Source organism: Crinia signifera, chromosome 4, assembly GCF_055691185.1.
Source record: "Crinia signifera chromosome 4, ASM5569118v1, whole genome shotgun sequence".
NCBI lineage: Eukaryota > Metazoa > Chordata > Amphibia > Anura > Myobatrachidae > Crinia > Crinia signifera.
This window is the reverse complement of record NC_139220.1, coordinates 98,766,229-98,910,407: the sequence shown is the minus strand read 5'-3', so window position 1 is coordinate 98,910,407 and position 144,179 is coordinate 98,766,229. Positions and strand designations below refer to the sequence as shown.

At 46.0% G+C, this 144,179-nt stretch overlaps 1 protein-coding gene across 1 annotated transcript; it reads right to left on the bottom strand.

Annotated features, from left to right (window-relative positions):
* Positions 1–42,491: 42,491 nt before the first annotated feature.
* On the bottom strand, positions 42,492–109,523 carry LOC146072956 (uncharacterized). The gene is made up of 8 exons (XM_083180127.1): positions 109,412–109,523; positions 103,297–103,337; positions 98,288–98,353; positions 92,177–92,242; positions 82,462–82,515; positions 79,634–79,666; positions 73,620–73,694; positions 42,492–42,644 (listed from the first exon to the last, which is right to left on the bottom strand). The coding sequence occupies exons 1-8, from the start codon at positions 109,467–109,469 to the stop codon at positions 42,492–42,494; spliced, it is 546 nt and encodes a 181-aa protein (XP_083036253.1). The 5' UTR covers positions 109,470–109,523.
* Between the last annotated feature and the right edge of the window lie 34,656 nt (positions 109,524–144,179).

Below are 144,179 nucleotides of genomic sequence, written 5' to 3'. Positions count from 1 at the left end.
TTGGTTATTCAAATCTGTAATGATACTTCTTAGTCTATATTGACATTTCTGTTACATGATATCTTTGTTTCATCATCTTTTCTGGGCTCGTTGCCAATAGCCTTTCGTAAAAACCTCCTTTTGTTTCAGTTTTTAGATGATAAAGCTAAATTAAAGTTCACCTTTCCAATTGATCTCCATTGGTCTTCACATTCTCATATCCCATCCCTGTTATTATCAAGATCTTCTGATCGTCAGCTGGGGATTTTCTACAAATAACCACTTTTTTTTTTAATTCCTCCACTTAATTTCTCCCCTTAACTGAATATCCCCCCACTTAATTGTATGGGGGATCTATATATAATATCAAGTTGAAGATCTTTAATTTTCCAGGGAGTCGCTGATTAATATTGCAATAAGTCTATTGGAAACAAGCCCAGAAAGGATGATGAAACAAAGATATTATGTAACAGAAATGTCAATATAGACTAAGAAGTATCGTTACAGATTTTAATAAGCAAATAGCCCAGACAAATGAGAGGAAACTATCATCCCTCCAAGAGAAATAAAGTGAAATTATATATAAAATTGATACTGTCCCAAAAAATGAAAATAAGAGCACATGGTACATTCTAAAAATAATAATAAGAGTACAGGTTGAGTATCCCGTATCCGAATATCCGTTATCCGAATTATTCCGAAAACCAGACATTCCAGAAAGTGAAATTTTTTATTTATTTTTTGCTAAAAACTCACTGGGGACATTTGTAACAGCACTACTGAGGACATGATATGTAACTGCCACTATATATGTGCAAGACAATGATTGCTTGGCATTCAAATTCAGTGCTGAGATAGTACACACATTTTGTTTCACGTTTTGAAACCTTGTTTTTTGAACAAATAAAATATATTTGTGTGTATTTTATGTGGTAATAAAATATATTTGTGTGTATATTATGTGTTTATACAGCATAAATGCAAGATACTTCAAAATACATCATTGAAATATTAAAATATTCCGAAATACGGAATAATCCGTTATCCAAAATTCTCCTGGTCCCGAGCATTTTGGATAAGGGATACTCAACCTGTATTTGGTACAACTACATCCTCTAACAGGGATCCAAGATAAGATAACACATTACAGAAAAATATACAAGGGGACAGAGACCCTGTTAGAGGAACCTAATAACATCTGAAATAAATACAAAAACACATGAACACATTGAATTACACTTTTAATCATTATTTCTTACTTTTTTTGCACAATCTTCAATTTTAATAAAATCTCTTTTTTAATAAAAATATGGAACACTCTTTACGGAATCAAAAAACCCTCCTCTAAAACATTTGGGGCAGACCCTGTCACTGAATTGATTGGTTTGTTAAAGTGTACATGTCCTGTTTATACAACATTAGGGTGGGAGGACCCAAGGACAATTTTGTCTTGAACCTATTTTCTTTGCATTATGTGCTGTATGGAGCATTTTTTGGCACAATTTATAAAACTGCCATCCTTTCTGCCACGGCAGTGCCACTATTGGTCCGCCGGGAAACTGGGCGATTTCCTGGTGGGCCGGACCACATTTGGCTGCTATAACCCCCATGGCCGGGCTGCCACTCCCCCCCCCCCAGGCTGCTGCCTGGCTATGCTGCCCACACAAAATATGTCCGCGGCCGGCTGCGGCTTTGAGCAGTTTGACGATGGCCGTGGCCGCTCATGGATCATGCATCACGACTCCTACGGCACCGAAGCAGGGTAAGCAGCGGCACCACCTCGCCCCCCGGTTCAGTAGCGCTATCACACACCCCCTCTCCGGGTCACTAGTCCCAGCTGGTCACTAGAAACATCCCCCCTCCCCCCGGTCACTAGTCCCGGCTGGTCACTAGCACCATCTCCCCCCCGGGCTGCTTCAAAACTTTTCCCGGGCTTTATCTCTTTACCAATTAGTAATACTGTAGTAAGAAAAAAAAACTGTGATTTTAGCTGTTTTTAATATAAGGTTTTAACCAAAACCCACAAAGATGGTTTTGGAAAAAAAGCAATCCAGACCCAAAACAAGAAGGAGATACAGAACCAAAACGAAACACAAAACACGAAAAATGCCCAGGGGCACACCCTTTGTATAAAGCAGTTATTACACTAAATCAGTGGTTCCCAAACTGTGTGCTGTGGCTCCCTGGGGTGCCTTGGGTGCAGGGGTGCCCTAGGTTGGTTGTCCAGGACCAATACAAATTATTTATGGTTAATTTTTTATGGGCAAAACCAGTGCTGGTGGCTGCCAATCATAAAATATGTTAACACATAGAAGCAAGTCCTGCCCTTTACCACATAACTGACCTTAAAAATTGCATATAAACTCAATCTACTTAATGTTATATATATTCTGTTTTTTTATTTTCCTTGGGGTGCCATGAAAAAATGATGATACTCTAGTGCAGGCATATCCAACCTGCAGCCATCCAGCTGTTGTGAAACTACACATCCCAGAAGGCCTTGCCACAATTTTGATATTAGGGATTTCTAAAACTAAGGCAAGGCATGCTGGGATTTGTAGTTTCACAACAGCTGGAGGGCCGCAGGTTGGACATGCCTGCCCTAGGGTGCCCTGATTTAAAAAAAGATTGGGAACCCCTGCACTAAATAGTGATTCTGAAATCCCATTTCAGACTCCACACAAAACACCTACCTCTCTATACCCATTCAGTGTAGAGAAGTAGCACAATGGCTAAATGGACATTGACAAACATTTGAAGAAGCTCAACTGCATCTGCTTGAGGGACCCTCAACCAATAATTAGAAATGTTTTAATTTTTTTGAAAATAACAAAAAGATAAACAATAAATAAAACATACTTGGTATTGTAATATAGGATATGTGTGGCTGTGCTGTTTGTTTATGCAGTTCCACTCTGAGTGCGTGGTGTTTAGGTTAAATGAGTGCTTGTATAAGTGTAATAGATTAAAATTATAATTGGCTGAAGCATGTGCCTGTAAGGGAAAAACAAAGGTTAAAGCATATTTAAGCTCTTTGTGTGTTTATTTGTTGGAGCTGGGATATTTTGCCAATTTTATGAGCAAGGAGTCCAAGGTATGCTATTCTTTCCCTATCCTACCTGGTGCACAGTTGGAAGACTTGGGAGTGCCTAGAGAAGGTTGCGCCGTTCTTCAGCCCTTGTATTTGCGGCTCTGGTCCCATCCCGTTCCGTATTCCGGAAGTGCACGGCAGCTGGCTTCCGGTCGGTGGTTCTCAGCGAGTACGAACCAACGCGTTTCAAGCTGTTGCTCTTTCTCAAGCAACAGACAAGAAAACTGAGCGGCTTTCACATGAATGTCGCCCAGTATCTACCGGGCTTAACAGACCTGCTGAACCATGTTCAGGTATATGGTGTGAGATTTTTACTGGTACTTACCAACCTTCTGTGCACCCAAATCATTGTGCCATCTTTTTGGCTGCACAGTCAGGGGGCTACCATAGATATGCAAATGCATTGCATTTCTGTGATGCGTTCACATGTCTTTAATGCAATGGCAATTATTTTGCAGTTGCATCTTTTAGAGGTATTCTCCATGCTTGGTAGCTAATACTGAATCAGGCCCATTATGTGCTAATGTTAGGAGCTGCACGGGCAGCGCCTCCGCTCGCCCGGCAGTCTCCTCTAAAGCCGTCCCGGCGGTTGCCGGGTTACCTCGACGCCGTCGCGTCATCAGCCGGGAGCTTCCGGCGGACGATGACGGGCGTCAGGCTGCCGGCGTACAACCACTTCCTCCCCTTCCACAGCGGTTGCCAAGGCGACGGGGGACGCCTGGCGGCCGCAGGGAGGAATGGGTGTATATGACGCCGCACGCAGCGTCAGGGTAGCGCTTGGCGCGCTATTTAAACTGGATTGCCGGGGCACTCAGACGCCGGTTATAGCTCTTGATTCTGCGTCCAGAGTGTTTCCGGTTCCAGGCTCCTGCTCAACACTTGGTTCCTGTTCTCCAGCACCTGTTCCTAGCTGCCTCCAGGATCCGTGTCTGTTTCTGCCTGCTGATCCCTCTGTGTTCAGATAAGTTGGGAGATTCCCCCACTCCTTGTCTCCTTACTTATTATTTACTTATTGTGTCAGCATACTGTGTATTGTTACACCCGTCAGCAGTACTTATTGTGTCAGCATATAGTGTATTGTTACACCCGTCAGCAGTACTTATTGTGTCAGCATATAGTGTATTGTTACACCCGTCAGCAGTTATTATTGTGTCAGCATACTGTGTATTGTTACACCTGTTTAGCATTTGGGTTCACCTTGTGTATTGTTACACCTGTCAGCTTGGCTACTGTATATTGTCTTACCCGTTGCCTTCAGCATTAGCACAGCGGGTTCCAGCTTAGAGTGCTATCCACTGGCACCCTCCTCCATAGGGCAGGGTGGTTCTCGCCTCCTTGTCTGTTAGGTAGATTTCCCCTTGTTTACCACTGGCCTTGGCGGCTGCGTTGTCACTTGTAAGACCAGGTGGCATCGGGGTGGGAGCCTGACTAACGGGCTCCCACGAACGCGGCTATTATTGGTGAAGGTTAGCTTAGCACGCATCCGCCAATTCCAAGGGGTGACAACGGAGTTAGGGTTGGCGAGATCTCCCTGTCCCTAACATTATAACCGGCCACATTCTTCACCCAGCTTTCAGTCAGCTGTCATGGATCCGGCCCAGCAGGCTGCTAGTCACGCTTTGGCGGGGCAGATGCATACCCTGACTCAGGAGCTCCAGAAATTGACCCTCCGGGTGAACTCACAAGAGGAACGGGTGCAAGGGGTCTTATCCTCATCCAGAAACCCCGAACCCAAGTTGAGTCTCCCGGACCGGTTTTCCGGGGAGCGTTCACAGTTTTTTAACTTTAGGGAGTCATGTAAGCTTTACTTCAAACTCCGCCCAGCCTCCTCCGGCTTGGAATTCCAGCGTGTGGGAATGGTTATCTCCCTGTTACAAGGGGACCCACAGACCTGGGCTTTCGGCCTTCCCGTAGGGTCCGAGGCCCTTACCTCTGTGAATGCTTTTTTTTCTGCCATGGGGTTGCTTTACGACGACCCAGACCGTGCTGCCTCAGCCGAAGCCAACCTGAGGGCACTACGGCAGGGTCAGAGTAATGCAGAGGCTTATTGTACCCAATTTAGGAGGTGGGCCATTGATTCTGGTTGGAATGACCCAGCACTCCGCAGCCAGTTTCGCATTGGTCTATCTGAAACGTTAAAAGATGCATTGGTTCACTACCCTACCCCGACCTCCCTTGATGAAATTATGGAATTAGCCATCAAGGTAGATCGGAGGTTCCGGGAACGCCAGAGGGAAAGGGACTCCGGGATATTTCCCTCATCGTCACTGGGGGAAACCTCGGAGGTTGCTTGTGATGAACCCATGCAGATTGGGGCTACACGTTTATCTGCCGCAGAAAAAAATCGCAGGAGGCTGAAGGGTCTCTGTCTGTATTGTGGAGGTCAGGGTCACCGTGCAGTTGTCTGTCCGTTGAATGCGGAAAAAGACAGGGCCTAAGTGGGTTTGGGGAAACTCACTTGGGCCTATCTTGTTTTTCTCCCTTAGACTCGATCATTATTCAGGTTTCTGTCACCTGTAATAACCGCACTGTCGATACCACTGCCTTTATTGATTGCGGTGCAGCCGGCAATTTTATTGACAGGGGTCTGGTTTGTTCATTGGGGCTCAAACCCATTCCCTTGGTCAATTCCTTGTCGGTTTGTGGCCTGGATGGTCAGCCACTCTCCAACGGCAGTGTTACCGCATGCACCCCTTCTCTTCAGCTTTCGGTGGGGGCTCTTCATTCGGAAGAGATTTCCTTCTTGTTGTTTCATTGTCCCCTCACGCCACTCGTCCTGGGGTTACCATGGCTTAGGAAGCACAATCCCAGTATCGATTGGACCACAGGAGAAATCACACATTGGGGCTCTTCCTGTTCTGACCATTGTCTCTCTCTTCCTCTTCGTCTTGTTCTTCCCGTTTTTTCTTCCATACCCTTACCCTACAGAGATTTTGCTGATGTGTTTTCCAAGAAGGAAGCAGATACGTTGCCCCCTCACCGTCCCTTTGATTGTGCCATAGATTTAGTCCCCAATGCCAGATTGCCCAAAGGACGCCTATATGCCCTCTCAGCACCTGAATCCCAGGCCATGGATTCATACATAAATGAGAGTCTTGAAAAAGGATTCATTTGTCCTTCTAAATCTCCCGTAGGCGCAGGGGTTTTTTTTGTTGAAAAAAAAGATGGATCTTTACGTCCCTGTATAGACTATAGGGCCTTGAACAAAATTACTGTAAAAAATTCCTATCCGTTACCACTCATCTCTGTTTTATTCGACCAAATCCGGGAGGCGTTGGTGTTTTCCAAGATCGATCTTAGAGGAGCATATAACCTCATCAGGATTAGAAAAGGAGATGAGTGGAAGACGGCCTTTAACACGCATTCAGGCCACTACGAATATCTTGTGATGCCGTTTGGCTTGGCCAATGCTCCTGCAGTCTTTCAGGATTTTATCAATGAGGTTCTCCGGCCTTACCTGGGGGTATTTGCTGTGGTATACTTAGACGACATTTTGATTTTTTTCCAAGTCTCTTCCTGAACATCGGCAACATGTCCGCCTGATCCTTCAGAAGTTGCGTGAGAATCAACTATACGCTAAACTCGAAAAGTGCGAATTCGAAATTTCTCAAGTCTCATTTCTGGGTTATGTCATCTCTCCCAAGGGTTTTTCCATGGACCCCAGCAAAGTTCAGGCCATCATGTCTTGGGCTCGTCCAACCAACCTTAAGGCTATCCAAAGATTCTTAGGATTCTCTAATTATTATCGGAGATTCATCCGTTCTTTTTCTGACATTGTTGCCCCCATTGTGGAATTGACTCGCAAAGGAGCCAATCCAGAAGTTTGGTCTCCACAGGCCATTGAATCCTTTCATAAGTTAAAGAAGGCCTTCTGCTCGGCTCCTGTCTTACATCACCCGGACCCCAGAATTCCTTTTCTTGTGGAGGTTGACGCCTCGGATGTAGGGGCTGGAGCTGTCCTTTCTCAGAAGGACATTCATGATCAGAAAATTCATCCTTGCGCCTTCTTCTCCCGCAAATTCTCCACAGCCGAAAGGAACTATGATGTCGGGAATCGTGAATTGTTGGCCATTAAGTGGGCTTTCGAAGAGTGGCATTATTGGCTTGAAGGGGCCAAACACATCATCACTGTGATCACTGACCACAAAAATTTAGCTTACATCGAGTCGGCTAAACGATTAAACCCACGACAAGCCCGGTGGGCGTTGTTCTTTACCAGGTTTCAGTTCATTATTACATTCAGACCCGGCCCCAAAAATGTCAAAGCTGATGCGTTATCTCGTAGTTTCCAGACTTGTCAGAGTGCTGGACTTGAGGATACCCCCATTGTCCCGTCTTCTGTCATTTTTGCGGGTCTGACTCAGGACTTGGCCTCCCGTGTCCTGGCTTCCCAACCTTCAGCCTCTCAGGGGAATCCACATAATAGACTGTTTGTTCCGAAACATCTCAGAGAATTGGTCTTCAAAGACTTTCATTCCAGTAGGGTCACTGGACACCCCGGCGTTACCAAGACCCTTGAGCACTTGTCCAGAGCGGTTTGGTGGCCCACCATAAAACGAGATGTTACTCTTTTTATCTCTTCTTGTCCTGTCTGTGCTCGACATAAGTCTTCCAGATCATCACCAGTGGGTACACTCCTGCCTTTGTCCATTCCAGAAAGGCCATGGTCCCATATTTCTATGGACTTCATTGTCGACCTTCCTTCTTCTACTCGTTTTACCACCATTTGGGTCACGGTCGACCGCTTTAGCAAAATGGCACATTTTATACCTTTGCGTAAACTTCCCACTGATAAAGAATTGGCACAGCTCTTTATCTCTCATATTTTCAGACTCCATGGCCTTCCCTTGGATATAGTTTCAGACAGGGGGTCTCAATTTGTGGCCAGGTATTGGAGAAGTTTTTGTTCCGAGTTAGGAATACAGGTCAGTCTTTCTTCCGGGTATCACCCACAGTCCAACGGACAGACCGAAAGGGTCAATCAGGCCCTGGAGCAATATTTACGCTGCTTTGTCTCCAAATGTCAGAGCAATTGGGCTGAGCTGGTACCTTTGGCAGAGTTTGCTTATAACAACTCTTATCATGTGGCCTCCAAGAGCTCGCCTTTTCTGTGTAATTTCGGGTTCCATCCCAAGTGCAACTCCTTCTTTGTTCCGAGGGATTCCTCTCGGTCGCCCTTTTCCACAGTGTCCCTCCTTAGGAACTCATGGCAAAAGGTTCATTTAGCTCTAAGACAGTCTTCTGCACGTTCTAAAAAATTTTTTGACAAGCATAGGAGACAATGTTTATTCCGAGTGGGGCAAAAGGTGTGGTTGTCAACTCGCCACATCAAGCTTCGCCAGAGATGCCCAAAACTAGGACCCAGGTTCATCGGTCCATTTCTGATCACGGCTCAGGTCAACCCGGTGGCATTTAGGTTGCAGCTCCCCAGAGCACTGCGAATCAACAATGTCTTCCATTGTTCTCTTCTTAAACCAGCCTCGATGGCTCCCCAATCAGGGCCTGCTCCGAACCGTAAACCAGTCCTCGTTCAAGGGCACAAAGAATTCCTAGTGGAGCAGATATTAGATTCTAAGGTCGTTCGGGGTCAACTTAAATTTTTGGTCTATTGGAAAGGGTTCGGAGAAGAGGAGAGGTCTTGGGTGCCTGAACGATTGTTACATGCACCCAGGCTCAAAGCAGAGTTCTTTAAGACCTTCCCGTTCAAACCTGGGTCTAAGGGTTCGGTGACCCCTCCTCAAGGGGGGGTACTGTTAGGAGCTGCACGGGCAGCGCCTCCGCTCGCCCGGCAGTCTCCTCTAAAGCCGTCCCGGCGGTTGCCGGGTTACCTCGACGCCGTCGCGTCATCAGCCGGGAGCTTCCGGCGGACGATGACGGGCGTCAGGCTGCCGGCGTACAACCCCTTCCTCCCCTGCCGCAGCGGTTGCCAAGGCGACGGGGGACGCCTGGCGGCCGCAGGGAGGAATGGGTGTATATGACGCCGCACGCAGCGTCAGGGTAGCGCTTGGCGCGCTATTTAAACTGGATTGCCGGGGCACTCAGACGCCGGTTATAGCTCTTGATTCTGCGTCCAGAGTGTTTCCGGTTCCAGGCTCCTGCTCAACACTTGGTTCCTGTTCTCCAGCACCTGTTCCTAGCTGCCTCCAGGATCCGTGTCTGTTTCTGCCTGCTGATCCCTCTGTGTTCAGATAAGTTGGGAGATTCCCCCACTCCTTGTCTCCTTACTTATTATTTACTTATTGTGTCAGCATACTGTGTATTGTTACACCCGTCAGCAGTACTTATTGTGTCAGCATATAGTGTATTGTTACACCCGTCAGCAGTACTTATTGTGTCAGCATATAGGGCCTTATTCTGATCGGTGCGGCCAAACGTGCGTACGTTCACTATTAACGTACGCTAGCCGTACGCGGCCGTTGGGGTTAAGTCCACCCACAAATCAGCCGCTTACGTACGGGCAGTAACAACGTAGAAGGGGAGTGGCGTACAACTGAGCGTACGGCAACGTACGCGGCCGGCCCAGCCCTTACACTCCGACAACTGGCGTACAACTGAGCGTACGGCAACGTACGCGGACGTCTTTCGTCCGTCATCCCACCGACTTCTTGCGGAGATCTGAGCGTACGGCAGCTTGCACGGACGGCTCCCTATTGTTTTCAATGGAAAACTCAGCTTATGTCACCGCTCGTGAGAGTGAGCGTACGTCCGTGTACGCTGGCATACCCTTCACATATATGGACCTGCAAATCTTGCCTTTCAACTACAATTCTAACAATTGATTAATTAATCTATTTGTTATTCAATTATTGTTTTCTATTAACTCAATTGTCTACCTTAATAAAGACCCTAATAAAACTACATTTTAACCCTCATTACATGTATATTTGTTATGTTCTAATGTGGCATTTTAATCACTATCTATGTGTCCCCATATTGCTGTTACTTTTAAATCAAGTTATGTTGGTGTTTCTGTATATGTACTAAATTATGTCCATAATTACTTTGTCCAAAATGTGTAACATGTATACCTACCCTGATGTTATGTGTGATGTTTTAATCGAACAACATTAAACATTCATGCATTTTCACTATGTGTTATTTTACTCAAAAACACACACATTCACACATCAATCATTACCCCTCACCTCAAATTACAAATATAAATTACATTACACATCTGTATGTACCTACCCTTACAAGCCCTCTAACATATTTATTATTAAAAACACAGGCAATTTAGAACACAATAGAAACTTTTATTTCTAACAAAAACAATAAGGGGGGGGGGGATAAAAATAAATTAAATGCGGGCCTCCAGTAGGCCAAAAAGTATTTGGAGATACAGGAGAGTCAGGACGATCTCCCGCATCAGGGCTGCCACCTCCTCCTGCTGCTGTTCAGTGTCTGTAATGAAGGGATAAAACAAAAAATTAATATATAACATACACAAATGTTTGTTGTATTTGTACATAATAAAAAGTTCAGAGTTATGTGTGAAGGCCACATACATTTTGAAACTACATTGAAGATGGGTCTGCTGTAAACACAGTACTGAAAAATAATATGTTAACACACACATACTGTACATAGTCAATAACATTAATTAAATTACTCCTTCTTGAATGTATGTATGCTGAGACCCAATTGGTAGTTTGGTTTTGGGGGACTGTCCTCTAACCTCACAATTAGGCTGTGCTATTTAAGGGTTATGACATTGTTGTGGCTTAAGCACTCCTTACTATTTTAAATTTAGGACATTGCTGTACAAATTATAGGCCTACAGCTATGTTTGTAAAGCATGCATCCGCATGGCCTCACACACTATTAACAAAACAATCTCTACATTTATGTTGCACATCATGCTGGGAACTGGAGTTACCCAACAGCTGGAGCCACATTACTACCACACCACTAATGTCGGATATCTCATTGGATGTACTGTTATGTCAATTATTCAAGGGGTGAGGCATGGCCACACTCAAAAAAACCACCAAGGGGACCCTTGTTCCTGGAGAAGGACAGGACACACCTCATGGTCGCCCTGCAGTGATATGTTGCAACTAATGTTGATGTTGGATACACATATGTGGTTGTTGTGATTGTTTATGTGTAGAAATGTGTAGGTAAACATTAGACACATTATTTACTTACGGCTACTTGAGCCATCCTGGTCTCCGCTGGTTGGCTGTGCGGGGGTTGGGGGGGTCAGGAGCAAGGGGGATGGGATGGGAATTTGGATAGAGGTAGTGGGTGTGAGTGGGGATTGGAGAGGTTTGGGGGTGGGTGGTGGAGAGGTGTAGGGGGGTAGGAAATGGGGTGGGGAGGGGGTGGGGGTGGGGGTTGGGGAGGGGGTGGGGGAGGGGGTAGGGGTGGGGGTTGGGGAGGGGGTGGGGGTGGGGGTTGGGGGTGGGGGTTGGGGAGGGGGTAGGGGTGGGGGTTGGGGAGGGGGTGGGGGTGGGGGTAGGGGTTGGGGTTGGGGAGGGGGTGGGGGTGGGGGTTGGGGAGGGGTTGGGGGTGGGGGTTGGGGAGGGGGTAGGGGTGGGGGTTGGGGAGGGGGTGGGGGTAGGGGTGGGGGTGGGGGTTGGGGAGGGGGTGGGGGTGGGGGTTGGGGAGGGGTGGGGGTTGGGGAGGGGTGGGGGTGGGGGTTGGGGAGGGGGTGGGGGAAGGGGATGGGGAAATTGTGTGGGCCCAAGCTTGAGCCATTGTCTCGGCCTCCTCTTCCTCCTCCTCCTCTTCCTCCTCCTCTTCTTCCTCCTCCTCTTCCTCCTTCTCCTCTTCCTCCTCCTCCTCTTCCTCCTCCTCGTCTGGCTGCTCCAGGGCTGCCTGCTCCTGGGCTGCCTGGTCCCGGGCTGCCTGCTCCCGGGCTTCCATGCGTGCCCTTGCCCGTGCTGAAATGTTCATGTTGATGACATCGAAATCGAAGATTGGGTTGCATAAAAAAGGGGGAAAGAAAAATTCACATTAGTCATGCTCATAACCTTCCAAATTATCATTGCTGTTATATTTCAGACATTTATCATGCAAACTAATTGATATGCTACACCCAAAAACTGAGCAACTACTTAACCCCCCCCCCCTATACACCCCCTATACACCCCCTATACACCCCCTATACACCCCCTATACACCCCATATACACCCACATACTCAGGAACATATTTATAAAAAGTACAGAAAACATTTGCAAAAAAACGCAGACATACTAGTAATAAAAAATTACATCGGGCAATATGGCGGCGAAGTGTGCAGAGCAAAACTGGCTGCCGCCGGCGCAGGTCAGACCAGCGCCGCCCCACTTGCCCCAGGCTTCTGCGGACGCCGGTCGTGGAGTAGATTAGGCGGCGGGCAGCAGTATACGCCCACCGCTTGTCCATATTGCTCACATATGGGCCCCTGGGCCCCAGGTGACGGTCCATGACCTCAACCAAGGCCAACAACTCCTGGGTCGAAAACGGCCTAGCCCTGGTTGAAGTCATAGTGCCAATGGCGCAGTTAATAATTGCAGGTACATATATCACTTTTAGTGCTTGCTGATTGGTGTAAAAAATTGTTTGTTTGGTATTAACTTTATTAATCCTTCTTACATTAACAAACTGGATGCGAATAGAAACTTACGCGGACCGTTCCGATATACACAGACCAAAACCAACAGCATGCATTCAATGTATAGAGAGGAACTGTATATACAGTGTGCGAAAAATAATACACGCAAGCGTCTACTTACAAATACGCTGCTTAAAGGGGGGCACAATACACCTTTTTCCATGGAGAGACGTACTGTATATACAGTGTGCGGAAAATAATACACGCAAGCGTCTACTTATAAATACGCTGCTTAAAGGGGCACAATGCAACATGTTGGTGTATGACAATTTCAGACTCATTACATATGTAAGGAAAGCATTATAACGTGATGTTTTGAAATGTGACTCACAAAGCATACACGAACTCCAACAGATACCAGTTGACAACACTCATCATTGGAATGACAGGTGCACACATTTCACGATGCAGAACACAATGCTCCACAACCTGTGTATGTGCATATACAGGTGATTGATCAGGTGCGTGGAGACCTGCGTAATTTAAGCGGCAGTTATCGGCGGGAAATATCGGCGTAAATTAGCAAGTCCATTGCGGGAAAAAATATACGCCCCCTTGTTCATGGCGGGAGATTAACATATAAATATTCAGTCAGATGCAGCCCAGAATTGCTGCAAACATGTCTAACTCAGACGATTCCGCAGCTGAGGACGCTCTGCAGAGAGCACAAGCAGAATCCCTGCTTGAAGCGTTACAGAAGAGGGAACAGGAGCGGAGAAGGAGGGCTCAAGAGAGAGGTAGCCTGCCAGACCAAGCGGGCCCCTCACTAACAGGCCCTGTTCAACCTCCACCAGCTCCACAAGGGCCAAGCAACCAGCCAGAACAAGAGGTTGCATCTCTCCAAACAGGTGTGACCCAGCAGGTGCATGGTGAGAGAACTGGGGCCACCAGAAAACAGGCTGCAACATCGAGGGTGAGGACTGAGCAGGATGCCACCACCAGAAAGAGAAACCCTGCATTTGTAGAGGCAGAATTAAGAATCTTAGTGCCCAGGGCACGCGAATGGATAGAATTGGCAACCAGGAAGCCGGGTGCCAGTGCAAGGAGAAAGCTTTGGGACAAGATCACAGAGGAAGTGAACCAGGTGTCACCAGTGGTCAGAGATTGGCTAGCGGTGAAGAAAAGGTTAGTGTGTTTGTCAGGGCTATTTTTCAGCAGGCTCCAGCAGGAACTGAGGCCCTTATTCTAGTTCACTCAGACAAAATATTTTTTAGATGGACAAAACCATGTGCACTGCAGGTGAGGCAGGTGTTACTTGTGCAGAGATAATCAGATTTGGGTGGGGTTTTACACCTGCCTCACCTGCAGTGCACATGGTTTTGACCATCTAAGAAATATGTGGTCAGAAAGAGTGACCTAGAATAAGGGCCTCAGTTGCTGCTGGAGCCTGCTGAAAAATAGCCCTGGTGTTTGTCCCCCTGATAATGTCATATGTGTGTACATATGTTACATGTATGTTTTGAGAATAATAGAAAGGTGTGTTTGTAGATAGTGCTACACTTCAATGTCACATGTGAACACAACCATGTCTAATAACCCACATTGATATATGAAACATGCACCATTGGTGTGATGTGAGGTTATGGGCACAGTTCTGCTCATGTGAAGTATGTGATGGGACAAGAGAAAGTGTGTTTTTGAAAGAGTTGTTGTAACATGTTCCATATGATGCTACTGAAACAAGAATGAGCAAACTGTGCACATGTAGCTGGTGAGAAACTACACATCCCAGTATGCCATCCCATAGTTAAATTACTCCATAATAACCACATTGTCAAGCTATGGTGGAATGTGTAGTTTTACAACAGGTGGAGGTGCATAATTTGGCCATGGATGATGTCATTTCTGCATAGTGATGTATGTATGTGCATTTAGTGGCCTAATGAATGTGATGAGACACTGAAATGCCTCCTAATGGAGACATGAATGTGTGTGTGGGACACATATGGCTAAAAAACATAAGATCACCCACACTAGGAAATGTCACGTAGCTAGGGGTACCACCTAGTCCCTTTAATTCCGGACACATATTAATTACACAGGTTCTGTGGCTGGCTGACTTCAAGACTCCACTTCACCTAATTTTAAACTGCCACAGAACCTGTGTAAGTAACATGTGTCCGGAATTAAAGGGACTAGGTGGTAACCCTACACGTAGCACAGTGGTGCACATATCTCATGGTGATATTTGTATTTTTAAACTTGTAGGTGGACTGACTTCAAAACGGCAATGAAGAGGAAGATGACTGACCGGTACAACCACAGCATGTCCACCGGGAGAGGTCCTATGCCCGATCATTTGGAGTATACCCCCCTGGAGCAGGACGCCTTGGACGTCATTGATGTGGGCGAGGTCAGGGGGATCTCCAATATGGACAGTGAGCTCCCGGCGGAGGTCTTTGATGCTGCTTTTGATGGTAAGTCACAGTAATGCATTGTATTTTGAAAGAGATTTTTTAGTGCGTATGTGATGGTGACATTTTTTTCAATTATTATCCTAGCAGAAGCAGAAACCCAGGATGTACCGGCAGCATCTTCCTCTGCAGAGCCACAGGTGGAGCGAGTGGTCCAGCCTCCACCAAGAAGAAACCCCCAGCCCCAGCCACAGGAGACATGGGATGAGAGCATGATGGTGATGCTGGAGAGGATCGAGCAGCAAGGGGTGGATGCCGCGCTCCGTCAGCAGCAGATTGGGGAATTTTTGGAGGAGTGGAAGGCCACAAACAGGCTGCAGTGTGAGGCCTTGAACCGCATTAATGACACTCTGGCGGCTGGCATGCTAAGCATTGGCCAACACCTCAGCCGCCAGAATGAACTTCTTGCGGAGCAGCTGACCACCGCCAGGTCCCTAAGGGACAATCCCCCATCTGCTGGCCCACCCCAAGCTGCTCCCCAACCTTCCACCTCTGCTGACCCTCCTGTGTCCACTAGGGGAAGACGCCGCAAGCCAGCTGACCCAAAGGCCCCTGTCCCCAAGGCCCCATCTAAAAGGGGGAAAAAAGGGCCCAAATAATGAGACCTGGTTCACTTCCTCTGTGGTTGGACCCCAAATGTTTAAATTGCACTGGACATCCACTTCCTGAGTTGGCCATCTATCCATTTGCGTGCCATGGGCATTAAAGTTCTTATTTTGACCTCTACAAATGCAGGATACATTTTTGGTGGTGTGTATCTTGCTTAGTATTCACCCTGGTTGTTGCAGTATGTATTCTGGTGTCCCCATTTCTTTCACCATTGCATTTGCAGGGTAACACATGTTTGGAGATATGCAACCTCTTGTTCTGGCTGTTTTTTTATTTTTGTGTCTATTTGATTTGTTTATTTGATTTCTGACATTAAAGTGTTCACACTTTAAGCTGTGATGCTGAACAGCAAATAAATTTCTTTTACCAATTAAATCAAAATTGTTGTATGTGTAATTTCTTGTGTGAAACAAATACTAGATTTATGTGTACTTACTGACCAGGGTATTTTTGAACATTTGTTGAAGTGTGGTCGAAGTTTCCCATGTGTAACCCTCTCCATGGCCATTCCCATGTTCCTATCCAACTTTTCCCTGCTAATTAGTTTGTGTCAGCACATGTGCAGAGCAACTTAATAGGTGAGAAAGCAGTTTGTGTGCAGGTGAGGTAGCTCCTACAGTAGTAGGTAAAAGCAGGTCCAGAACAATGCTTTCCTCATGGAGTGGGTGAGGCAGACAAACAAGGGTGAAAAGGTAAATTTGTGTAGGAATGCATATGTGTCCTCCCTAAAAAAAGATGTGTGAATGGGCCAAACATGATAAAATTGCTTGTGAACAAACATGTATAAGTTTTTACATATATATGATTTGACAGTATCATAAGCAGATGTAGGAATCCTTTGTTAGAGAGATGTGAGTGCAATAATGTTATTGGTGGCATCTTACATCCAGAGTGTAGTCAAATCCAATTCATAGCAGATGAGATAGTGGTAGAGTTCTGTATTTTGGGTACTATACAAAGATTGTGTGCAAAATAGTGGTCATGGGCTTCAAACATTGCTGAAACATCCTTTGTAGGTGTTAGATGTGGTTTATGTTATTGTATCATAAATAAAAAACCTATGTTTGTATTAGAGTGAACACGTTGACACATGTCGACTTGTGTAGATTGAGTGTGCTACTGTGTAAAGTCTATGAAAGCACGTAGTGAATGTGTCTAACTGTTTAGCAAATAGCTACCTTAGCATATATAAGCAGGTCTTCAAAAGATTCTTACCTTAAATTAAACAAACCTTTAAATGTCGAGAAGTATAGAAAGATAAGCTTCCAATGTGTTTGAGTGCTGTGTGTGGCTTGCAGGTAGTGAAATCATGGTTTGGACTTAATAGACTGCAGCATTGCTTATTACATTCAGGTGTATGTGTTTGAGTAGGAATCAGCGTTAATTAGCAAACTCAGGCGCACGCTGGCATGCGGTATCTGTAGGGGTGGTTTGAGCTGGCGGTTGGCGGCCGCCTGTTTTGTGTCCGAAATGAACGGTGCCTTAGTCGATCGTGCGGTAGTAGCACCGCTCATTTTTGGTGCACACCCCCGTGTACGCCCATATTTACGCCCATTTTCCCTCATTATTTCGGCCGCTCCCCTCAACACGCCCCTATGCCGCCCCCAATACCGTACACTCGCGTACAGGTTTTTTCGCACGTAGAGACCCGTCCGTAAGCGTTGGTGAGTGGTCACGCCTGCGCATTGGCGAATGTACGCATGCGCAGATCATAAAAAATCCCGGGACGTACGCGTACGGCCCGGCCGCTCCAACCAGAATAAGGCCCATAGTGTATTGTTACACCCGTCAGCAGTTATTATTGTGTCAGCATACTGTGTATTGCTACACCTGTTTAGCATTTTGGTACACCTTGTGTATTGTTACACCTGTCAGCTTGGCTACTGTATATTGTCTTACCCGTTGCCTTCAGCATTAGCACAGCGGGTTCCAGCTTAGAGTGCTATCCACTGGCACCCTCCTCCATAGGGCAGGGTGGTTCTCGCCTCCTTGTCTGTTAGGTAGATTTCCCCTTGTTTACCACTGGCCTTGGCGGCTGCGTTGTCACTTGTAAGACCAGGTGGCATCGGGGTGGGAGCCTGACTAACGGGCTCCCACGAACGCGGCTATTATTGGTGAAGGTTAGCTTAGCACGCATCCGCCAATTCCAAGGGGTGACAACGGAGTTAGGGTTGGCGAGATCTCCCTGTCCCTAACAGCTAATGGGCAAGCTAACACATTACAAAGGGAGTTATGCAGAACTGATCACATGGCTGTGAATTTACAGGCTGGGCAATTATCAATAGACTGCGCATGCATACAGGTCATAGCATGCATGTGCGATGCCACCCTAAAATAAGATTCTGCTACTTTTTTAATCGCTGTTCATGCGCATGTTGATTGACAAAAAGACAGCATTTGTTGGTGGTAGCTGAACATTTTCTGGGAGTGTTAAGGAAAACACAGGCATGCCTAGGCATTTGAGGGGAAGTCATGTGACATCATCTCTGGCCAGTGGCGTAACAATGGTGCGGCAACCCCCGCCATATTTTGGGGAAGCCAGCACCGATACAGTCACAGTCTGAAAAATACATGCTGCAGCAGGGAGAAACAGAACTGTGGCACACATCATGCCTGGCAGCGCACGTCAATGCTAATTATCAGGCAGCCAATTGGGAGCAGATGCTAACAATTTGGCTGCTGGTTCCCTGCAGGCACCAAATTCAAAATGCTTCATCCACAGAGCACGAGCAGCCTGTGCTCAGCCCCTGCTCCCGGGGTGGCAGGGGAAGCTGAGACCCAACCTCCAAGCGGCGCACGGATGCACTGCCCTTTTCTGTGTTTCTACGGCTTCTCGGATGGACAATACTCCACTGGATCCCAGCAATAGGGGGGCAGGCCGGGTGGAGGAGAAAAAGGGCTTGGCTACATATCTGGATTATCCTTTCCAGCCTGGAGCAAGTGACAGCCAGACTTTCAGGTAATCTCTCCAGCGGGGGTTTGGGCTGGCATCTTCAAGGGAGGGTGCTGCTGCTGATTACGGTAATAGCGGGGCAATTAGTGTTTTGTGATGTGAACACAGGCTGTGCTAGGCTGCTGTGGAGGCACATATTATGTGGGGCTCCAAAGCTGGCTCCAGTTCCCACACCATGTGTTACTCCTAGTTCTAAGCACACCCATGTGTCCCAGGGTGGCTGCCTATACCAGGGCTCGACAACTACCAGGTGCCAGGTTGCCACGGTGACCAGATTCTGCTTCCTGGCAACCAGATTTTTTGCATGAAGGGAGGAAGCAGAATCTGGTCGTCGGCAGCCCGACCACCCATCTCCCCCTCCTGATTGCAGCGACATCAGAACATTTTTTTTAAAATACACCTGGTCCTGCAGCAGCCAATAACCTTTCCCAGCACCGTTGCCGCCCCAACCAATCACTGCAGGGCCGCCTGAGAGTGAGATCTTTGACCTTCCTTCCCTGTGTCTAGTGGCGGGCAGGGTGCCTAGTGCCCCCTGTGCCGCTTTGTCATTTATGTCTAGGTGCGCATGATCACCTTTGCACTAAATGCCTTAGCTTTCCAGCGGTTTACGTATTGTTTGTCGGGTACCCAGCTCAAGGAGCCCACACACGCACCGATGCCGGCGGTGCGATGCTGTGCGATGGGGTGCGCGCTCCCGCGGCACCTCATCGCACAGTACAAAAAGTATGTGCTGCACATACTTTTTGTACTAGCTTTTTCTAGCATAGCATTGCATCGCATGCACAAGGCATACAATGCGATGCTATGTGTGCTAGTTAAGCCCACAACGCACGCCGGGAACGGTGCGTGTGTGGGCTCCTTGAGTCTTTCTCTGCTCTCAAGTTAAGAGCTGCGCTCTTAGCGCCAGCACAACATTGCCCATCAAAGCCGTTTATACTAGAGGCAGAGCTGAAGAGAGAGGCCCTGCCTTCTGTCCTCACAGCTCAGCCTCTCACATTGCCTACTTCAGATGGATGTCATGGGCTGGGGACGATCATATGATGTAGCCACCAAACTACACAACAGACCGCCAGGGAAATTGGAAACATTTTTCTAGGGCAGCGGCAGAGCTAGCTTTTAACAGACCAGAGGCCCCCAGCAGCCGAAACTGACTGTGCTGAGGTCAGACACAAATGTAACCACAGCAGGTCAGTGTTCCCATCTTGGTGCCTGCTCCTTTTCCAGTCCAGTGAACCCCTATAATTACTGCAGCATCATCTCCCACCTAGCCCATCCAATGTCTACCCCTGAGCTCCCAACCTACCCACTGCACTTCTAATTTCCTCAGCAAGTCCAGTCACAATAATTATCGTGCTTGTTGTACCTAAAAACATAGTTTAGCTACACAAAACGGTAAAGCCCCATCTCAAACAGGGGTCTTTCCCCCGGACCGCAGTCGCTCCTCTGCTCTCCGGGACACTGCATGCTGAGCCTCCACCGCTTCTTCCTGCTGGATGAGCCTGGCTTCCAGCATGCAACTCCTGAAGGGCATGTTACCCGTAGCAATGTGCATGTAGGTAAGCAGCACTTATGTGACATAATATGTACTAAGCATTACAGCATGTGGTATTATATGTAATGGGCATTACAGTGTGCCTTAATGTGTAATGGACATGCCGGTGTTTTGTAGAATGTGTTATGTGTTTAGTTTGTCTGGCTCCAACACTTTCATCCTGGCTCCTAGATTTTAAAAAAATTGTCAAGCCCTGGCCTATACAGATTATTATTTATTTTTCTTCACACAGCAATGTCTGCACCATTTTCATGTTTCACTAAAAGGGAGGGGGGGGGGGGGGGGGGCCACAAACTTTTTTGGCAGGTGGGAGCTAAATTTATAGTTACGCCACTGTCTTTGGCCCCAGTCCATCTGTTTCTATTGCAGCCATTGAGTAGGTACCTGGTGATGTACTGTACAGGCTGTACACACTGGAAAAACATTCCATGATGAAGGTTTGTATATGAATTTGCTGTTTGGTCCTGATTGGCGTAATTTTCGCAATCCACTTGATTCACAGGGTGGGATTTCACTCTGACTAGGCGGCGTATATACCTGATAGAAGGTCTCTGCAACTTAGCAGAGCACTGATCAGGTCTGAATAGCATACCTCCAACTTTCAAATAGATGGAGGAGGGACTGATGAATTTCGGGGGGCATGACCTAATTAAATTGGCGTGGCCTATACTCATGGCTCCCCCATGAGGCCACACCCCCCATTTTGACGCTATGGGGGTATGACCCAGAGGCTCTGTGAGCCTCTAGCCATGCCCCCAGCCCCCTGGCTGCGGGAATAGATGCTGTGCGCATGCGCACAGAATTTATTCCCCGCTGCTCAGTAGCCGACAGGGGACTCCCAACAGCCCCCCCCCCCCCCTCGTCGCGGGACACTGATGGCCGCGGGAGGGATGCAGGAATGTCGGGACTGTTGGGAGGTATGGAATAAGGCCCAAAGTTTGTTGGTTGTAGGTCACATATTGTGATCTTTAATAAATGCCCTCTAACTCTGATAGGTGTCACACAGTCATATATATACTGTATATATATATATATATATATGACAGAAATACAACATTTTTAGCATTTAAACAAGTATACTTTTCATCAATACAGTCACATACTGTTTGTGTACATCTGGATAAAACAATGTAATAAATGGGACTATTTAAATGCATAATTTTTTCTAAGTTGAAAGTATATATATTGTACACTCAATTATTGATTCTTTTAAGTGACAGCTCAAATATTGTAAAAAATATGTTGTACATTATTTTTGTCCATAAAGACACAAAGAATGATTTGTTGACACAGATTTAAGTTGGTTAAGTTAAAAGGGGGACATTGTTTGATTAATCATTAGGACACTGTGGTGATACAGGGTGATCCATATCCTCAATATGGGGTCCTGGTGTACAATACACGCCAACTCATATATTGTGTATTGCATAGGAGCTGGTAGCCTGCCTCCAGCCACTTTCCCTTTTTTAAGTTTTTAAAAATTTTGAGCTCACATCTGAGGTGACCTATGGAATTCACTGCGTCAAACCCTGAGTGTAACATGCTCTTCTTACGTGGGGCAGATGTCCGATGTGACTGCGCAGCAAGTAGCTCTGGATATACTGCCATGCAGTCGTAGATAGAGGCACTATTTTTTTCAAAACTGAAGCAGACATGATGCCCAATCTGTGTTTTCCACAATACAGGTATGTCACCATCCTCCTGGACACTCTCCTTTCTACCAGACTCCTCCTGCGCTTCCAAGTATGCTAGAAAAAGCAAAGCCTTAGAATATGTACAAATCTTTATCATGTGGTTTTGTACTTAATATGTCTTAAATTGGCTCTGAGCTTAGTACTAAGTGCACCAACTTTCTATGACCAACATATTTAACAAATAGAAAATAAATCCTGCACCAAAGTTCTATAATTATCCTAACAGATGATAATAATAATAATCAATTATCAGTCTTTGCTCTGTTACATCTATACCCTTATCTACATGACTTCCTACCTGAGACTATTTTATACACATGCATTTTTTGAATGTCTTAGATATGGTTTTACTGCCATCTACTGGCTAAAGTCATAGTTGTTTTGATGTGAAGTATTGAAAAGGGGAAAAAAAGTAGGTAAGTGCACCAGGCACTTTTCGTGTTTCATGAAACGTGTTTTGGGTCTATATCTTGGGCAGTGTTTTGGATCTGGATCTGTGCCAAAACACCACCATTTTCGTGTTTCGTATTTCATGTTCTGGATCTGTATTTTTTGCAGTCTATTCTGAACACCTCACACCTCCCAATACTGTTTTTAGGGCAAAAAGTTGCACCAAGGTAGCTGGATAACTATGCTAAGCCACACAAGTGTGCGGCACAAACACATGGCTCATCTAGGAGTGGCACTACAGTAGCAGACAGTATAGCAGTTTAAAAAACTAGGCCCCAAAAAGCAGTGGCAAACGCAGGATTTTCAGAAGGGGGTTTCCAGAGGGGCGGAGCAAAGCACTGAGATGGACACTTAGGTGACCCAGTATATGCCGGGTCAGTTAAAGTATTAGTGATAGACCAAATGTATATAAATAATAATAATAATAATAATAATAAATAATACACACACATATACATACATAACAGCAGTGTAGACCCCTGGGCATAGCAATGTATTGGGGCCCCTACCGATCCTCCAGCGGTAGGGGTGGGGGAAGCTTTGATGTCCCGCGGGTGGTAGGGGGTATCATATCAGCCGCTCAGCATGTAGGGCCTGGATCAGTAATTTCCACTAATTACCCCTTTACTGCACAGATGGTGGGAGATGGGGTGGTAGAAGGGGGCATTGGGCTGAATGAAGGGGCCCTGATACATAACTTCCAGGGTGGAAGAGAAGGTTTAATAAGCAGAGATGGGGTGTATAGTGGAGTGGGCTTATTATTCATAATTTTCTGGTGGGAGGACAGCTTGCTTGACTGCAGATATCTCCAGTTCCCAGAAATAGATTTCTTAGATTTTAATGGAATTAAAAACTAGAGAATCCCACCTACCAAATGGTATTGCCATAGGGGATCATAATTCAGGAGGCAGAGCAATCTGCCAATGAGTATATAAAACTAGATACCAGGTGTGTGGAGCTGGAGCAGTAACCAGCTGCTGGAAGGCTGATATCTCTGGTTCTGGGAACAGTAGAGACAAGCTACTAGTGTCTATCAAAGGGGGAGTCCCAGCTTTTGGAATATACCCTCAGAAAAACTAAGTCAGACAGAACCTGAAATATCTGACTGGGAAGAGCAATTAACAGGCTTGGATGGGGACCACTGATTTGAAGTCAGATATCTCCGGTTCCCAAGGGCCGATTTTAAAAATTCTTATACCCATGGAAAGAGGGGACTCTCAGCTTTCAGACTAGGCCCCTTAGACTCCTGGGGGGGGGTTTCTGGGTACTCAAAAACCCCCCTGCGTGCGCTACTGCCAAAAAGCACATAATGGCAAAAAAAGAGGTGTAAGATGGAATTGTCCTTGGGCCCTCCCACCCACCATTTTATTGTGTAAATAGGACATGCACACTTTAACAAACCAATCATTTCAGCGACAGGGTCTGCCACATGACTGTGGCTGAAATTATTGGTTTATTTGGGCCCCACAAAAAAAGGAGCAAGTCACCTCTCCCTGTACAAACTGGCTCTATAGAGGCAAGATGTCGTCCCCATACTCCAATTCCTCAACCCTTTCAGTGTGTTTTTATTCATCCTCACAGATTAACAATTCCTCCCCACTGGACTCCACAATCACAGGTCCCTCTGTAGTCTCTGGAGGCAATTGCAGGTCTTCGTTCAAGAATTCATAATTTATTTTGATGAAAATCATCTTCTCCATATTTAGCTGAAGCAACCTTCTACGCCGCTCACTGACCACTGCACTAAAAACTCTTTTGGAGTGCACACTGGACGGGGGACAACTCAGTTAAAATAGAGCATTTTGTACAGGGGCCTCCAAACTGCCTTTTTTCCCTGCCAGTTCAGGTATGGACTGTCTGAAATGTCTACTTGGATGCTGTCACCAAAATAATCCTCCACCATTTTTTCAATGGTGACAGCATCCAATGCAGCAACAGTAGACATGTCAGCAATCATTGGCAGGTCCTGTAGTCCGGACCAAATGTCCAAACTCGCTCCTGCCTACCCTGCAGCCACAGGTGTGGGAGAAAATGAGGGAGGAGCTGTTGCCGTGTCACTGTCTGCTTCAGATGACAAATTTAACACCCTGCTCAGTGTGGGAGATGCAATGCACTCACCGGGGTCACTGGTGTTAATCACCCCACCACACAGGTTTGTCTTTTTCCTTGGAGAGTTAGCAGAAGGAATACAGGCTCACACGAGTGTTGTCCTTTTAAGGCCTCGCTTTGAGGTAATTGATTTCGTGTAAGAGGTCAGGTGAAAAGGAAGAAACACAGAGGGACACAGCCCGTGGGTAGTCTCCTATAATTGCAATAGGTTATCACAATAAATGCAATACCTTTCTATATTCACTTCAATGGCTCAATATCTACCTTAGCAGACATATATATGTGAGACTTAACTGTTGTAAAGTAGCATTAATCAGAACATACATCTCATGCACATATCCACAATTTGCAGTGCAACATTCTGTAGGTAAATATCAAGTCTCCTTTATAACTGTCCTGTTCAGTGTAACTTAAATGCTCAAATCCCAGTTGAATAGTCACGTGGTACTGACATTTGGGATATACATGCATGTATATAAAACCCTTTGTGTAATGAAGGAGTGTATTCCTCAAAAGTTTATTAGTGACTTTGGACGTAGTACGGTAATGTCATTAATATTTAGCACACTTGTTAAATAGATGTCTCATGAGTGTCCAGAATGTTCACAAGTATAATACGGCAAGAGCTCACCACTGCCACTGGATCCTGTCACTGCTAAGCTGACAGTGACTGTATATACTTTACTGGGAAACTTGACTGTATGCTGGATACACACTGATGAAAGGCACGGTTGCTTGTTGTAGCAATGTTTTGAATATGGAAGGCTTATGCACCCTGTCACTAATAATGCAGAATAGTTGTCGAGTCAGGTGCTGACGTTGCATATGCAGAATAGTTCAAATGCAAGATACTTCAGATGCATAATACTTCAATTGCAAGATACTTCAGATGCAGAATACTTCAAATGCAAGATACTTCAGATGCAGAATACTTCAATTGCAAGATACTTCAGATGCAGAATACTTCAAATGCAAGATACTTCAGATGCAGAGTACTTTAAATGCGTAACACTTCAGTTGTAGGATACTTGCCAGGACCTCTGCTAGCCTTCTGCTGCTGCCGGTACTCCCACTGGGTTCTCTCTCTCTGTACTCCCGATGCGTCGGCTCCAGAGACGCGGGCCCACTCTTTCTCTCACCCTTGCAGCTGGACACTTGCTGATGGGGCTGATAGGCTGTCCAGCTGACCAGCTCTCTCTGCATGCTGCCAATCTGTGCCCCCCATACACTTCAGGGCATGCTGCTTCCAGGGCCGGCGCCACCACTAGGCAAATCTAGGCATTTGCCTAGGGCGCCGGCCACTGGAGGGCGGTATTTCGCCCCCCTTGCCACCCGGGTACCTGTCCTGTGGCGTAAAAGCTGGCGGCGGCAGAGGGGGTCCCTGCAGTCAATAAGAAATAACGATCGCTATCCGCCGGGCTATGCGGAAGCGCTTCTGTTTTGGAAACACTGGCCGCACGCTGATTGGCTGAGATTCAGCCAATCAGCGTGCGCCGTGCGGCCAGTGTTTCCAAAACAGAAGCGCTTCCGCATAGCCTGGCGGATAGCGCTCGTTATTTCTTATTGACTGCAGGGACCCCCCGCCGCCGCCAGCTTTACAGCACCGCAGGACAGGTACCCAGGCGGCAGACACCGGGGTGCCCCCACCCCGACTTGCCTGGGGCGCTCTGGTGCCTTGCACCGGCCCTGGCTTCTTCATCTTTACCCAAGTCAGGCTGCTTTCCCCAGCATTCAGGGCTCTGCCAGCTTCAGCATTCACCAGTCCACAACTACACTTTTCTCACTCTGCTGTCTCAGACTCCCAGGGAGAGATTCCATGTGGCATTTCCCACCTTTTTCTGCAAACTTGTGAGTTCTGCACATTGTTTATTTTTTGCAAACTGATCTCCCTCGCTGTGAGCTGGGCTGTTAACCCTTGTTGTGCTGCAAGCTATATAAGCTCAGTTCTGTGAAACTCCAGTAGTACTTTTGGTACTTGTTACCTAGAACGGTGCCCATCGCGGGCATCGCATGTACACGCATGCCATTATAATCGCATGCGGCCAAAAAAACGCATGCGATGCGACCGACGCGATTACCGCGATTTACATAGTGAACAATGTTAAATGGCCCAATTGACTCGATTTCACATAGGGAACAATGTTAAATGGCCCACAGACCCCAAATAGCCACCCTGAAGTGTGAAATGGCCCCCCCAATTGTTAACGCCACCCCACGATCAACGTCAACCCGAAGCGTGGCGAGCGCAGCGAGCCCGCGAGGGGCGGCGGTACGCGTCCTCCGACTTTTTCATACCCCCACTATCCACGTGGGCGTGGAGTTGAGAATAGAAAGTGTGGCGAGCGCAGCGAGCCACCGAGCCCGAAGCGCGGCGAGGGGACGCGGATACCTGTGAAGCCCGCGAGAGGACGAGAATACCTGTGAAGGTATCCGCGTCCCCTCGCCACGCTTCGGGCTCACTTTCTGTTCTCAACTCCACGTCGACGTGGATAGTGGAGGTATGAAAAGGTCGGACACGTACCGCCGCCCCTCGCGGGCTCGCTGCGCTCGCCACGCTTCGGGTTGACGTTGATAGTGGGGTGGCGTTAACAAATGGGGGGCGCCATTTCACACTTCAGTGTGGCTATTTGGGGTCTGTGGGCCATTTAACATTGTTCCCTATGTGAAATCGAGTCACTTGGGCCATTTAACATTGTTCCCTATGTAAAATCGCGTCGGTCGGATCGCATGCGATTTTTTTGCCGCATGTGATGCGATCGACGCAATTTTTTTCCTTGCGATGCCTAGGATCAAAATCGTCGGCGCCGTTCTAGGTAACAAGTACCGTACTTTTTCATACACAGTCATGCTGGCACAGCTACTTTATGCCTGCAGGCCATTAAACATAGAAACATAGAATTTGATGGCAGACAAGAACCACTTGGCCCATCTAGTCTGCCCCTTTTTTAAAACATGTTACCTCAAACCATATTTGATTCTTATTTTTGTGTAAGGATATCAATATGCCTATCCAGTGGCGTAACTATAGCTCCGCAGACCCCGCGGTGGCGGGGAGGCGCAGAGAAAGTTTGGACGCCGGGGGTCTGCGGGGCTATAGTTACCCGCTGCTGTCTGCGGTACCTGCCTGATGTCCCATGACTGCCGTCACAGTCCCGTCTCTCCTAGCGCTGGCTCCTGCTTCTATAATGAAAACGGACACTTAGAAAATGGCTACCCCCATACTGCAGACAGTTTTCTGTCTGCAGTATGGGGGCAGCCATTTTGTAAGAGTCACTTTTCATTATTAGCAGCAGGAGCCAGCGCTACCGGACCGTGACGGCACGGCAGGCAGGTACCTACAGCAGACAGCAGCGGGAGGGCAGGTATGGGCAAGGGGGGGGGGTCGCAGAGGGGAGGTGGGGTGGGGGCGAATTTTTTTTTGCGGCGGGGGGCGCATAATAAGTAGTTACGCCACTGTGCCTATCCCAAGCATGTTTAAATTGTATTACTGTATTTGCCTCTACCACCTCTGATGGGAGGCTATTCCACTTATATACTACCCATTCTGTGAAGTAATTCTTCCTCAAATTTCCCCTAAATCTTCCTCCCTCTAGTTTCAGTGCATGTCCTCTTGTTCTGCTGATCATCTTCCTGTACAGTCTCTAATGTATTTATATCCTTCTGGAGATATGGCCTCCAGAACTGAACACAATACTTTGGATGAGGTCATACTAATGACCTATACAGTGGCATTATTACTTCTTTTCTTTCTACTGCTGATACCTCTCCCTATGCATCAAAGCATCTGACTTGCCTTCTTCATTGCTTTGTTACATTGCCTCCCTGCCTTTAAGTCCCCTGAAATAGTGACACCTACAGATGTGTCCACATACATCTTGGCTTTTTTTCTCGATTTGTCACAACATGTAAAACACGGCTTAGCTGTTTTTCCAAATGTAGCAAGTGGATGGATTCTGAAAATTTTTGCAGCAGTAGAATTTGTTTAAAGTAATAGATTAGAGGTGGAAATTTTTAGAAATATCACAAAGCGTGACTTTTGCAGAGTCCAAGGTGTGCCAAATTGTGCCATACATGGCGCAGTAAAACCAAGATCCCTCTCTTCTTTCTCCGTAGTTTCCATTAGAGTGCCATTTATACTAAATTAAGTCTTTGGATTTTTGCAACCCAAGTGCATGATTTTGCATTTTTTGGCATTAAACTGAAGTTGCCATGCTCTTGACCATTTCTCTAATCTACCTAGATCATCAATCATTTATTTTACCCCTCCTGGTGTGTCTACCCTGTTGCATACCTTTGTGTTATCTGCAAAAATGCACATTTTACCCTCAATTCCATTTGCAATATCACCAATAAAGATGTTAAAAAGCACTGGTCCAAGTACAGATCCCTGGGGTACTCCACTTGTAACCTTTCCCTCCTTTGACTGTACTCCGTTTACTACAACTCTCTATTTTCTGTCCTGCAACCATGCCCTTATCCATTCAACTATCTTAGAATACAATCCCAAGCTTTCAATTTTATTTAACAGTCTGCGATGTGGGACAGTGTCAAAAGCCTTACTAAAGTCTAGATACGCTACATCTACAGCCCAACCTTGATCTATTACTTTAGTCACCCAGTCAAAAAAAGTCAATAAGATTTGTTTGACATGATCTTCCCCCAGTAAACCCATGCTGTTTTGGATCCTGTAAATTGCTGGTTTTGAGATATTCTACAACTCTATGGTTTAAGAGTGTTTCCATCAATTTCCCTTCTACTGATGTAAGGCTCACTGGTCGATAGTTGCTTATCTCTTCCTTGCTTCCACTTTTGTGCAGTGGGACTACATTTGCTGTTTTCCAGTCCTCTGGGATTACTCCAGTAGCTAGTGACTGGTTGAATAATTCTGTTATTGGTTTTACCAGCTCCCCTTTAAGCTCTTTTAGTATCCTTGGATGTATCCCATCTGGCCCCATTGATTTGCAGCATTGATTTTCAGTTTTGAGAGTTCTGTGAGGACTTTCTCCTCTGTAAATGTACTTGTTTCTCCCTCAGTTTTCTGACTATACTTGCAACTTAACTGTGGCCCCTTCCCCTCTCTTTCAGCAGTGAATACTGAGCAGAAATAATTATTAATATTATCTGCTATTACATTGTCCCCCTCAAGAAAACTTCCACTCTCTGTCTTTGGTCTTATTATTCCACTTTTTGTTTTTCTCCTTTCACTTATATACCTAAAAAAAGTTTACCCCTTTACCCACTGACTGGGCCATTTTCTCTTCAGCCTGTGCTTTTGCACATCTCATTACCTTCTTAGCCTCCTTCTGTCTAACAAGATACACCTCTTTGTCCTCATTCTTCTACGTCTGCTTAAATTTCTTAAAGGCCAACTTTTTTGCTTTCACAATACTTGCTACTTCTTTCGCAAACCACAATGGCTTCCTTTTTCTTGTGTTTTTCCTAACTCTCTTGACACAAAGTTCTGTTGCTTTTAGAAATGCACTTTTTAATTTTTCCCACTTATCCTGCACTCCTTCCAAGTTCCTCCACTCTGCTAAAGAATCCATTACAGAGTTTCCCATCTCTACAAAATCAGCCTTCCTAAAATCAAACACCTTTGTTTTTGTGTGCGATGAGTCAGTCTCTGTCTTTATTTTGAACCATACTGCTTGGTGGTCACTGGATCCCAGATTTTCACCCACATTTATGTCAGATATTATGTCACCATTTGTAAGTATTAAGTCTAATATTGCGTCCTTACGAGTGGGCTCCCTCACCAATTGCTGGAGGGATGCTCCTTGCAAGGAATTCAGCATATTGAGGATGAGGATGTTGTATGTGTATGTGGCACAAGTGGAACCATCTGTTGAGCCTGGTAAGACTGCCCTTGTCATGCCTGGTCATAGGACCAACAAATACATATCTTATTTGTGGAATTATTTTCACACCAATTCTGAAAACATTTGCCAAACCATCTGTAGCCTTTGTGGAAACAAAATAATTAGAGGTAAGCATCTCAGAACATCTACCCTATTACGTCATCTGCAGTGAGCTCATGGGAAGTATAGGGATGTTTCCAAAATTGGCCCTTCTCTTTAGTGGACCCCACCACTTGCGATCTCCACTACCAACACCCTCAACTTCAGTATCCTCCGTGATGACCATCGATGGTTCTTCTGATACTACTTTTGTTCTAGAAGAATCCTCCCCTTTCCATGATTCTGCAGAAGAATTCTTGATCGAAAGACCTTCTGTTACTGCTGCTGCTGGGGGTAGTTCTTCAACCCTGAAGTGTCCCAAGAAAACCCATTATCCTACTTTGAAAAAGCAACTGACTGTTCAGCAATGTTTGGTGAGGAAAAACAAGTATGTCAGTTCTAACCCAGTGGCACAGCAGATCACAGAAGCCATGACTGCCATTATAGTATTGGATGTGCATCCATTAACTGTCATTAATTGTGTGGGTTTCACACAATAAATGGAGGCTGTGTGTCCCTGGTACCAGATTCCATTTCAGTTCCATTTAATTTAATTTACCAGGACATCAAGTCTAAAGTAATCCATGGCCTGAAAAGTGGGATCAGAGACAGTGTCCACTTAACCACGGATATGTGGACAAGTGGCAGTGGACAGTCCAAGGATTACATGACTGTGACAGCCTACTGGGTGGTTGAATCCCCTCCAGCAGCAGCAGAAGTAGGATCTAGCTAGCATCACCAGCTCATTCATAATAAGCAGGCTACTCTATGTATCACTGGCTTTACTAAGAAGCATACCGATGAGAACTTCTTGGAAAAACTGAGAGATGTCATAGCGACATGGCTTACCCCAGTTGTACTCTCCTCAGGATTTATCATTTCATATAACGCCAGTAATATCATGAAAGCATTACAGCTGGGTGAATTCAAACACATCCCCTGTTTTGCTCACACGATCAACTTAGTGGCTCAGGCATTTTTAAGGAACGACAACCTGAAGCAGGAGGTGCCAACAAGGTGGAACTCCATGCAGTGTCGGTGCAAGGCGCCGGATCGCCCCAGGCGGGGGGGGGGCGCCCCGGCGCTCACCCGCTCCACGGGTGGGGGGGTGGGGAGGAATACGGCCGGCGCGCTGATCTGGGGGGGGAGGGATGCGGCCGCCGTGCTGTTCCCTCCAGTGCATATATATAATTACTCACCCGGGTCTAGCTCATCGGGCGGGAGGGAGAGCTGGAGGTCTGGCTTAGCGGGCAGGAGGGAGGCCTCGCAGTTCAGTCCCGGCGCAGTGTGACTGACATCTCCCTCCACCCGCACCGTGTACAGCCGCTCAGACGGGCAGCGCTGAGCACTTGGCTCACCCTCAGACGCTGCCCGGCTGAGCGGCTGTATGCGGTGCGGGTGGAGGAAGATGTCAGTTAACATGCACCGGGACTGAACTACAGCGCAGCGAGCCCTCCCTCCTGCCCGCTAAGCCAGACCTCCAGCTCTCCCTCCTGCCCTGCTCCCAACTACCGCCCCCCAGTGGCCGGCGCCCTAGGCAAATGCCTAACACTGCCTAGTGGTGGCGCCGGCCCTGACTCCATGTACCTTAGCCCAGCACATTGGAAACTCATAACGGTGCTGTGCAAAGTGCTGAAACCCTTTGAAATAGCCACCTGTGAAGTAAGTGCCGAGACTACTAGTTTGAGCCAGCTGTTTCCCTTAATTAGGATTTTGGAGAATCAACTTGCGAAATTGAAGGAGATAAAACAAGGCCCATGCGCAAAATATGCTGGACTTGTAGATAAAGTCCTTTTTTGTCTTCGACAGAATACACGGGTTGCCAATATGTTGAGAGTGTAACACTACATTTTGGCAACCATGCTTGATCTGAGTTTCAAGTCCTATACTGTGTCTTTCTTTCCAACTGACACAGATCTTATGACATACAAAGAGCTCCTGGTGAGCAAGTTGGCAGCTGAAGTGACATCTCCTTCAATTTTGTACGAATCTACACGTAAAAAACTGCTTTTTCCAAGAACATCTAGTGGGGGTGAAAAGCAGTCCACAAAAACACCTTTTTTGGACATCTGGTCGGGTCTAAGTGATTTGAGCAGTATCAGTGACACCTCTAGCATGAGTACTGCATCAGATACGGTCACCATGCATGGAGGATTCCAGCAGTGATGAACTGATATTGTGTGATGAGGATGATGAGGACTCCAAGGATGTACAGACTGATGAGAATGAAGATTAGGATGGCGAATAATGACAACAGTCATTATTGTCAGTACCTTATGGGGGGCCCAAATGAACCAGTCATTTCAGTCACAGGTTTGGTAGTCTCTCTGGCTGAAATGACCAATTTGTCAAGTGTTGAATGTCCTATTACAACCTAACGGTGGGTCGGCGGTCCCAGGGACAATTCCATCTTGCACCTCTTCTTTTTCTTGAGATTTTTCTTATTAAATAATGCGCTAACTTGAGCATTGCTTCTTTTATTGTGGGGGCCCAAAGGAACCATTCATTTCAGTCACAGGTTTGGCAGTCCCTCTGGCTGAAATGAATGGTTTGTCAAGTGCGCAATGTACTTTAAAAGATAAAAAGGAAATCTGATTTCCTGACATAAACTGTCCTGACAATGTACTGTAGATCTCCAGGGCTCTAACTATATCCAAAGCACTAGTCCCTTGATCCTCTGTGAATGCTGGAACCAGAATAGGCTGGTTGATGTGGAATGTAGACAAAAATTTTGGGAGAAAAGAAAAGACAAATGCAAAATTCCTTGAAAGAAGGTCTGAATTTCCAGCAAAAGGGAAAGTTTTCTTTGGAAAAAGATGGACAAGGCCAAAACTTGTACTTTCAGAGATCCTAACCATAAGCCTGTAAGAATAAAAGCAGTCTAGCTTTCTTCAACATGGTAGTGGAAAACTCCCCTTCCTTCACACCAGGATATATACTGTAAGACCTCCAAATCCGGTGATAAAGTTTTGAGGTCAATTCCTTCCTGGCTGACATTATGGTGGGTATTACAGTTCTTGGAATACCCGCCCATTGCAGGATGGACTTCTCAGTAACCACACCGTCAAATGAAGCCACCTTAAGTCTGAAAAGACAAAGGGGCCTTGACAAAAAAGATCTTCTTGAAGTGGAAGAGGCCACGGGTCGTCCACCAACAGAGATGTCAGTGTCGTGTACCAGGCTCAACATGGCTAATCCGGAGGAATAAGGAGGACCTTCTCCCTCCATATATATCTCAATATATATATATATATATATATATATATATATATATATATAAAAAACAAAATTATAGGTGCGCTGACACTTATAAGTCCGTTCTCTTCAAGGAAACAAGTTCTTTGAAAATGCAATCCACACCAATCCAAATGAAGTTTTACTAGATGCAGCTCCCCTCTGAGTGACCCGATTCCCACGGGACCTTAAACTTCAACTCTACCTAAAACAAATAGAGGGGGCGCTTCATGCTGTATTATCGTTTTAATAAAACGTGGAAATCACTTTTAAAATTTTCTCCCACGGAGAAGGTAATACCCGTACCGAAATTATCATCCGGTGTGGGCTGAATACCACAAGATATATAAATCAATCCACTGGCTCAAAAAACTGCAGGCCCAGAATGTGATTGTGTCACTCACGGTACCACTCTGAAGCAAGATAACTCCAAGACACCGGCGCCTCAGCGTCTTAGCAGCAGGCTTCCACACAGCTTGTAACTGTTAGGTTAACCCTTGGTGCTCCAGGGAAAAACAAAACCAACAAACTGATGCAGGGGAATGTGGAGTGTTTTAATGAAACAGAACAAAAAGAGGAACACGGGAACAGATGCAAAAAACTGGAACAAACTTAGTGCTAATAAAAAATACAAAGTGGCTGGGGAGCAGAACAAAAACAGAGGTACCGGGTGCAGATGCAGGTGATCCGACAGTTTGGCTGAGGCTTAGGCTGAGGCACAAGGCACAGGACACGAGGCACAGGATACAAGGGAACGGCTGTAGGAGGCTGAGGCACAACAAACGAGGCACAGGATACGAGGGAACGGCTGTAGGAGGCTGAGGCACAACACACGAGGCACAGGATACGAGGGAACGGCTGTAGGAGGCTGAGGCACAACACACGAGGCACAGGATACGAGGCACAGAGCATGAGGCACAGGACAAGAGGCACGGCTGTAGGCTCCTTCCCATACAAGGCAAAAATGGAGAATGACCAGCCCTGAGTGCTGGTCTCAGATGGAATATATAGGCCAATAACAGGTGTCTCACATGAGCAATTGTCACTAACGCCAGGCACCTGATCCCTCAGAGTAAAGAGAGACAAGTCCAACAGGTGCCTGGTGCCCCCTAGTGGTAGTACACATGAAAAGGCAAACAAACATAACATAATGCCCCCCTGAAGAAGGCGGATTCCAGACGCCTTAAGAGTCATCTTCTACTGTTCTTCTTCTTGTTCTTCTTAGAACCAGACGACGTAGCCTTACAGAGCCCAGCGGCCTGGAGGGAGTCCTTAATAATAGCCCAAACCTCTGGTGGACCAAACCTCCTGGTAACCGCTTCAGTGAAGGCAGCCAAATCATGCAATGCTGGATCTTTAGACTCCAAAGAATTCGCCCATGTCAGTGCCTCCCCTCTAAACCTCATCAACATATTGCCAATTAATTCCTCCATATTTGTACCTTCCCAAGGCTGGCAGAAGAAGGCATTAAGTGTGGAAATATTCCCATCAAAAAAGATGGTTCCAGGAATACACCCCGTGTCATCAAAGACTATGCCTGGGTTTGTGGTACTGGTGCCCCCTTCTCGGACCCCTGGCACGTCAGGCGGAACCTCTCGGACCTCTGGCACGTCAGGCAGAACCTCTCGGACCTCTGGCACGTCGGGCGGAACCTCTCGGACCTCTGGCACGTCGGGCGGACCCTCACGGACCTCTGGCACGTCGGGCGGACCCTCACGGACCTCTGGCACGTCAGGCAGAACCTCTCGGACCTCTGGCACGTCAGGCAGAACCTCTCGGACCTCTGGCACGTCAGGCGGAATCTCTCGGGCCTCTGGCACGTCGGGCGGACCCTCACGGACCTCTGGCACATCGGATGGACCCTCACGGACCTCTGGCACATCGGGTGGACCCTCACGGACCTCTGGCACATCGGGTGGACCCTCACGGACCTCTGGCACATCGGGTGGAAATGCTCTGAAAGAAAAAACATCGCAACTGACGGCCGACACGGCGGCCCTCAATTTATGCCCAATGGAATCAGCAGGAGCGGACTCAAGACAGGGGGGCACAGGAGTCACAGAAGCGTCCTCAGGCCCGGAGGCCAGGGCAGAAGCGTCCTCAGGCCCGGAGGCCAGGGCAGAAGCGTCCTCAGGCCCGGAGGCCAGGGCAGAAGCGTCCTCAGGCCCGGAGGCCAGGGCAGAAGCGTCCTCAGGCCCGGAGGCCAGGGCAGAAGCGTCCTCAGGCCCGGAGGCCAGGGCAGAAGCGTCCTCAGGCCCGGAGGCCAGGGCAGAAGCGTCCTCAGGCCCGGAGGCCAGGGCAGAAGCGTCCTCAGGCCCGGAGGCCAGGGCAGAAGCGTCCTCAGGCCCGGAGGCCAGGGCAATAGCGTCCTCAGGCCCGGAGGCAAGGGCAATAGCGTCCTCAGGCCCGGAGGCAAGGGCAATAGCGTCCTCAGGCCCGGAGGCCAGGGCAGAAGCGTCCTCAGGCCCGGAGGCCAGGGCAGAAGCGTCCTCAGGCCCGAAGGCCAGGGCAGAAGCGTCCTCAGGCCCGGAGGCCAGGGCAGAAGCGTCCTCAGGCCCGGAGGCCAGGGCAGAAGCGTCCTCAGGCCCGGAGGCCAGGGCAGAAGCGTCCTCTGACCCGGAGGCCAGGGCAATAGCGTCCTCTGACCCGGAGGCCAGGGCAATAGCGTCCTCTGACCCGGAGGCCAGGGCAATAGCGTCCTCTGACCCGGAGGCCAGGGCAATAGCGTCCTCTGACCCGGAGGCCAGGGCAATAGCGTCCTCTGACCCGGAGGCCAGGGCAATAGCGTCCTCTGACCCGGAGGCCAGGGCAATAGCGTCCTCTGACCCGGAGGCCAGGGCAATAGCGTCCTCTGACCCGGAGGCCAGGGCAATAGCAACCCCCTCCTGGGGCTGGATAGGACCCCCTCCTGGGGCTAGACAGACGGAACCCCCTCCTGGGGCTAGACAGACGGAACCCCCTCCTGGGGCTAGACAGACGGAACCCCCCCCTGGGGCTAGACAGACGGAACCCCCTCCTGGGGCTAGAACATCGGGCTCCTTGGCGGGGACCGGATCATCGGGCTCCTTGGCGGGGACCGGATCATCGGGCTCCTTGGCGGAGACCGGGACATCGGACCCTCTGGCGGAGACCGGGACATCGGACCCTCTGGCGGAGACCGGGACATCGGACCCTCTGGCGGAGACCGGGACATCGGACCCTCTGGCGGAGACCGGGACATCGGACCCTCTGGCGGAGACCGGGACATCGGACCCTCTGGCGGAGACCGGGACATCGGACCCTCTGACGGAGACCGGGACATCGGACCCTCTGGCGGAGACCGGGACATCGGACCCTCTGGCGGAGACCGGGACATCGGACCCTCTGGCGGAGACCGGGACATCGGACCCTCTGGCGGAGACCGGGACATCGGACCCTCTGGTGGAGACCGGGACATCGGACGTTGGCCTCCCCCCAAGAAATTCCTCAGACGGTAGAGACTCTGGCTGGGCAGCTCTGGGTAGAGACTCTGGCTGGGCAGCTCTGGGTAGAGACTCTGGCTGGGCAGCTCTGGGTAGAGACTCTGGCTGGGCAGCTCTGGGTAGAGACTCTGGCTGGGCAGCTCTGGGTAGAGACTCTGGCTGGGCAGCTCTGGGTAGAGACTCTGGCTGGGCAGCTCTGGGTAGAGACTCTGGCTGGGCAGCTCTGGGTAGAGACTCTGGCTGGGCAGCTCTGTCCGCCATTTTGGGCCTGCGATGAGGACAGGAGAGCAAAAAGTGTTCAGGGCTGGCACAATACAGGCACAAAAGGTTATTCCTGCGAAAGGCACGCTCTGTTACAGATAGCGGAGCACGAGGACCACTTGAACCTCTGAAATTCACAGTTACTGTTTGGAGTGTATCTGGAACCACAGCAACCGATGGGAAAATGGTGTTCTGAGGGTTGGAGACACTAGAAGGCCCCTCTTGCGGCACAGAAGTTTGCTTTTCTGCCAATTGTCCAGGAAAATCAGGAGTAAAATTAACTTGAAGCAATGCAGATATTTTCTTTAGGAAATCAGACAAAAAGGTGCCAAGTTGAAGTAATTGCACACGTAGTAAAATGATATCTGCATGCATAGGGTTAAGTGCAGCTTTTCCACAGGGATCATTAGCTAACTTGAAAGCACCAGGGAGCTCTGCAATCAAGGATTTAATTAGAGAATCCAAACAAAACTTTTGTTCAGCATTCTCTTGTCTGTTTTGGCTGGTCATTATGTTAGGTTAACCCTTGGTGCTCCAGGGAAAAACAAAACCAACAAACTGATGCAGGGGAATGTGGAGTGTTTTAATGAAACAGAACAAAAAGAGGAACACGGGAACAGATGCAAAAAACTGGAACAAACTTAGTGCTAATAAAAAATACAAAGTGGCTGGGGAGCAGAACAAAAACAGAGGTACCGGGTGCAGATGCAGGTGATCCGACAGTTTGGCTGAGGCTTAGGCTGAGGCACAAGGCACAGGACACGAGGCACAGGATACAAGGGAACGGCTGTAGGAGGCTGAGGCACAACAAACGAGGCACAGGATACGAGGGAACGGCTGTAGGAGGCTGAGGCACAACACACGAGGCACAGGATACGAGGGAACGGCTGTAGGAGGCTGAGGCACAACACACGAGGCACAGGATACGAGGCACAGAGCATGAGGCACAGGACAAGAGGCACGGCTGTAGGCTCCTTCCCATACAAGGCAAAAATGGAGAATGACCAGCCCTGAGTGCTGGTCTCAGATGGAATATATAGGCCAATAACAGGTGTCTCACATGAGCAATTGTCACTAACGCCAGGCACCTGATCCCTCAGAGTAAAGAGAGACAAGTCCAACAGGTGCCTGGTGCCCCCTAGTGGTAGTACACATGAAAAGGCAAACAAACATAACAGTAACGCGTGGTCTGTGTGACGCATCTGTGAAGCCGCTGTGTTCAAGCTGTGTGGAAGCCCGCTGCTGAGACGCTGAGGCGCCGGTGTCTTGGAGTTACCTTGCTTCCGAGTGGTACTGTGAGTGACACAATCACGTTCTGGGCCTGCAGTTTTTTGAGCCAGTGGATTGATTTGTATATCTTGTGGTATTCAGCCCACACCGGATGATAATTTCGGTACGGGTATTACCTTCTCCGTGGGAGAAAATTTTAAAAGTGATTTCCACGGGGGGGGCGTGGCTTGGCAGCCATACTGACAGGCAGCATCTCTGGTGAGCTTCCGAGCCCCCACGACTTACCAGCCCTTCTGAGGCGGATTACCCGCAACATAACCCTCCTCATTCGCTCTCTGGGCCCCCCTGCCCACCCCTGTGCCGGTCCCCGGAGGCTGCGGAGTCGGGACGCCGTTCTGACGGCGTCTGCGGATTGCGGCCTGGGCTGGCTGGCTGAGCCGGGGCCTAAATTTTGAAGACTGCCCGCCGGCGGAGCTCCGTGACGCTGGAGGACCTAGGTTTTTGCCCGGAGCCGTCTGCTGGGGGTGGGAGCTATCTCCCCTCACCCCTCTACCCCTCCGGTCGAGGGAGACTTGCGGTGAGTGCCCCTGCTGCTCTGCGCTTGTGGCGGGACCCGGGACCGCCGGGGAGACAGTGAGCCGTCGGGTGCTGTCCCCCCCGTCCTCTACATCCAGCCGCCCCCACATCCTCTCCTCAGTCCCAGCACACGGCGGGCGGGTCAGGGGGAGGCCTGCGACGTCGGGGAGCCAGGCCGGAGGCCCCCGCGGATTGCGGCCTACTCCCAGCCCAGAAGCCGGGGACTAAATCTCCAAGCCCACCCGGGCCGCTCCTCCAGGGCTACAGCAAACGGCCACGAGCGCACCAGGCGCCCCCTCTGCAGCCTACCCTCCACAGGCGACCTCCCTGGGGCCCCCCTGAACCTGTGAGCTACCCCTCCACCCCATACACCCCCTGCACCTGCGGGGAGAGAGCCACGCAGAGGACCCCCTTGCAGAGATCTCTCACAGCCGAGGTCTCTGACCGTAGAGACACAGTGCCCTGGGCTGTGGCCCTGGAATTGGGCTGATCTGGTTCCGGACCCCCCAGGTTTGGGCCACCCAGCATCCACTCTCAGCACCCACCATCACCACACCATAGGGGATCACCATCTGAGCCGTGGAGCCCCCCTGTGTGTATCTCCCCAATTGAAAAGGAGGGTAACACCCCGGACTCCTTCCCGCAGTGAGGCACCTGCCGACTGGGCACCTCAAGAGACCTGCTCTCCCCCAGTGGCTGAGATCTGGGTGGACCCTGCGGACGGCAGCCATCTAGGTGCCCCCTGCACCTCCTCGGTACAGTACATATCTTATAATCTGCAAAAGTGGGCTACACCTGCTGTCCCCCCCCCCCCGCTGATCCCACCAGTTTCCTGCCAACCCTACACCCCTGCACCTCCCAGGGACTCTTTACTGCTTTTGGATCCGCCTCCTACGTCTAAATAGCTCTGCTCACCATCATCATGTGATCTGCTGTGCCTCTGTCCCTGACCCGGGCGCCCAGCTCCTCTTACATATGTTACGCTAACATATATCTGCTAACCCCGCTGCCTTGTTACACCTAACTACTCAATTACAGAGACTACCCATATACCCCCCCCCCAAGCTCTAATATGCCCCCAGCCTTCGCAAATTTGCCTTTTCCAGCAATAAAGACCTAGCTGACTCTGCATCAGCACCACAGGACCGATCTGACTCCGAGGACTCTGATCACTCCCCGCTTACGCGCAAAGACCTAAGGTCCCTCTTCCGAGAAGTCCAAGAGACTCGCCGCTCCATCCAGGCCGTCCAGACAGAAGTCCAGAAGGTGGTCAACTCTCTCAAGGCTGAGGTGGACGAGCTTGGAGACAGGACGGACCACCTCGAAACTAAATTGGACGATGTGGTTTTCGTCCAGCAGACGACAGGAGTTGAACTCCAGAGCCTAAAACAGGATGTGCTCCTCCTGTTGGAACAACAGGAGGACCAGGAGAACAGGGCGAGAAGAAATAACATGCGAATCAGAGGCATCCCTGAGGAGGTCGACTCAACCACAGTAGATGACTATCTGAAAAAGCTCTTTTCCCAGCTGTCCCCCTCTACCCCCGAAGACCACCTACTCCTAGACAGAGCCCACAGAGCTCTTCGTCCCCGCTCGCAGGATTCCTCCCAACCTCGAGATGTCATACTTCGCTGCCACTACTACACGGCCAAGGAGGACATTATCCGCGAAGCCAGGAAACTCCCTACAATAAATTTCCAGGGTCATTCCCTCCAAATATTCCAAGATATTGCCCCCTCTACTCTCCTCAAGCGACGAGAGTTTAAACCCGTGACCTCCTTACTGAGCGCCAATAACATCCGCTACCGTTGGGGCTTCCCTTTTCGCATTCAAATCTGGCATCAGAACCGTTTCCTGCAAGCTAAAACCCTGCAAGAGGCTCAACGTCTTCTCACCACCATGGGCCTCACCCCGCCAACTCCCTCACAGTCTACCCCTCCTGACCCCAAGGAAGCTGGTCATGCTGAATCTATCCCTTCTCCTCGCCGCCCCCTGCAACGCGAATGGACCAAAGCTCCGCCCTCTGGAAAATCTGCGCCCACGGATCCCCCCTGATGGTGTTCCGACATCACCTCGACGAGGTTCCTCTACTACTGGGGCTGGTTTCCCCTCCACATGGTGACTGTATTGACTTGTCTCCTTTATTATCCCATCCCTGCAGGTTACAAGTAGTTCACCAACTCCCTCTGTAATTGGGTGTATTTTTTTTTTATTTTTTATTTACTATTTTTCTTAGCTAAATAGTTAGGTATTCTACTCGTTTGTGGGCCCTTGCGGCTCCCCCCGCGTGGGTTCAATTAGGTTGCTGTTTATAGGGGTAGTTTACTCCCCTCATCTTATTAAGTATTATTATTTTGTGTAGCGACTGGGCGCCCGGGCCGGGGGTTCCTGCTCAGGCTTTCTGTATAGCCAATGGCTGTGTGTAAGCCTGACCATGTCCCCCCACTCGGGCTATGGGCCCAATTTCGGCCACTGCCACACCGTGGCTTCCTTTCTTCCCCCGGCCGATATGTTAGACCCGATGTAATTTTCTTCTCTGGTCTCCAACTCCCCATTTCCCTGTTCCCCCTTTTTTGTTGTTTTTTCTCCCTCCTAACACAGGTACCTTTTGTCTCCTCTATTTCCAGGATCAGATATCCTTCTCTACCCCATCCTTGCATGTTCTTGATTCAGGAGACCCTCGTGTGGGGACCAGGGGCGGCTCGATTGGAATCCCTCCATGGCTTTTAAGATCTACTCCCACAATGTCAAAGGTTTGAACAGTCCTATAAAGCGCACTAAATTATACATTACCCTTAAACAATCCAGAAGTGATCTGGTTTTCCTCCAGGAAACCCATTTCAAAGCTTCTTCCCACCCTGAACTAAAATCTAGGGAGTTCCCCCTCACCTTCCATGCCTGTGCCTCTAAACAAAAGAAACGTGGAGTCTCTATCCTATTAGCATCCCACCTAACTTTTGATCTAATTGACTCCCATACAGATAGAGAAGGTCGCTGGCTCATTCTGATCGGTAAATTGAATAACCTCTTGTGTACACTTGTAAATGTCTATGCTCCCAACCAAAACCAGCGATCTTTCTTTCTGAAATTGGACTCTTATCTCTCCCGGGTTCGACAAGGCGAGGTCATCATGGCTTGGGATTTCAATGAAGTGTTAGACAACTCTGTAGATAGATCCAGGCCGTCAACGCGCCCTCAGCCCACCTGCCAATCCCCTGCCTCTCTAGCCTTACATTCCCTTCTCAAACACCACCTCCTCTACGACTACCTCAGGTTATTCGACCCCACCATCAGAGATTACACATTCTTCTCCTCAGTTCACAAGGTGTACTCCAGAATAGATATGATCTTGCTCAGCCGAGACCTCTCCTCCAAATTACTTAAGGCCAGGGTTCTCCCCTTGATTTGGTCCGACCACTCCCCGATCTCCGCGGACCTCTCTAATCTCTCCACCCGCCCCCCTCCCTCCAGCTGGAGAATTAACAATTCTCTTCTACATAACCCTGACTACATATTACGTCTCAAAACTCACCTGACTGACTACTTCCAAATCAACGTTTCCCCTGATATCTCTCCCCTCACCCTCTGGGAAGCTCATAAGGCCGTTATGAGGGGCCACTTAATCGCTATGGCTTCCCACTATAGAAAGAACTCAGAATCCCGATTTATCTCCCTTTCCAGTAAGCTCCAGGTCCTCGAGAGACAACACAAAACCTCCCCTTCACAGGAGAACCTAGATCTCCTTGTCAAAGCTAGATCTGACGTGGCGTTGCTCCTCTCTGAGCGTACGGTACTTGTGAGTTATCCGGGCTGCCGATTTCTAAATCGGGTCGGATCGGGCACATCGCATCGCATCGCATGCGACTATCGGATGCGATGCGATGCGATGACCCGATTTTTCCATAGGAATCAATGTTAAAATGGACTGAGTCCATTTTAACATGGAATTCAATGGGAAAAAGGGGTCCTTTTCATACCCCTACTATCCAAGTGGGCATGGAGTTGGATATAAACCTGTGGCGAGCGTAGCGAGCCACCGAGCCCGAAGCGTGGCGAGCGTAGCGAGCCCCGCGAGGGGACACAGAATACCGTCCCCTCGCGGGGCTCGCTTCGCTCGCCACGCTTCGGGCTCGGTGGCGCGCTACGCTCGCCACAGGTTTATACCCAACTCCATGCCCACTTGGATAGTAGGGGTATGAAAAGGACCCCTTTTTCCCATTGAATTCCATGTTAAAATGGACTCAGTCAATTTTAACATTGATTCCTATGGAAAAATCGGGTCATCGCATCCGATGGTCGCATGCGATGCGATGCGATGCGATATCGCATCGCATCGCATCTGATTGTATGCCTTAACTTAAGGCATACAATCAAAAAATCGGCAGCCCGGATAACTCAAAAGTACCGAGCGTACTGCCAAGACACTACAACGCTTGAAGCAGACGTTCTATGAGAGAGGTGACAAAGCGGACAAAATACTGGCCTCTAGACTACGAGCCCAACGAACGTGTAATAATATACTAGCTATAAAGACGCGCTCTGGCGCCCTCTCCTTCTCCCCTGAGACGATCTGTAAGGAATTCCAAACTTTTTATGCCAATCTATATAACCTAAGATCCTCCGCGGGCCTCCCAGAACCCTCCGTTGATGACATACAACGTTTCCTCCAACGTGCCTGCCTACCTAAATTAACTCCCCAAGCAACTGCCCAACTGAACATAGATATCACAGCTGAGGAAATATCAGGTGTACTTAAAGACCAGAACTCCTCGAAAGCCCCTGGCCTGGATGGCTTCTCAGTAGCCTATTACAAAAAATTTGCTGCTACACTGATCCCTCACCTGCAAACAATGTTTAATGCGGTACTTCATGGCGCCTCCTTCTCCAAAACCATGCTTGAGGCTAGGATTGTAGTGATCCATAAGGAGGGGAAGGACCCCCAGGACTGTGCTAGCTACAGGCCAATATCGCTGCTCAACACTGATATTAAGCTATACGCCAAAATCTTAGCCTCTCGGCTCAATGGGGTGCTCCCTGGCCTGGTACACTCTGATCAGGTGGTTTTTGTACCTGGCCGCCAAGCTAGAGATAACATTAGACGAGCGATAGACTTGATCCAAATCCTAAACAAGAGACAGTCCCCTTCTCTTATTCTCTCCCTAGACGCTGAGAAGGCGTTTGACCGCATTTCTTGGCCTTTTCTATTCAATGCCCTACAAGCATTTGGTTTATCCGATGAGTTCCTTACTGGAATATCTGCCCTATACACCACCCCCATAGCTAGGGTTCTCACTAACGGACTCCTCTCGGACCCCTTCCCCCTGACCAATGGTACGAGACAGGGCTGCCCCCTCTCCCCACTGGTCTTCGCCTTAGTAATAGAGCCACTAGCGGCTATGATCAGACTCTCTGATAAGGTTCGCGGAGTAGAGGTAGGTCCCCTAGAGTTTAAAGTCTCCCTATTCGCAGACGATGTCCTCCTCTCCCTTACCCACCCCCAAACTTCACTCCCTGCCCTTACCGATATTATCCTAGAATACGGCGAACTATCAGGGTATAAAATCAATTTATCTAAATCAGAGGCTATGCTCCTCCATGTCCCCCCTGACCTCTCTTAAGCGCCTCCCACCCATTCAACTGGCAGGCCCATAAGATTAAATACCTGGGAGTATATATTACCTCCCATTACAACCTCCTCTACTCTGAAAACATCCCACGACTCTTGTCCAAGATTAAACAAGACCTTACTAGGTGGAAACCACTTATTATCTCGTGGCTGGGCAGGATCGTAGCTATTAAAATGAATGTGATACCCCAACTATTTTACATGTTCCAAACCTTACCTATAAAGATACCTGTTAAAGTTCTTAACAACGTTCACTCTGCTCTCTTGAAATTTGTTTGGAGTAATAAGACCCCCAGAATTGCCTTTTCTGCTCTTAAAATGCCTAGATCTGAGGGGGGTAGGGGCTACCCCGATGTTAAGCATTATTACCTGGCTTGTCACCTAAGCCAGGTGGTGGCCACTTATGCACCCCCACGAACTATCTCGTGGGTTGACTTGGAGGCTGCTTATCTAGGGGTTCGCTCTCTGGCCGCCATATGGGGTATGTCCAGGCCTCATAGGTCCCTACTGGCTGCCCCCCTCCCATCTCTTAGATTCTGTGCGGCGATCTGGGATTCTTCTTATTCTCCCTACAAACTCTCCTCTGCTTGCTCCCCCATTACCCCCCTATGGAGTAATCCCACTTTTCCCCCAGGTAACTCCCCCCACCTGTTCAAAGCATGGAGCTTAGCCGGCCTCCGGGTAGTTTATGACCTTACGGTACAGGGCATGTGGGCCTCTATAGATGATATCAAACAGTCATTCCCCTCCCTAACTCCTCCCTTCTTCGAGTATTTCCAGCTCAGGCACTTCCTCCTGTCTCTCCCTCAGGCTGACGCGCTCCGGACCCCCACCCCGTTTGAGTCTTTATGTCTGAATTGCCCCCTACGCAGGGGCTTGATCTCTGCTGTCTACTCAATGACACTCACTGCCACAGCTGTATCTCCTAGCCGCCATGAAAAAGACTGGGAGATAGACCTGGGGCCACCACCTGACGACTCTTGCTGGGATGAAGTCCGAGAGGGTATAGCCAAAAGCTCTATCTCCACCCGACTCAAAGAAACATCTTACAAGCTATACTATAGATGGTACTATACCCCAGTGAGGCTCTCCAAAATCTTCCCCTCCTCTACCCCCATGTGCTGGCGAAACTGTGGCCATAGAGGGACGCTACTCCATATCTGGTGGACGTGTCCTTCTATCTCCTCTTTTTGGACTAAGATAGCTACGCTCTTGAAGGCTATCTCAGGTATCCCACTCCCCCTAGACCCATGGTCGTTTCTGCTCGCTCGTCCTTTCCCAGATTTAGACTCCACCATGAATAAACTACTATCCCATATTCTAACCGCGGCCAAGTCCCTTGTTGCTAAAAACTGGAAGTCCCCTACCCCCCCTACAGAATCCGCCCTAATTAATTATGTCTGGTCCATTGCTGCAATGGAAAAGATCACCTACTACCTCCACGACTGCCCACTCAAATACGATATTGTCTGGGGCCCTTGGCTCCTACATATGGCTTCTGGAACTCTCCCCCCTATAGCCTCTGCCCTCCCCTAGTGCGCTTCTGTGACTGGAGTAGATGCCTTTGTCGTATCGTGCCGCCCCGACGCCCCCGCGGGGCTCTACCTCTTTCTATATAGTAAGCTTTTCCCTTCGCTGTTGTTTCCTCAAAAGCTACAACTTGTATTCACCTGAAATGTGTCTTATATTCAAGAAAATGATGTATATCTGTACCCGTCCCTGACCCTCTTCCCCCCTTTTCTTCTTTTTTTTATTTTTTATTTTTTTCTCTCTCTTTTTCCTTTCTCTCTCACCCCTGTCTCCCCCTTCTCCTCCCATTCCCTGTTCGTGCCCCCCCCTCTCGTTTCGTACTTATTTGTTCTTGTTCCAATGTAAGAAAAAGAGAATGATTGTTTCCTTTTGTCCAATGTGATTTTGCATTGTAATGATTCTCTCAGAAAATAAAGAGTTTAAAAAAAAAAGTGATTTCCACGTTTTATTAAAACGATAATACACCATGAAGCGCCCCCTCTATTTGTTTTATATATATATATATATATATATATATATATATATATATATATATATATATATATATACACTCGGTGTTGCGGCCTGGCACTCTCCCAAATCGGTACTGCCCCGGTGCCCTCCGGAAAATATTTAGGGTGATCAGGTGCTTGAAAACAAACTGCGGCACTCCAGGGTCTTGTATACAGTATCAAAGTGGCATTTATTACTTTAAATGCAAAAGATCCGACGTTTCGAGGATCAAGTCCCCGTTTTCAAGGTGTGGTGAAAACACCTTGAAAACGGGGACTTGATCCTCAAAACGTCGGATCTTTTGCATTTAAAGTAATAAATGCCACTTTTATACTGTATACAAGACCCTGGAGTGCCGCAGTTTGTTTTCAAGCACCTGATCACCCTATATATATATATATATATATATATATATATATATATATATATATATATAAATAAATTAGAGCGCTCCATAGTGCAGTATATCAAAGACATTTATTTTGTAAAAAAGCAGTTTTAGACTTGCATAAAAACAGGCGGTTATAACGTACCGCAACTGGCGGTTCATCAACCGCTGGACAACAGCATATACAGTGGTCTTACACACTGAGCAGTAGGAGCGGTTACACTCGTAGACGCTTGCTTGCATCAGGTAGGGACAAGGACTCCAACGCCAGGCCACGCACCAACGCGTTTCGTAGTCACGTACTTCGTCAGAGGGCTGGCCTGGCGTTGGTCAGATACCTCTTTTATAGCGCGAAATTCCTGCACAGCTGTTATTTTCTTTTCTTTTATCACAAAAATCTTTTTCACCATTGTTGTACCTTGCAAAGAAAAGAACATGATTGGCGTAAAAGCGGACACAGAGACACGCAACGATATGATGAACAAGTGATTCGATAAATCAAAAAGCATCTGATAAGAAACTCACTGATTGACAATGTTTGTTCATGCATATGGGAATCCCAAACTATGGTGTGCTATCAGCGATGTCACTGAGGGCCTTATTCTGGTTGGTGCGGCCGGGCCGTACGCGTACGTTCCGGGGTTTTTTATGATCTGCGCATGCGTACATTCGCTAATGCGCAGGCGCGAACACTCCACAACGCTTACGGACGGGTCTCTACGTGCGAAAAAACCTGTACGCGAGTGTACGGGCATTGGGGGCGGCATAGGGGCGTGTTGAGGGGAGCGGCCGAAATAATGATGGAAAATGGGCGTAAACTTGGGCGTACACGGGGGTGTGCACCAAAAATGAGCGGTGCTACTACCGCACGATCGACTAAAGCACCGTTCATTTCGGACACAAAACAGGCGGCCGCCAACCGCCATCTCAGACCACCCCTACAGATACCGCATGCCAGCGTGCGCCTGGGTTTGCTAATTTACGCTGATTACTACTCAAACACATACACCTGAATGTAATAACCAATGCTGCAGTCTATTAAGTCAAAACCATGATTTCACTACCTGCAAGCCACACATAGCACTCAAACACATTGGAAGCTTATCTTTCTATACTTCTCTACATTTAAAGGTTTGTTTAATTTAAGCTAAGAATCTTTTTAAGACCTGCTTATATATGCTAAGGTAGGTATTTGTTAAACAGTTATACACATTCACTACGTGCTTTCATAGACTTTACACAGTAGCACACTCAATCTACACAAGTCGAAATGTGTCAACGTGTTCACTCTAATACAAACAGAGGTTTTGTATTTATGATACAATAACATAAACCACATCTAACACCTACAAAGGATGTTTCAGCAATGTTTTAAGCCCATGCCCACTATTTTGCACATTAATTAATTCAATCAATTAATTAATTTTCATACTGTAATTATAGTTGAAAGGCAAGATTTGCAGGTCCATATATGTGAAGGGTATGCCAGCGTACACGGACGTACGCTCACTCTCACGAGCGGTGACATAAGCTGAGTTTTCTATTGAAAACAATAGGGACCCGTCCGTGCAAGCTGGCGTACGCTCAGATAGCCGCAAGAAGTCGGTGGGAAGACGGACGAGAGACGTCCGTAAACGGTGGCGGACGCTCTGTTGTACGCCAGTTGTCGGAGTGTAAGGGCTGGGCCGTCCGTGTACGTTGGCGTACGCTCAATTGTACGCCACTCCCCTTTGACGTTGTTTCTGGCCGTACGTATGCGGCTGAGTTGTGGGTGGACTTAACCCCAACGGCCGCGTACGGATAGCGTACGTTAATATGGAACGTACGCACGTTTGGCCGCTACGATCAGAATAACCTCCTGAATGTGGTGATGATATGTGTATATGATCGTGCGTGCCACTGTGTCTTAATATAACAGAATGTCTTAATATAACAGAATGTGTTTCTCTCTCTCTTCTCCTTCAAATGTTTTGAATGTAATTTTGATTATATAATTTTTTTAAATATTTTGATGTAAAAACATTTTTTATATACTTGTGATATCTCGACATGATATATTTGTTGATGCAGAGGTATTGATGTAGAACCATCGATGTGAAAGATACTTTGCCTATTATATAATTTTTTTTTATAGTTTCTTTCAAGTAATTAATTGTAATGTGTGTATATAAATGTATTTAAATTGTATAGTGTGTATATGTATGTCTGCATACCTGCGGTAAAATACTGTTAAGGTGAGAACTTTTAGTTCTGAGATAGTACTAGCCCGCAATCTGCAGTGTTTGTATGCTGACAGAATACTATGGAGATGGTTGAAATGATTAATGCATCACAGCTGTGCAGGAATTTCGGGCTATAAAAGAGGTATCTGACCAACGCCAGGCCAGCCCTCTGACGAAGTACGTGACTACGAAACGCGTTGGGGCGTGGCCTGGCGTTGGAGTCCTTGTCCCTACCTGATGCAAGCAAGTGTCTATGAGTGTAACCGCTCCTACTGCTCAGTGTGTAAGACCACTGTATATGCTGTTGTCCAGCGGTTGTTGAACCGCCTGTTGCGGTACGTTATAACCGCCTGTTTTTATGCAAGGCTAAAACTGCTTTTTTACAAAATAAATGTCTTTGATATACTGCACTATGGAGCGCTCTAATTTATTTTTCTAGAAATCCTACACCTGTGAATTCAGGTGATTTGGAGCTGCCGGGCTAATTGAAAAGACCCAGAGTGCTTACTGAAATTGACTGAGATGGATTATCTCCCGTTGTGTGTGCACAAGTCACACTATTTCCATTGGTCTTTAAGGTTTTGTTTTTGCGCACTTATATTTTCTTTTTGTGTATTTGGATTGTGAATTCGTTTATAAGTAGCTGCATATAAAACCTGCTAGAAATGTCAAGACTTTGTGATATAAGAGCTAAAAGAGCACAGCAATGTGTAAATGTGTTTAACGAGCAGAATGAGATCGTTATGGAGACAACAGAAACGACAGAAGACTGTGATGTTTTTTTAGAGCTAGAAAAACTTCTGGTTAAAGAGATACGAGCATGGTGGGAAATTGAAAGTATTGATAATTATATTAAAAATAAAATGATCCCCGTGGTTTAAGATTACTAAAAGAACCCACTTTTGGACAGGACAATAAAAACTTTTTAGAAGAATGGCATAGTATTTTAGATGATTGTTCGCTAAAATTGATGAAATTAATAGTTAAAGAAAAAAGAATTAGTTTGAAGGATTTAGAGAGTAAAATCACATTAGCTGAAACTAAGGTGGAACAACATAAAAATGTGCAAGATGTGAAAGATTTTAAAATTTATATAGAGGAAAAAATCCCAAAATTAGAGAAAGAAATAGTACAAACTAAAGTAAAAAAATTTAAACGTGATAAAGAAGATTATCAGAAAAATATGGTAAGAGACTGGCCAAAATATAGGACTAATTTCCTTGCCCGTTCATATAATACCAATATGGGCTCATCAAATAGGAATTATAGAGAACAGACACAAATGTACAAAACAAGATCCCGCTTTGATTCGAGAGACAGGGCAGGTAACACAGGGAAAGATCAGTGGGAACAGGTCTCAAAGAAAAAATCTTGGAGACCTAACTCATTTCAAAGAAGGGAGGATGGTTCCCCAAATTTACAAAATAGGTTTGACTCCCTAAGACCGTCAACGAATCAGAGTGAGAACTATTTTTTAGGGGCACGACCGAAAATAAGCAGGTCACAAATAGAAGAGCCAGTAGGACAGCCCTCCCCCCAAAGATGGGGAAAAAGAAACAGAGACGACGGGGTAAAAGAGGGGGAAAAAATCCCCTTTTTCAAAAGGAGAACCCTGAACCAGTATACTCAGTTGCGAAAGGAATTTTCAACCTGTCGTCAGTTACACTTACTGTCGACCAAACTTCCCTGTTACAGAAAGGTTTATCTTTTTCCCCAGCAACAGGTCTAAATAAATTTGCCCTGTACATGGACTTAAACATATATGTAAGGAAAATGACGCTTAAGCGCCATTTCATGAAAAATGAAATTAAAAGTGGAGCAGTCCTAAAAAATTGGGAACAGGTAGATACTACTAACGAGAAAAATGTATCAGGTTTAAAAAAACCAAGCACCTATTACCCACTTGAATCCAAGGGAGCGAATTTAGAAATGTTTGCACAGTTAACTAAAAAAGAATTTGATAAACGGGATGAAAATGTACCTCTCCCACAAAAAACCTGAACACCAAAGAAATGCGGGCATTAAAAGAACTAACAGAAGACTCTAGATTGGTAATAAAACAGGCCGACAAAGGGGGTGGTTTGGTTATTCTAAACAGAGCAGACTATGTAAAAGAGATGCATAGACTGCTAGGTGATACGGTATCTTATAAAAAATTAGTGAAAGACCCTACTGAAGCATTTCTAATTGAGCTACAAGATCTACTAAATGAAGGCTTTAAAAATGGTATTATTTGTAAATCTGAATTGGATTACTTGTGCAATGAATATCATAGGTTAGCTATAATATATCAGCTGCCTAAGATACATAAAAACCAAACCACCCCCCCAGGCCGCCCGATTGTGTCGGGAATCGATTTCCTGACAGCGAGGGTGTCAGAATATATCGACTGTAACATCAAAAACTATGTACCCATGTTGGAGTCTTATGTAAAAGACTCAACCGCAGTGTTACAATTGGTGGAGAGTCTACAGTGGGAAACTAATTTTAAGTGGGGCACAATTGACATCAATTCTTTATACACGTCTATTCCACACCAAAAAGGAGTGGATTCTATAACATCAGTGTTACAGAATGACCCCACCATGGAGCCTAATAGAATCAAGTTTATCACAGATTGTTTACATTTTGTATTATCCCATAATTATTTTTCTTTTCTTGGTGATGTTTATATTCAGACCCACGGGACGGCAATGGGCACGATTTGTGCCCCGGGGTATGCAAACTTATTTTTGCGTGAATGGGAGAAACGGTATATATATGCTAATAACCCCTTTAAAGACTATGTAGCGCTATACAGGCGCTATATAGACGATATTTTAGTAATATGGAAAGGCACGGAAGAACAGTTCAACGAGTTTGTTAAATTTATACATAATGTAGAGTATAATCTAAGTTTTACTTCAAAATTTGATCCTATATCAATAGAATTTCTGGATCTAACATTGACGAGCAAACAGGATCCACAGATGAGGGGAGTGGATACTTGCACCTTTTTCAAACCCGTTGATAGCAATAATTATTTAGATTTTTCAAGTTGCCATTACAAGAATTGGAAAACTAATTTGCCCTTCTCCCAGTTACTAAGACTGCGACGTAACTGTAGTTCCTTACAAAAATTCAATGAACAAGCTGAGATCTACGTTGGTAGATTTCTAGAGAAAGGTTACCCCCTGGACCTTATAAATAAAGCAGTCGAAAAAGCAAAAGCATTGGATCGCAATGAACTTATAAGGTATAAAACCACTGAACAAGCTAAACAAGAAAAAATCCCCTTTTGCCCATTTGTGACTCAGTATAATGTACAGAATGGTTTGATAAGGAAAATATTAAATAAAAACTGGCATATTATGAAGGCCGACCCCATTCTGGGTGAAAAACTCACAAGTGTGCCAGAAGTTGTATTTAGAAGAGCTACCACTCTGAAAAATCGACTCTCCCCCAGCCTCTTGCCGAGTGTTAATATAGATAGTCAAAATAGGTTCTTGACTACTAGACCGAATGGTTTTTATACATGCGGTAACTGTAAAATCTGCTGTTATGGGAAAAAAGGCACTAAGAACGTAATAAGTGGAGATGGTAAAACAAAGGAAATTAAAAGTTTCATTAATTGTAATAGTACATATGTGGTCTATTTGTTAAGTTGTGAATGCGGAAAGTCCTATGTAGGGAAAACAAAAAGGAACCTTAAGATAAGGATCCTTGAACACTATAGAAATATTAAAAACCGAGTGGAGAATCATAGTGTCCCAAGGCACTTTAAAGAATGCCAAGGGAGTGACCCTTGGGCTTAAACAAGTCAATTTGGATATTAGAGGGGGTAACAGGGACTCTTTTCTGTTAAAACGGGAGTCGTATAGGATTTATACCATGAAAACACTGTATCCCGATGGTATGAACGAGGGAGTGGAAATCACACCGTTTTTACAGTAGGGTCTTTATCTTTATCCTAAAAAATCTTTTTTTCACCCCATCATTAAAATTAGCCCTGCCAGCATCAGTTTGTTGTCCTACATAGGATTTCCTGCATACTTCCATGGACCAAAAGGGTTCCATGAAATGTGTAATTGTTGCGAAAAATGTATTATTAGCAAAGTGCTATATATTCTTGTTAAATTCATTCTAAATTCACGAAGTCCTAACTATTTTTATAATGACATCCTGAGGAATGTATTATACATCTCTATATATATATGTATTAAATGAAACAACACATTGGTTATATCATTCACTTATTCTGCCGTATTGAATGTAAATAATAGGCTAGTGAAATTTAATGTTTCGTTTAAACTAATAACATGTTATTTTCTTTTCTTTTATCACAAAAATCTTTTTCACCATTGTTGTACCTTGCAAAGAAAAGAACATGATTGGCGTAAAAGCGGACACAGAGACACACAATGATATGATGAACAAGTGATTCGATAAATCAAAAAGCATCTGATAAGAAACTCACTGATTGACAATGTTTGTTCATGCATATGGGAATCCCAAACTATGGGGTGCTATCAGCGATGTCACTGAATGCGGTGATGATATGCACTCCTCCCCAAACCACGCTCCCACTGCACCCACCCACACCACCCCCCAAAACGCACCTACTGCGCACACAGTACGCCCACACCCACATAACACATATCCGACCATCAGCCACCTGCCGCACCCCCTACAAATGCCACTCACCCAACCACAACACCACCACACCTGCACACCCTACTGGACCCGCTGCGCCCACCCTCTCCCTCCCCAGCTACAGCACCCCCACACCTGTAAATCCAGCACACCGGCCACTCCCACATCACCATCCCCACCCATGTTACTAATGCACCCACCCCTGCAACCAGACTTCCTCAACCCACAGTCCTCCCGCATCCAGCCAAACCAACACCGCTAACACCCATCACCCCCCAACCCCACTACCCATGCACCCATACCTCCCCTACAACACCATCATTGATCTCACACCCACAGCACCCCCACAACTGCCCCTCACTCAACCGGTCTACCCCCACACCATCCACACGGACCACACCCGCCCCTGCAACACCACCACCTGCAGTATCCCCACACCCACCACTCTCCCACCAACAACACCCACAATCAACCTCCCCTACCCACGGCACCCTCGCACCTGACCCTCAAACACCAACGCCACCCGCCACACACCACCGCATCCGCCACGCTACCTCCCACAGCATAACCACATCCAACTGTAAAAACATGACACCACTCCCGCACAAACCATATTTAACGCCATAAAGGCCTTCACAGGTTAAGGCGGCGGAGCCCCTTATGCCGGTGTGAAGAGCGCCGGTAGGGCGTGATGAATCACTTAGTAATAAATACCAGCGCACATGTGCAGAAACTTAATCTCACCTCCACAACTATTCCTTCCTTCCATCACTGACCCACAAGCACCAACACCGGGAACATCACTAAACCCAGACCTGACACTGTGTACCTATGTCCCTGTTGTCCCACTCCATTTACCTGCTGTCCCTTTCTCTTTGTCACTGCATTCCCTCTCTCTGTCCTTGATCTCTTTCTCCCTGTCCCTCTGTCCTTGCTGATACTCTCCCTGTCTCTATGTGCTTGCTGTCACTGTCTGTCCCTACTGTCACTCTGTCCCTATATCCCTGCTGTTACTCTCCATGTCTTTGCTGTTATTCTCCTTGTCCCACTGTCCCTACTTTCACTTTTTCTGTCCCTATGTCCCTACTTTAACTCTCTCTATCCCTGAATTTTGGCCCATACTGTGTGGCATAATGTTAATTTTGGCTCATGTGGTATGGTATAATGTGAATTTTGGCTCAGTTTATGGGAATTTTGCATCATTCCGTTGCATAATGTGAATTTTGGCTCATTCCATGTGGTATAAACTGAACTTTGGCTCATTCCATTTGGCATAATGTGAATTTGGCTCATACGGTGTGGTTAAGGAGCACTAGTACTAGTATAAGGGATCCTACTACCACTGCCTTGTTGCAAAATTCTGGTGTAAAGAGTAGCTGAGGTGTGATCACAAAAAAGACCTATAAGCGGTGTTGTGACATCATAGGTCACACAGCTACACTCTTCCCATCAGCAAACAATGAAGATGTAACCAGAGATAGTCACTGAGGCTGATGCTGTGTGCCAGTACCATTGGAAGACCGAGCTTAAACTAAATAAATAGTGACTAGTCTGCAGGATAAGCAGTACCTAAGAGGCTCAGAGTCTCTGTCCACCTACAGATAGAGACCCTGCGCCCCACCAATATATATGCATATAAACCCTCCCCTGGCAAAGAGCATGTAATCCTCTCAGGCAATGACCATGTAACTCCCCCTGGCAACTAGCATCTAATCCCTGGTGACAATTAGCATGTAATCCCCTGTGGCAAAGAGCATGTAACCCCTAGCAAGCAGCATGTAACCCAATGGCAACAAGCATGTAACCCATGCCAATGAGCATGTAACCCCTGGAAATGAGCATGTAACTCCTGGCAACAAGCCTCTAACTACTGGCAGTGGACAATGAGTATGTAGATAAGCAGCACTTATAGAAAAGGCATTTATGGTGTGTGTGGAATCGGTACATCTGTCAGAATGAACTTAGGTCTACAGTCATTAGGTCGACCCCACTAGGTCGACTGGCAGGAAGGTCGACATGACTTATGGTCGACATGGGCCAAGGTCGACATGACTTAAGGTCGAATTTGCATAAAGGTCGACATGAGGAAGGTCGACTGGTCATAAGGTCGACATGGGTTTTTCACTGTTTTTTAATCCGAATGTCGACACAGTCGACATGGACACAGTTGGCAATGAAAATCGGACCCACGCATCGCTCGCTTCGCTCGCAATGTTTCGGGCACGGTGGCTCGCTTTGCTCGCCACAGCTTTAATAACCTCCTCCACGCCCTAGTGGATGGTAGGGCATGAAATACCGCCTGTCGGCACATGTCGGCTCAAAAAACTGTGAAAAACCGCATGTCGACCTTATGACCAGTCGACCTTCCTCATGTCGACCTTTATGCAAATTCGACCTTAAGTCATGTCAACCTTGGCCCATGTCGACCTTAAGTCAGGTCGACCTTCCTGCCAGTCGACCTAGTGGGGTCGACCTAATGACTGTAGACCTAAGTTCATTCTAATAGATGACCGCATCCCGTGTGTGTTATACTATGTCATAGGCATTACGGTGTGCGGTATAAAATGTAACAGGGATTATGGGACTGTATGTGGTATAATATAAAATAAGAATTACAGTGTGTGCTATAATATGTAATAGACATTACAATGTGTGGTATAATGTAAAATGAGCATTACGGTGTGTGGCATAATGTGTATAAGGCATTTTTGGGGCATGGCATAAAATGTAATGGGTATTAGGATGTGTGGCATAATGTGTAAAAAGCATTATGGTGTGTGGCATAATGTGTAAAAAGTATTACGTTGTGTGGAATAATGTGAAATGGGCGTCACAGTAAGTGACAATGTGTAATGGGCAAAATTGTGAGTGGTATAATGTGTAATAGGCATTCAAAGACTCAATATAGTATGAATGGCACTATAATGGAAACTACTGAGGAAGAGAGGGATCTAGGTGTCACTATTTCAGGGGACCTAAAAGCAGGAAGGCAATGTAACAAAGCAATGAAGAAGGCAAGTCAGATGCTTGGTTGCATAGGGAGAGGTATCAGCAGTAGAAAGAAAGAAGTAATAATGCCACTGTATATGTCATTGGTACGACCTCACCTAGAGTATTGTGTTCAGTTCTGGAGGCCATATCTCCAGAAGGATATAAATACATTAGAGACTGTACAAAGAAGAGCAACTAAAATGGTGCATGGCCTACATCACAAAACGTACCAGGAAAGACTAAAAGATCTTAATATGTATACTTTAGAGCAGAGAAGGGAAAGGGGGGACATGATAGAAACTTTCAAATATATCAAGGGCTTTAACAAGGTACAGGTGGGAGACATTCTTCACAGGAAGAGGAGCAACAGAACACGAGGACATGCACTGAAACTAGAGGGACGAAGATTCAGGGGAAATGCGAGGAAGAATTTTTTCACAGAAAGAGTAGTAGATAAGTGGAATAGCCTCCCAACAGAGGTGGTAGACGCAAATACAGTAGTACAATTTAAACATGCTTGGGATAAGCATATTGATATCCTTACAAAAAAAATAAGGATCAAATATGGTTTGAGGTAACATGTTTAAAAAAAGGGGCAGACTAGATGGGCCAAGTGGTTCTTATCTGCCGTCAAATTCTATGTTTCTATGTCTCTATGGTGTGTGGCATAATATGTAATGGGCATCACAGTGTGTAACAATGTGTAATGGCCATTACGGTGTGCGTATGCCTGGTGCAGTGTGTCCAAGGGGCTCTACCTGGCATATTGGGTCTAAGGGGCTCTACCTGGCGCAGTGTGTCTATGGAGCTCTAGCTGAGGAAATGTTCATAAGTGGCACTACTACTGTATGTGGAGTAATGTGAATAAAACTGATACTATTGTGTGGTGTATAAATTGGTACTATTATTTTGCCATGCACATTCCCCATGAAGCCACATCCTAATTTTTTGCAGTGCTCCTTCGACTCGCACTGTCTTTATTTGTAGTGTGTGGACGGGCATCAATTCCTTTTCTGGCACATGGCACCAAAATATCTAGTTATAGCACTGCTGCTACTGGGCACATTATATGTATAAGTAGTAAAACTATGTGCGTTATAAACACTTTGTTTTTAGTGTGTGCCTAGTGTGGCAAGGGGGATGCCAAACACCCTAGCACCGGCACTGTATCAATGTAAATTAAGTAATAAACCAATGTGTTATTTTTGGTAAAAACACTAAGCTTGGTTTTGGTATTATCTGCTTTGGGGCACTAGCCAAACCTTGGCTATGGCACCAAATTGGTTATGACCACTCCAGGTTATGTATAAGGACAAGTATATCTGCTGTGGGTACTTTAATTTCAGGGGGGGTAAATTTACTAATACCTCTTTCACACCAGAAAATGCAGGGACTTACCTGGGAATATGGTCCCTGGAATATGGTTACCTGGGTCGGCCCCTTTCACACCGGCCTAGTCCCTTCATTTTCTGGTGTGAGGGGGCAGCGAGGGCGGAGTCCGGGCAACGGGTGGCGGGGTCCAGACTGTGGGGATCCGGGCAGCGATGGCTGGGCACTTGTAGCGCTATTTGCTGGGCAGTGAGGTGGGCGAATTTGAAAAGATGGTGGGACACCAGTATTTTATGCAGCAGCGCTTCCCGCCCGCTGCCTTGCATACAGTGCATCAAGCGCCCAGCTGCTGCTGCCCAGATCCCCACAGTCTCGACCCTACCACCCGCTGCCCAGACCCCGCTGCCCAGACCCCCTGACCTCCACCCGGACCCCGTTGCCGGGTAAGCACCTTTCACACCGCCCTGTATACAGGGCTGGTCCCTCGAGCAACCCTGCCATCTAGCAGGGTTGAATTCCAGTAAGTTTTCCCAGGAATTTGGCCCGGGAACCTTGCACACCAGAGCTAATCATGAGTTGTTCACATTGCCAACCCGGGAATTCAGGCTAGTGTGAAAGGGTTATTAGATGGGAGAGCTATTGAAAAGGGGATGTTTCTCATTGCAACCAATTGATATTATCTTCCAAAAGGTGCTAAAGAAATAAGAAATAGAATCTGATTGGTTAATTCCGGCAACATCCTATCTTCAATAGATCACACGTCTAATCCCTGGTTTATACAGTATTTTAATTCTGTACCTATTATTTGGGATATCAATAGTGTTGATAATTCTTTCTTTTCTATATACAGCCATAAAAAAATATTTGTTATTGCCATAATGTGGTAAGAAGTAATAAAAAGCTTTGGGTCCCCCCATTGCCATAACGAGGCCAGTTGATGAGGAAGACAAATGTTCCCCTTCATAGTAGTGTACATTGCATTGTATTTGTCAGAGCTTTTTTGAAGGGCTAATGCAGATTTCAACACTCACCACATTCTCACCTATCCCATGTATTGACTGCTCTGTATACAGGATATTGAATATAACATATTATAGGCCTAATGTTTGATATAACTCCTAAATAATAATTTGAGAAATACAAAAAATAATGCTCAGAATTTATTTTATTGAGAAGTAAATCACACCATCAAAATCACAAGATCTAATTCCACTACATAAAATAATTAAGAGAAATGATGTTGATTAATATGATAGATGTGCAGGTTCACTAGAATGATTCCTTCTGTTCCTGCCATGCAACTGGGCTTCACCAATGCACAATACCTGCAACAGTTATAAAACTACAGATTAGTGGCTGCATTTTGCAATATTACAGACAGACAGGAAGACTGATGGAGTGTGTTTCTTTGTACTGATGGTGGGACCCCATTGTGGAAGATTGGAGATTGTGATAGTACCGGTATGCAAAGCACAACACATTAAGGGGGGTAATCTGTTTGCAGCCCTACCGATGGTCGTACTGTGTGCATGTGCATTTCTGCGCATGTGCATGCGCTGGGTGAGTGCACCCACTGCAAATAGTGGAATCGTTGGTTGCACTCACCCAGGACAGCGGGCAGGGGGTGGAGAGGGGTGTGGGATGACCCGCAGCAATATTGGAACGCCCACCATTTCTTGAGAGTTCCCTTGAAAATCAGTACAAAGAAACATCACCCATTTCCTCATGAACATGCACGCAGATGTAAGGATGCCTCAGAGCAACCTTACATCTGCGTGCACGTTCCACATCATTTGATAGTCGAATAATGTTGGTATTCCCTCACAGCACGCGAATGGATGTTTGTTAAACATCCATTGGCAGCCTGTGCGTGGGAACACACACTGTGCATTCAAATGGCTGGGTTTGGTGGGTTCGTAAGGATGCGAATTCCCAGCCTTGCGAATCAACCAGAATAACCCCCCAGGTGTAGCAAGATGACATCCCAGTCTCTGTTCTCCATAATGTGCAGCACCATATTGTCACTTTGTGAGTCTATCATTGCTGCAACTGATCATGTGAGGGGGCAGATATCTCATATGTAATATGTCAAGACACATTTAATTGTGTTTACAAAATGCAGGAAACTATTTCCTGCAGTAAGCTTACTTGTCTACTTACATTTATTAATGTTCTTTACTGTACGTACAAAATTTCAGGAATTTCAAATGGGAAAAAAATCTCCATAGTGGTTTTAACGTTCCATTCAAATGACTTCTGTTTTTTAAATTTTTGTAATAGGATAAATCCTCCATGTTCCTATTAGTTTTATTAATGCTCTAGGGGGGTTGTTCTGGTTCATTCGCCTGGATTCGAATTCGCATCCTTGTGTGTGAACCAGATCCCAGATTTGGCGGGGCGGGCACTCTGGGACTCAGTAAGCTGCGAGCTCTGCAGCTTATCGAGTCAAGCAGAATCAGGACCTTTATTCTCTGTGGCATAAAGTTAACCAGAGACACTTTGCTGTGTGCGACATAATATGAACAGTGGGCACTGAGCACCACTGTTTGTCATAATATAAATTTAGCCTTGCCATGAGAATACATCTGAGGTTAAAAAACATTATTGCCTACCTAATGGTAATAAGACAGAGTAGCATCTTTCCATTACTACAAGTTTTAGTTTTTCATATCTGTGGCAGATGGTATCATACACACAGAGAACACTTTTTAAAACAATATTATTGTGGTATCTTTGAGAGTTAACAACATAATAGACTCCAATGAAATAGGCATGCAATCAATTTCTGTATCCAAATCAAAATAAATTAAAATACTGCATTAATATTGAAATGTAAGGTTGATAATTAAGGCGTGATATATATAATCTGTAATGAATAAAAGTAATTTCTTTAAAGTAGTCATCTTCCCCAAGGTATCTGCATGGAAGATAAACAGTACATAGTCAATTGGCTCAACACTGGAGGATCAATGGTCAATAGGTTGACATGTTCAAAATGTTTACATGGAAATGGTTGAGATAGAAATGGTCTACACGTGACTTAAATCTTTGACCCTGTTAATGTAAGTCCAGGTCAACCAACGTTTTGATTCTGATGACCTCTTAACTCCATCAGCCTATTGACTGTCAACCACCTTGTTTCGACTTATTGACTGTCAATCTTTTAATCCCCTACCCAAAGAGCTTTCATAAAATTAAATTGGTGTCAAAATGAAAAAAGAAAATCTAGTTAAAAACCCTAAATATTGGCTAGCTTGCCATCAATGCTACATAGTGAATTTATGAAATGGTAAAAGGTGGGAAAATATTTGCACATACTGTAAGTTTCTGGTGTTGTAGTTACCTGTGTTTACAGAAATTCTAGTAAACCAACTACTGAACCGACCAAAGCAGGAAGATAGATTGTGACTAAATTCACCACTGCAGCCACAAATATCAGTAATGAGGCTAAAGGAGAGCCCTTGATCTGTTGAAATATATCTTGCAATGTAGTCTTCAACATAGAATTATTGATAAGTGTAGTTGCACCCTAAAAAAAAGAGAATAATATGTTTAAATTTAAAATAGAAAGATAGTATTTTAATCCACACTTTTGCTTATCTGTTTTTATTTTGAGTAACACACATGTTAATATATAGGATATGCAGCCTTAAACCTTGAATTTAATCTTTGACTATTTGTCAGTCATCATCACCAACTCCTAAACATTAATTGGTATAATCCAAAAAAGGGTACATTTCAAAGGTTCATGGTTAACAGTTACTGTCCTAGACTTGCACACTTATGCGCATGGTTAACACTTACTGTCCTAGACTTGCACAGTTATGCGCATGGTTAACACTTACTGTCCTAGACTTGCACACTTATGCGCATGGTTAACACTTACTGTCCTAGACTTGCACAGTTATGCGCATGGTTAACACTTACTGTATGGAAATCTACTTCAAGCACATTGTGCTAACACAGGCCAATGGCTGCAAATGCTACTAGACCCAATAAAAAAGGACTAATCTTACTCTGTTCACTATAATCACTGACCTGGATTTATTTTCTTTTGCTTGTTTTATAAACCAAATGTCTATATAATTTTAATGGTAACTTGGCATCTTATGGTGTGTACAAACAGTGAGATCTGGTTTTCGATTTGAGTTGTACTATTCGATATTTTCTACTGCTTTTAGATTTTCACTTTTTGACAATGGATTTATACTATGTAGTCTTGCCTGGCTATTCTACTTTTCAATTCAATTTACACTACATGGGAGCGTGCATCGATATTGTATCTGCATAAACTGTTGCAAAAAAAAAAACATTCCTTGTCTAATTAATTTGAACTACAGTACATAGTCAAAATCGAAGGGAAAATCTCAACTGGTGTACACATTACTAGATTCAAGTTTTCCCTTTCTCCCATGCCCCAAAGTACTCCATTGAACACAGCAGTTTCTATTTTGATCTGGAGAGAGTAATATCCCATGTTTGCAGCCTTGCTTATTTACAGTGACGTGCGGTGAGGTTTGTGGTTGGTGAGCAGGGGCGGGCTGGGCTGGGGGGCAGGGTGCCATGTGCTCCCCGGGCTGCTGAATCGTTTTGCGTGCGGGCCGCCATTGTTCTGAGGCTGCTGCTGCAGCCAGAATGACCAGTTTCCGAGTGGTCTCCATAAATATGGCCGCTGGCCTCCTGCACTGAGGACATGTCTAGTGCAGGAGGCCACTACAGAGACTCTGTATGTTCCACCTACTTCCTGCCTGTGCGTTACACTTTCTTCCCTATGCTGCAGCCTGCCTCACTGTCTGGCATCAAGGTAAGAGGCAGTGGGACTGTACAGGCTGAGCAGCCTGTAAGGTTCAGTTATTATACAGGGGGAGCAGCCTGTGGGGGTCCAGTTATTATTTTAAGGGGGAGCAGCCTGTGGGGGTCCAGTTAATATTATAAGTGGGAGCAGCCTGTGGGGGTCCCATTATTATTATACAGGGGGAGCAGCCTGTGGGGGTTCCATTATTATTATAATTAATATTATACAGGGGGAGCAGCCTGTGGGGTCATGTTATACAGGGGGAGCAGCCTTTTGTGTCCTATTATTATAAAGGGGGTGCAGCCTGTGATGTATTTTTAGTATACAGGGGGAGCAGCCTGTGGGGGTCCTGTTATTATTACACAGGGGGAGCAGCCTGTGGGGGCCCTGTTATTATTATTATACAGGGGTAGCAGCCTGTGGGGGCATGTTATACAGGGGGATCAGCATGTTGTGTCCTGTTATTATAAAGGGGGAGCAACCTGTGATGTAATTTTATTATACAGGGGGAGTAGCCTGTGGGGGTCCCGTTATTATTATACAGGGGGAGCAGCCTGTGGGGGTCCCGTTATTATACAGGGGGAGCAGCCTGTGGGGTCCTGTTATTATTATACAGCGGGAGCAGCCTGTGGGGTCCTGTTATTATACAGGGGGAGAAGCCTGTGGGGTCCTGTTATACAGGGGGAGCAGCCTGTGGTGTACTTTTATTATACAGGAGTAGCAGCCTGGTGGGGGTCCCATTGTTATACAGGAGGAGCAGCCTGTGGGGGCCCTGTTATTATTATACAGGTGGAGCAGCCTGTGGGGTCCTGTTATTATACAGGGGGATAATCCTGTGGGGTCCTGTTATTATTATAAGACAGGGGGAGCAGCCTGTTGTGTCCTATTATACAGGGGGAGCAGCCTGTGGTGTACTTTTATTATACAGGAGTAGCAGCCTGTGGTGTACTTTTATTATACAGGAGTAGCAGCCTGTGGGGGTCCCATTATTATACAGGAGGAGCAGCCTGTGGGGGTACTATTATTATACAGGGGAGCAGCCTATGTTCTCCTGTTATTATTATAAGACGGGGAGTAGCCTGTGGTGTCCTGATATTATACAGGGGAGCAGCCTGTGGTGTCCTATTATTGTTTTTTTTTATTTTATTAATACATATATTTAAACCGCAAAACCTAAATTTAACGATGCGCTGTTACTTATGGGCCAGTGCTCTGAACTTGCCCCCCCCAGGCTAAAAGTTGCCAGCCAGCCCCTGTTGGTGAGGCACTGGCTTGGTGGAGCCAGTGCCGCCAGGCTCTGTGGGGAGCATTGTGTTCGGGCTGTTTCTGCACTGACAGGCAGGTCTGGTAGCTGCCCCCTGCATAAGCAGCAGATACCTGGCAGAGTAGCTCCTGCCTGTCAGTGCAGAAGCAACCTGGACCCAGCGTTCACCACAAACCCGTCGTCGCTGGCTCCACCAAGCCTCCATGGGGTCTGCCCACATACCTTTTCACTTAAAGAAAAAACATGCAGCCAAATGTACTAACTAGCATCTTAAGGGACAGACTTGTGTGTTTGTGTTGTGACAGAGGTGTGTGTTTGTGTAAAGTGACAGAGGTGTGTGTTTGTGTAAAGGGACAGAGGTGTGTACGGTTTCTGTGTGTATATTTTTAAATGAAGTACTGTATACAGCAGGGGTTCCCAATCTTTTATGAATCACGGCACCCTAGTGTATCAGATTTTTTTTTACGCCACCCCATGGCCTCAAAAAACGTAGAGAAAAATATTACATCAATTAGATTGTGTTTTTATATGTGATCCTGAGGTTCAGTTATGTGGTACAGGGCAGGATTTGCTTCTGTTTGTACACATATTTTATGATTGGCAGCGACCAGCACTGGTTTTGTCCATAAATAATTTTAATTTGTCTGGGACCACCAACCCATGGCACCCCTGCAACTGTCCCGGGGCACCTTAGGGAGCCACGGCACACAGTTTGGGAACTACTGGTATACAGTATTGGCCCAATGTACTAGCCTCTGAGTTCAGTGGCTGTGTGGTGTGACGGCTGAACTCAGAGGTTCTTCTAAAGAGGCAGACATTTACAAGGCAAAATCATGCATTGTAAATGATTGCCCTTTTAAAAATAACCTCAGAGTTCGGCCGTCACCCCGCACAGCCACTGAACTCAGAGGCTAGTACATTGGGCCAATACTGTATACAGTACTTAATTTAAAAATATACACACAGAAACCGTACACACCTCTGTCACTTTACACAAACACACACCTGTCACTTTACACAAACACACACCTGTCACTTTACACAAATACAGATACACACCTTTGTCACAACACAAACACAAATAAACACTTACAGTATGCCACTTTAAAAAAAACACAGCCCCCACCCTCCACAAGCGCCAAACACAAATGACTGATTAGCCCAGGCACCGCTTACTTGGATACCCAGGCAGCAGACAGCATGGCAGCAGTGACGGCAGCGTCCCGTCCAGGAACAGGCACCCAGACACAGAAGAAGTGCGTTGGGCGGGAGGCAGAAGAGAGACCCCACACAGTAAAGGGGAGCAGAGCGTGTGCCGGTGCCTGATGGCCAGAACACAGCGGGAGCTTGCGGCTCGTCTCTGCCCAGCTCCGCCCCCCACACCCGGCAATACAAGTAAGCAGACGAGCTGTGCAGTGGTTGCACGGCTCGTCCACCTTGAAAAAGTTCAGAGCGCTATAAGCGGCACCTCACCTATAGAAGAGCCAGGGTTCAGGGACGTGCTTTCTGCCTTTATGAAAGCTGCCCCTGTCACTGAGACAGCACCACTGTGCCCAATCACATCTGCCTCAGTGACAGGGGCGTGCTTTCATATAGGCAGAAAGCGCTTCCCTGTCACCGAGGCACTGCTATAGGTGCCGCCTATGCATCTTTTTTAAATGAGCTTTTACAGCTCGGTTCTCAGCCCTGCCCACTGCCCGCCCCTGTGTCTGTTACTTTAATATGGACAGCGGGAGGCACCGCTCTTGGTGCCTCCTAAGCTAATTTAAAAAAAAACCACACAGTAAAAATGATTGTAATAATACAAAGCATATGCTTATGACACATAATATGTGTCATAAGTATTTTCTTTGTATTGTATTGTTATATTAAACATTAATGACAGGGTAGGCACTGCCTCCCCTGACTGCACGTCCCTGCTTATTTGTATTTGTCAGCTGCCTGTTTCCCTTTTCCTCACATGTTCTATATCATCTGTTAAATGGTTCAAGATGTTCTTAGCTAACAGTTAGCTTTTTACCTGCATTTCTGATCTGTCCATAGCAGGTTTTCCCAACCAGGGTCCTCAAGGCACACTAACAGTCCAGGTTTTAGTGATATCCAGGTTTCAGCACAGGTGACTTAATTAGTACTTCAGCTCTTTTGATTTAACCACATGTATAGTACTGGATATCACTTATACCTGCCCTGTTAATGTGCCTTGTGGACCAACGTTAGGAATGCTTGTTCTATAGGGTGTTCTAATATGTTCTACAATATGTTTTCAATAGTAGAAAGAGCAAAAAAAACGTATACATTTCTTCTACTTGAATGTATATTGGGATAGCGGCAGTCAGGGTTCTCCAGGCAACGCCACTGCTCACATACAGGTCATAGATAATATGAGGCAAGATGTAATAGGGTGTGATTTTTAGCACGTCACATTTGTGATTTTTTTGGCCGAAAATCACAAATATAATAGGGTGCGATGTTTTAGAAAAGTCGGTCTTCGCATGTGATTTATTGACTGAGTCGGCGGCTGTCACTGCTGAGTGAGCAGAGCAATAGAGAGGACAGCGCTGGACAAGGTAAGTAGGCGTTATTTCTTGGTGTAAAATGGTGATTATTAAAGTTCTACCTTTCTGGTTGTGTGTGTTTCTGTTATATCCACATTCTTTTTAAAGAAGAACTACGAGACCCAGCGGGCACATTAATTCCCCCACATGTTGGGTCTCGTAGTTCTCCTGTCAAATGTAATGTGTGTTTATCTTTTTTTTAAACATATTAGCCTGGTGTCCACCACCCTGGGATGCCAGGGTCTTCCCCCTATTTTTGGAACCAGGACCGGTCCAAGAGCCTGATGCGGATTTCTTAAATACAGGGGCCCATACACATTTTGTCCCCCATATGTTAGAAACCAGTATCGGCTTAATGAGTCCAAGGCTGGTTTGGTTAAGGATGGGGGATCCTATGCCTTTTTTTTTATTTATTATTTACATTTTTACATATTTTTTTGGACAGAACCATGCACAGATCTCACTGATCTGTGCATAGTTCTGTCAAATTCGAAAGCCTGAACCTGGTCTAATTTTTTGGTAACATTTACCAAAAATCGCAGCATATTACATTTGCAAATTCTACACTTTATAATAGGAAAACATCTGGATGCAAATTGTAATGTGCAATTTTTTTTACATGCCAAAAAGTATGTTTTTTACCGCTAAATGTGCAAATGAATTAGCAATTCGCACCCTATTAGATGTGTGATTTTTGCAAAAATGCGCGCATTGGCCGTTTTTTTACCCAAAATTCGCACATGTCCAAAATTGCACCCTATTACCTTTCGCCCATGGTGTCATTTGGGTGAATCCAATGATTTTCTGTGGCTTTCTCTTACCGGAGGCAACAGCTACTGACATTACATACAAAAATTCCAGTGACCTCTTTCTCAAAAAATAATTAATTTTTTCATATTTTTTTTATTCAATTATTATTTATTAAAGAATCATCATACAGTTTGTGAAACCTTCTCTATACTATATTAAATTCTAGTGACAAATATTGGTATAAAAAAAGTCTGAGTGTGTTTATGACCAGAGAGGGCAGCAGTCAGGGTATGGGCAGAAGACTCAGGGGTAGATGTATGAAGCAGTGATAAGGGAGGAGAAGTTATAAAGTGCCTGGTACTTTATGACCAGCCAATCAGCTCCTGACTGTTCAGTTACAGGATGGGTTTAAAAAGGACCAGTCAGGAGCTGATTGGCCAGTGATAAAGTACCAGGTACTTTAACTTCTCCTCCCTTATCACTGCTTCATACATCTACCCCTCAGTGTGTGAAGCCTCACATCACACATGGTATATGCTGCAAATGGAATCATACAGCCACCATCATCACATGATGTAGTGCTCTGCTGTAGACCTGTAGGTTGTTACACTAAAGTCTGTCTCTTTCCCCACTTACCAACTATACCACATTGTGGAAAAGCATACCTCCCAACTGTCCCGATTCCAGTGGGACAGTCCCACTTTCTGGATATGGTCCTGCTGTCCAACCAATGGGTCACAGGGAGGAGAGCATTTGATCTTTGCTGCTCTGCAAAGCAGCCAGTGATCATTGTACAGGTGTGTATGCGCGCGGCTACTATCAGTGCATGGAGGGGAGCCACTGGGCAAGGCCCTTCTCCCTCCACTGGATTCTACACCCCAGGCCCCAAATCCTTTGCAGTCGTATTAGCACCTTCTGTCTCGGCAGGTCCTGATTTGGACCCTTTAAAAGTTGAGAGGTATGGAAAAGTTTTGTACATAATAATGTGTGGCATTGAGAATGAAGCAATTGGTTATACACAGTCATACTGCATACTGCATAGCGTGAATTTAAAAAAAAAATGTAATTCCATTTTAAGAATATGTTTTTAAGTTTCTGGAGGCAAACAGTTTTCTTACCGTCAATTTGGATACAGTCACTAGCACATCGTACATAACTATCTCAGCAGCTGCAAAAATTCCTTGCTGTAAGAAAAAAAAAGTAGTCATTGTAAATTTATATTGACAATAGATAATATATCATATAATCTGGTACTTTTATTTTCCTCAAAAAAATAAGAAAGATTATTACATTTCACCTTACATTTCTACTTGAAAAATAAATGCAGATACTGTATGTATTATGTAACTACTGGAGAAATCAGAATACACACATAAATGAAATTGAGTTATGTCAGAAGTGCACAATGCTGCAGGTGCTAAGTATGTGGCTCTGCTTCTGGCATTGTTCTGTTTTCCTTCATATTTTGTCACATGTGAGAGCCAATAAAACCCATCTAGATTCATCATACCTGTCCGGTTCAAATCTATCACCAAACAAACTAATTTTAGCTTCAAATTATTTAGTAAAGCTTCCTAGAAATAGCGCAACATTTTCAAGAATTTCTCTTGGCAGATGCTTCTCTCACTAAACAGCCTTTTTATATGTAATATAAACCCTGGTAACTGCACTTATAGACTATACAATTGTCACATACTATAACCAATGCCGAATTAAGGTCTGTGGGGGCCCTGGACAACAAAATTGTGGGGGCCCCCACAGACACCCCCCCCAGATGACAACCCCACAGCCCCATATGACACAGCGCGCCCCCCCCAGATGACACAGTGCCCCCCCCCAGATGAAACAGGTACCTGGTCAGACGGGCAGGGGGTCCTTGTAGCTATCCAGACAGTCAGTGCCGGGCCGGGGTCCCTGCCACGAATGGGAAGTCAGTTTCCGGGCACCTGCAGCAGATGGGAACTAGTAGCGGTATTGGCTACTAGTTTCCATCCACCGCATGGACCCCCGCCGCTGACTTCCCATTCGCGGCAGGGACCCCGCCCGGCACTGACTGCCGGGACAGCTGCAAGGACCCCCTGCCCGCCTGCCCTGCGCTGCACTACCCAAGCATGAGGCGATAGGAGCCCTACACTGGCAGCAGTGCTGGTGTTGAGGCCCCTAAATGTGTTGGGGCCCCGGGGTGACCGCCCCTGTCGCCCCATGCTTAATCCGTCACTGACAGTAACACTGTGATTGTGAGGTTATTTTCCTGTCTAATACCCCTCTCACACTGCACCTCCGACCCGGGATATTGCTGACTTAACGACTCGGGTTGAGATGCAGTTTGGAAGAACCAAACCGTATAACCCCGGGTCAAATTGCCGGTTTGCTCAACCCGGGTTATATGGTTATAAGAATTGCTAAACACGGGTCGTTCTCTGTTTAATGTGAATGCGCCGGACCCGGGCTGGAGCCATTATAACAATCCTGGCTCCAACCCATGTTGGCAATGTGAAAGCAATAAGCTGGATACAATCTTAAAATTAACAAAAGCAAGATGACATTTTTCCCAATAACTCAAGAATACATGATTTTCAAATGATCATGACACCAGTGTAAGGGTAAGTTTTTTTTTGGTACTTGTTTCCTAGCACGGCCACCCCGATTTACATCGGGGTGGTCGTGTCGGAAAAATCGCGTCGATCGCATCGCATGCGATTTGGTCGCATGCGATGCGATCGACGCGACCGACCCGATTTTTTGATTGAATGAAATGTAAATCGGGTCCCTGGGACCCGATTTTACATTGGATTCAATGTGAAATATTCCCTAGACCCCCAAATTTTACGACGTAAACCCCACCCCACGATAGACGCCAACCTGAAGCGTGGCGAGCGCAGCGAGCCCGCGAGGGGCGGCGGTGCGCGTCCTCCGACCTTTTCATTCCCCTACTATCCACGTCGGCGTGGAGTTGAGAATAGAATAGTGTGGCGAGCGCAGCGAGCCACCGAGCCCGAAGGGTGGCGAGCGCAGCGAGCCCCGCGAGGGGACGCGTATACCTGTGAAGTTATACGCGTCCCCTCGCGGGGCTCGCTGCGCTCGCCACGCTTCGGGCTCGGTGGCTCGCTGCGCTCGCCACACTATTCTATTCTCAACTCCACGCCGACGTGGATAGTAGGGGAATGAAAAGGTCGGAGGACGCGCACCGCCGCCCCTCGCGGGCTCGCTGCGCTCGCCACGCTTCGGGTTGGCGTCTATCGTGGGGTGACGACGGGGACATCTATAATGTGAAATGGGTCATATTGGCCCATTTCACATTTTTCACATTTTTTTAAAGGTGAGATGGACTTAATCAAGTCCATCTCATCTTGTGCCATTATAATATAAAAAAATATTTTAACATTGAAGCCTATGGCAAAATCAGGGGCATCGCGTCGGTCGCGTCGGGACCAATGTTAATGGTCCTGACCGACGCGATGCCCCCGATTTTGTACCTTTGCCGGCAAAATGGACCTGATTTCAAAGGAAATCGGGTCCATTGTGTGGATCGTGTACCTTAACTTAAAGGTACACGATCCACAAGATTGTGGCCGTGCTAGGAAACAAGTACCTTTTTTTTATTGTTTATCCATTGGTCTTCATACAGTAAAAGGTTTTGGCTTTTGAAAAGTACTACAGCATATCTCCCTGATGAGATGTCAAATAATTGATTAATTTGTCCTTTTAAAGTTGTATAAAATGTAATAAAAACCCAAAGCATTTAATCCAATCCAATTAGATTATAGGCAAATTTACTTTATTGATATCTGCAGGGCCGGTGCAATGTTTTTGGCACCCTACCCAAAACTTCAGCTTACTGCTACCACTGCTACATTGACTTTCCTGACCGCACATGAAAGTGTGGAGGTGACATTTTAGAAGTTAAACACCTGCCATTTGCATTAGGTTCACACTCTGAGTCATCCTTAAATTTGTGCCTTTCAGCTAGACTGGAGCTCCTAGTCAGCTGCCTAAATCAGTGATAAATTGATTGTCTACATGTCCATTAGTTAGCGTCCATGTGCCAGCATCTGTCAGTGTCCATTTGTCAGTGACTGTGTGTCAGCGACTGTTTGTCTGTCAGCATCTGTGTATCCATATGTCAGCACCCGTCTGTCACTGTGTCAGCATCCGTGTGTCAGTTTGTCTATCGGAGTCTGTCAGTGTTTCTATGCCTGTGTGCATCTGTGTGTCAATGTCTGTGTATCTAGGTCTATCAGTGTGTCAGTCTGTCTGTGTCAGCACCCATCTGTTAGCATCTGTGTGCCAGCGTATGTCTGTGAGTGTGTGTGTGTCAGCAGCTGTCTGCATGTCTGTATTTCAGCATCACTAGCCCAGCCTGCCTCACCAACTCTGCCACATTTCAGTGCAGTACATCATAGGATGGACACTAGAGGCCTGATTCAGAGTTGATCTGAAAAGCAACATTTTTCTGAAATGGACAAAACCATGTGCACTGCAGGAGGGGCAGATGTAACATGTGCAGAAAAAGTTAGATTTGGGGGGGTTATTTAGTTTCTGTGCAGGGTAAATACTGGCTGTTTTTTTTTTTTACACTGGAATACAGAATTCAGTTCGAACACACCCCACCCAATCACTGGGCTGCAGGATTTCAGAGCCAAACGATCAGGTAAACACCACAGCATCTGCATTACCATGCCCCTGTGCACTTCTGCCAATGCGCTCGCAGATGTACACACAGGAAAAATCATTCACTATCAAAGATCCAAGAGAAAAAAGGAGGCAGCTGATGATGTCAGTGGCCATCACTCCCAATGGCCATGGAATTCCATCCCCAAACACCCACAGCATGCCAACCACCCTGTATGAAGTCTGCGATGGCTAGTCATGACAGGCTTCTTTTAAAGGAATGGCTCACGCATGTTTAATGTGGGCCATAAGCATGCCATAATCCCTTTGTACAGAGCTGTAGATTTGCTAAATATATCAAAAACAGCTACATATTATTATTATTATTATATTAGTACACAATGTAACAATGCTGCTGTAAAGCTGGAAATGTACAACCTGATCATATACGGGTTGTTAAAAGTGATCAAATATGCGATCGTTTGTGCTTTAGGGAGCACATATGCTTACGACCCTAAGCAAAGTCGACAGCACCCGCGATACCACGCATCGTACCAATATACCTCACTATGTGCACACAATTGATCTCACGACCCAGGGGTATAACTAGAAATTTGTAGGCCCCATAGCAAAAGTTTGTAAGGGCCCCCATTTAGCAACTGATGGTGATAAATGTATGTAAAACATATTACTTAGTTAGTAAAGATGGGCCCCCCTCAGCTCTGGGCCCCATAGCAGCTGCGCCCCTTGCACCTATGGTAGTTACGCCTTTGGCATGACCCCTCAAAATTGTTCGTTCGGGCCCGATATTGTTCTGATACTATAGATGGCCACCTTAAGTCTACTGTAGGGTCAGAGGCTGTCAATGGAGTTTCATTTATTTTCTAGGGAGGTTAAATGTATTTCACATTCTGGTTATACAGGAAATTCCAGGGTACTTAAAATTTGGATATGGATAATGTGAACAATATGAAATGATAGGATATGTTATGGCATTCAAATTGTGTATGTTATTTTTTAACATCGGTCTTCATTTTTTGGCTACAATTTATTTTTTTAGTTCAATTTCCACAAAAGGCATGCACATTCTTAATTATGGTTTACACAATTCAATAAAAAAAAAAAAAAGAAAAAATTACACATTTGACAAAAAAAAAGAATCATGGTAGATCTACCTTAATATATATAGTGTGTGATATCCAGTAGTAAAAGGTATAATTTAACTTAATGAACATGTGAAAATACTGAATTGTGAACTTACCAGTGTAAACAAAAGAGAATCCGTAATAGGTTTAAAGTCTGGATTTAATGCACAGATTTTGGCAGGGTTTCCTTCCTGGAAACAAAAGTTTATAATATTATACATTTTTACTATTTACCGGAAGAGCCACCTTAACAGTAAACCTTTACTTACCGTATATACTCGAGTATAAGCCGACCCGAATATAAGCCGAGGCCCCTAATTTTGCCCCAAAAATCTGGGAAAACTTATTGACTCGAGTATAAGCCGGGGGTGGGAAACACAGCGGTTACTGGTAAATTACAAAATTAAAATAGATACCAATAAAACTACATTAATTGAGGCATCAGTAGGTTTTTGAACATGCACAGTATACATACACACACATGCACAGTATACATACACACACAGACATGCACAGTATACATACACGCACAAACATGCACAGTATACATTACATACACACACACAGACATGCACAGTACACATAGTGTGTAAAAAAACAGCATAAAGGTAATTTATTACAGCACATACCCAGAGCCCCCTCACTGCCCCCCCCCCCCATACACACACACACACACCAGAATTTATTTAACATTTCATGTTGGTACCTTTATTCACAGTACCGGTACTTTAATACTTTAAGACGCAGGACGGAGCAGAGCACCAGGCAGGAAGTGTCAACCTCTGACACTCCTGCGTGTGTCCGGCCCCTGCTCTGTCCTGCTGCAGCGCGGCGCCGGCGGGAGAACGGGCGGGCAAGGTAGGGAAGCCGGCGGGTGAGCTGGGAGAGCGGGCGGATAAGGCAGGGGAGCCGGCGGCAGCAGTGCACAGCTCCGGCGCTTTGTGATATGTCTGCGCCCGGAGCTAGTGTTCTGCCGGCTCCGCCGCTGCTAAAGATGTGTATTTTCCACTTGACTCGTGTATAAGCCGAGGAGGGGGTTTTCTGCCCAAAAAATTGGGCAGAAAAACTCGGCTTATACTCGAGTATATACGGTATATAATTTTGTGTTATTTGTATAGCACAATGAATATAATATTTTATATACAGTATATAGATTATTTCATAACCATTTCTGTTTTTCAGAGGTAAAATTATATTGAGCTAGATCTCATTTAAATGTAATGAATGTAAAAGTAAGAACTTTTACTACAGAAGTGTATTGGATAATGGGGCAGATGTATCATAGCAGCGCTTATCGCGCCGCTATGATACTTCCTGCTTCGCCTCAATAGCGAGGCGAAGCAGGAAGGGACATCGACAAGATGTATTAACATCTTGTCTGCCGAAGCGGGGGAGCGTTAACTCCCCCCTTCGGCGATGCCCCTTTCTGGAGATAGCGCATCAGTTAATACTGATGCGCTATCTCCTGTCCCCCGGCCGGCCGCACTGGGCATGCCCGGGATCTCGCTGTTCACGCGAGATCCCCAGCGCAGCCCACAGCTGACAGCAGGGACAGCGCTGTCCCTGCTGTTTACATAGGGCTTCGCCAGCCTGATGCTGGCGAAGCCAAAGCCGGCTTCGTGCGGAACAGTCAGCGATGCTGACCGTTCATACATTCGGCCTGCTATCATTTTGATAGCAGCGCCGATATGGACAGGGGCGCATAGCGCCCCTGTCCATTACCGCACGCTGGCTGCTTCATACATGGGGGAGAAGCGGTATCAGCGCACATAACGTGCGCTAATACCCCTTCTCCCCCATAACGAACGTTGATACATCTGCCCCACTATGTGCATTGACTTAGAAGCTTTCCATAAAGCTTATATAAATTACAGCAGGTTAAGTGATGTAAGTGGAAACAGAGCTCAGTATTCTATTGCAAAGTATCTCTGCTCATTAGTTTATGTGCCTGTCATACAACATACAATGCCAAGTTAATCTTATAACACCTGAAAAACTATCACGCATTAACAAACCAAGGTGAAGTTGTAAATTAGGAAATTCTTCTCATATTTTCTCTTAGAAACGCTGATGTAAAGGCAAATGCAGCACCTGAAGATAACTGCTACTTCTTGATGATTGCACAAAAAAAGAGAGGTTGAAAAAGGAAATGTGAAATGCTACAAGCAACAGACCTTAGTGTATATGTATGTATGTATGTATGTGTATATATATATATATATATATATATATATATATATATATATATATATATATATATATATATATATATATATATATATATATATAAGCTTGGAAAAGCACAAGTCAGTGATGATTACAAGAGAGGTATCAAGTGTTAGGAAAGCAAAAAAAAAGGATGGCCTTTAGGAAATATAATGAAAACGAATAGAATTATACTGTCATATGGAAAAAGGCTAAGAAGGCACAAGGCAAGGAGAAAATGGCTCAGTTGGTAGGTGAAGTGGGCAAAACTTTTTTTAGGTACAAAAGTGATAAGAAAAAAGCAAAAGAATGAATAACAAGACTTAAAACCAAGACTGATGGGTACATTTATTAAGATGGAAGCTTTATTTCAGATGTGATGTTGCTATGGGTAACCAATCAGAATCTACTTTTTATTTATTAAGCACCTTCTAGAAGATTATAATTGGAATCTGATTGGTTGCCCATAGCAACATCCCATCTTAAACAGAACTCAGTACAGTTAGAGGGTATGATTGACAGTACCGCAGCAAAAACAATAAACAGGCCCCTAGTTCCTTCAAGGCATTTAGGCTTCAGATAAGTAAGCTTTACGGACAATACCAGGGCCTGATTGAAGGTTCCAGGTGCCCTAGGCTAATATCCATGTAGCGCCCTTCATAATGCTGCTAAAAAGACATGTACAGTATGAGTGCTTAAGGACTCACCAGTCATACTGCCCATGTGCATGTAACAAGGTTTTTACAGCTGGCATCTATATAATAAGTTGAAGAGTGTGTGTGTGTGTGTTTGCTTGTCTGTTGCATTACGGACACACCGTGGCACTCAGCACCACCAAATTCAGCAACAAGGTACCTCTGGACCCAGTGGTGTGCACCTCTTTTTTGTGAAATTTCACTTAGAAATTTAAAAAACACCAAGGTTTAATTTTGCCTTTATTGATGATCTGGAAAAAAAAAAATAACGATCTGGGAAACTGATGACTAAGGAACAACTCCACACCTGATTTAATTGCTGTCCTTGAGTATGAATGACACATTCTAACATTATGGCGGAGGCTTTAAACAATTAGGAATAGTTGAGGATATACATATACCGCACATCACACACACACGTACACACACACACATAGCATGCAACATATATACATAGTGCACCTCACACACTTACACATTGGACAGATACACACAACAAAACACACACACACATAACACACCACATGCAGTACAACACAAACCCACATACACTACAACCAGTGGTGGTTCTTACCCTTTTGGAGGAGGGGTGCTGCCACAATGCGGGCCCCTCCTCCGTTGACGTCGCCACGCTCCCTGCACCTGCCGATCCCCTGAAAGGGGCCAGCGCATGCGCAGTTCATACATACTGCGCATGCGCTGGCCCAAGCCTCCTTGGGCTGCCTTTGCAGGGTCCAGCGCATGCGCAGTATCGTCTGCGGTACTGCGCATGCGCAGAACCCGTTTTGGTGGCTGCCCCACATTTGCGCACATAGAGGCATCCCGGAGGGAGGGAACACCTCCCAATAGGACTGCCTTGGGTGACTGGCAGATCCGACTTCCAATAGGAAGTCACTGCCAGTCACATTGAAGCCAGAGCAGTCTCACAGACTGCATCTGGCTTCAGTTAGGCAGAGACAGTGGCGGATTTTACCTGGGGGGGTGCAGCCCTGCAGCCCATAGGTTAAAACCGCCACTGACTACAACACACACACACAAAAACAGTACAACACACAGAACACACACACTTAAACATTGCCAGAATACGCACAGCACACAACACACACATATATGTAGTGCAACTCACACACTTACACATTGGACAGATACACACAACACACCACTCACAGTACAACACACACCCACATTCACTACAACACACACCCCAAAAACAGTACAACACACAGAACACACACACTTAAACATTGCACAGATACACACAGCACACTACACACACATACACATACTGTATATATATGTAGCACACCTCACACACTTACGCATTGTACAGATTCCCAACACATACACCCACATACACTACAACACACACAAAAACAGTACAACACACACAGAACACATAAAAAAATAATTGCATCATAGCATACCCTCCAACATTTTTTAACAGTCTATACCAGCAAATAAAAACTGTATCAAATATACAGTTTTTTCTTTTTTCCCCATATCCGTCTCTCTCCAGTCCTCCAGGCTGTCACTGCGCTCCCTGGCCGGTTGCACTGAGAAATCTCTGTCCTGGCCAATGCACCCATTACAAAGAGGGTACACTGCACTCACCCTGTTAGTTGGATGTTAGGCGCTGCTCTGCCTTAAGGGTGTCCCAGACCCTTTTGGTTCACAGATAATGTTTGGTTGATGGGCATGAGCACTGCCTGTATTTGTTTGAATGTTATGAGTGTAAGAAGCTGAAGAATAAGAAGAGATAAATATTTGTCACAATAAACTGTACAATTTACTCAATTAATCATGAAAAAAATATAGGTGTACATAGAAATACAATCAAGAAATGACAGGAAAATTAAAAAAATAAGTTCTGATTCAAAATGATTCATTATTGTTTATTATTATGATTAATATTGTTTGGATGGCGGTGGGTTGCAAAACAAATCTATAGGTGAGGGGGTATGGATATTGTGGGCTTAATTGGTGACAAAATTTCCAATCAATTGGGGACCCCCTGTAGGTGTGCCAAACACCAGTTAAGCCCATAATATCCACACACCCCATCTATAGATTTGTTTCGCAAATCCACCCCATCCAAAAAATTATCAATTTGAATCAGAACTTATTTTTAGTCCTACTTTCATTTCTTGATTGTATTTCTATGTACACCTAGATTTTTTTTCACGATTTATTGATTAAATTGTAAACTTTACCTAGGCAAATCTTCATCTCAGTCTTATTTTTCAACTTCTTACACTCCTAACATTCAAACAAATACAGGTAGCGCTCATGACCATCGACCAAACATTATCAATGTACCTGTTGATGCTTGCAATGGCTGGATCGGTGGATTGGTCCGGTGGGTGTAGGGAAGAATTTGGCCCATTGCACCCATTCCCAGTGATCTGGGTAGACTGCGTCATGTCATGACATCACAAGGCTGAGCCCGCAGACCTGCTCCCGCTCTCAGGTGCTGCCCACTGTTTGGTAGAGACGCCAGATGTCAGAGAATGCTGTGAAACTCTGTGGTGGGAGCGATTAATTTTTCATTAATTATGGCGCGGTAAGTAACACCCACCCTGGTCTCCATGCACTCAGCACCTGTAATTACATTCCCTAGAAACTGTACCATTGCTGTCATTGAGTATCATTGCAAACACATTTTAGCATTATTTTTAACAAATTAAAATCTTAGGTCTTTGGCACAGCATAAAATTAAATTTTAAAGCAATTTTGGAAATAAAAAAACGCAAGTTTTTCCCGGGCAACGCCCGGGCGGGTCAGCTAGTATATAATATAATGCTTGTGCCGTGTGAAGGAGACTTTGGCTTTAGGCTGCCCAGTGGGCGCTGTAGCACAATGTACACAAAGAAAGGGTTCCATCAGTAAGTTACATTGGCACAGCCATCTGGCAGTCACCTTAACCACTTTACCCGCACAGTACATCAGGAGGGGTGATAGCTAACAAACATGGCATAAATAAGGCCTTAATTTTATCCCTCAGCTGTCATCTGCAAGCTCCCCCCCCCCCCCCCCCCTCACCACCAGTCCTGGCGCCATAGGCTGCATCCATTTCAGCCTTTTGGTTATTCAGGTACCGGATAATACAGTCCTGGTCCTTTGTATGATTGCAATATTTATGGAATTTCATTGTCACTGCATGGCACTGAAGACACCTTATCATGCCCTATACTGTAAATGTTAATAGTAATATTAATAAATTAAAGACTTACCACAATTGCTGCTTTAATTTCAGCAGTAGTATCCTAAACAAATCAGAAAACAACAGAAATAAAACACATAAATAAAAAATCATAAACTATATTTTAAGAAATAAAATATTTCTGTGACAGGATAGATTACATCAGGGCTGGGCAATAGCGGCCCTCCAGATGTTGATGAACTACACATCTCAGCATGCCTTGCATCAGTTTTAGCATGGCCACATAGCAAAACTGATGCAAAGCATCCTGGGATGTGTAGTTCATCAACAGCTGGAGGGCCACTATTGCCCAGCCCTGTATTACATGGTATGCAACAGTAACATAGTTAGGAGAGGTCTCTCTTTTATTATCTAGTTACATAAGATATATTACAAGTATTTGGTCTTTTTTACACTACTGTATTATGCCATCTCTGTATTCTCCCAGAAACAGAGAATTCCAGCATATACCCTCATTGTTGACTATGCATGAACATAACTAGACCTTTTGTGCGCCCTATGGAAACATCCTGAAGGCAACAAACCCCCCCTCCCTAATAGAGATGAGCGAAGGATGGCATGCACTGGCAGGATAGACACCAAATGGTCAGTTATCTGTATACAATAAAATATATGTCTACATGGGGGGGCGTTCACCATCCTAATTGTTGGGATGATGGCATTCAAAATAACAATGCCAGCATACTGACTATTGCCAGGAGACCTTCACCAGAATCCTGACAACAATGAAGATACTGGCACCGGAATCCTGACTGCCAGTATACTGATCCTAAGTATTCCGGGGCATGTTAGGATTAGGCATTAGGGTTGGATTTAAGGTTAGGCTACGAGAAGAGTGTGGTTAAGGTTAGCCTGTGGCTAAGCAAAGATTTGGCTGTGGGGAGGGAGAGTTAGTCACTTAAAAGGGGAGGTTAAGATGCAGGTCAGGAGGAATAGGATTAGGCAATGGGGTACAGGGTTATGGTTAGGCACTAGTGGGAAGATTAGGATCAAGCTGTGGGGGGGGGGGGGTGGAGGGGAAGTATACTTAAGTGATCCCTTTCAGGTTTCAATCCATCAAAATACTGGCGCCGGTATTCTGACCACCACCAATCCCCACTGCCAGTTATCCGTATGTATCACAACACAGGGAGCACACAGCAGCAGAACCCCAAGCAGCCAGTACACAGCATGCTAATACATGGCATGCCAATGGCCCCTCCTTTCAGCACACTGCAGGTCTCCACCACCCTGTCTCTTGTACTGACCTGAACCAGCAACATCAAGCCTGCATAAACTGAGCAGAGCATCAATGGAGGCACCACCTTACCTGCAGCAGACAGAATGGCCAGAGGCAGAGGCCACACCTCATTCCCTCCCCTAGAGATCTGGCAGTGGTGAACGGCACCCCTTTCAGATGCAGACAGCAGCCCCTCAGTACAAGGCAGACCGATTTGGCTTGTGGGGGCATGTCACTACTCACCCAACTTGCCGCTCTGTCACTGCTCCAACCTGTGGTCTCTACCTTCCACCCATATCCTGGTGGAGTGTCAGAGACTCATGAGATAATGTCATCCCTTCACTAGACCAGTAGTTGGCACAGAGGCAAGGAGTACTGTTACTCCCGTTGAACCCACTCCTACCCTATCTGAATGACCAGCCACCATTTGCCTGCCCCCTGGGTTTTAATTAAAGTAAAAAAAAGTCTCAACTGATGCAGGAGGTTCATTGCTTTGCCAGCGCCTTAGCTGATGTGCCCCATAGTAATAGCATTCCCTGCACCCTCCATAGTTATGCAACTGCTCTAACGGATTAATATAGACTTCAATTGAAAATAAATTTCATGAAAGGGGAACAGAAATCTTTTAATTAAAATATTACTCCTGAAATGATTTATTGGAAAAAACTGTAAAATTACTTTTTTTGCATTGGTTTATATCAGAGCAAGACTCAGCTAAGAGAAAGCAGTGACATATAAGGCAAGGTTGTCTACCCTCCCGGAATGGCTGGGAGGCTCCTGAAAATCAGGTCCCCCTTTCAGCCCGGAAAGGTGGACAATCCTTCCGGATACCGGCGTCACCGCCCCAAATCTCCCTGGCCGCAGTGGTAAAATTACCACGAATCACAGCTTTTCGGAGAAGGGGGCAGGGCTAAAGATACAAGTACATCTGAAGATGAATGGGACATTATGGCCCTTATTCAGATCTGATCGCAGTACAAATTTGTTCTTAAAATTGACAAAACCATGTGCACTGCGGGTGGGGCAGATTTAACATGTGCAGGGAGAGTTAGATTTGGGTGGGGTGTGTTTAAAATTAAATCTTAATTGCAGTGTAAAATAATGCAGCCAGTATTTACCCTGCACAGAAAGAAAATAACTCACACAAATCTAACTCTCACCTGCAGTGCACATGGTTCTGTCCATTTTGAGAACAAATTTGTACTGCGATTAGATCTGAATAAGGGCCTATATTTCTAATAGATGCGCTTGTGCTTATACTGCATCTGTGAAAATTATTTTACAGTATACTATAAGTCAATTTACTAACTTCTGTATGTGAAAATTCTGAAATAATTGCACAATGCATGTGTAAAAATATTTAGTCGATGTGAATGAACAGCCATTCTGTGATTTTACAGCACAATCTAGAAAGCTGGCACTAAGTAATGCTAACAGAAATGATGAATTTTATTTTACATACCATATACAAAGTCCTACACAAAAATATTTAAATATGCCTTATCAAACCTGAAAAATTACAAAATGCACTACATTTGGCTTCAATATTATATAAAACTTCAGAGACGGTTTTCTTGTGTGAGTAAATACAATCATTTTAATATAATAAATAGGCTTACCAGTAAGCTTACAACAGTATTTAAGGTAGTTTTAGTTGCAGCGGCAACGGTAGCCTGGAATAAAAAAATAAAAAAAATTAGAGAATGACAATGTACATTAATACATTTGCTGTTTTGAGGTAAATGTTCAACAGCATGAAAAACTATTTTTAATCAAATGGAATATAAATTGCTATAATTGTGCCTCCAGCTAATGATAATTGAGGAAATATGGTCTACTATATAAATATGATATTTATTTTACAATATTATGCAACTTTTACTAAATAAGTTTCCAAGGAAATATTGTTTATTGAAAGTTGTATAAATATATGTTACTCTCATTATAGTATGCATACAGGGTGCTGTGTGTGCAGTGCACATGGGCACCCGGGAGCCTATATTACACACCTTGCACCTATTTTTTTCAAATACTCACTTCTCCGGAGTCCCACTTAGGCGGCAGCACCTCTTCACAAATCATCAACAAAATGGTGTGTGGGCCACTTTATTCGGTGCATGTACAGCAGAGCCGGCCCTAGCCTAAATTACGTCCTAGGCAAGATTTTGACTGTTGCCCCCTAGCACCGCCACTAGTTCCGTCTCTGACCCTGCTCCCCTTTCCCAGCACCATCAACCCTCATCATAGCAGTCATCATTTTGGTGTCCCTACCCGCAATATTTTAAATAGAACCAGCGCACCCATTCGGTGCCTTTTTTGCTGAAAATTCATCTTATTTGCAATGTTATGACCAGCACACACAAGGAGCTTCTGATGATTAAATTGATATGCAGCATGCCTATATTCTGTGTGCGACTGTGGTTGTACCTGCATATGGAATGCTATGTTACAGTGATTTCCATGAATACACTATTTCATATGCAGATACAGCCTCACTCACACACAGAATATAGGCATGCTGCATATCATTTTAATCAGCAGAAGCTGCTGATGCCCCTAGGCATTCCAAATGCCCTAGGCAATTGCCTAGTTGGCCTATGCCTAAGGCCGGCTCTGATGTACAGTAAGGAACAATCTAGGAAAATGGCCACCATTTCTGCACATGCCTAATACAATGTTTGCCAGCTAGTACTAAGGCTATCTTGCTTCCGGCTACAGAACAGGCGGTCCAGATGTTGGCACATTTCCCTCCTCCTCTGTGAATACATCCCTGGTTACACGCAACAGTCACATCTCATGCAACAATGCAAGGTTGCGCTTTCCCTGACATGAATTTTTGTGACACTGTGTAGTCCTGCAAGAAGTACAATTTTGCTTTATATACTGTAGTTAAAAAAAAATGTTTTTATTTTATATACAGTATAATAGAATTAGGGCACTCACCAATCAGCAGTCAAAACACTCTTTTTATTGCTTCATGTTTAAAGCACAATAAGGCGATTTTACGGACAAAAAATGCCCTTAAATCATGGCATCCAAGTCCCAAACCAAAGTGCAATGTCGGCTTATTGTGCTTTAAACATGAAGCAATAAAAAGAGAAGTATTTTGACTGCAGATTGGTGAGTGCCCTAATTCTCTTATACTGTGGATTTGGACTATATTTTACATATATGCCTGATGGGAGCACCACAAATGAGGATTACCTACCCGTGAGTGAATTGGATATATAACTGAGCACATATTTATTGTTAGGAGCCATTATAAATGGCTAATTTCTGTCTTGTCTGTTCTGTCTTGTGTTCAGTCTGTGTTTGGTATTTTACTCTCTGGTGGTCTCCGGTGGTGGGTATGTGCCATTGTGGCTCAATCTTCTGTGAACTTTATTATGCACAAGCCTGAACTCGTTATCCCTGCTGGGAGTTGGGCTGATTTGTTCACAGGTGTCTTAATCTCCTGAGCCCTTTATAATGCATTCTGCCCAGCACTACCCTGCCAGTTATAGTTCCTAATTGTTACTGCAGTACTGTTTGTCTAGGTTCCTTCTTCAGAGTGTTCCCAGTCACAGACCTTGTATCCAGCGTTGTACATAGCCTGTAAGTGTGTTACTGGTTCCCAGCCGTGTCCTGCTCTGTCCTGAGGTCCTGTGCTCCTGTTGCAGTGACTCCTTGCCTGAGTCTGACGTGCTTTTCCTTCAGATAAGTCAGGGGTCCCCCTGCAGTGTTTTTCTATTGTTAACATACTGCTACCATCACTGCATTGTTGCAGTTGCTCGTGCAGGTGGTCAGGTTTGTCCTGTAAGGGTTCACTCCCTCCCTGTGTGGGTAGTCAGGGTTTTTTGTATTTACAACCTCAGTGTATTGTTGCACCCGTGGGGTTATTTTTCCCACACATTGGTAGGCTGGGTGTGTACGCTATCTCACCCCACCTTGCCATGTATCCCACTTCCTGTGGGCCACCTTGTCCCACTCAAGACCAGGTGGCATCGGACTGGGGCTGGACCTAATTCAGACCCACAAACATGGATGTTATTGGTGAAGCCTTAGCCCACAGGAGGCCAGCAGAACCGTGGAATCACGGCAACCGGGTCCACACACCCAGTCCTACCTTACACACACACACACACACACACACACACATATATATCAAATTTAGTACTGGGGAATATGGAGAATGTACCTCTCACTCCCCCTTCTCCCTCACCCCTGCAGCTCGCACCCCACTTTCTCCTTTCTGTGCTCACCCTTAAAGCACTACCCAAAAGTGTGGATTCTGGGAGCGATGCTGTGGTTTTATCAGAAACCCCCTGTTAACGAGCATGTTACCCCCAGGTAATGAGCAAGAAACAGTTCTTATCTTTCTGTTTCCTAATGAGGGTTACTATCCTCCTTCTTCCAATAAAAAGACCAATAATACCCATTAAAATCAATGAGCCTTTCTGTCAATGACCTATTATTATTATTATTATTATTATTATTATTATTATTATTATTATTATTATTATTATAATTTTATTTATAAGGCGCCACAAGTGTTTCGCAGCGCCGTACAAAGGAACAATACAGGGAAACAAAACTTGGCATAACATTGAATAAATAACAAAAATACAGTACAAATAAAGAGCGCCACAGATCAATACACATTACAGCTTGGATATAAGTAGTGAGGACTCAATCAACATACAACTAGAGGCTTGAGGCCAATGATGGAGAGGAGTATGCAGATGAAGATGGTCACTGAGTGTTGGAGTAAAGGAGAGCTGTGAGTGAAATGTGAAGAGAAGTGGGCTTTGACAACAGGAGGGAAGAGGGCCCTACTCGGAGGAGCTTACAATCTAGTAATGACCTAGTCCTTTGTTTAAAATGTTTCGGTTCTGGGAGAAAACCCAAGCAAAGGTTACTGGCGAGGACAGGCCAATCCCAACCCTGACTCTGTTAATCGCTCCAGAGATTATAGGCACCTGCAGAGCTAAGACTTCATCTAAAATTGCCACGTTTGAAGGGGCTGAAATGAGGGGATCTACAAGGCCGGGACCAAGACTCTGAACTCCGGCAGGACTGGAAATAATGGCTTTCTGACACAGGCAGGATTTCAGGCACACGGCAGGTATGCTTACAGGACTCCTCAGACACAGGCTTGAATAGGACCAAGACTCCATTATGTCACTGCCTCCTTCATCTTGGGACCTCCTAACTGCCAAAACAACACCATTTTCACCCCCTTCCATTGCCCCCTCCTTCTTCACAAAAAAGTCATAATTACAAATTTGACTTAGGTCGACAGTCATTAGGTCAACACTGTTGGGTCAACAGGCAACAAGGTCGACAGGGTCAAAACCAGCAGTCTTTCTTTCTGAAATTGGACTCTTATATCTCCCGGGTCCACCAAGGCGAGGTCATAATGGCTGGGGAATTCAATGAAGTGTTGGATAGCTCTGTAGATAGATCTCGATCATCGGCGCGCCCTGTGCCCAGCTCCCAGTCCTCAAACATCACCTCCTTTATGATTTCCTTCACTTATATGATCTTTCTGTTAGAGACTACACATTTTTTCTCTTCAGTCCACAAGGTATACTCCAAAATAGATATGATCCTGCTCAGCCGTGACCTCTGTACCAAATTAATTTAGGATAGCGTCCTCCCTATGATTTGGTCTGATCAATATCCAATTTTTTCTGACCTTTCTAATCTTTCCTCCCACCCTCCCCCTCCAGCTGAAGAATTAATGATTCCCTCCTTCATAATCCTGACTTAAATCCTACCTGACTGTCTACTTCCAAATGAATACCTCCCCTGATATATCTCCCCTTACTGTGGGAGGCTCATAAAGCCGTTATGAGAGGCCACTTAATTGCTATGGCATCCCACTATAGAAAGTGAACTGAATCCCATTTTATTACTTTGACAAGCAACCTCCAGGTCCTTGAAAGACAGCACAAAACTTCCCCTTCGCAGGAGAACCTAGACCTCCTCGTCAAAGCTAGATCTGACGTAGCTTTACTCCTCTCTGAGCATACAGCCAAGGCTCTACAATGACTGAAGCAGACATTCTACGAGAAAGGTGACAAAGTGGTAGCTTCTAGACTACGAGCCCAGCTAGCCCAAAATAATATACTACCTACTGTATAAAAACGCGATATGGAGCCCTTTCCTTCTCCCCTGAGACAATTTGTAGGGAATTTCGAGGCTTTTACTCGAATGTTTACAACCTAAAATCCTGAACGGGTTGCCCAGAACCCTCTGTTGATGACACAACATTTCCTTCAACGTGCCTGTTTGCCTAAACTAACTGCCCAGGCATCTGCCCAATTGAACCTATATATTAAATATGAGGAAATCTGTGCTGTACTTAAAGACCAGAAAACCTCTAAAGCTCCTGGCCCAGATGGTTTCTCAGTAGCCTACTACAAAAAAATTGCCACTATGCTGATCCCACATCTGAGATCTTTGTTTAATGCTGTACTTCATGGTGCCTTCTTTTCTAAAACCATGCTTGAGGCTAGAATTGTAGTGATTCATAAGGAGGGGAAGGACCCCCAAGACTGTGCTAGCTATAGGCCAATCTCACTCCTCAACTCTGATATTAAATTATATGCCAAAATTTTGGCCTCACGACTAAATGGGGTACTTCCTGGCCTGGTACACTATGACCAGCTAGGGTTTATCCCTGGTCATCAAGCTAGGGATAATACTAGGCGAGCGATTGATCTAATCCAAATCCTAAACAGAAGACAGTTTCCTTCTTTTATTCTTTCTCCAAACGCTGAGAAGGCATCTGAAAGCATCTCCTTGCCTTTCTATTTAGCACTTTGCAAGCTTTTGGTATATCTGATGAATTCCTTGCTGGAATGTCAGCCTTATACTCCACCCCTATAGCTAAGGTTTTCACCAATGGGCTCCTCTCAGATTCCTTCCCTCTGACCAACGGTACGAGACAAGGCTGCCCCCTCCCTCCATTAGTGTTTGTTTTAGTGATAGAGCCACTAGCAGCTATGATCAGACTTTCTGATAAAGTCCTTGGTGTGAAGGTTGGCTCTCTAGAGTTTAAAGTCTCCCTATTTGCTGACTATGTCCTCTTGTCCCTTACCCACCCTCATACTTCACTCCAAGTCCTTACCGATATTATCTTAGAATATGGAGAGCTATCAGGTTATAAAGTGAATTTGCTCATCCATGTGCCTCCTGACTTAGGGTCTATCCTAAGCTCTGCCCACTCATTTAATTGGCAGGCTCGTCAGATTATATACCTAGGAGTATTTATTACCTCCCATTACAACCTTTTGTACTCTAAAAATATTCCTCGAATCCTGTCCAAGCTTAAACAGAACCTTGCTAGGTGGAAACCGCTTATTATTTTGTGGCTGGGCAGGATCGTGGCTATTAAAATGAATGTGATACCCCAACTACTGTATATGTTCCAAACTTTAACTACAGTATAAACATCCCAGTTAAAGTTCATAATGATGTCCATTCTGCTCTCCTGAGATTTGTTTGGAGTGACAAGACCCCCAGAAATGCCTTTTCTGCTCTTAAAATGCCTAGATCTAAGGGTGGTATGGGCTATCCTCTGGTAAAGCTTTATTACCTGGCCAGTCACTTAAGCCAGGTGGTTGCTATCTTTGCTCCTCCACAATCTATCTCTTGGTTAGACTTGGAGGCTGCTTATTTGGGGGTTCGTTCTTTGGCCTCGTTATGGGGTCTGTCCAAGCCTCATAGATCTGTGCTGGCTACCCCCCTGCCATCTCTTAAATTCTATGTGGCGATCTGGGATTCTTCTTATTCTACCTACAAAGTCTCCTCTGCTTGCTCTCCTCTTACTCCTCTGTGGAGTAATCCTGCTTCCCCCCCCAGGTAACTCCCCCCCATCTATTCAAAACATGGAGCCTAGCTGGCCTCCGGGTAGTTTATGACCTTACTGCACAGGGGTCATGGGCTTCTGTAGATGATATCAAACACTCATTTCCCTCCCTGTCTCCTCCATTTTTCAAGTATTTCCAGCTCTGGCATTTCCTTCTGTGTCTGACACGCTCCTTACCCTCACCCCATTTGAGTCTCAAGGTGACATTCTATGGGATCGCAGATTTTGCCGCAAAATCGCACTTTTATAAAGTGCGATTTTAACTCGCGCCGGAACTCGCATCCAGATGTTTTCCCATTGAAAAGTATAAAATGTGCATATTTAATGAGATGCAAATTTGGAAAATGTGTCTTAAATTCGCCAGACCAGGTTCTGATACGCGAGTTGTCCTGAACCCTGCACAGATCATTGAGATCTGTGCATGGTTCTGTGGTAAAAAATGTGTGGTTTTTTTTTCTTGAAAAAAATTGCGTGGGGGTCCCCCCTCCTGAGCATAACCAGCCCCGGGCTCATTGAGCCGGACCTGGTTCCAAAAATACGGGGGACAAAAAGTGTAGGGGTCCCCCGTATTTCTGGAACCAGCCAGGACTCTTGTACCGGTCCTGGTTCCAAAATTACGGGGGACAAAAAATATGGGGGTCCCCCGTATTTTGAAACCAGCACCGGGCTCCAACAGCCCGCAGTGTCATGCCACAGCCGGGGGACACTTTTTACATAAGTCTCCCGGCCGTACCATGAGCACCGTGGCTGGCCAGCCAAGGACGGGGTACCTGGAGGAGTGGGGACCCCCCCAATAAAGGTGTCCCCCCCCCAAGGCTTCACCCGTCCAGGGCTGAAGCCCGGGGCTATCACCGGCGTCCCTGGCCAGTGGATGCCGGCCTGATGGTGGAAAATCTTTCAATCCTAACATTGCTTTATACAGGAGAACTACAAGTCCCAGCAGACCTCCCCCACAGGCTGGGACTTGGAGAACAACAAGTCCCAGCATGCGGGGCATTAATGGGCCCGCTGGGACTTGTAGTCCACCTGTAAAAAGAATGTTAAAATAAACACACACAGAAAAGTAAAACTTTATTACATACACACACACACATCTCACTTTTACAACCACATACTCACCGATCCAGGATCCAGCGCTGGTCTCCCTTCTGCTGCAGAACCGGTCAGCCCGCACTATCAGCGGGCTGAACCGTCTTTCTCTGATGGAGCTAACAGCTTCTGTTGCGCTGTCCCAGCGCAACAGAGGCTGAGAGCGTCTTCGGCTTATGCGTCTCCATGGAGAGACGCAACGCCCAATCACTCTCTCAGCCTGTGTCAACGCGACAGAAGCTGTTAGCTGCATCAGAGACAGCCGGTTGTCCCCACTGTCAGTGCGGGGGTAGCCGGCTCTGCAGCAGAAGGGAGACCAGCGCTGGATCCTGGATCGGTGAGTATGTGTTTGTAAAAGTGAGATGTGTGTGTGTGTGTGTGTGTGTGTATGTAATAAAGTTTTACTTTTCTGTGTGTGTGTTTTCTTTTGACATTCTTTTTACAGGTGGACTACAAGTCCCAGCGGGCCCATTAATGCCCCGCATGCTGGGACTTGTGGTTCTCCAAGTCCCAGCCTGCGGGGGAGGTCTGCTGGGACTTGTAGTTCTCCTGTATAAAGCAATGTTAGGATTGAAAGATTTTACACCATCAGGCCGGCGTCCACTGGCCAGGGACGCCGGTGACAGCCCCGGGCTTCAGCCCTGGACGGATGAAGCCTTGGGGGGGAAACCCCTTTATTGGGGGGGTCCCCACTCCTCCAGGTACCCCTTCCAAGGCTGACCAGCCACGGTGCTCATGGTACGGCCGGGGGACCTTATGTAAAAAGTGTCCCCCGGCTGTGGCATGACACTGCGGGCTCTTGGAGCCCGGTGCTGGTTTCAAAATACGGGGGACCCCCAGATTTTTTGTCCCCCGTATTTTTGGAACCAGGACCGGTCCAAGAGTCCGGGGCTGGTTTCAGAAATACGGGGGACCCCTACACTTTTTGTCCCCCGTATTTTTGAAACCAGGTCCGGCTCAATGAGCCCGGGTTGGTTATGCTCAGGAGGGGGGCCCCCGACCCCATTTTTTTTTTAATACAAACCCAAAATCACACATAAGCTCAAATTCGCACATTTTCATGCCTAAAAATCGCACATTTTCATGCCGAAAATTCGCCCATTATCGCACTCAATCGCACTTTTCTTGCCGGAACACGCACCTCATTAAATATGCGAATCCAAGGCAAAAATGCAATTTGAAAAAAGTGCAATAATGGGCGAAAAACTGACGTGGGAAAAACTCTCATCCCATAGAACGTCACCCTCTATGTCTGAATTGTCTTCTACGCAAGGGCCTGATCTCGTTGGTCTATTCAATGTTAATTGAAGTAACTGCTGTTTCTCTTAGCTGCCATGAAAGGGATTGGAAGATGGACCTGGGGCTGCCTCCTAATGACTCTTGTTGGGATGAGGTGCGAGAAGGCATAGCTAAAAGCTCTATCTCTACCCAACTTAAAGAAACATCTTAAAAACTATACTATAGATGGTACTATACCCCCATGAGGCTTTCCATAATGTTTCCCTCTTCTACGCCTGTGTGCTGGCGTAATTGTGGCCAGAGAGGAACGCTCTTCCATATTTGGTGTACGTGTCCTTCTATTTCCTCTTTTTGGACTAGGATAGCCCTGCTCCTGAAATCTATTTCAGGTATCCCATTCTCCCTAGACCCATGGTCGTTCCTTCTTGCTCGCCCTTTTCCTGACTTAGACTCTTCCATGAATAAGTTACTATCCCATATCCTAGCCGCGGGCAAATCCCTAATTGCTAAAAACTGGAAATCCCCTACCCCCCCCCCCCCCATCCCACAGAATTGGCCCTAACTAACTATGTCTGGTCCATAGCTGCAATGGAAAAGATCATCTATTACCTCCATGATCGTCCCTATAAATTTGATATTGTCTGGGGTCCTTGGCTTCGACATATGGCTCCCGTATCAACTCATTTTGTTACCTGTGCCTGCTCTTAGAGTGTTTCTATGGATGGAATGGTTATTTGTACTCCTTAGGGGCTTCACCTCTTTATCACAGTGAGTTTACCTTTGTTGTTTTTGTATTATCTATATCCTATTATATATGCAAGGAATCATAATGTATTTGTACCTGTTCCTGTCCCTCTTCTCCCTCGTCTCTCCCCTTTCCCCCTCCCTTCCTCTCTTCCCTCTCATTTCCTCTCATTTCCTATCTGCATCACCCTTCTGGTTTCTTTTTTTTTTTACTTGTTCTAGTTTTAATATGGAAAAAAAGAGAATGGTATCTTTGTTGTACCTAATGTGACTATACTATGTATCGATTCTCTTAGAAAATAAAGAGTTAAAAAAAATAATATATGTAATATATATATATATATATATATATAATTACAAATGTCTGTATTTCCCTCCTATTATATAGACAAAAGGTATACAATTACCAAAAGAGTGATTAGCTGATCAGCTGCACAGTTCATTCTTGTTGGCATCTCATCTGGTGGGCAATTCTGCAAATAAAATAAAGAGCATATGTTCTTTTGTTGCATGCCATATTTGTTATTGACTTATATTTTATACAGTGAATCATGTTATAACTGCATTTTATTTAAAACTTCCAAAGGTTCCTGCTGAAATGAATTGCCTTTATTTAAAATGTAATAGTTTATTTGTCATGTGACTATGGTTGACATTGTAATCCTGGACACTGTGGTGTAATAATAAATCAGTAGCAATCAAACAAATCATTTAAACATGTAAATATATTGAAACCTGACAAGTGGGAAACCTATAGCGCTGCCAAAATTTTTGCAGCTAAAAACCTGTTATACCCCTTTCAGACCGCAATGCCGGGTCAGACCTGGGATTGTCCAAACCGGCACCAACATGGGTGCGGTGCATTCATTCTAAACCTGGGTCGCCCATTATACAGGGGACGTCCAAGTTTAACCCTGCCAGTTTGCTCGGGCCGGGTTATGGACAATAACCCAGATTGAGGATACGTTGTGCAAGGGGTATTAGTGATACTGTCAAGTACCCCGAGCCGCAAGGCGGAGGGAAGTCTACTGAGGGTCTCTCCAAACCTTCGGGTGCGGAGGACCCACCGTCCTAACCCTTCCGGGGGTTGAGGAATGAGGGTCTCTCTAAGCTTCGGCGAAGAGGACCCACCGTTCCCTATTTTCCCCTCTTCGGCCTTATGGTTGAGAGGGGTTAGGGGAAAAACGGGGCCCTGTCTCCTTCGGGAGACGGACCCATTCGATCGCACGGCCTCCTTTGCACGTGTTTAGGCACAGCACTGGTGGTGGGGAGCACACCTCGTGCTCCTGAGTTTTTTCAAACTCATTAGTGATACTGTCAAACCCCTTTAACTCGGACTGATTTTTAGGAATAATCACTTCTTTACCTGAGCTGATTGCTGCTAGAGCCTCTAGATTGAGATTAGTACAGATTATTAGCCACTGCCTTTTGAGTCATGTCCGTGTCAAAACACGTAATTGACTCCTTCATTAGCCAAATATTATTAGAGATCGACGCCTCTTCTGTGCCCTTCATGGTGCTCAACAGTGGATTTACAGCGTACATCTCCATAATTATCAGTAGCTTTGCTCACCAGTAGGTTAACAGAAGTACAAGCAAACAGGTGTCAGTGGGAGCTTCGAATACAGTGCACTGGGCACGGACTACCCCAGAGGGCCCTGAGGACTCTTGGGTTTCCTGACTTCATGGCGTTTACCTGTCTGTACATTGCTACAAGATAGGAATACTGGTGTCTCCCACCCTACCCATAAGTACTGTGGACAATATAGAGTGGAGACATGGACTTGAAAATCCTCACCACATACAAGTGTGCACACCGATCTCCAGCCAGCCACATTGCCAGATTAAGGCTCCATGTGGCTCGGGGTACTTATGACAAGGGGAGCTCCTAACAATGACTATGGGCTAGATTTAATAGTGTCAGGATTTATTTTTAAGGGGCAATCATTTACAAGGCATGGTTTTGATTGGTAAATGATTGCCCCTTTAAAAAAACGGTACTTGTTTCCTGGCACGGCTCCAGAGATTTTTATCTCAAGCATCGGGACCTAAAAAATTGCGTCGATCGCATCACTTGCAACCAAATCGCATGCGATCGACGCGATCAACGCGATTTTTACATTGGAATCAATGAAAATGGTCCCTGAGACCCGATTTTACATTGTGCCCAATGTTAAAAGCCCCCGAAATCCCAAATTTAATTGCATACCCCCCCTCATGGGTGAAATGCCACCCATTGTTAACACCACCCCACGATGAACGCCAACCTGAAGCGTGGCGAGCGCAGCGAGCCCACGAGGGGCGTCGGTCCGCGTCCTCCGACCTTTTCATACCCCCACTATCCACGTCGGCGTGGAGTTGACCTTATAAAGTGTGGTGAGCGCATAACTTGTGTGGGACGCGCATATCTTCACAGGTATATGTGTCCGCTCGCCACGCTACGGGCTCGGTGGCTCGCTGCGCTCGCCACACTTTATTAAAAATCAACTCCACGCCGACGTGGATAGTGGGGGTATGAAAAGGTCAGAGGACGCGTACCGCCGCCCCTCGCGGGCTCGCTGCGCTCGCCACGCTTCGGGTTGGCATCAATAGTGGGGTGGCGTTAACAATGGGGGGACATTTCACATATTTAAAACCCATGAGGGTGCATATACAATCAAACATTTGGCCCATTTCCCATTGTTCCCTATGTAAAATCGCGTTGATCGCGTCGATCGCATTGCATGCCATTATAATGGCATGCGATCCACGCGATTTTACCATTGTAAGCTAATTTAACATTGAGCCCTATGTAAAATCGCGTTGATCGCGTCGGTCGCATCGCATGCCATTATAATGGCATGCTATGGACGCGATCAACACGATTTTCTTATTGCCGGCAATAAAGCCAGTTAATTGACAGAAAATCGCATCCATCGAGTCGATCACATACCTAAAGTTACCTTAACTTAAGGTATGCCATCTACCACGACGGACGCCGTGCGAGGAAACAAGTACCAAAAAACCCCCAGAGTTCGGTTGGCATCCCTCACGGGCGCCGAACTCAAACGCTATTACATCCGGCCCATAGACATTTTTTACAGGCACCCTTGTTTTAAATACATACACCTCATACATATACAGGCAGAGCCAGAATAACAATATGGTGGATGGAGCTGCAGCTCCAGCTTCCACATGAAAATAGGCCCATTACCATGACAGCATGGTCGACCTAAAGATGGTCCAGTCATTAGGTTGACACCACTAAGTCGACATGGGTTTAGGTCGACATGTGACAAGGTCAACGGGTCATTAGGTAGCCAGAAGCATTAGGTCAACATGGTCTAGGTCGACAGTCAAAAGGTCAACATGGGGTTTTTCACTTTTTTTGACCCGAATGTCGACACCGTCGACATGGACCCACAATTGAGTGTACATCATCCCCTTTCATGGCTCGCTGTGCTCGCCATGCTTCGGGCATGGTGCCTTGCTGCGCTTGGCACACTATTTTATTCTCCTGCCATGCCCTAGTGGATGATACAGGCATGAAATACTGCCTGTCGGCACATGTCGGCTCAAAAAACAGTAAAAAAAAACATGTCGACATTTTGACTGTTGACCTAGCCCATGTCGACCTAATGCTTGTTGCTACCTAATGACCTGTCATCCTTGTCCCATATCAACCTAGACCCATGTCGACCTTGCAGTGTGTCGACCTAGTTGTGGCCACATGGTTGGCCATAAATCATATGTATCAAAATTGCATTCCTATTTTACACATTTACACAATTTTAGTACTTTTATATACTTAGGGAGACACTGGGGGTATAGCAGGGTTACCCACCATTCCGGGAGGGTCCCCCTTCCAGCCCCCCGGAAAGGGTGGCAATCCTCCCACGTATCCCTCCATCTCCCGCGATCTGTCCCTCGGCGGGGGGGGGGGGGTGTCCGTATGTAAAATACCACGATCGCGGCATTTTAGCCGAGCAGTGCAATGCCTGAAATACCGGCATTGCACAGCGGGGGGGGCGGGGCTAAAATGGCAGGACAGCATGCATGTGGCCCCGCCCCTGAACCGCCTCTTTTTGACTCCCGGAGATGGCCCCTGCCTAACAGAGCTAGCTGCCCTCTCCCGGAGAGGGCAGCTCAAAAGTCGGCAAGTGTGGGGTATAGTGTATGGGTTTTACATGCCTACATGTCATTGGCCTCACCTACTCCATTTCTTATTATAGGCCCTTGAACATTTTCAGTTCCAGGCCCATTAGGCCCTGAATCTGTCCCTGAACACACATACACACACACATAGCCTGTATGCATAAATACACACATAGCATACATATACACACACAGGATACTTAAAATTCTGAAATTATATATGATGACCCAGCACTCCTTTACAAAGGTATTACTTGCTGAGATACCTTCTAGAAATCCATGATTCAGGTACAAGTACAAGGTGTACACTCACAAGGCCAGATATAAAGTTTGAGAACAAATCCTTTATTCCTACATCACGTTTCGGGGACACAACCCTGTGATCATGGACAGCACAAGTAACAGTTCTTTCTCTCACATAAGCCATGGGAGCTTTAGGATCAGAAAAACTTGTGTATACAGGGGCTAATTAAGCCTTACCCTTTTCTATACAGTAACATTGTACAGACAGCGGCCTTTTACATTTTAAAACACTTTTTATTCTTTCTTGTTTCACTGTCTATAATGTTAATGTATTTCACCAAGATGTTATTTAGGTCTTAATACATATTAATAAATGTTACATTTTGATTAATATGTGATTCTCAGTGCACCCAAAGAAATACTTATTTTTCTTGTTGGGTGTTCTAGGTCTTTACAATAGTAGCGAGTAGCACCTCCTATCAAGAATACCTAAGGAGGGCAAGCTTTTTTCTTTATACATGTATGTATGATAGGGAGAAGAGAATCGTAGAGGAGATATTCCTAGGCTGGTGCCAGATCTTTCTTTGTGTGTCTGTAAGATGTTAATACATCTTGTCAATGTGTCTTGGCAGGAAGTATTATAGCCGAGGGATAAGCGCCACTATAATACAGTACATATGTCTCTATGATTTTTAGGTGTATACAGGCCTGACTAAAGGTCTGGTGCCCCAGCCTTATAAGCATAAAGCTCCCATTAAAATGTTCCTAAACACACATGTATGGGCGGTTAGGGATTCTGGTACTTGTTTCCTAGCAGGGCGCCCACGATATTACATTGTATGGCATCTCATCGCATCACATCGCATGTGGGTATATGGCATGCGATGCGATTAAAAATTGTATAAGCCCCTATACGATTTTAAATTGTATAAGCACCCTAATGGGTGATTATAATGTGAAATACACCCCCACGCCACCCCCAATATCAACGCCAACCCGAAGCGTGGCGAGCGCACCGAGCCCGTGAATGGCGGCGGTACGCGTCCTCCGACCTTTCATACCCCCATTTTCCACGTCGGTGTGGAGTTGATTTTATATAGTGTGGCGAGCACAGCGCGCCACCGAGCCCGAAGCGTGGCGAGCGGACGCGTATTACTTCACATGTATTCCGCGTCCGATCGCCACGCTTCGGGCTCGGTGGCTCGCTGCACTAAAATCAACTCCACGCCGACGTGGATAGTGGGGGTATGAAAAGGTCGGAGGACGCGTACCGCTGTGCTCGCCACGCTTCGGGTTGGCGTTGATAGTGGGGATGCTTTTAACATTGTAAGCAACCATTGCGGTGCTTATACAACTATTAATCTTATAGGGGGGCCATTTAACATTGAAAGCACCCATTAGGGTGCTTATACAATTTAAAATCGTATACCATCGCATTGTATGGCATTGTATGCCATATATAATGGTATACAATTTTAACATTGTATGACATCGGGGGCCATCGCGTCGCATCGCATTGCATATCATTGTATGACTTATGGTATGCGATGGGCGCCATGTTAGGAAACAAGTACTGGGATTCTTCATTCATGCTGTACATGTGCATGCAACGAGGGTTACAAATGACATGTAGGATCTAATGCTTTTGGCGTGTGAAGGAGACTTTGGGTCAGATGGATGAAGCAGTGATAAGGGAAGAGAAGTGAACCAGAGGAAAAGTGGCCCATGAAGTAACATCTTTGCTTATTATAAAATTATACAGAGCAACTGACTGGTTGCCATGGGCCACTTCTCCTATGGCTCACTTCTTTCCCCTTATCACTGCTTCATACATCTACCAATTTGGCTTTCGGCTGACCAGCTGTAGCACAATGTACATCTAATGGGCAGTAAGTTACATTGGCACAGCAATCTGTAAGCTGCCTTGAGCATATATGTTGCATATTTTGTTCCTTTTATGCAGCAGTCTTAAAAAGGTTTTACTATTGTGCTATTATGTAGTCGTTGTGAGTACATGATGAATAACATTTGTGATAAATACATTTTCAAAATAATTATATTTAAAAATAATAAATAATATCTAATAAGCAAATTACCAACTACTGTCATGGTTCTTTTACTTCATCTGTAGTGATATTTACCTTCATTTTATCCAGAGCTTGTCCATACTGGGACAGAAACGCTGCAATTATTTTGGCATTATCAGACTGAAACAAAATAAAATTATATTAATATATAGGGTATAGTGAAAACATCCAAATCAAGAAATGGTTAATAAATATCTGTAGTAACTCTTGAAAAAACTATGGCCACTCTTATGATCAATTTCCATAGTATGTAACCTGTTATAAATGTATAATCAGCAAATTTCAGAAATAAATCATTTTGTGACATACAATGAAGATGTAACACAAGTAATAATATTGAAATACCATTAATGTTTATTACAATGGGTTTATTTGGACATGATCAAATTCTTAGGCCCTTATTCTGATCGGTGCGGCCCGATCAGAATATGCGGCCAGGACCGTGCAGGCGAATCCCCGCCTTCCATACGGATCGCTACCTCCGTCCGTACGCAGATATGTGGCGGTCCGCATGAAAGTGGACGGGGATACGCCTCCTCCATCTTGGGAGCAGCCCCTGCATTCGATGGTCGCCGAACATCGAATGCAGGGCCGCACGCTCCACCAGCTCCCGCCACCCTAGACCACACGGACACTTGTCCGTATGAAATCATGTATGGGGGCGGGCAGCTGACATCCGGCGATGTCAGATGCCGGCCCCCTACACAAGCGTCACGGCTTCATTACCATGCATACGCCCCGCGTTTGCATGGGAACGCCCATGAAACGCGGGGCGTATGCATAGGGTAATGAGGCTAAGTAGCCCTTCACGCCCCTCTCCGCCCCCTGTGCGGCGTGTAAAGAATACGTGCGGCGAAACCGCTTGCACATGCGCAGAGTGACCTCTGCACATGCGCAGTCCAAAACTATCGGCGGTACGACCGCATGCGGAGAAATCCGCACCGATCAGAATAAGGGCCTTAGTCCGGGCTATTCATAAATACGGCTCGTAGTGCTCCGACGGGAGGCCTTCCAGCAATAACATCATTCAGTGAGATGCGAATGCATTTGCAGCCTAAAATATTTTTCGCAAACCATTTGCAGGCTTGTACAGGGTGAGATTTTACTCTGGCAGGGTGGTCTGATTGCAGGGCAATTTAGCAGCCCAGCGATCAGGTCTGAATAACCCTCAATAAGTTATTATTCGTCAAATGTAACACAGCATACTTACATTTTGTATAATGAATATTATAAGTTATAAAGTGAAATTGATCAGGTGAACATTAAAGCCATTCCAGTGACATAACAAAGCTTTGGTATTACAACCTCTCATCCAGCAATCACAGTAAAATGTCTGTAATCTATTATGTTACAACTGTAACACTGAGGGCTCAAAGAACAATTGCCTTAGTTAGCCCTTACACCAATGCAATACCTTTACTTATTTTTAGAGATAATCAGGGCAACCTCAAACTTTTGAACAAATTTTGCTGCAGAATATAGTGTGAGGTACTTCTAATACACATCCCAATACAAAACAGCAGTGACTGACATACACATCTTTCTGCTCTGAGGCTGTCACACCTAAATTGGGATATTTGGAGGTACAGTCAGTGGCGTAACTATGGTGTGGCAACCCCAGCTGTGGCTTTGGAGAGCCAGCGGTCTTGGGGGCGCACTGAAAAATACCTGCTGTCCTGTATGAATACACAGTTTGCTGTCACTCAGTAGTAGTGGGTGGCGGTGGCTGTGTACTGTCGCTGCGTACCGTAGGTGACAGCACAGGATGTTCTCCCTGTTACACCGCATGTGCGCATGTCACTTCTGGGGAGCAGCAGCACTACACATGGCGGCGCACAGTGGCCCAGGTAGCCAGTCTGCACCATTGTCATGTTTTACTATAGAAGGGGAGGGGCGCCACAATTTTTTTGGGCAGGGGGAGCTAAATTTATAGTTACTCCACTGGGTACAGTAATCACTTCGAACTGATCAATATACAGATATAGGGTAGGACCCTCAAAGGAAAGGCCGTAACTTGGGGTGTGTGAGTAGTGCCTTCCACATAGCACAGAGGTATGGGGGGTGGAAGGTGATAGGACCAACATATCACCAATAACTTAAAATCCGCCTTCCTCTCATCACTTGCAGTATCCCTCGGCAGCACGAGTGCTGCAATTCACAGTTATTTGGGAGAGTGGCTTAATGCATCTTGATCTTAATGCATCTTAATGCATCCTGCTTGAGTCAGGTAATACTTGCACACCCTCCTCTCCTTCTCTCTCTCTCTCTCTCTCTCTCTCTCTCTCTCTATCTCCCTCTCTCATTTTCTACCTGGATTAACGTGTGTAATGGGACCAGCTGCATTTTGGCCACACAGGAAAGATTCTCAGCAGGCTGGTGGACCCTTCCTAGAGTAGTGGCCCCTTTCCCCTCCTGTTTCCAACACAGACAACCTTTGCTGGGTCACAAAGCAGATTATCCAATGCTGCAAATACTCATCTAAAGTGAGAATCCATCTATATCCATTTAGGGGAGACTGCTATCTGGGGGTGTAATACTTTGTTTTTTGAGCCCCACTGGCGGAGGGGTGGCGATATTTGTGATATTGGAGGATTATGGTTAGGAGTTTTTTGTCTGCTTGAAGGAGGTTTTGGGGCCTGTGTTCAGTCTTAGTAGGGGGATTACCTCAGTGGTATTATTTGAAATGTGGAGGTTTGCCACAGCAACTTAAAGGTCTGGGGCACTAGACTGCCAAGCATATTGATGCCAACAACTTCCACACAGGTTTAGTGATGAATTAGTTCTGCCTATTTTAGTGTTGGTTTTGCTTCATTTGCTTTGGTGCCGTCCACATGAGGCCACTTCTAGAAAATTTTCCAGGGACACATTTTTGTTCCCAAACATCCCCTGAATGGGAAGCTACCTGAGTAATGGAGCTCTGCCTGGCAGAACATGTAACAGGTGCTCTGCCTGATGTAATGTGTGAAATAGTTTCTTTACCGAGAGTATTATACAGATGTAGCTGCTGTCATCTTTGCAGGAGCTGGCGGTGGATTCGCCACGCACCAGCCGCCAGCAGCCACGTGCCTCCCCCTACAACAGGGCTCCCCCCCCAGGTCCCTGTTGCCTTGTTGCCGGTCCCCACTGCGTTCCCCCACCTCCCCGCTATGTCTAACAGGGGCTAACATGTTTGTAACAGGGGCTTTACCTAGAAAGATATGTATAAGGCAGTGGTTCCCAAACTGTGTGCCGTGGCTCCCTGGGGTGCCTCGGGACACATGCAGGGGTGCCGCGGCTTGGTGGTCCAGGACCAACTCAAATTATTAATGGTTAATTATTTATGAGCAAAACCAGTGCTGGTGGCTGCCAATCATAGAATGTGTACAAACAGAAGCAAATCCTGCCCTTTACCACATAACTGCCACTAAGAATCGCATATAAACCCAATCAAATAAAAAAAAAATTGACCTAGGGGTGCCGTGAAAAAAATTCTGATTCTCTAGGGTGCCGTGAATCAAAAAAGATTGGGAACCCCTGGTATAAGGGGCTCTACCGGACGCAGTGTGTATAAGTGGCACTACTGTGTGATGTAATGTGAATAATGTACACTACAGTGTGGTATAATGTGAACAACGGACACTACTGTGTGAGGTAAAGTGAATTGGTATTATTATTGTGGCCATGTCTCTTCCCCTAAAGAAACATCTCCGAATTATAGACATGGGGAAGGTGTGTGTGTGTGTGTATGGGGGGGGGGGGGGCACTAATTCCCTTTCTGGCACAGGGTACCAAAATGTCTAGTTCTGGCACTGCTCAAAGGGATGTAACAACCACCAGGTGCAAAGTCTTTGTACAGTACCTAGTGCATATTTTTCTTCCTGAGTGCCACCACATTGTCACATAATTATTGTTTTGCTGTTTAGATTTGATTTGTTTTGTTAGGAGCCTGATAAAACAATGCCAAGTTGAAATGACATATACTGAACATAAATGTTTGAGCTTGAACTGCAATCTATGTGCAGTGTGTATGAAGACTTACTGTTAGTAGCTTATAATATTAAAGAAAAATACAGTATGTAAAAGCAGTGGCAAATGCAGGATTTTTAGAGGGGGATTTCCAACTATGATCCTAAATCTCCCACTCTGCTGCACACTGGAGTAAGTATGGAAGTCTAGAGGAGTGCTAACAGCCCTGCAAATTGGTCTTTTTATACAATGGATACTGTATGGAATACAGTAATAATATTTAACAGTACAGATGGTCTATAGTATAGGCTGTTTCGAACATTTAAACATAACTGGATGTCAGCTGCCCGCCCACTTTTACCCGAGCGTACACGTATATGTAAGGTTGCTCAGAGCAACCTTACATATGCGTGCACCTTACACATATTTCGATGGTCGGCGAACATCGAAAGATGTGGGAGGGTCCCAGTGGCATGCGAATGGATGTCTATGTGAAACATCCATTTGCATCTTGTGCGAAGGAAAGGGCCGTGCAAATAGTGGGCCGGCGTACCACCATTCACAAGGCGGGATCTGGTTGACTCGCAAGGATGCAAATTTGCATGCAAGCGAATCAACCAGAATAACCGCCATAGTCACGGTAGTAATGAACTAAGATTAAATACAGACTAGGAAATCTCTGAGCTGATATTCCTTGATCCTAATTCCACTTTTAATTAGTAAATGATCAAATTCACATAGACTTGAACCCTGGTGTGCATTACCAGCTCTGATCTTTAATGGTTTAGAAAACTTCCGTGATAATGGTTTCTGTTTGGGAGACCTATGAAACCTTGCTAATCAAAAAATCTGATTCTAGCTATTATTTACCAAGTACATTCTATAAAATTAAGCTAATTGGTTGCTTTGAGCAACTTGTCCAACTGTTCTCTTTAGAAGGTTTGGTTCATCTTCACCTATACCATTTCTCCCCAATAAAATATTACTAGAATATTTGTATATAACGGATTCTATAGTTTGTTCTAGAAAGTTAATTTGGAAATATTGTTTACGAACAATTGTGGCAACAAGATTCTACATGGAACTAAACAGGAAAATTAGATGTTTCTTAAACTTACAGACACAGGTGAGAATTTTTCAGATGATTCTGAGCCACCATCTGTAAAAAAAGGTAAAAATATGAGATTTTTAACACCATAAGAGTATTTAGATAATGCTGTAGTTTTGAGTATTACTTATATTATTTTTATTCCTGTATGTAAGTTTCTGTATATGTAGGATATGTAGGACTTTAAGGAAAATGACAGGATCCGATGCTTATCTACAGTGTGTGTGTGTGTGTGTATATATATATATATATATATGTAGGTACGGTGCGGCACTCTCGGCGTAATTAAGACACTCTTAAGAGTGTGGTAAGAGTGTCTTAATTACGCCGAGAGTGCCGCACCGTACCTACCTACATACTCCACTTTCTGAGGGCACCGCATACAGGAAACAATGGAGGCACTCGAAGGCTTGTGGTAAAAACTTTCTTTTATAAATTCATAATATAGGTGAAAAAGTAACCGACGTTTCGGGGGTAAACCCCGTTTTCAAGGTGCAGAATTCAACAACTTAACAAGTGATAAGTCCCTTACCTTTATCAGGACCAAGATTTTGCGTAAGCGTACGCTTGACAGCACACCTAGTGTGTTAAACCTAACTTCCCTTCCCCCCATATGATTGTATTTTGATATGTTTAGGCCGTGGTGACACAGGGTATCCGTAGCACGCGGTTCCCTGTAGTACAGTGACTCTAGCGCAAGAGCCGTGTACACTCCTGTCTGATCTGACACGCAAGAGCGAGATAGTGCACGGCGGCACACCTCAGACACAGCTCTGCGGTCAGCACACAGGCTGTGGAACTAGCGGCTCCAGCCAGCGCTAGCGCTGAAACGGGATCACACACGTGTTCAGGCGCTTATCGTAACTGCATAGTGAGCCCCAGGAATATATACATTGTATCTGATAATTGTTACATCCTGGATGAGCATACACACTGTAAAACTGTCAATACCAGACATAACTTTTCCACTCTTAAATTTCAACCGCCGTGCTTTATAAAATTATAAAATTATTTAGGGACAGAGTGAAGTGGGGTCCCACTAGGTGAGGATATATTATATCCTTTTTAAATCACTCAATGTTGTCCTATGTGTTTTTTGTGTTTTTTTATATCTTCGCAACTATTTTAATGAAACCAATAAAAGTAATGTTTTATTATTAAATTCTCTTTTGGTGCACCAACCAAAGACACCCTTTCTCTGTCCTCCCCAGTACATCTTTGCATAAGGTTTTTCATCTCTAACTCCGATTTGTTTGCATACAGTATTCCATCTTTAAGTAAAGCTCTGCATACAGTACTCCATCTTTAGCACACCTCTGCATATAGTACTCCATCACTATGCACACCTCTGCATACAGTATCCCATTATAAAACACACCTCTGCATACAGTAATCCATCACTAAGCACACCTCTGCATATAGTACACCATTATAAACACACTTCTGCGTACAGTATCCCATCACTAAGCACACCTCTGCATACAGAATACTGGGGCAGATGTATTAAGCTTTAACAAGAGATAAATCCAAGGGTGATAAGGAGAGATAAACGTCCAGCCAATCACCTGCTAACTGCCATGTTACAGGCTGTGTTTGAAAAAAGTCAGTAAGGAGCTGATTGGCTGGACGTTTATCTCTCTTTATCACCCTTGGATTTATCTCGTTAAGGCTTAATACATCTGCCCCATTATCACAAAACACATCTCTGTATCCAGTCCTCCATCACTAAGCACACCACTACATTCAGCATCCCATCTCTAAGCACAGCTATGCATATAGCATTCCATCACTAAGCACACTTCTGCATATGGTATCCTATCACTAAGAACATCTCTGAATACAGTATTCTATCACTAAGCACACATTTGTACAGTATACCATCACTAATACACATCTGCATACTGTATTCCATCACTAAGCACACTTCTGCATTCAGTATCCCATCACTAAGCACACTTCTGCATACTAAGCACACTTCTGCATACAGTATCCCATCACTAAGAACACCTCTGCACAGTGGTGTAACTACAGATGGTGCAGGGGGTGCAGCTGCTATGGGGCCCGGGACTTTGGGGGGCCCCAGAGCAGCAGCATCCTCGGCACCCTCTGTGAAGCATGGGCAGAGGCTGTGCCAGTGTCCCTCTTCAGCGCCAGAGACCCGGCAGGAGGTTGGCGCACAGGACAGCAGCGGCTCCCTCAGCCGCTTGCAGACAGGAGACGCGCAGGGGAGCCAGGATGCCTGAGACCAGGGCCATAACTAGGGGGGGGGGGGGGCTAGGGGGTCACGCGCACCGGGCGCTGTAGGCAGGGGGGCACTAGTGTGAGCAGCGGCAGCAGCAGCGGATATGGCAACGGCCACTTCAAAGATGGCCGCCGCCATGAAGAAGATAGACACTAGAGGTGGGCTTGACCTCTAGTGTCTGTGATGAACGCAGTGCGCCCAGCGATACGCGCTGGGGCTGGACCTGCCCTGCCTGTCTCCTCAATGGCACCATGGGGGAAACTACATCTCCCTCCCCCTGCAGCAGCGCCGTGGAGGAACTGCAGATCTCTTCCTCCAAATCCTCTTGCGCGCTGCTCAGCCAGAGCCTCTCGGGTGCACAGTCTGGATTCCTCCTGCCGCAGGCACCCCCTTCGCCCTGTCCCTGGATCCACTGGCTACCTGGACACCCTGCAGCTCCCCCCCACAAATTGGTGAGTGCCCAGGGATTGACCCCCCTGTACCCCCTTCCCCCATGTGTGACACCTTGTCCCCTGTTACCCCCTTCCTCTGTGTCTGTGACCCTATCTGCCCCAATTTCCCTGGTCTGATCCCCTCTTCCCCTTATGTGTGTGTGTGACACCTTTTACCCAAATAAAAATGTGTAATGGGCATTACGGTTTGTGTTATAATGTGCTCTGGGCATTACGGTGTGTGCTGGAATGTGTACTGGGCATAACAGTGTGTGCTGTAATGTGTACTGGGCATTACGGTGTGTGCTACAGTATAATGTGAATTGATACTACTATGTGACCAACCCCCCCCCCCCCCCAAAAAAAAAAACATGCCCTGTCCCTGTTTTCGGGTTTTTATAGTTTCTAGTATATATGTATCTTGATGCGAGTGGACCAATTGAGGGATAATTTATAAATATATATTTCATTTCAGAATAAAGTATATATATATATATATATATATAAACCAAATGCCAAATGTGTGCCTGCTTCTAAAAAAAAAAATATATATATATATATATATATATATATATAAATATTTTTGGTGCTTGTTTCCTAGAACGGCCACACCGATGTAGATCGGGTCGGTCGCATCGAGTCGATCGCATGCGACCAAATCGCATGCGATGCGACCGACGCGAGATGGCCCCGATTTTACATTGATTGAAATGTGAATAGGGTCCCTGGGACCCTATTTTACATTGGATTCAATGTAAAATTCTCCCCAGACCCCAATTTTAACCCCCTCAATGGCACCCCACGATTGACGCCAACCCGAAGCACGGCGAGCGTAGCGAGCCCGCGAGGGGCGGCGGTACGCATCCTCCGACCTTTTCATACCCCTACTATCCACGTCGGAGTGGAGTTGAGAATATAAAGTGTGGCGAGCGCAGCGAGCCACTGAGCCCGAAGCGTGGCGAGCGGACGCGTATACCTTCACAGGCATACGCGTCCCCTCGTGGGGCTCGCTGCGCTCGCCACGCTTCGGGCTCGGTGGCTCGCTGCACTCGCCACACTTTATATTCTCAACTCCACGCCGACGTGGATAGTAGGGGTATGAAAAGGTCGGAGGACGCGTACCGCCGCCGCTCGCCACGCTTTGGGTTGGCGTCAATAGTGGGGTGACGTTCACAATGGGGGGGGGGGCATATACAATGAGAAATGGCCCATATTGGCCCATTTCCCATTTTTTACCGCATTACAATGTTAAAAATATTTTAACATTGAACCCTATGGCAAAATCGGGTACATTGCGTCGGTCGCGTTGCGTGCCATGTTAATGCACCCGACTGACGCGATGGACCCGATTTTGCCTTTGCGGGCAAAATGGACCTGATTTCAAAGGAAATCGGGTCCATCGGGGGTAATCGTGTACCTTAAGTTAAGGTACACGATTACCCCCGATTGTGGCCGTTCTAGGAAACAAGTACCATATTTTTTTTTCTTTGGGGGGGGGGGGGCACTAAATGTAAGTCTTGCCCCGGGCACCAGAAACCCTAGTTTCGGCCCTGCTGAGACGCTGGGAGCCCTTGCACAAAGAAGACCCGGCACAAATACCAGGAGAGCAGAGGCTGCCTGAGCCCCTGATGGACAGGAGACCCTATGCTGGAGCCGGTTGCAGGAGCCCCTGCACACAGAAGACCCGATGCACAGGAGAGCAGGGGCTGCTTGAGCTGTAAGCAGACAGGAGACTTAGTGCTGGGGAGTGGCGGCTGCCTGAGCTGCTTGCAGGAGCCCCTGCACACAGGAGAGTGACAGTTGGCTGCATGTCTTGCAAGGGACTCAGGGGTAGATTTATTAAGCTCGGTGAAGTGATAAAGGGTCTGTTTTTTATCACCGGCCAATCAGCTTCTACCTGTCATTTTTCAAACCAAGCCTGTAATTTCACAGGTAGGAGCTGAATGGCCGGTGATAAAAAACAGACCGTTTATCACTTCACCAAGCTTAATAAATCTGCCCCTCAGTGCACTGAAGAGCAGGGGCTAACGATATACAAGAGAAGTGCCACTGCAGGATCCAGTGAATGGTGAGACCCGACACTGATAGCTGGTGATCGGGGGAATAATATCCCCATCACAACCTTTTCAAGCCCCTACTGTCCATCCTCTCTGCCTCCCCCTTAAAACCCCTGCCTCGCGTCCCCTCCCTCCTTCCTCCCTTATAACTCTCTCAACTCTCTTTCCTTTTTCTACCCCCCTCCCCCACCCTGTCTCTTTCCTTTTTTTGCTCTTTCTGCATCCCATTTTTTCTACCTGAAACCTTCTCTCAGTCCCTGTCTCTCTCTCTCGGACATCCTTTCTCACTCCCTGGGCCAAATGTAATAGCTTCAGTGTTAAGCAGCTGTGTGGGATGTGGGCCAAACTTAAAATGTCACAAGGGACGTTTTTGCCTTGTTAGTGATTGACCCTTTAAAAAAATGTCTGAGTTCAGCCGGCATTCCCCATGGCTGCTGGACTCTGAGGCTATTACATTTTGCCCCTGTCTCTCCCCCTTTTCTCTCCATGACACCCTCTCACTCCCTGTCACTTTCTCTCTCATTCCATCTCTTCCTGACACCCTCTCTCTTCTGACAATGGTGGGGGTAGGGGGGCCCCATACAAAAATTTTGCTATGGGGCCCACAAAGTTTTAGTTATGCCCCTGCCTCTGCATCCCAAACAGTATCCCATTGCTAAACACTCTGCATACAGTATCCAATCACTAAGCACACCTCTGCATACAGTACTTCATCCCTAAGCACACATCTGCATACAGTATCCCATCGCTAAACACACCTCTGCATACAGTATCCCATCACTAAGCACACCTCTGCATACTGTACTCCAGCACTAAACACACCCCTGCATACTGTATCCCATCACTAAGCAGACCTCTGCATACAGTACTTCATCACTAAGCACATATCTGCATACAGTATCCCATCACTAAGCACACCTCTGCATACAGTATCCCATCACTAAGCACACCTCTGCATATAGTATTTCATCTTACAACTTATATTTAACAAAAACCTCTTGAAATGTTGAGAAACTTCTTGACATTCTTTAAATTATATACAGAACTTTCATTATTTGTATTAAAGCATACCTTTAACAACACATTACATTTAATAATTTATCCCAGTTATATACTGTACTTATGGTAATAAGAGATATATGCAGTTTGTTATTCACAGCATAGTAACATTGTAACACAGATCTGCCCACAGATCAATAAGCCACCATTACTGCAGTAACCCCCATGCGCTGTCTGTATGTCGATGTGCAGCACAATTATATCTTTTTCTCTCTACATTTTATTTGGAAAGAATTTGAAAGAAACCATTTTCCACACAAAGAAAAGCATTTCTGGAGGAAAAAAAATGGGTTGTACAGTATAATGTATTAGTTAGTGATGAAGAAGCAAACATACCTGTGTCACCAGCAATGGTGAGGCCCAGCATAGCGATGAAGAACACGGCAATCTTCATGGTGAGAATATGGCTTGTCAAGCGCTTAACAGCAATAACAAGTGTTGGTTCTCTGTAGAGAGAGTGTCCTCCTTATATACCTGAAAATAATGCTGGAGGGAGATCTTGTAATTTTCCTTGTTTGTTGATTGGCACGGAGTAACACATTGACATCATCATACCATCACTTAATTACAAGGGTGTGCTTCTTATTGTCAATATTTATCAGTGTGAACTGAAAGATACATTTTTTTTAATTTGTTATATATAATTATTTAGTTAACTAGTTAGGTAATGATTCAGGGATGTTTTATCCCATCGTTGCACATACAGGAATTTTAATCAAAATCTAACAATAATTATTTCTGAAAAATCATCTGCTGCCCATCCAGTGCCCTGCGTGATGTGCGGTGATGTACCTACATCCCATCTGGGATCTGAACCATTCCCACTGACCACTTACACTTCAGTCTTTCATAGCAACAATTTCTCTACAATAGCATCGAGTTCACATGTGTAGAGAAAAAGCCTCTACAAACAAGAAAGAGCCAAAGGGCAAGGGAGATGTGAGAAGACAGGATTAGAGAAGTTTTCTTAGGCTGTTATTTTGCCAATATATTATTCTTATGGGCACAGGGCTATACTGGTAGACATGAGACTACTTGCAGAGTGGAGGGCTTTGTACAAGGTTGATGCTACAGATGGAGCACCTCTCTTATTTGGCCAGGGATCGCCAGCATGTCTCCGCTGGTGACCGCCGGCGCAGAGGTGCTCCATCTGACTGGGACGCGTGTGCGTCTCACATGCTTGCGCGTCCCAGTTTCAGGACGGTGCCGCTGCGGGTCTCTGCCCTCTCCACTTCAGGGAGATGGGCAGGGATAGGGGAGACAGCGGGGCAGCGAGGGGCACCAGGGGAGGCGGCGGGGGAGGTGGCTGGCGACGGAGCCAGCTCCGTAGCCATGGGGCGTGCCCGAGCATCTTGTGCGGGCGCGCCCCTGGTGAGAGCCGGCCGCTGGCCATAGAATCACCAGCCCCTGCAAGGAAGAGGGCTGTTCTTTCTGTAGGTTGTTCGACACCCCCTGCAAATGATAAATTTACGCCTTCCCATATTACAAAGTGACAGCGCATGCTGGAAGAAATGGGTGTGGTCTCTCACAGAAGGGGCATTGCCACATAATAGTACCCCTATTTCATATTACGCCACACAGACAATCTAATTCTCATTACACTTCAAGTAGTGCCCTTGATTCATTTTACACCACATAGAAGTGGCCCTTATTCACATTCTGCTACACAGTAGTGCCCCTTACACATAACATTTATTTATTTAGGTACTTGTTTCCTATCTGGGCGCCCAGGTTTTCTACGTACGGCACCGTAATGAAATCGGATCGCATCGCATCGGATTCGGTACTCGATGATGTACGATGGTATACGATGCGATCCGATTTCCCATAGGAAACAATGTGAAATGGCTCAATTTAGCCAAATTATCATAGGAACAATAGTAAATGGGCCAAAAACACCCCTGAACATTGAAATGTCCCCCCAAAAGTAGTTGACACCACCCCGCCATCAACGTGAACCCGAAGCGTGGCGAGCGCAGCGAGCCCGCGAGGGGCGGCGGTACGCGTCCTCCGATCTTTTCATGCCCTACTATCCACTAGGGCGTGGAGTGAGAATAGAATAGTGTGGCGAGCGCAGCGAGCCACCGAGCCCGAAGCGTGGCGAGCGGACGCGGATACCTTCACAGTTATACGCGTCCCCTCGCGGGCTTCCCAGGTGTCCATGGCGACGCGGACACCTGGGAAACCCGCGAAGGGACGCGTTTACCTGTGAAGGTATCCGCGTCCCCTCGCGGGGCTCGCTGCGCTCGCCGCGCTTCGGGCTCGGTGGCTCGCTGCGCTCGCCACACTATTCTATTCTCACTCCACGCCCTAGTGGATAGTAGGGCATGAAAAGGTCGGAGGACGCGTACCGGCGCCCCTCGCGGGCTCGCTGCGCTCGCCACGCTTCGGGTTCACGTTGATGGCGGGGTGGCGTCAACTACTTTTGGGGGGACATTCCACTGCTCTGTGGGTTTTTTTGGGGTTTCTGGCCCATTTACCATTCTTCCCTATGCTGATTTGGGTAAATTGATCCATTTAACATTGTTTCCTATGGGAAATCAAATCGGATCGCATTGCATCGCATCGCATCGTTCAATATCGTGTATGTGTATTTGTGGTATCCGATGCGATGCGATCTGATTTTTATACAGAGAATAGCATGGTGCGCAATTAACTTAGCGGGCGCCCAGATAGGAAACAAGTACCTTTATTTATTTATTTACAGATTCTTATATAGCGCAGCAGATTCCTTTGCGCTTTACAATGGTAGACAGTGATAAAACAAACTGGGTAACAACAGACAGACTTGGAGGTAGGAGAGCCATGCTGCAAGCTTACAGGGGGAAACTGCCACATCATTCGATGGTTGCCAACTATCAAATGATGTGGTGAGTGTACACATATCTAAAGTGACTCTCAGGTCTCTTAGATATGCATGCATACTCGAAAGGAAGTGGGCAGGCAGTTGACATCCGGTGATGCATACAGATAGTGGTAGATGCTCAATTAGTTCAGTAATATTACCCAGGTGCATGAGGGAGGGGTTAATACTGGGTAAGTAAAACAAGACATTTTTTCCCTCAGCACACTGAGTAATATTAGTAATCAATCTTGAACACTACATGATAATAGAATTCAGAGATATTGGTGACATATACCTGCGCAGGTGTATGCTATGCCCCCAAGCCGCGTCAAGGCTTCTCTGTATACTGGGGGTCCCTAGCGCTATATCTAGGTGCAGGGTGCAGCACCCAAAAACTATCATAAGCTAGGAGGCCCAGTGCAGCACGCCAGTGAGATACTAAGTGTTAATAATTAGTGATAAGACGCCAAAGCTATATATAAGGAGAGAGATAAATGAAATGTAATTAAAATAGGAGAGAGATAGTGTTAGTGAGAGAAAAATGTTAATAGAATGTAAGGGCATGACGCACTAAAGCCATCCGGTGATGTCAGCTGGTCGCCCCCCTGCACCCACGTCACGCGATGATTACCATGGGAATGCCCATGAAACATTGGGCATTCCCATGGGTGCTACTACCTGCCACCGCCCCTTGACCCCCACCCGCAGTGTTGGGTACGTGCACCCGGTAAACACCCTGTTTGCTGTGGCCGCATGCACCCTGTGTCTGCGCAGATGCACCACATCGGTCCCACATGCAAATGCACAGGGAAAACGAATAAATCAGAATAATCCCCATAATTCCCATATGAGCAGCCAGTTACGCACATAAGGACTACAGGAGTTGCATCACTTTTGCACATAATGCCTATAGGAGTAGTGCTGTTATTACACGTAGGGGCTAATTCATACCCGGTCGGTCGGATCCAAATTTGACCCTGTTTTCCAGAGGCAGGAGATGCGGCACATCCCAACCCCCTTTGCAGCACTGATCAGTGGGGTCTCTGGATCAACAGATTCTCTGGACCTTCCTGCTGTGTGTGCATGTACTTTGCTAACTAAGCTACACCACACATCTTGCCTGGATGCCCTTCTAGGGGATTGTACACCCCAAAATGGACACATTTGGAAACCAAAACTTTATACCAGGTGAGAGAGTGTGGGGTTTATTTCAACGTTTTGAGATGTAGAAGCCCCTTCTTAAGGACACACAAACATGAACAGTGATAACACATAAGTAAACATACAAACAGCAATGCCAAGACCAGAAGTGGAGGCACAAATTCAGGACGGACACAGTGGTGGTGGCGGGGAGGAACTGTTTCTATTGCTGTGTACACACGGGGGCGATAGGGGCTGAAATCACTAGGAATATGGTCGCTGAGCGACCATATTGCCAGTGATTGGAGTGTGCACCAGCGATAAATCGCCGGGTGCGCGCTCCCGTTTTCAGCCCCTGAATGGTCGCTGGTCGGAGGAACATGTTCCTCCGACCAGCGACATCCCCTGCCTCTTCACCCAGCAGTGTTTAAATTTTCATCTGCGACCATCTCTGGTCGCAGATGAAAACGGGACACGGGACAATATGATTGCTGAGCAATATATTGCCAGCGATCATATTGCTCCGTGTGTACGCACCTTAAGTATATTTCTATTTGTTATCACTGTTCATGTTTGTATGTCCTGACATTTAAATAAACAAATAAACAACACACTGTTTCACTTGGTATATGGTCTTGGAGTGCTGCCTCGTTTAGCCTATATTGAATTATAAGTAGCAGCAGAACATGCTGAGACTTCTAGTGTTATAATGCAGTAGCAGAGTGATTTGACATATGGCAGACAGTGGCCTGTGTACAATAGCTCTGATCAGGCCTCGCAAACAGAAATTGGACCCTGAAAGTCCATGCCAGGCAATGCTGGCAACTACCTTCACTATATGAACCCCTTTTCTGGTGCCCCAAGGGAAATAAATCTTATACAGCTGTCTACTCACCACTGCCTCACTTAGCACCAGCTGCCCCTGTTGCTTTAGTTTGAATCTACACACTTTTGCATCACTGCCCCAAAAGATGGTGGAACTGGGCAGTCACAAGCCAATCCTAGAGGAGGTCACAATGTCTCCCCTGCAGCAGCCAATCACAGCGTGTCCATTGATAAAGATAACAGTATGTAGAGGAAATGTCCTCAAAGTTAAGCAGCCAATCGTACATGGATATGTGTATGTGGGGTATAGACCGGCACTCCGTTGCTAGTTTAATCAGTAGACGCCCGGTGCCCACCAATTACCTGGCCGTCTGTGTGAAATATACACCGATAGGTTTGTCTAACAGATGATTGAACGACAGTATAACTGTTAGTTTTCAAATTCGCACATTTTCCGAAAATAGCATATTTAATAGGAGGTGAATTGCACTAAAAATCTCACTTTTTCCCACTAAAACCACACATTCTGACCTGTCGATTTTTTGACCAAAAATCGCTAAAAAAATATACCAGGTTCTTTTAAAAAAAACAAAAACATTCTTTTTACAGGTGGACTACAAGTCCAAGGGGCCCATTAATGCCCAGCATGCTGTAACTTGTGGTTCGCCAAATACCAGCATGCGGGGAGGCCTGCTGGGACTTGTGGTTCACCTGTAAAAAGCAATGTTTTTATTTATTTTACAGCTTCAGCCCTGGACAGGTGAAGTCTGGGAGGGGCCTTTATTTGGGGGTCCCCACTCCAGGGATGACCAACCATGGTGCGCATGGTACGGCTGGGGGACTTTTTCGTAAAAAACGCACATTACCATGTCTCCCAAATTGCACATGTCCTCAAATTTGCAGATATTGATGACTAAAAATTGCACATTTTCATGACTAAAAATTGCACCATATCACTTTTTTTGCTGGAAATTTGCATTAAAAAGCCAAATTCTTCCCAAAAAATGGATTTTGATAAATGCCATAAGATGCGATTTCGGAACCTTACTACCACTCACATCCCATTAAATCTCACCCCATATGTTGGTGGTACAAACACAAACTACCTTGCACTTCAATTACTGAGGTAAATTTGTGTAAAAGATTCTTATGGATTTGCATGCATACAGACATTAAGAAGTGGTGACAAGATTACACCCATTGTGCTGTGAAGATATTCTGCAACTTAAATGGAAAGCACCAGGGGCGTTACTAGAGCTTTGAGGGCCCCATAGCAAAATCTCGAAAAGAGCCCCCCCCATGAAAAAAAAAACATCGGCCTCCAAATAAAAATAAAAAAAACATACTCTGCACTACATGCTCACCCCTTTACCACCATAAAGTTTTTATCTGCAGAACAGGACAGATAAATGCAGGGCAATATGGAGGAGATAGATAGATGAAAGGTGGTAGGGAGTGGTAGATAGACAGTAGGTGGTAGGGAGTTGACAGTGAGATGTAGGGCAGTAGGAAGGTGATAGTGAGACCCTAGGCAGTGGGGAGGGGATAATGACACACTAGGCGGTAGGGAGGGGATAGTAAGATGCTAGGTGGTCGGGAGGGGATAGTGAGACGCTAGGTGGTGGGCAGGGGATAGTGAGACGCTAGGTGGTTGGGAGGGGATAGTGAGATGCTAGGTGGTGGGGAGAGAATAGAGAGATACAAGCCGGTGGTAAAGGGAATAGAGAGATACTAGGTTGTAGAGATGGGATAGAGAGATGCTAGGTTTTGGAGATGGGATAGAGAGACACTAGGTGGTGGGGAGAAAGACACTAGGGGATAGGTTGGGGCCGGGATAGCAACACCAGTAACCAACACCAATAATCACCAATTGCATACAGTATATAGAAATGACAAATTATTTGAAATTATATATACAATTGGGGTAATTACATTTACATAGCCATAAACATTACCTCAGAGGGCCTGCAGCTGCTCCTCTGAAATCTCCTGGTCAGGTTGCCACTATACAGGCTCTCGACTCTCATGCTGGCAGACCAGGAGTGAATTACCTCTTCAGCCTGCCATTTGTGGTCACTGCGTGTCCTGGCTGGGCAATGATCATGTCCTCCACGTACCATTTAAGGAGAAGTGGCCCTGACTGAAGAAGAATATTCTGCAGCTCCACTGGTCATACGGACACGCCAACCCCCTCGCGCCCCATCAGCTGTAACACGCACCAGCTCCAGTCAGTGCCGGACATCAGCGCCGCGGTCACAGGTCACCTGCACCACTCTCCTCTCCTAGCCCACCCCGCCGGGTGCTGCCCGATATCAGCGGTCATTCGGACCCACCCCACTTTCTCTGCTACCTGGCATCAGTGCACACACGGTCCCCAGTAGCGCACGCAGGGGGGGTTTCTGAGTACCCAGAAACCCCCCCAGGAGTCCAAGGAACCTAGGCTGAAAGCTGAGGGTCCCCTCTTTCCATGGGTACAAGAATTTAAAAAATCGGCCCTTGGGAACCGGAGATATTTGACTTCAAAGCAGTGGTCCCCATCCAAGCCTGTTAATTGCTCTTCCCAGTCTGATATTTCAGGTTCTGTCTCACTTGGAGTTTTTCTGAAGGTATATTCCAAAAGCTGGGACTCTCTCCCTTTGATGGACACTAGTAGCTTGTCTCTACTGTTCCCAAAATCAGAGATATCAGCCTTCCAGCAGCTGGTTACTGCTCCAGCTCCACACACCTGGTATGTAGTTTTATATACTCGTTGGCAGATTGCTCTGCCTCCTGAATTCTGATCCCCTAGTCCCAAATAACATTTGGTAGGTGGGATTCTCTAGTTTTTAATTCCATTAAAATCTAAGAAATCTATTTCTGGGAACTGGAGATATCTGCAGTCAAGCAAGTTATGAATAATAAGACCACTCCACTATACACCCCATCTCTGCATATTAAACATCCTCTACCACCCTGGAAGTTATGTATATGGGCCCTTTCATTCAGCCCAATGCCCCCTTTTCCCACCCCATCTCCCACCATCTGTGCAGTAAAGGGGTAATTAGTGGAAATTACTGATCCAGGCCCTACATGCTGAGCAGTTGATATAATACCCCCTACCACCTGGGGCAAAGCTTCCCCCACCCCTACCGCTGGAGGATCGGTAAGTGCCCCAATACATTGCTATGCCCAGGGGTCTACACTGCTGTTGATGCCCCTGTATGTACATATATGTGTATATATATATATATATATATATATATATTTTTTTTTTTTTTTTTTTAATTATTATTATTTATATACATTTGGTCTATCTATAATACTTTAACTGACCCGGCATATACTGGGTCACCTAAGTGTCCATCTCCGTGCTTTGCTCCGCCCCTCTGGAAACCCCCTTCTGAAAATCCTGCGTTTGCCACTGGTCCCCCTGCCGGGCCGGTGCCTGGTGCGCTGTCATCAACCAGAACCCTACCACCGGCTGCTGCCTGCATCAGCGGTCACCCAGCCCCACAGGGTCAGAGATCGCTAGCCCCGAACCACACTGCCACAAGATAATTATATATATATATAAAACATCTTCATGGTGCAGGGGGTAGCATGCTGGGCCCATGGGCCCCCCAGCCACCGGGCCCCATAGCGATTGCACCCCCTGCACCCTCTATTGTTATGCCACTGGAAAGCACCACTTAATACATGAATCGTGTATTGGATTAATCAATACATTTAAAGTTGCAGCTAACATTACTTCCGATGGGGGCTGTGGATGGCCGCACGCATGCGAGCTCCCATCCTCTGAAGCCTCTATCCCCATCCCCGGCCTCTGGAGAAGGGGATTCTCGCAGACGGGAGGAGGAGGAGGAAGGAGGAGACAGAGGGTGCTGTAGATGAGATGGAGGGCGCCGAAGCGGAGATAGTGGATGCCGGGGTGGAGACTGAGGGTGCCAGATCAACGAGTGTATCAGTCGGCACCAGAGCTGTGGCCCCCAGCATGGCAACACAGAGCGGATAGGGCACCGGAGTGCCTAGTGTCCCAGGGGCCGCAACAGCAGAAATCCTGGCCGCGACTGCTACAGACCCCAGAACCTCGGTCCTCACAGCAGAGGGACTCCTGGCCTGTGGGCCCTGGCCAAAAACAACCTCCGGTGATGGAAGAGCCCAGCTGCCCCCAGCACCAGGGTGAACCCAACGGCACCCCCTCTCCCCCAAGAGAAGCCCCAAGGAGGAGGCATGGCTTCAGTACTTTGGGGCAACAGCAGTGGGCCTCGACCCATAGAGGGCCCAACTCTGGCCCTAGGCCTCACTGACTCTCCACCCCCTCCCGGCCTCACTGACTCTCCCTCCCCCACATGCTGGCTTTCCCTTCAGACGTGGCTCCAACCAGGGCCCCACAGCAGAAAGGCCTCAGGATTCATATGTGCTGGCTGACTGGTAGGTGCTGTAAGGGAAGAATGTCTGTTGAGTCCCTGTGAGCAGCATGATCAAGATGGCGCTGCAAATGGCTGCCTACGAACTATGCCTTTTTTTGCTGTTGATCATTATTGGAAAATGTCATGAGTGCTCCCATTAGAACTGAATACATTATTCCCCCCAAAGGGATAGGAGTCACCGGACATGTTGAGAATTACAGGAGAGTGCCAGGCATTTCTACGAATATAAATAAATATATATATATATATATATATATATATATATATATATATATATATATATATATATATTAGGGCGGATTGAAAAAACTGAAATTGAGAAATTCAAAATCGGCTAGTGTGGGAAAGTTGTGACTTGACCTGAATAAGAAACGTGCAAATGCATTTTGATCTGAGTCAACATCTTCTGTTCTGGCAAGAGGCCTAAAGTTTCACTTTTTAGGTGAAAATGAAGAAACCTATGAAGATGCTCCAATCTAGTTATAATTATGTCAGGATGTCTTAGAGTGGTTCATTAATATACTTTAGTAAAAAACAGTACGAGCTTGTCCTAGTGCAAAGTGACTGACTGGCGGGAGAAAAAATCCCTAATAATTGACCCATTTTCATGGTCACAATTGTGAATATTGTGTGTTTTCTCCTGAACGTGTTTATAATAGAAGAAGCACAAATACTCTAAATGGAATTTCATTGACACTGCGTGAAATATAACACTGCATAATAGCCCTTAATCAGACCTGATCGCAGTACAAATTTGTTCTCAAAATGGGCAAAACAAATGCTGCATTGCAGGTGGGGCAGATGTAACGTGCTGAGAGAGTTAAATTTGGGTGGGGTGTGTTGAAACTGAAATCTAAATTGCAGTGTAAAAATAATGCAGCAGGTATTTACCCTGCACAGAAACAAAATAACTCAACACAAATCTAAAGGTGGCCATACATCTACAGATCGATTGTCAGATCTGGCTGGTTGGAACAAATACCTGGTAATATCTGAATGACAGTTTTTGGCAGTTTTCCAGCATTTCAAAGCAAAGTGCTCTCATCCATTACCAGTATTTTGTTCCAAACAGACAGATCGGACAATAAATCTGTAGATGTATGGCCACATTAACTCCCTCTGCACATGCTACATCTGCCCCACCTGCAGCTGCATTACAGCATCTAATTATGCCAAAGATAAGCCAATATATTAACAGTTAAATACATTAAAGTGCATTATGCTGTAATAAGTATTGCTGATCAATCCTGCCTAGCAGGGCTGTCTGTTTGTATGGGCTTAATGGGCACTTGCCCAGGGGCCCCAGGCGTATAAGGGCTCTATATTGATAGCTGAGGATCCCCTTTTTCCAGGGATGCCAGAATTTTGAAAATCGGCCCTAAGGAACTGCAGATATCCAACTTCAAAGCAGCAGTCCACATCCGACCTGTTAATTACAACTTCCAGTCATATTTCTCAGGTTCACTCTGACACTAGCGGCTTGTCTCTATCATGCCCAGAACCAGAGATATCAGCCTTCAAGCAGCCGGTCCCTGCTCCAGCTCCAATCGTCTGGTGTAGTTTTATATTTTTGTCAATGGATTGCTCTGGCTCCTGATCTCTGATACCCAAGTTCCCAGCACCTCCTGAAAGTTGGGACTTAGGTTTTTATACTAGGCTAAGAAATCTATTTCCAGATAATGGCGATATCTGCAGTCAAACAAGCTGCCCTTCCACCGGAAAATGACGAATATTAAGCCCACTCCATTATCCAACCGTCTCCTGTGTATAAAACACCCCCTACCTCCCTGGACGTCATTTACAAGGGACCCTTCTTCAGCTCAGTGCCCCCTTCCACACGTTAGTGTTCTCCCTCCCACCACCTGTGCAGTAAAGGAGTAATTAGCAGAAGTTACTGCTCCAGGTCCTACATGTTGAATGGAAGATAGAGCACCCCTGCCACCCGTGGGACATCAAAGCTGCTGCTGATAGCACCCCCCACCCCTAGGAGAGGAGAATGGGTAAGGGCCCCAGTGCATTGCTTTGCCCAGGTGCCCACACTGCTGTTAAGACGTCCCTGCTGCCTAGAAATGAACACAGTGATTGGCATATATGTACTGCTGGACACCACTCATTGAATGATTAACCTGTTATTTTTTGAATCAATGTTCTTGTTTTTTTTCCCCTAAACATTAGATGTATTTGTTTATTTATTTATTTACAGTGTCTTATATAGCGCACCAGATTCCTTTACGCTTTACAATAGTAGACAGTGATAAAACAAACTGGGTAATGACAGACAGACTTGGGGGTTAGAGGGCCCTGCTGCAAGCTTACAATTTATTACATCATAATACACTTCAACGTATTTAACAGTTAATATATTGGCTTATCTTTGGCATAATTATATGCTGTAATGCAGCCCAATCATGTTCCCAGTATAGGGGATGCAACACTGTATTTCTGTCAATAAACAGAAGTGATATGTAAAATGATACATTAGACAGTTTACACTTACTTGTAATACTTATTGTAACAGTTACTGTTTTTCAATAACAGACTGCAACAGTTATTTCTTATTTATATACACAGGATTGTCTATCTTTGTATATGCACTGCAAAGAGAGCAGCATAAATCCAATTTCATATATTTCAGTGACACTGTGTGAAATATAACACTGCATAATGGCCCTTAATCAGACCTGATCGCAGTACAAATTTGTTCTCAAAATGGGCAAAAAAATGCTGGACTGCAGGTGGGGCAGATGTAACATGTGCAGAGAGATTTAAGGTGGCCATACATCTACAGATTTATTGTCCGATCTGTCTGTTTGGAACAAAATCCTGGTAAAAGATGAGAGCAAATGACAGTTGACCATTTGCTTTGAAATGCTGAAAAACTGTCATTCAGATATTACCAGCTGTTTGTTCCAACCGGCCCAATCTGACAATCGATCTGTAGATGTATGGCCACCTTTAGATTTGTGTGAGTTATTTTGTTTCTGTGCAAGGTAAATACAGGCTGCATTATTTTTACACTGTAATTTAGATTTCAGTTTCAACACACCCCACCCAAATTTAACTCTCTCAGCACGTTACATCTGCCCCACCTGCAATGCAGCATTTGTTTTGCCCATTTTGAGAACAAATTTGTACTGGAATCAGATCTGATTAAGGGCTATTATGCAGTGTTATATTTCACACAGTGTCACTGAAATTCCATTTAGAGTATTTGTGCTTCTTCTATTATAAACACGTTCAGGAGAAAACACACAATATTCACAATTGTGACCATGAAAATGGGTCAATTATTAGGGATTTTTTCTCCCACCAAAGTCATTCACTTTGCACTAGGACAAGCTCGTACTCTCTTTTACTATGCTAAAGTATATTAATGAACCACTCTAAGACATCCTGACATAATTTTAACTAGATCGGAGCATCTTCATAGTTTTCGTCATTTTCACCAAAAAAAGTGAAACTTCAGGCCTCTTGCCAGAACAGAAGATGTTGACTCAGATCAAAATGCTTTTGCACGTTTCTTATTTAAGTCAAGTCACAACTTTTCCACACTAGCCGATTTTGAATTTCTCAATTTCAGTTTTTTCACTCCGCCCTAATATATATATATATATATATATATATATATATATATATATATACATATATTCAAGAGATATAACCGGCACTCCACGGTACAGTAGCCAATGACCCTTGGTGCCTTCCAATGGGAGTATTTAGATAGGTATACATTGTGTGCAGCATTCAAAAGTTTTTTTTTAAAGAGCATAAGAAAGTTGACACTGCAATCAACTTGTGTGCTAACAGTTTCGGAAAAGTTTATTCCTTCAGTATAGTACAGTGAACAGAGACCAAGCACTTACCTAAGTAAGTGTTAGGCGCTGAGCACCCACCCTATACAATGGTACTGTGTCGACACGGCTCAGACGTGCTAGGATACCTGACCCACAATGAGACTGGAATAGGTCCTAGCTGGTAATCATTACCGGTCGATTGGCGCAACACCGAGACCAAGGGGCATGAGAGGTCAGGACCCGATGAGGCCAACAGGAGTGGACAGGGAACTGACCAGAGTGGATAGGTCAGTGGGGAAAGGGAGAGTCTGTCTCAGCCGCTGACTCTGTTGCCGCCCTATAGGTCCACCGGAGGGTGCAGGAGCCCTAGATCTTCTCGCACGGCAGCCACGTTTGAAGCACGGGTTAAGCCTGTGCAACTCCGGTGCCCTCCAAAGCGTTTTAGGTGGTGGCGACAACCAACCGGTGGAGGTAACAGGTGGACAAGAGGAGAACTAACTAATACCCCGGTAGCTGAGACAGGGGGCCCCGGGAAGGGGGAACCCTAAAAGGGAAGGTGACCAGAATAACCCTAAGATATACTGAGCTAAATGTACACAACAAAATAACAAACTGAGATACAGCAAGAATAGGCACAAGCGAGGTATGGAACGATACCACAGGATTCTGACAGGAACAGCTCCTAAGTAACCAGGAGTCGGATGATGCAGGGAAGAAACTGCCGCAGGAAACGCAGGTCAGAAGCCGGAGAGTTGCCAGAGTGAGAACGCTGCAAGGCGCCCACAAAGGATTATAGCCAGCGTCTGAATGGAGAAAGACGCCGGTATTTGAAGAGGGGAAGCGCGCGCAAGGCGCGTTCCGGGTCGCGCCGTGATGACGGCGCCTGCAGAGAGACCCGGACGGCTGCAGCGTCGCTGCTAGGCAACCCCCTGACGCCCGGACACCGGGCAGGAAGTAGCCAGCGTAGACGTTGCCTGGCAACGAGAGTCAGAGAGCCGACCGCCGTGCGCCCCGGAGGACGGGGAAGGCTGTGCACGGCGGTGACCTCTGACAGTACCCCCCCCTCGAGGAGAGGTCAACCGACCTCCAAACCTGGGTTTGTCAGGAAAGGACTGAAAAAATCTCCTTTTAAGGTAAGGAGCGTGAAGATCCTGATCCATGACCCAGGACCTCTCTTCAGGTCCAAACCCCCTCCAATGAACTAGGAAAAATAGTTTCCCTCTAGAAATTTTGGAGTCCAAAATGGAATCGACCACATACTCCTCCTGACCCCGCCGTAGGATGGGCAACGGCCTACGAATAACTGGCTGGAGGGCAGGTTTGAACAGTGAGCAGTGGAAGGTGTTGTTAATCCTGAGAGAACGAGGAAGCCACAATTTGAATGCGACCGGGTTAACCTTCTTAATGATTTTATAAGGGCCAATGAAGCGTGGACCCAATTTGCGTGAGAACTGCCGGAGCTTGATGTTTTTGGTAGAAAGCCAGACCCAGTCTCCCACCTTGAACAAGCATGGTCTCCTGTGGCGGTCAGAGAAGTGTTTGGCTGACATAGCAGCAGAGAGGAGCGCTCCCCGAACCATGCGCCAAATCTTTCTCTTAGAAGCCAACCACCTAGAATTACCCACTTTGGCATAAGTGGGAATGAAAGAGTTTGCTCTAGGGTGGAAACCGTAATTGCAGAAAAATGGAGACTTCTTGGTGGCGGCATGCCAGGCATTGTTATATGAAAACTCCGCAAATGGCAAGTTCTCAACCCAATCCCGCTGAGTCTTGGAGACGTAGCATCGCAGGAATTGTTCTAAAGATTGGTTAACCCGCTCAGTCTGACCATTTGACTGGGGGTGAAATGCAGATGAAGGACTCAGCTTAACTTGTAACGCTGAACACACCATCCTCCAGAATCTAGCAACGAACTGGACCCCTCTGTCCGAAACAATGTCAGATGGCAACCCGTGAACCCGAAAGATATGAGTGATAAATAAAGAAGCTAAAATCTTCGCCGAAGGTAAGCCCTTCAGAGGAACAAAATGTGCCATATTACTAAACCTGTCTACCACCACCCAAATGGTATTAAAACCTGAAGCTGGTGGCAAATCCGTAACAAAATCCATGGAGATGTGTGTCCAGGGTTTATCAGGGACAGGTAAGGGAATTAACTGACCCAAGGGGGAAAGTCGAGATGACTTATTCTGGGCACACGTGTTACACTTGGCGACAAAATGTTCGACATCTCTTTTCATTCCTGGCCACCATACCGCACGTGATAATAAAGAAAGAGTCTTAGAGACCCCTGGATGGCCAGCGGACTTACAAGCATGAAATTCAGAAAAAACTTGTTCGCGAAGTCCCTGAGGGACAAATAATTTACCATCCGGGGTAGTGGCTGGGGCCGAGGATTGAGCTACAAGAACGGAATCCAAGAGCCCTTGAGTAAGGCCTGCCAGAATACATGAAGGATGAATAATGGGCTCGGGGTGAGACACAGGATCTTGTAAGGCTGAAAAGCTTCTTGACAAGGCGTCCGCAAGAACATTCTTAGCTCCAGGTCTATAGGTAATAATAAAATTGAACCTGGCGAAGAATAACGCCCATCTGGCTTGCCTTGAATTCAATCTTTTGGCCGAACGTAAGTAAACCAAATTTTTGTGATCGGTAAAAATTGTGATCTGGAATTTGGCCCCCTCCAGCCAATGCCTCCACTCCTCCAGAGCACATTTGATGGCCAGTAATTCTCGGTTACCTACATCATAATTGGCTTCGGCATCCGAAAACTTCCTGGAATAAAAGGCACAAGGATGCAACAACCCATCAATCTTGTCCCTTTGAGAGAGGACAGCACCCACCCCGATCTCTGATGCGTCAACCTCAAGGACAAAAGGGCATTCTGGATTCGGGTGACGAAGGATTTGGGCAGAAGAGAAAGCCTGTTTTAGTCTTTTAAAAGCGTCCACAGCAGAAGAAGACCAAGACCCAGGATCCCCTCCTTTTTTAGTGAGAGCAACAATGGGGGCCACAAGATCCGAGAAATGAGAAATAAACCTCCTATAGTAATTGGCAAAGCCCAAAAACCTTTGTACGGCCTTTAAATTAGAAGGCTGGACCCATTCTTGAATGGCTTTGAGCTTAACAGGGTCCATAGAAAAGCCTTTGGGAGAGATTATGTAACCGAGGAATGAAATGGTATCAATCTCGAACTCGCATTTCTCGAGTTTGGCAAATAGATTGTTCTCTCTGAGCCTCTGGAGAACAGCCCTGACATGCTGACAATGCATATCCAAAGAAGAAGAGTAAATCAAAATGTCGTCAAGATAAACTACAACAAAAACACCTAAAAAGTCCCTAAGGACATCATTGATCAGATCCTGAAATACAGCCGGGGCGTTGGCTAGGCCAAACGGCATGACAAGATACTCATAATGGTCTTCCACTCATCCCCGGCTTTTATGCGGATAAGATTATAGGCTCCGCGTAAATCAATTTTAGAAAACACCACAGCTGAGCGCAGCTGATCAAAAAGAACAGAAATTAAAGGCAACGGATAAGAGTTCTTAACCGTAATGTCATTCAATTGACGAAAATCAATACACGGACGTAGGGTCCCATCTTTTTTTTTTACAAAAAAAAAACCCGCTCCAACAGGAGACTTGGAAGGCCTGATAAAACCCTTTCTCAGGCTCTCCTCCACGTACTCCTGCATTGCCCTCTCTTCAGGCAGAGACAAGGAGTACAATCTACCTTTAGGTAGTTTAGAACCAGGTAACAAATTAATAGCGCAATCATAGGAACGATGCGGAGGAAGTGAGTCCGCCTCTTTTTTAGAAAAAACATCTGCGAACTCCGCAAACTGGGCCGGTAAGCCAGAGGGAGTAGGGATGGTGAGAAGAGCTGGAAGCCTGATACAATTCCCAAAGCATTCTCTACCCCACCGTATCAATTCTCCGGACCTCCAATCAAAAACCGGATTGTGCTTTTTAAGCCACGGAAGGCCGAGCACAATCGGTGCGATAGGAGACAGAAGAACCAAAAAACATATAGTCTCCGAGTGGGAGAATCCAACCCGGAAATCCGATAACTCGACATAATGAGTGATGGCTCCTGCAGCCAGAGTACTACCATCTAAACCGCACACAGAAACCTGCGAAGCTAACGGTAGCAGGGGTAACCCCAGATCTTTGGCAATTTTATTATCCATAAAATTAGCTGCCGCGCCAGAATCCAATAATGCTTGACCCTCCCAAGAAGAACTAGACACTTGAAAACTCGCAGGAAGAAACAAAGAATCAGATGAGGAGAACAAAGAACAGCCCGAGAAGACACTCCCCATTACTTCTCGGCTTTGCCGTTTCCCGACAATACTGGGCATCTGTTTAAAATATGATCTTTAGAACCACAATACATACACAGACCCAGTGTACGTCGACGGACCTTCTCCTTGGGAGTCAGCCTGGAAAATAATCTGGTTGTCCCAAGCTGCATAGGTTCACCCAAATCGGGAGGAGACTCCTCAAAGGGCTCAGAACTGGGTAAAGCCTGAACCCCCCTTTCACCGCGTCTCTCCTTAATTCTCCGATCGATCCGAATAGCCAAAAGGATAAATTTATCAAGAGAAGGAGGAGAGGGATACTGTACTAAACAATCTTTGATACTATCCGTCAGACCTAGGCGAAACTGACTTCGTAATGCTGGGTCATTCCACCCAGAATCAGGAGCATAACGTCTGAATTTAGCACTGTACTCCTCGGCTGAGAAATTACCCTGTTTGAGGGCCCTAAGATAAGCCTCAGCCGACGCAGATTTATCAGGGTCGTCATAAAGAATACCTAACGCCTGAAAGAAGGCCTCCACAGAGCGGAGAGCCGGATCATCCGAACCCAAACTAAAGGCCCAAGATTGCGGGTCCCCTTGAAGAAGGGATATTACCAGACCCACTCTCTGCTGCTCGGTACCTGAAGAGTGGGGTTTCAACCGGAAGTATAATTTACAGCTCTCTCTGAAATTTACAAAGAGAGGCCTATGGCCGGAAAACTTTTCAGGAAAATTAACTTTGGGCTCGGGCAAATGCGTAGCAAGGTTGGAGTCAACTTTAATAGACAGGTCCTGTAACTGTTTAGTAAGGAGAGAAACCTGATTGGCTAGGGCTTGTGCCGCATTAGGATCCATATAAGCAGGGGCTGCAGAAGACTACCAAAAGATATAAGGGATCCCCGGATGCCCAGCTAACCCTGGGGAAAAAAAATGAAGCAACCACTGCAGGGCAAAAATAGGGAGCCGGGTGATACCGACCAATTTTAAAGGCTGGCTATACTGTTAGGCGCTGAGCACCCACCCTATACAATGGTACTGTGTCGACACGGCTCAGACGTGCTAGGATACCTGACCCACAATGAGACTGGAATAGGTCCTAGCTGGTAATCATTACCGGTCGATTGGCGCAACACCGAGACCAAGGGGCATGAGAGGTCAGGACCCGATGAGGCCAACAGGAGTGGACAGGGAACTGACCAGAGTGGATAGGTCAGTGGGAAAAGGGAGAGTCTGTCTCAGCCGCTGACTCTGTTGCCGCCCTATAGGTCCACCGGAGGGTGCAGGAGCCCTAGATCTTCTCGCACGGCAGCCACGTTTGAAGCACGGGTTAAGCCTGTGCAACTCCGGTGCCCTCCAAAGCGTTTTAGGTGGTGGCGACAACCAACCGGTGGAGGTAACAGGTGGACAAGAGGAGAACTAACTAATACCCCGGTAGCTGAGACAGGGGGCCCCGGGAAGGGGGAACCCTAAAAGGGAAGGTGACCAGAATAACCCTAAGATATACTGAGCTAAATGTACACAACAAAATAACAAACTGAGATACAGCAAGAATAGGCACAAGCGAGGTATGGAACGATACCACAGGATTCTGACAGGAACAGCTCCTAAGTAACCAGGAGTCGGATGATGCAGGGAAGAAACTGCCGCAGGAAACGCAGGTCAGAAGCCGGAGAGTTGCCAGAGTGAGAACGCTGCAAGACGCCCACAAAGGATTATAGCCAGCGTCTGAATGGAGAAAGACGCCGGTATTTGAAGAGGGGAAGCGCGCGCAAGGCGCGTTCCGGGTCGCGCCGTGATGACGGCGCCTGCAGAGAGACCCGGACGGCTGCAGCGTCGCTGCTAGGCAACCCCCTGACGCCCGGACACCGGGCAGGAAGTAGCCAGCGTAGACGTTGCCTGGCAACGAGAGTCAGAGAGCCGACCGCCGTGCGCCCCGGAGGACGGGGAAGGCTGTGCACGGCGGTGACCTCTGACAGTAAGCTCCCCTCCACACACAACACCACCGCAGCCTCCGGCGTCCCAACGAGAGTGACCAGGGGTGATGTCATCGGCGCCGCGCCCCACATTAGCTCGAGCGGGTTGCCATAGAGACCTGTAAACAAAATGTAAAAAAGGTGAATAATGCCGTCACAACATAACAGGGGATAGAGGATAAGTATAAGCATCAGCAACATTAAAGTTATGAAGGCGTGACTGTAGGTATGGCTCAAAAAGGTAAGAGCAAGAGAAAGGAAGAACACAGCAGACATGTAGGGTAATGCAGTTAGGAGAAAACAGTACAATGGTAAATGTTCAAGAAATCTTACAAGCGCAAAGTTGCGAGATCTGAGAGCCAAACATAGTAAATGCATGAGTACACAAATATATGCATAAATGCAAACAAATCAGAGTTGAAGAGAGTGGAGAGAGGTAGAGCAGCAGGCATATAAGACACATGAACTTAAAGGAAACAATTCAAGGATAGGTACTCATTAAGTCCCGCAGGAGCAATTGTATGGAGTCTATGTATCCAAGCTGCCTCACGCTATCACCTTTTGCCTTGAGCTCATTCCCTGCCCAGAAATGGCTAGCCCAAAATGGGCACCACCTTAGCGGGGACAGATGCTAGAGGTTATGCCGCTTCCCCATGAACCCACACCCTTCGGTGTGCACAGTCCCTATTTTTGGTGTGTGTGTGTGTGTGGGGGGGGACGACACAAATTCCTTTTCTGGCTGCTACTGGGTACATTATGTGTATAAAAGGCACTACTGCTACAGGAAATATAAACCCTTTTTCTCAGCATGCACTCTTGGCAAAGTATAGTAGGGGGCTACTGTATAGTCTACAGGTGGGCGCCGAACACCCTAGCACTGGCATGACACCTAATTCTACGCAGGTGTGCTATAGTCCTAGCAACAAATCGTGTTTGCTTTTAGATTAAATACAATATGAAAGTCAGAATTTCTAAATTATTAGTCAGAACCTAGAGAGAGTTGCACTTGGAGATAAGTTCCGGATGCTCATACAAAATATGGGAACTACAGAAAAAGATTATCTTTGATAGTGGTTGGTTTTAAAAACATAATTATCATGTTACTCTCATTTAAAACAAAACAGCAACGCCAAAGCTAGCGAACATTATCGCTAACAATATTGTTAGAACTGCTGGAACAACAATATAGCACATTCCTATAAGGATTTCACTTTCTGCCGTACCATGCAACCCAAGCCAGCTGCTATGGGCTGCAGCCGATGCAGCCCATAGAAACCAGGTTTTTGCACATGCGCAGTCTAGTAGTACTGCAGCTCCGCCCAGGGTTGCACTAGCTCACTAGCGCAATGGATTGGAATTGGAGGTTAGGCACATGCGATTTGTCACTTTTTACTTGATTTTTAGGCCCGATGCATCAGGATCAAGTGAAAAGTTCACAAATTGCACTACTGTATGACCAGCTTTACATTTTACTGCACATAACTTTTTCTACATTGCATTGGTGTTATATATCTGGTACATTATCATGCATGCACTAGCAATATTTACTAAATGTTTTGATCAAGGGGCCCAGAATATGCATTCTTGAAGGATTAGTCAAGCCTTTCTGACAGTTGGGCACATCCTCTCTGGCAGAGCCAGATTAAGGTCTAAATGGGCCTGGAGCTGAAAATTATCAAGGGCCTATCATGCGCAATAATAGGGTTTGTGGCCAGCACCTAATAATGTGGGAGGCGTGACCAGTGTTCTGGTTGGGTGGTCTGCTCATGGGTGTGTCTCTATTTGTGTATAGGCATAGGAAAAATGCAGGGAGATATTTTGGCGGATGCCCTCCAAAGCTGCACCCGCAGGATGCCGATGTCCTAAGATACTTGTGGGGTCATCCATAAAAAAATACTGAAAGCCGAAACTTGGACAAAATTTCAGCACCTTTTATGTGGTCACCGAAGTTTACCACACCATATACCCCTTATACAAATCATGCAACACAATAGTAACCCCCTTATACTGTACTTGTCTCTTACACATAATGCCACATTGAATGAGCCAAAATTCACACCGACTGAGCCAAAATTCACACAATGGCACACGGATTGAGTCAAAATTCAGGGATTTTCCTGGGAATATGGTCCCAGGATCATGCAGGGACATTCCCGGGCTGGCCCATTTTACACCAGCCTAGTCCCTGCATTTTCTGGTGTGGTGGGGAGAGAACCCCCCTCCTTAAACAAGCATCTATATCCTCAGAACCAACTGAGCCTTTTACATGCTGAAAGCCGATCAAATGAGAAAACTGAGCGGCTCTCACGTGAAAGTCGCCTAGTGTGTGTCTGGGCCTTAATAAGCCATTTTTCATATATAAACATTATCTATTTTTTTTTTTACTTTTATCCATATATCTTTTGTTTTGCTATTTAACTAACTGCCATATTAAAATATATGAAATAATGAAAATATAAAAATATAGCAAAAAGTAAAATAACAGGATTTATAAGTATTAGATAAGAAATATAACAAATTCATGTAGAAACAACATTGGTTTTCACACATGTGTATTATGTTGATGACCCCTGGCACCATCAATATCATTGATGATATCGGCTGCGGTGGCCTAGGGTGAACGGTATTGAGCATACACACTGAATAATTTCGTAAATGATATCTGTGAGGTTAGCAGGCTGACCGTAAGACTGTAATTATGATATTTTATTATTTGTAGTGAAAAATGTACACTTTAGTCAGTCTGTACCCTGTAGTCTCTATGTATGTCTATATTCCCCCTATATGTGTGTGTAGTTCCAGATCATATATTATTAGGCTGTATAATCCCACCAGAAATGTAATGTCTGTATTTCCCAGGACTTTATTCATACAGGAAAAGGGTGATCATAAACTGTCCTCCCAAAAGGCAATCTCCACAGGGGGTGATCCAATTACCCTGCTATTGTGCTGCTATTTACAGGAAAGAGATAGCAGAGGAACCATCTCCACAGGGGGGTTTACAATTCTTTGTAAACCTCTGGGCTCTAGCAGACTTTGTGGAACCGGGCACCACAGGGGGTGATCAAATGCCCCTGCTATCAACAGGAAGGTTGTCCACAGGGGGTGACCACCACATAATGTAATCAGACTGTGTTTTGTATCTTGTGTTGACACTGCATCTGCATATCCTGGCCACTTCCAGACTTACTGGAACCGACCCAGCAGGGGGGCTGCAGCAGATGGCCAGCTGGATATTACCTGGGGGGGATGTGTCTGACTCTTGAATCCACCAATCAAGATCCACTGCCAGCCCACTTTTGGTTTGTGCCCCGTGGGAAATTGGAAGTTTTCAAAATGACTTGTACACCTGCCAGCTCCTCATGTTAGTCGCAATCCTGGCTAGAGGTGATACTCTGCCACTGGACCTTGTGAGCGCATCGTTTGCCTGGGGGGGGGGGGGGCATCCTACATAAGCTCTGGTGTGGAGCGTCCAGTGTTTTGTGGACTTATACAGTTTTCTGCTATCACAGCTGTGTGGATAAGTGATAGTTTGCCCTGTGGAACTGATCTGGGACTGTGACTATACAAGGACTGTCTGTTTGGGCCTGCTACCTGAATATCTTTCTACTCTGCAATTTACCTTTGCCACTGTTTATTGTCTATTTGTGCGTGCTGTGGAAAATAAACCGTTCTTCTGGTTTCATCTGCTCGGTGTCTGAGTGATTGAGGAACCTTGTATCTTCACATTTGGCGGCAGCGACAGTGGGATCATTCAGACACCAACCTTCGAGCACAGAAAGCACAGAGAACAGAGGATCAGACCATATGTAAGGAAACGGAAAATGCAATAAGGTGATGTTCAGCAAGTGAGCAGGTGTCATTCCGGTGGAAAGGGAAAATGTTTCCAAGGAAAGAAAATCGATGCCTCAAGACCCCTGCAGCAGAGGAGCTCAGGGACGGAGGTTCTTCAGTGTATCGGCAGGCTGGGAAGCCGGATCTGTTATTTATTGTCAGAAAAATGCAGTATATCTGGGAGTACTGGGAAGAAGCTCAGCAGATGATCAGCGGGTGGAGAGTATCCAGCATACAGGACAAGTTGTGTTACCTGGGGGATGCATTCCTGCACTGTAAAGGTCAGGCCACCTCGTGGAATCTGCTGGGGGAGCCAGAGTTTGTAGAATTTACAGAGGAAGTGATTGCTACAGTTACCCAGATGCTACAAAGAGGACAATATTCTGAGGCTGAAGGACAAGTCCAGAATAAATTGATGCCCCAGATAGAACCAGAGGAAGGGTCTAGAAGGGGGCTACTGCAATCTGGGCAGACAACCGAGGGGTCTGCCACGGAATTAATTGTTACCGCAAGAGAAGGGTCGTTGTCAGGGGGGCCCCTAACTGCCCTTGAAGAAATGAGTATGGAGGAGCTGATAGCAGAATGTCAGCTGCGAGGTATACCCATCCAATCCTGCACTCGCGGGGAAATCCTTCAGCAGATCCTTCACGATCAGGGAGATCCTACAAAAGCATTTACCGATTATCGGGCATGTATCCTCCATTTCGGTGCACAGCTGAGTGTGTGGGAACAATTGGAGTGTCTGGAGGAGTGCTTTATTGTGGCAGAGGAAGAGGCGATTGATCGCGGGCTCCTGGATACCCCAGCATGGCAAGATCAGTGTCGCAGGGGGCGTGCTGAAAGGCACCGTTTGCAACAGCTTCTCCCACAGCCTAGGGGAGAAGCTGCTCAGTGTTCTATACAGGGGAAGGTTATCCCCAAAATGAAGGAAGTGAGGCCTCTGAGCCAGGCACCCCGGGAGGAGCTGCACTACTGCTTCCCTTTTGCTGAGGTGGGAGATGCAGAATTATTAACCTGCTGCCAGGGGATCTATGAGGACTGCGTCCAGGAGGAGATCACCGTGGTTAGAGGAGTATCCGACAACATCCAGGCCACCAGCACACCAGTCACAGATGACGTCGTGTTTCGGGCTGCCCAGCATACTCAGCTGGGGAAGGAGGCTATCGCGGAGAAGGAGGTGTGCGCAGAAGTAGCTGCAGGTGAGCATCTGGCTTTTAAGGGGACAGAGCTGACACAGCCTGTCCTGCAGCCACCAACGGAATTGTTTGTGATGGAGGGTCCCTCCTCAGCCCTGGACATTGAGACCAAATGCTGGACTGAAATTTGCCATGCCCCTAGTTTGGGTTTGGGGGAGGAAGGACATGACGGGGTGGTGGAAGTGCCAGGGCCAGAGCCCCTATATTGGCCTGCTGTTTGGCCCCTGTTCCTTGGGCAAGAGGGGGAGGTGGAAAGTGGTCCCCGCCCCATTGTGCCCGAGGCAAAAGTATTAGTAGGTTACAATGTTGCAGAGGGGGGTACCCAGAATCCGAAGAAGAGGAATCGCTACATCCCTTGTTAGTTCCAATGTATGACTTAGACTGTAATCATGCCCTTGCTGGTTCTGCAAACCAGCCGCCTTTTACAAGATGGGTTTGGTATGATGTCACCCTGTGGGACTCCGGTGGTACATCCAAACCCCAGATTCTCGGCTCTGCATCCCGCTATTCCAGGTTGTTATTGGTTCCTGAGCAACTGGGCACAGTGACTAAAGATGTAGGGGGAGGAGTGTGAGGTTAGCAGGCTGACCGTAAGACTGTAATTATGATATTTTATTATTTGTAGTGAAAAATGTACACTTTAGTCAGTCTGTACCCTGTAGTCTCTATGTATGTCTATATTCCCCCTATATGTGTGTGTAGTTCCAGATCATATATTATTAGGCTGTATAATCCCACCAGAAATGTAATGTCTGTATTTCCCAGGACTTTATTCATACAGGAAAAGGGTTATCATAAACTGTCCTCCCAAAAGGCAATCTCCACAGGGGGTGATCCAATTACCCTGCTATTGTGCTGCTATTTACAGGAAAGAGATAGCAGAGGAACCATCTCCACAGGGGGGTTTACAATTCTTTGTAAACCTCTGGGCTCTAGCAGACTTTGTGGAACCGGGCACCACAGGGGGTGATCAAATGCCCCTGCTATCAACAGGAAGGTTGTCCACAGGGGGTGACCACCACATAATGTAATCAGACTGTGTTTTGTATCTTGTGTTGACACTGCATCTGCATATCCTGGCCACTTCCAGACTTACTGGAACCGACCCAGCAGGGGGGCTGCAGCAGATGGCCAGCTGGATATTACCTGGGGGGGATGTGTCTGACTCTTGAATCCACCAATCAAGATCCACTGCCAGCCTACTTTTGGTTTGTGCCCCGTGGGAAATTGGAAGTTTTCAAAATGACTTGTACACCTGCCAGCTCCTCATGTTATGCAAAGGAAGGAAGAGAAAGACTCTCTCTTTGTTGGGGCACTCTTTAACAATGATTACAATTCAGTAATCAGAAACTTGTAGAAATATATCATAAGATATTGTCAGTGAGTCATGAGTAGCAACACAGGTTTGAGTGGGATGATATAGATAGATATATCTTGGAGCCAGTGTCACTGGGGTAGAGTAGACTAGTTAAGAATGCTAGTAACACTTAAAGGAGTGGGTTAGATTGGTCCAACCCAGTAAATGGTGTAGGCTAAAAATTAACTTTTATTTGGTTTTGTTAAAATAAACACTAGACAAGAACGTTTTTTAGGCGCTCACACACAAACATATAACATATAAATATATATATACAAGAATTGAGTGATTCACACTAACTTGTGTGTGCCCTGTGGGCATAACATCCCCTGGTTCTGCAACACCATGTATCTCGGCTCAAGAAGATACGTATGAGTCTAAAAGTATAAGGACTCTTAGAAAAAGTCTCAAAGATGAGCCTATGAGGTTGGACTAAATTAATGTAGCCCAGCCCCCAGTCCAGGTGGTAATGTTCCCCAACACAGGTAGTGGGTTAGAGGGGGTCACCTGCGTTTTGCTAAAGCGGGATGTTATCTGTTAACACTTACTAGGATTCACTTAGTCAGAACCATGAACTATCGATTGGAGAGTGGAGGTATAATGGATAGGTCAATACATGAAATTTCACCACAGTAAATAAAATGTTTCAAGTATTGCTAGAACAGTTACTATTTCAACATTGTATCGAAGGGGTAACAATCCCTCTGCAAAGTTTAGCTGTTCTTAAGAAGAGATAGCGTGTAGGCTGACTAGTGATTCTCCTAGTTTGTTTGCCAAAAAGGGGAAAATATACATTTAATTATAGTGAGATTCCGCAAACTTAGGAATCTACTTTTAAGAGGACACTTTCCAGTGCCTGATGTTGTGGACTGTTATGTGCATTTGTTTGTACCGTACTCTCTGCTATTCTTTACAACAGTCTATAAAAGTGTCATTCATCGACAGTGATGAGCTTGCCTGTTAGGCAGTCCTATCTATTTTTAACCGTCTACAAAGGTGCCCGTCGTCAACAGTGTATTTGTCGGCAGGCCGACACTAGAGTATGTCTCATTCAATACAGACAGGCTCTAGTTCGGTTCATGGCCGGCATGTGAAGCATGAAATATAAGTTGTCACAGTCTACCTGCCACCATGTCGGCAGTTACGCATATATTTGCAATGCAGATTGGTGTTAGTACAGATAGCAATTGGCACAAAGAGATGAGTTTATCTGTGCTGTGGCAATCTTGTGTTTATTTCAATTTAGCCGACAGCTGTAGTGTCAACATAGTATGCTTAAACTGTCAGTATTTTCTAATTAAATCCAAACCAATCTCTTAGATATAAGTTGTCACAGTCTACCTGCCACCTTGTCGGCAGTTACACATATATTTGCAATACAGATTGGTGTTAGTACAGATAGCAGTTGGCACAAAGAGATGAGTTTATCTGTGCTGTGGCAATCTCGTATTATTTCAGTTTAGCCGACAACTGTAGTGTCAACATAGTATGCTTATACTGTCAGTATTTGCTAATTAAATCCAAACCAATCTCTGACTATCAACAATATGCATGCTGTTGAATCGGCAGTCTAGATAAAAGAATTTTTTCTCTCTCAATGACAGTTAATATTTTAATCATTAGCAGCTCAGGTACTGTTTGTATGTACAGGTCTCTGAGTCACAACATGCAGGAAATAATACAGATGCTCCCGCAAGGTAGGTGGATAGGGATTAGGGATATTGGGATGGGGAATGGGGGAAGGGGTTTGTGGACACAAGGAAAGAGGGGGAGGAAAATGACCAAGAGAAATGGAAAAAAGAGGGACCAGATGGAGATGAGAGTCTGACTGTATCCAAAAGGGTATGAGTGATCCCACCGACTTTATATACCCTTAACAGTGGTGGGGTAGTCTGGTTTGAGGATGAGAGTCTCCTTTCACCTCTGGCAGGCTACCCACTTCCACTTGTCAGCTGCCACCTGATAGTAGTGGGCTCTTATGGGTATTGTGGAGGAGGAGCTCTGCCCAGTATGGAGTCAGGAAGAAAGAAATTGGTGTTACCCTTTGGTGCGAAAAGCGGCTGCTGCCCACCTATTATACCTGTCACTAGGGGTGGAATACTGTATGAAACTGGGAGAGGTCACCCTTCTCCTGTCATACCTTCATACGCCCCCAAGTAAGCTGCCATCATTTGTTAGATGGGCTTTTTTTAGGTATGGTGGGTGAGCGGGCTTGTTATCACACTGTGGGGGATTTTATAACACCAATGAAGTGAGTGTAGGGAAGAAAGAAACGATTAGGAGGAGGATGGGGAGGGAAGGAGGTAGAAGGAGTGCGGGTGAGCGGGTACCTGTAAGTGCACGCTATGCGCTGGGCGGCACTGTGACAGTCCTGTCAGAAAGACTGTGGCTGTTGCGACTGTATGCGTCTCCACGATGATCGCGTGGAGAGGGCTGCAGGAGCTGGGGCTGATGCGGCTGGTACCGCTGATGCGCTGAGCGGCACTGTAACAGTCCAGTCGGGCAGGCTGTAGCTGCTGCAGCTGTAAGCGTCTTCCACGATGATCGCGTGGAGAGGGCTGCAGGAGCTGGGGCTGATGCGGCTGGTACCGCTGATGCGCTGAGCGGCACTGTGACAGTCCAGTCGGGCAGGCTGTAGCTGCTGCAGCTGTAAGCGTCTTCCACGATTAGCGCGTGGAGAGGGCTGCAGGAGCTGGGGCTGATACTGCTGGTACGGCCAAAAGTATCCGGAGCGCTGGATAGTGTTGAAGCCGGTCTGTGGCACGGCTGCGGCAAGTGCGGCAAGATTGGGAGGCGCACAGTGTCTGCGTCACTCCCACTGAAACCAACGATCGTTTCACCTCTCTGGCTTCTTCGGGGTTAAGGTGTGTGGTTTGGGCAGGTGCCTGTGCTGTCTATTTATCGCGTGAATACTGGTGCCTAATTGGTTCTCCCTGCTGTCAATCACATAGTGGTAGAGGGCTCTGGCAATGCTGTCAAAAATGTATTTGATAGCTATGAGACTTAGGAGATCTTTATTTTACAGGGTATCTGTGCACCTATGAAATGTATCTTTATTTATAACTAGCTTAACTGGAGCAATTCCTATAATGATTATTTATATGGTAAATAATTAATCACAGGGCATGGGATTTATTCGTGGGGGACTGTCAGTTATGAACCTGATATAAGATAATGTTATTGGTCCCGTCGGTACGTTGGTATGGGCATAATAGAAAATATGAGAAAAATATATTATATATATATATGAGAAAAAATATATGAGAAAATTATTATACATAAGAAAAAGTATATATGTATATATATACGAAAAATTGTATATTTAAAGAAAAAGAAAAGGAAGATGGAAAGAAAAGAGGGAACAAGTCGAAATGCGTAGAAATTAAAAATTAAAAATGGGGCTCCGTTTCCCCTTGTATAATGAGCTAAATGAATAACATGTGAGTGTGTGTCCAGGAGGTTCCAGGTTGCCATTATGCAGTCTGGATAACTCCTGATACGAGTGGGGATTGTGTGAAATATTGTGGAATAAAATAGTATAATTACAGTGCAGTGTGCCCTCAATGCAGGAGGGATTATTAACCAGGAGGGATTATTACACCTGCTGGGTGTGGTAGTGTATAGGGTGAAGTGCTACAATTTTATAAAGGCGAATTGACTCTTAGTGAATGATTGGGAGATATGTGCCCACAATTGGGTAAAAAAAGGGGTTGTGAAATTTAGGTGTATAAAAAGTAGTGGAAAACTAATAAAATTTTTAGTGAGGAAGTGATGCACACGGTGATGGGAGTGAAGGCTGGAGGGGTATCCTATAAGGTCCAAATGGTGGATAAAGTGTAACGTGCTAGATGTAGTGTATTGGACATTTATACATTGGTGATGATCCATACACTTGATTAATAATAACGACTTACTCAGTAGTGATGATCCCTACATATAGTATAAGTGATGATTTCTATGTGGGAATTTTCTGGGGCCATAGCCCTGTCCCGACATATCCATAGGGAAAGAAAAGAAAAGAAAAGGGGGGGAGGGGGGGGGGGGAAAGAAAGAAGGAAAAAAGGAAAAAGAAGAGGAAAGAGGGGGGGGGGTAAAAAAGAAGAAGAAAAGAGAAGGGGGGGGGGGGAAAGAAAAGAAGGCTTTATCAAGAGTGCCCCCGTAGATCCAACGAGTGTCGGTGGTAGGACCACAGATAGTGTATCCTCAGGGCGAATGTTCCGTTAGTGGTAAGTGAAGGGAAACACTTAGAGGAAGGACCCGAAGCAGTTGTTCTCATTCATACCGTAAGGATTGACGGTATTTAGGTCGAAAATCCATCTGCTTTCTCTATGTAGCAGTGCATTGGTCAGGTCTCCTCCTCTTATGCCCAGTTTGATTTGTTCTAGCCCAAACACTTTGAGGTCCCGAGGTGATCCTTCATGTTTGGCCAAAAAGTGTCTGGCTACTGACGTCAGTTTTTTGAATTTCAGTACATCTGATTGGGCATTCCTGATGTTGCCAGCGTGTTCCAGAATCCGCAATTTGAGTTTCCTGCTTGTCATCCCCACATATCGTAGCCCGCATGGGCATTCCAAGCAGTATATAACCCCTGTGGTTTCGCAGGAGATATAATGTTCCACTGTCAGTGTTTTGCCAAAGCGGTTGGTTATTTTATTCAGTGTCTTCATGTAAGGGCATGCTTTGCATTTTGTACATGGGAAGGTGCCCCTGATCCTGGGTTTGATTTTTGGTGTCCTCTGAAAGTGGCTTTGGACTAGTCTGTCCCTCAGGTTCCTTGCCCGTCTCCAGCTAAATTGTGGCCCTTTGTTCGTGATGTCTGCTAAGTCAGGGTCCATCTCAAGGATGTGCCAATGTTTGCGGATGATGCCTTGTAGGTCTTGCCACTGATCGCAAAAGTTTGTGATGAACCTGGTTGCTGGTTCCGTTGTAGTTGCTTTTTTTGAGGAAAACAGGAGATCATCCCTCTGACATTTCAGAGCTAAGTATTTGGCATGTTTAATTGATCTTTGGCTGTACCCTCGTATGCGGAGTCTGGAGGCTAGATCTTCACTTTGGCTGAGGTACATCTCTTTCGTGGAGCAGTTTCTCCTCAGACGGAGGAATTCCCCTTTCGGAAGATTTTTAATAGTGGGAGAGAAGTGTGCGCTTTCGGAAACCAGGAGGCTGTTTGTTGCTGTCTCTTTGCGGAACAGTTTGGTAAGTAGGAGGTTGTCCTCTGAGCGGTAGATTGTGAGATCCAAGAATGTGATCTCATTGGGGTGGATATAGTGTGTTAACTTGAGGTTCAGGTCGTTGTTATTGAGGTTTTGGATGAAGTAGACCAGACTCTCTTGATCTCCTTGCCAGATGACCATAATGTCATCTATATACCTCACCCAAGATATTATCTTCTGGGTGTGTATATCATTCTGTTCCGAAAAGACCACCTCCCGTTCCCACCACCCGAGGAACAGGTTGGCATATGTGGGTGCACATGCCGCACCCATCGCTGTTCCCCGGGTCTGCAGATAGTATTTGTCGTCGAACGTGAAGTAATTGTTCTTAAGGACAAATTCCAGGAGTGTTATGAGGAATTCCCCAAAGTCCGTCATACCCTCTGTTGTAATGAAATATTTCACTGCTGACAGCCCTAGATTGTGCTCTATACACGTGTATAGAGACTCCACGTCCAGTGTGGCCAAGAGTTGGTCGGCTTCCAGGTGTACGTCATGCACCCTTTTGAGAATGTCTCTGGTGTCCTGGACATAGGAAGGGAGTGTCAGGACATGATGTCGGAGGTGTTTGTCTAAAAATATACTGGCCTGTTCTGATAGGCCTTGTATCCCTGACACTATAGGTCTTCCGGGTGGGTTTGAAAGGTTTTTGTGCACCTTGGGAAGCATATAGAACGTGGGGGTTTTTGGATTTTCCACTGTGAGGAATGCATGCTCGCTCTTCAGGATCACTCCATCCCTAAATGCCTGGTTTATGAGTCTATTATATGAGGCTTTGTAGTTGTTTGTGGGGTCCAGAATCATTTGTTTATAACATTTCCGGTCCTGGAGTTGCCTGTTCGCCTCCCTCATGTACATATCCTTAGGCCACAAGACGATATTACCCCCTTTGTCTGAGGGTTTTATGGTGACGTCCTCCCAGGAGGATATGTCCCTAAGGGTGTGTCTGTCTTGTTCCGTAAGATTGGGGTGACGGTTCTTTCTCATGTCCAGTTGGGTCATCAGGCTATTCATGTCTCTAGACACCATATCTAGGAAGATCTTGATTTCTGCACTAAGATGTTCATTGGGCATGAAGGAGCTCTTTTTCCTCAGAATAGGGCGTCTAGCTCCTTGGTCCGGTTGGCAGTCTGAATCTTGTAGTTCCTCCAGGATTTCGATCATCTGGAGGTCTTGGGCTGTGAATTCCGGATGTTCCTGGTGCTGAGTGATAGTGGGGTGTCCTGAAGCGGATAGGGTCATATTGTCCTTATTGTGAAAATACTTCTTGAGGAGTAATTTCCTACCGAATAAGCGTAAATCCTTTTCCCAGGTGAACCGATTTAGGGGTGCGTTTGGAGAAAAGGATAATCCCTTGCCCAGGATTTTGCCCTCTACCACTATGTGATTGACAGCAGGGAGAACCAATTAGGCACCAGTATTCACGCGATAAATAGACAGCACAGGCACCTGCCCAAACCACACACCTTAACCCCGAAGAAGCCAGAGAGGTGAAACGATCGTTGGTTTCAGTGGGAGTGACGCAGACACTGTGCGCCTCCCAATCTTGCCGCACTTGCCGCAGCCGTGCCACAGACCGGCTTCAACACTATCCAGCGCTCCGGATACTTTTGGCCATACCAGCAGTATCAGCCCCAGCTCCTGCAGCCCTCTCCACGCGCTAATCGTGGAAGACGCTTACAGCTGCAGCAGCTACAGCCTGCCCGACTGGACTGTCACAGTGCCGCTCAGCGCATCAGCGGTACCAGCCGCATCAGCCCCAGCTCCTGCAGCCCTCTCCACGCGATCATCGTGGAAGACGCTTACAGCTGCAGCAGCTACAGCCTGCCCGACTGGACTGTTACAGTGCCGCTCAGCGCATCAGCGGTACCAGCCGCATCAGCCCCAGCTCCTGCAGCCCTCTCCACGCGATCATCGTGGAGACGCATACAGTCGCAACAGCCACAGTCTTTCTGACAGGACTGTCACAGTGCCGCCCAGCGCATAGCGTGCACTTACAGGTACCCGCTCACCCGCACTCCTTCTACCTCCTTCCCTCCCCGTCCTCCTCCTAATCGTTTCTTTCTTCCCTACACTCACTTCATTGGTGTTATAAAATCCCCCACAGTGTGATAACAAGCCCGCTCACCCACCATACCTAAAAAAAGCCCATCTAACAAATGATGGCAGCTTACTTGGGGGCGTATGAAGGTATGACAGGAGAAGGGTGACCTCTCCCAGTTTCATACAGTATTCCACCCCTAGTGACAGGTATAATAGGTGGGCAGCAGCCGCTTTTCGCACCAAAGGGTAACACCAATTTCTTTCTTCCTGACTCCATACTGGGCAGAGCTCCTCCTCCACAATACCCATAAGAGCCCACTACTATCAGGTGGCAGCTGACAAGTGGAAGTGGGTAGCCTGCCAGAGGTGAAAGGAGACTCTCTAATCCTCAAACCAGACTACCCCACCACTGTTAAGGGTATATAAAGTCGGTGGGATCACTCATACCCTTTTGGATACAGTCAGACTCTCATCTCCATCTGGTCCCTCTTTTTTCCATTTCTCTTGGTCATTTTCCTCCCCCTCTTTCCTTGTGTCCACAAACCCCTTCCCCCATTCCCCATCCCAATATCCCTAATCCCTATCCACCTACCTTGCGGGAGCATCTGTATTATTTCCTGCATGTTGTGACTCAGAGACCTGTACATACAAACAGTACCTGAGCTGCTAATGATTAAAATATTAACTGTCATTGAGAGAGAAAAAATTCTTTTATCTAGACTGCCGATTCAACAGCATGCATATTGTTGATAGTCAGAGATTGGTTTGGATTTAATTAGCAAATACTGACAGTATAAGCATACTATGTTGACACTACAGCTGTCGGCTAAACTGAAATAATACGAGATTGCCACAGCACAGATAAACTCATCTCTTTGTGCCAACTGCTATCTGTACTAACACCAATCTGTATTGCAAATATATGTGTAACTGCCGACAAGGTGGCAGGTAGACTGTGACAACTTATATCTAAGAGATTGGTTTGGATTTAATTAGAAAATACTGACAGTTTAAGCATACTATGTTGACACTACAGCTGTCGGCTAAATTGAAATAAACACAAGATTGCCACAGCACAGATAAACTCATCTCTTTGTGCCAATTGCTATCTGTACTAACACCAATCTGCATTGCAAATATATGCGTAACTGCCGACATGGTGGCAGGTAGACTGTGACAACTTATATTTCATGCTTTACATGCCGGCCATGAACCGAACTAGAGCCTGTCTGTATTGAATGAGACATACTCTAGTGTCGGCCTGCCGACAAATACACTGTTGACGACGGGCACCTTTGTAGACGGTTAAAAATAGATAGGACTGCCTAACAGGCAAGCTCATCACTGTCGATGAATGACACTTTTATAGACTGTTGTAAAGAATAGCAGAGAGTACGGTACAAACAAATGCACATAACAGTCCACAACATCAGGCACTGGAAAGTGTCCTCTTAAAAGTAGATTCCTAAGTTTGCGGAATCTCACTATAATTAAATGTATATTTTCCCCTTTTTGGCAAACAAACTAGGAGAATCACTAGTCAGCCTACACGCTATCTCTTCTTAAGAACAGCTAAACTTTGCAGAGGGATTGTTACCCCTTCGATACAATGTTGAAATAGTAACTGTTCTAGCAATACTTGAAACATTTTATTTACTGTGGTGAAATTTCATGTATTGACCTATCCATTATACCTCCACTCTCCAATCGATAGTTCATGGTTCTGACTAAGTGAATCCTAGTAAGTGTTAACAGATAACATCCCGCTTTAGCAAAACGCAGGTGACCCCCTCTAACCCACTACCTGTGTTGGGGAACATTACCACCTGGACTGGGGGCTGGGCTACATTAATTTAGTCCAACCTCATAGGCTCATCTTTGAGACTTTTTCTAAGAGTCCTTATACTTTTAGACTCATACGTATCTTCTTGAGCCGAGATACATGGTGTTGCAGAACCAGGGGATGTTATGCCCACAGGGCACACACAAGTTAGTGTGAATCACTCAATTCTTGTATATATATATATTTATATGTTATATGTTTGTGTGTGAGCGCCTAAAAAACGTTCTTGTCTAGTGTTTATTTTAACAAAACCAAATAAAAGTTAATTTTTAGCCTACACCATTTACTGGGTTGGACCAATCTAACCCACTCCTTTAAGTGTTACTA

What these genes read in the sequence shown, in the direction of transcription:
- LOC146072956 (XM_083180127.1), bottom strand. Translation starts at nt 109,469, where the DNA reads ATGAAGATTGCCGTGTTCTTCATCGCTATGCTGGGCCTCACCATTGCT. An exon ending in ATACTGTTGTAAGCTTACTG is followed by an intron (nt 79,667 to 82,461) that starts GTAAGCCTATTT and finishes TGATTTGTTTAG; the next exon opens with GATACTACTGCTGAAATTAA. An exon ending in AAATTAAAGCAGCAATTGTG is followed by an intron (nt 73,695 to 79,633) that starts GTAAGTCTTTAA and finishes TTTTGTTTCCAG; the next exon opens with GAAGGAAACCCTGCCAAAAT.